A 144,179-nucleotide genomic window follows, 5' to 3' on the forward strand; every position below is an offset into this window, starting at 1 on the left:
GGGTTTAGAGATGTGTCTCACCCACCGGCAGACAGCTTTAAGGGCTTCCTTCCACTTCCATGCATTTCCTAGAAGAATGTGGAAACAATGTAGATGAGAAATTTAACAGTTTAAAATATGAATATACAATTTTCAACCAACCGATTCTGATAAAATAAAAAATAAAAAAAGATTCGCACTTCGGAAATGATGCTTCAGGATTCGGTTAATCTATCCTCCCTCCATCAATTTTTGAAGAGCTGACATTTGAAAAGAACACATGTTGCTTATGTGATCCCCACCTGAAAATTATTGTATTCTAAGGCTTTTTTTTTTTTGTGTGATGACGAGAAGATTGTGTTACGATGGAACTAGAATGTAACGAATTTAAATTGTGAAAGCAACGATTATATATATATATATAAATGTGTTAAAATTGGAGGCATCTTACTAAATAGGTTAAAAGATTTTACGATACGATATGAATACGACTTGATAGATGTATAATTTAAAGACCCGTGAATAGGGGAAGATTATTAAAGTAACGCGCTATCTCATAATATCGATATAACCTCTATAGACTAAGATAATGATTATTACGAATAAGGATTAGGTCTACAGATTATGATAAGAATTAAGACGACGGAAACTTTACGTAACATCCTGACCTAAACCCTATAAATAGAGGGGGCTAATCCTCATTTAGAGGTACGCAATAAATCATAATTCAATTTCTTGATTTATCCAGAGAGATTATTTCTCACTGACTTATTCGTAGGAGACTACTCCACCGGTAACACTATTTGTAGGATCACCGGATTAATGTAATAAATTTAAATTGTGAAAGCAATGATTATATATATAAATGTGTTAAAACTGACATGTTAGGGGTTTAGTTGGTGGTATCAAGTCTTGAACCCATGCGATGAATTCCAAAATTCAACAGGAGGCATCTTATCAGTTAGGTTAGAAGACTTTGACAATTTATTGCTGTTGTAATTTTGCAATTTAGGGAGTACAAATATAAATACGATACAATATGGTTACGATAATCTTAAAAAATAATAATAATAATAAATAAATAAAAAATAGAATACGGGCAATAAAAAATACTAATATTATATTTTTATATACACACAAAAAATTAATAATTTTTGGTCAATTTTTAAAATATTATGAATCAAATAGGAGTTCATTTCATATCATATAAAAAATAATAATAATAAAATCCTTAGTTATCACTTAATACATTTTGAACTTTTCTTGACAAGTATAGTATGTTATTATTATTGGAAAAGTTACATTGACTGTTCAAAATTATTGACTTACACAGGAAAAATAAATAAATAAAATAAAAATAAAAAAGGTTAAAAATGTATGGGGCACGTTTTCATCCAATGATGCATTATAATATGTTGCATTCATCTTCAATGTGAACGCCTTACATAAGTTTATAAAAGTTGTACAGGACACCAGCGTTGCACAGGGGCGGCTCAATACAATTTGAGGCCTTAGGCGAAAAAAATAAAGTAGCCTTTTAATTAAATCTATCTATATTTTTATGTCAGCTAATTATTTGTTTAGTAATTTTTAAACCTATCCAAACTCTAATTCCATCGTCAATTAATTGGTTATGCGCTTTCTAATAGTCATATTTAACCATATAAATAAAATGTATAAAACTATAAACTAATTTAAGTTATAGAATAATAAAAACTGATTTCGAATTATTTGGTCTAATGCTCTAATAAATTCTTTAATAAAATATAAGTATATTCAAAATCTTCTTTAGGAATGAGATTGTGAGATTGTGAGATTGTAAATTGTAACGTGGAGAAGATGAAAAAACAAAATTTATAACGAGAGAGGAGAAAAAATATGTGAGGATTAAGAAAAAAAGAGAAAATAAAAATTAATAGGAGTCTTTGAAAAATATAGAAAGTTTCATCAATTTTCACTTAAATATATATTTAATATTTAATTTTAATGTGTGTGTATATATATATATGCTGATGTAATGAGGGGGAAGAGAGAGGAGAGGAAAAAAAAAAAAAAAAAAACAAGAAGAAGAAGAAGAAGATAATACAAGGATAGAAATATTTTGCAGACTATTAAATTTTGTATTTGTTGAGGTTTAATGGTATAAGAAAATAAAATATTTAGGTAAGTTATAATATATAAAGAAAAAAATTTGGGGGTCCTCAAAAAAGATAAAGAATAGAAATTTTTTAGGTCAACCATCAAATTTCTCTATACACTGAAGTTTAATAATTAAAGGAAATACTATAAATGTATTTAGGAAAGTTATAATATATAAAGAAATAAAAAATTATGGACCTTCTTATTGGCTGGAGCCTTAGACAATCGCCTAACTAACCTAAGGCTCGAGCCGGCCTAGGCGTTGCATGTTTTTGATATAGCTACAGTGCACTGTGATATAATTGTATTGTTGTGTGATGTACATACAATGCACGGAATTACGCGGGAGGGGATCAACCGATCGGAAGTTCGGAACTGCATGTGTTTGAAATTGAATGATAGGTCACAGGGGAAGAAGTGATTGTTCAACCCTTCCACTAATGGTGGTACGACAGTTTATGTAACACCTTGTCAATTTCTTCATTTCTTTATCCCCTTCTTCAACGAGTGAATTTTTAAGATAACTTGCAATCCATCTCGTCCATGTAAGTAAGATAGGTACAAACACACGCGACTCTTTGAACACTGATTTGTCTCCATCCAATGACGGAGTCAGGATTTAAGTGAGGGGACACACTACCAAAAAATAATAATAATAATAATAATAATATATATATATATATATATAAAATATAATATAACAACTATAAATTCAAAAGACAAAGAAGAAGAAAATTATTCAAATATACACATTAAAAAGAAGAATTTTAAGAGTATAAATAGAAAAAGAAAAATGAGACAACTTTAAAAGGAAAAAGTTAAAAAGTTTCAATTGAGGAAGGAAATTTTGACTTTTTCAAATTTAAGGAATTTGAAGAGTAAAAAGAGAAAATAAAGATATAATTTTAGTAACTACAAAATTGAGGGGAGCATTGTATAATTTTTTTTCATATATATGGAAAAATTAAAACAATTACCTCATATATTATAGGTTGCGGGCCAACTTAAGGGGGCACATGCACCGTAGGCCTTCATTGGCTTCGTCCATGTCTCCATCTCAGCTATTTGCCACACAGCTTACGGGGACTAGATCGCCATGGCCTTCTGAAACTCAATGAAGAATGTGATGCCTTGCCGGGGAGGGGAGTTGTTTTTGGTGGAGGTCGACGCCTTTTCTTGTTTAATATGGACAGTTGATAGAGGTTATTGTCCTATACCAGATCTGAATAAGGAAAGTTATGAGCGTATGCAGTACCACCTAATAGATTATATTTTTAGATCAAAAAACGAATGTTCTATCTGTTACAAATGGTACCCAGAGAGTCGGATCCGCAGCCGAATAAACAAGATCCGACACTACCCAGAAAACTAGCTCCACATGTTTAGTGTTTTAATGCATAACTGATCGTAACAATTTGAAAAGAAAAAAGAGGGTGAGAGCAAGCAGAGCCTTAGCAATTTATGGGACTTTATTACAAATGGGATTAGAGCCAAAGCCCAGCAGGAAGTATGGTCAGCGGAGACATTAGGTCCCTTAGGGGAGATGATTGTAATGATCTAGGAGGGCAAGTATAATATGAATGGGTGTAACTTCCACATCACATGAGTAAGGTGGAGGTGAATTCTTATACAGTGCTAATACTGCCATCTCCAAAAGATACGAGATCTTCTAGATTAAAATCGAAAAATAAAATCGTATTAAATAACATTACAAGTGGTACGGCGAAGAAACTCGATCTATTCAATTTTTCATTAAATAACCTGTTTTTGTTTTTCAGTTTAAACATTTAAACATGAATAAGATCATTCCAGAGATTTACATTTGCAACTACTAATATGACATAATTTTAGTGATTAGTAGGGAGTTAGTTGCAAAAATAAAAATACTACAAGGGGGTTTTACAATTATTATTATTATTATTATTGAATAGAATAGCTCTCTACGGTTGTCTTTCTTCCATTACTGTTACTAGTAACTTTCACCATTTGGAAAACCCTTTTTTTGAGTGTGAACTTCCCGCGAATAGCCAACCTTCAAGAATACCAAACCCCAATCTCTCTCTCTCTGTCTCTCTCTCTATATCTCTCTCTCTCTCTGTCTCTCTCTGTCTCTCTCTAAATTGCAGATGGGAAGAGTCAGAAACAATCCTTTTCCTTCTCTCCCAAACTTCCTCACCCCATCTTCTTCCATCTTCCACCTTCAATCCTCCAAATCACTTCCCAAGAAAAGCATCCTTCTTCTGCCATACCTCCCCATATATGTCCCATCCAATAAAAAACCAAACCCCTCTCACTTTTTACCCGCCAAATCACTTCCTCAATTTCTATCTGATTTCACTTCATTTACTTCGGTTTTCACCCAAAAATGGCCTCGGAACAAACCCCAATTGTAGAATCTTCGGTGACCCTTTCGACCTACTCCAAGAGGGTAATCTTGAAAACCCTAATGGGTCGTGGCGATGGCGGGTTGGGGTGGGTTGGTGAGAGAATTGTGATTGGAGGATGGGTTAAGTCCTCTAAGGAGGAGAGGAAAGAGCCTGCCGTGGCAACGTTGGATGTGAGTGGTGGTGGGATTGGAGGGCCAACAAATGTGGATTGTGTGGAAGTTCTTCAATCTCGAATACCCCTTTTTTTTAGCTCAATCATGAAGGTTTTGGGGGGGAGAAATTACCCAATTCACAAAAAACCGGACTCAGTCACTCCTCAGCCGCCGCCACCCTCCACTGCAATCTTGCAAATTAGTGATGGTTCATGTGTTGCAAGTCTTCAGGTACTTCTAGTTTGTTCTTTTAATTATTTGCTCAAAATTCTCTTTTCTTCTTGTTCATTGTAATTGGGGTTAGGGACTCAAGGTCGACTACATGAATCCTATATTTTCATTCCACTCTATTCAAGGCTATAGCCTCGATCAATCTATATGCTATCATATCTTTCTTTACTACTCTATCCACGTTAACTTTGGTTTTCGTCTTCTCCTGATATTGCCTTCAATGTGGACTATGCCACTTTTACTAACCGGCACAAGGTCTTTTTTGCACATGTTTAAACCATCTTAACCGATTTTCTCTCCTATTATCTCAAATTGGACCTAATATTGCTAATATTGGTTGAAAATCTGTGTGTGTTAGGTTATTGTGGACTCATCTATAGAATCTCCTAACGAAGTCATTCCTACTGGGACTTGTATATTAGTAGAAGGAATATTGCAGCAGACATTGATGCAGGGAAAACATGTTATTGAGCTCAAAGCCGAGAAAATTACGCACATTGGGACAGTTGAGCAGGACAAGTATCCATTATCGAAGAAACGTTTGCCTTTGGAGATGTTAAGGGATTGTTCTCACTTCAGACCTCGAACAACAACGGTATTTTCATTATCCTGCTGTAATTTTCACTTTTGTTGCTCTCTGTTGGTATGAATTTTCTGTGTAGTAGGCATGATTCATTTACTAAAAGCTGTATTATAGATGTAATAATCTCTAGATTGTCCTACTTTTGTTGTGAAAAATTTGGGATTCCTTTACTCTTTTGTAATCTAGATTGAAAAATGTGTTGGACCAAAAGAAGGACATACGTGAGGGGACGTGTTAAAGGATTTAAATATTATAGTTATCTCCTCTCTAACAATTTAAGCTTTTATAGTAGACAGTTGTCAATTTTTAGAGCGTTTTACATGTTGCAGGTGGCATGTATTATGCGAATCCGTAATACCATGACTCAAGCAACTCATACCTTCTTCCAAAACCACGGTTTCCTTTATGTGCAAGTGCCCATTATCACGAGCATCGACAGTGAAGGATTCAGCGAGAAGTTCCAAGTTACAACTCTTTTTGGTGAAGAAACGAAATGGGAGCGAAATGCCATGGACGAAACTGCAGGTGTTAGCCTTGAGGTAGTCAAGGCTTCCATTGAGGAGAAAAGGAAACAAGTTGAAGAGCTCAAGAGAAGTGAGAGCAATAAGGAAGCACTGGTTGCTGCACTTCAGGACCTCAGTAGAACGAATGAGCTCGCGTTACAGTTGGAAGCAAGAGAAAAATCGAAGCCTGGAGCTTCGCTCAAGACTGATGAGGGTGACTACTCTGAAAATTTCTTTTCTGGTTGCACTTATCTGACGGTTTCTGGCCGGCTTCATCTTGAGAGCTATGCGTGTGCTCTTGGAAATGTATACTCATTTGGACCTAGATTTCGAGCACGAAAATCAGAATCCAAGAAGATTGTGGCAGAGATGTGGATGGTTGAACTCGAAATGGCTTTCTCACAATTAGAGGTATAAGCTTTATGTTTGTTCAGTATGAATGCTTTCTTAGCTTCTCCTGATTCTAAGAAATTAAAGGTCGTCTGCACAGGATGCTATGAACTGTGCAGATGACCTTTTGAAGTTTCTGTGCAAATCAGTTTTAGAAGATTGTTCGGAAGATCTGCTATTCGCCTCAAAACGAATTGACAAAACCGTTGTGGATCGCCTTCAATCAATGACATCAAGTTCATTCGAAAAAGTCTCCTATGCAGAAGCAGTGGATGTCTTAAAACAGGTAGTTTCTTGTGATACATGTTGCGTTGGGTACATTTTTCCGACTGACATGTCCACTTTGTTACCTTACCAGGTTAAGGATAAAAAATTCGAAGCAAAACTCGAATGGGGTGCGTCTCTGACTGAAGAACACGAAAGGTAAGTGCATAATGTCAGTTTTTATCTGTAATTTTCTTAGAGTTTGCGACTTGTAGATCAACATTTTTTTCATGGTAGCTATTTAGCTGATGAGATCTATAAAAAGCCTGTGATTGTCTACAATTACCCAAAAGAAGTTAAGCCATTCTATGTGCGCCTGAATGAAGATGGGAAAACAGTTGCAGCATTTGATGTGATTGCACCAAAGGTGAGCTTAAACTTTGAGAGGTGTGAAGGGCATGTGTTTTTTTTTTCCGGAATCATAAAGCAAACACACACACCCTTTAACCCACGCACAGGCTCGAACTCCTCCCATCTTCTTTGAGGATAGAGGATTTATACCGCTAGGAGCCTAGGCCAAATGCCCTTTGGTTATGTCTATCGATCATTAAGCTCTACTCCTTTTTGCAGGCTGGAACCCTAATCAGAGGTAGCCAAAATGAGGAACGCTTCAATGTGCTGAGCACAAGGTAAAGACCTTATATACATCTTTAGTGTAACCATGTCAATTCAGGCCTTTGTGACCTGATGGTCATAGGTTCGAAATGAAAAATAGCCCCTTCGTAGGCAAAGATAAGGTTGCGTACATAAAACACTCCCCAAACCCGTAATGACAAGAGTCGCATTTAGTAGGATAACCCTTTTAGTGGAACTATGCCAATTCATTCACCTTACTTATTGTCCCTTATTAGTGTTCAACATGTGTTTAATTTTCCTGTTCTTGGTCCATCCCATCTCAGTTTCAATGGTGATTTTCGGTCTTTCTAATGGAAACAGATACCCAACTCCTACATATTCTAACGATTTCTTTATATATATGTTTTGCAGGATCCAGAAGTTGAGATTGCCTAAAGAACAGTATGAATGGTACTTAGATCTTCGCAGGAACGGAACTGTCAAACACTCTGGTTTCAGTTTTGTACTTGATGTTATGGTTCTCTATGCGACTGGTCTCACCGATGTCAGAGATGTTATTCCTTTCCCCAGAAGTTGCAGCAAAGTGAACAATTAATCAAGTTTTCGGCAAAGATTTCGCTTCATGGTGAAAGAGAGCTGTGTCAAACTCCCTGTCTAGAGGATGAAAATACCAGTCTATAACATATTTTAGTTGCATACACAAGAAGCTTATTTTGTGCCTTGAGATGATGTTTGTGGCACTGAATGCAAAACTGACATATACTTTGTATACACAACATTCAACAAGTTCAAATTAGAATGAAAATTTTTAGGAAATTTGTGCATCATTTGATATGTAAAACTTAAGTTCTATTAAGCATAACCATGACTGACTCGACTCTGTGAGCTCAACCGTTCAATAATGCAAGTTTGAAAGCGATTTTTCCAACTCAAAGCACAACCCTAGTTCAATGATTTTTCGCAGAAGCACAAGAATTCTGCCCTTTATTCTACCAAGTGTAACAATAGATGAACCGAAACACACAACCAAAAGCATAAGCCTTGAGGCATTCATTTACCTGTGTATGCTCTAAATAAAGTACGACCTTCGTGACCGCACCTGAAAGAGTTCAAAAGTCCAGACAATTTATTTGTTTCACATTCTTTGTCAATGTTGCACCAAAACAGCACTGTGGTGAACTGGATTTGGTTAGACAATGCAGTAAAACAAGGATCGGTTTTAAGCAAGATACATAGCAAGTTACGGAATTTATCATCAAATATTTAATATGATTCCACAACATCTAAGTGCCTCTCTCTCTGCTATGCGTCAAAGTGTTTAAGAGTAGTAACCATCAGTTTTACGGCTTTCATGATCTAGCCATTGCGCTAAGAGGATGAGAAAAAATAAAATAATAAATAAAATAAAATTAGTTGAGAGCACGCCATCTTAACAATCTAGTTCCAAGTGAGAGTTTTCCTGATGCTAGAAATGAGGACAACATTAGCATGAAGCATCATTGCTTCAAGAATATAGTCAAGATAAGGACTTGCACAAGTCTAGTCTTAAAGCAAGGTCAGTCTCGGACCCATAGAAGAAGAACTAAGACTATTAAAACATCCAGAGGTCTATAACAAAAGCACATATTGTCCCCAGTTTCAGGGCCATAATATGAATAAATTTATTCTTGACGAAACTTCAATCTGTCAGTTTTTCACCAAAACGAAAATTATCGCCTATTCAGTTACTGACTAACATAATATTTCACTGAGTTCTCCCTCGTCACCTATCCAAAGGCAAGTTTAGGGCTGAATGACTGCACGAGGCAACCTAAACACAGCTGGATTGTTGTAAAATTATGCAAAATCCCGTCTCACCTCATTCTACCAACTAATTTTTTCCTGTAAGGCATGTACATCTAAAGCCACTAAGAAAGAGGATTATCTGGCAGAACAAAGATGAGAAAAGAATGGGGGTGGCGTGGATGCTCATTCTAAAAGAAATGGGACCAAATTCGGAAATGGAAATGCAACAGTGACAATAATGTTTGTTTTAAAATTTAGACCACTAGCAATGGCATCATAAATTGACGGTGTTGGTAAGTGCAAAGAGACCATAATGTAGTGACGGCTATTTTAAGGCAGAGCAGCATGAAGAGATTGTGTTCACTGAGGGAGGTGCTTCTGGTAGTTCAAAAGAAACTAACATACAATAGTTGAAGAAATATTTAGTAGACTTATTAAGAGTTAACCGAGGAGAGATCTCTGATAGTGTCATGAAACAAAGGCTCTTAGTATAATTTTACGAAGTACAAGGAGGAACACTGGCAGTAAAAAAAACCCCAAAAACACAGAGCAAAGAAACATTGAATGGAAAACATGCATAGAATCATTTCCACCATACATGCACTCATGCAGGAATTATCAACTTTTAGTCATGTGAGAAACAATCGTCTTAAAACACCCATTTACTTTTTAAAGGTAATTCTGGATTTGGATTTGGATTCGGCTTGGGCCTGATTTGTTTCCTTCATGCTTTCTTCTCAGATATGGACAGTGTTTTCTACTTCATTGCATGTGATTTTCCTTCAAAATTCATAAATTAATAGAAAATAAAATATATAGGTATTGTGCTCACAACAATTGGTGTGACGTAAATTGAAAGGAAGGAAAGGGAAGAAAGAAGGATGGATGAGGTATCCAAGGAAAAGGAAGGACCTTTATTCATTTTGTTTAGTTGGGTGGGAAGGAAATGGGTAATGCATAATTTAACTGTTATACCATTGAATGGTTAAAGAAGATGTTTATGTACAAGGGCAAAAATGCAAGAGGAGGGGCAAAGATGCTTCCCTCCCGGCTTCCGCCCACTTTAAGGCAGAAGTATATGATGGTCTCAACCTTCTACCTATTCTTTCTCTCTCCAAAAAACAAATCCTACACCAAACATAGCATAGATGTAACTTTTCTGTTTTCCAGTTGCTGAATAAAACCATTTGCAATATTAAATTATCTTCCACACTCGGACAAATCCAAACTTAGGTAAACACGAAGGAACTTCCTTTAGGGACTTCACCAAACTGTCCATAAGAGACTATACGCATCACATTTATTTTATTTCCCTCTGAAATTCCTATCTTCAGAAAACTGCATCTTCAAATAAAATTTAGAAGGTTCTAAAAGAAGACCAATGTTCATTTGCCCGGAAAATTTTTCCCATTAATAAAATTAAAAAACAGAAGGTCATCTGCTACTGATTAAAATAATTTAATTTAATAACATATATATCTATATAAAATAACATAACAATGATATATACTTTTTTACCTAACTCATATACACCTGGAACATATGCAGCCGACAAGATGTGACCAAAACTGTGAGGTTCTTATGGTTTCCTTAAGGCAGATGCCGCACCCATGACAACAGCCAAGACAATGCCAAGACCAGCACCAAGGGAAGCACCCACAGCTGCAGCAGACAAAGAGGTTGCCTTGGCTTGAGAATCTCGATTTGCATCTGCTGCAGTTACTGCGTGTTCTCGCGCCAATTCCGTCAAAAGCCTATCTCTAGCAAGTTCCTTTGAAACAAAGTAAAATAAAAAGAAAGCAAGTTTACTTCAGTTTTTGTCCCCAAGCATATTAAAGTAGAGTAAAAAAGAAAAAAAAAAAATATAAATCATTATACTGGATACAAACTTAACCAAGTGGTTGCTCTTAGTCTCGATCTTGTGTTTCATGCTTGGCCAACCAGGCATTATACCATTACACCAACTAGTTGGCCAAGCCTTCCTTTATTATTTGTTTATTTTTATTTTTATTTTTTACTTTTCTATCAAACAAATATAAGAAAATGAGAGATGACAATATATGGAAGTTCAATGTATAATTAAATTATAGATAAACTGATACAGCACCCAGTAGGATTTCTCAAGAGAACCAGCAAATTACAGATAATGAGCAAATCTAAGACTGGCAGATACGACAATAGTGACAATTTTTGCAATTTTTAAAAAATAAATAAATAAATAAAAACTGAAATTTAAGCAACTTCATCACTAAGTATAAAACACGGTGCTGAACGTCCAAATTGACAATTGAGACATTCTGAACTAATCTTGATAATTCCCAAGGTTGCAATCTCCTTTGATATAAAAACGCCCCAAACCATTACCTTTCTTTTAATAATGTAACACTGGTCACCCCCAACTATTGTCATCAATTCGAGCTTCTCTCTCTCACAAACACACACAGACACACACATCACCTCCCCCACAAATTCAACCACCCGATCAAAAAAATTTACATTATCAACTCCCAATTCTAATTCATCACCGTCAACTGCTGTGATTTCTGAACCGCCTAAGTTTGTTGCACTTGATCTGATGAACATGAAAGGACATAAAACAAGTGAATGAAGGCTTCCATAAAGGGGTAGACAGAGAGAAAAAAATCAACATATAACACAACTACGTTTTTGGAACCAAATTCTTTTGGGATTTGAAATTGGATTTGGAAAAGGAATTGGATTGTAATTAAAATGGAATTCCATTTGTACATTTGGAATAAACTTGAATTTGTAAAAAGGAATTTGAAAGGAAATAAATTTTGTACCATTTTAGGCTAAGAGAAGTGGAAAGCGTTTTGTAGAATGAGAGACTCGAAAAAGGTTTGTTGAAGGGTAATTTTGGTAAGTTAAAAAACTTATGTAAGAGATAAGTAATTAGTTTCCAAATCCTCTCAATTTTCTAAGGATTTCTCAACCTTACAATATTTCATTTGGAATCACTTCAAATCCCATTCCCTTTTTAAATCCCATGGTTCCAAACAAGTGATTTTCCTTTTGAAATCAAATTCCCATGTGTATAGGCTATCTGTCTAACACACTAAAATCAGACACCCGATCCTTCACATGGCATGATTGAAGAAGAAGAACAAAAAGAAACTCGAATTTAATAACAAAGATAAGTCTACTATCAATAAGATAGGTGGAAACCCTTTTCTTTAGTTTGAGTAATAATTAAGCATATTCTTATAAAATAACAATATTAAAATTACACTATGTTAAAAGATATTATGTATTTACAACCGTTAAATGTGTCTATGTACCCGTATCCAACTTTACACATATCTGAATATCTTAAGATTTGGAATTTGAGGAGGTCCAACACTTCGACACTCACCCGCACCCAACACACCTACCCAAGTCTCAGAAACATAGAGAAAATGTTTGGGACACGAATTTTTCCTCATTTACTTCAACAGCGTGTGAAGGAAAATTCATGTCGTACTTCCTTCTATAAAATTGATAGGAAGTAAATCGTTCATTCATGTTTCAAAGTTTTTTGTTTAACATTTTGCTATATATTTCTTCTACATACACAAGGTACCAAATACATTTGATTAAAAATATTCAGTACGGTAAAAACCCATATGGAGCAATTTTCAAGTTCCTCGCATTCGTGTCCATGCACCCCTCTCAATGTTCACATATCACAAAGATATGCCAAAGAAATATGTTGGAAGGGATAGAAAGGTAAAAATGCACTTCTCACCTACCCTCCAACCATTTTTATTTGCAATGCATACTGGCTCACTTATACTTGCCTTGATACATGTCTTCTTCTCCTCCTCCTTAATCTAATTTATCTAATAAATTTGGAAAAATTACCACCAAGTCCTACTTTTATCACTGAAAGACAAATAAGTCATAAAAAATTTTCTTTGGGACCAATAAGTCCTACGTTTGAGATTTTTTTCCATTTAAGTCCTAATTTATATATACTCTTCCTACATTAGATATAAAATTTAGACCCAAACTTTCATATATACCCTTACAAAATTAGACATAAAATTTGAATAAAAAGAAAAATATGTTTAATTAATTTTTTATAGAAAAATTATTTTTTAACTAAAATTTTGTATTCTACACAAGATTTTCTGAACTGAATTTAAATTAGATTAATTATTATTTAAACTCATAATGCAATATTATTAACTAAAACTTAAAGGAATATTTTAAAAAATAGATAATATATCAATTCTTGAATAAATTCACAATTACAAAAATTTTATTTCTATTTAGTAAGGGTATAAATGGAAGATGGAGTGACTTAGGACTTAAATGGAAAAAAATCTCAGAAGTAGAACTTTTGGTCCTAAGAAAAAATTTAGGACTTATTTGTCTTTCAATGAGAAAAGTAGGACTTGGTAGTCATTTTCCCTAAATATTTCTACCTGAATATCCCAACACAAAAAGGGAGAAGGAGTTTGTACCTGCAAAGAAGCCTCCTCGTGGCTGCGAAGCACATGATGAACAACCTGACGAAAAGCATTTACACCCTCTACAGGGAGAATGGAGGCTTTTTTCTGGAAAGGCATCCGAACAAGATTTATAGGAACAGATATAAGCTTCCGAGGGTCCATCTTCCCATCAGAATCTCTATCCTTGTCACCCCAAGACAGAAAACTTGAAGCACTGGGCATAACATATGGGCAGGAATTGATAACCTCAGTTATGCTTGGAGATGCTTCATATGCCTGCAGGACAGCATTAATCGCTGATCTTTGCTGGTCTGCACTAACAGAAAATTTGTTTGTTATGGCAAGGACCCAAGGGATTCCAAGTGCTTTAGCCTCATCTAACAGAAGCAAGAGGGCCGGCTGCTGCTTTGACACATTTGAGTGATTATATCGAGGTATTTTGTGGGACAAATTATGCACAAGAACAATCAAATCTGTTTTTCTACTAAGATCACGAATACCCATCCACAGTTCATTCCTGAAACGAGTGGCCTCTGTATTCAGATCCTGCATTAAAAGAATGAACAAGAAGAAAAACATCAAATCCAGAAATAACTCAATGTAAACCATCATGCAGAGCGGACAATAGAAGCAACTCAAGTGCATGTAATGAACTTTTTATTCCATCCAAGCAACTATAGGATATAAAAGCAGAAGTGTTATACGTGCTTCCTTTAATTCACTTTATCCTTCCTACTCGCAAATAAGTAATTAAGCATGCTTCATTCTCCACACCTACTCATCTGACACCATATGTCAACACTGTTAAAAGTAAATTTCAACATTAAAGATTAGCACCTCAGTTTTGAACACTTCTACTGATGAAAACCATCGCTGAATGCCTATAAAATTTGGGCCTTCCCAGAAGTGGATGCAGACCAATACCAGGCATCTGTGAAATATATAATTAAGGTCACTTAAAGGTAGGGAGAAAGTAAAAGTTAATAAGGAATTTTAGAAATAGGATGATGCCAGAGGCGTTCACTGTTATCTGTTGCCGTACCATAGATCATAACATTTAGTCTCCAAAAATGCTATAATACTCTAATCAATTCATACTACATAATATATAGGGAACATATTACTTTGAATTAGCAATAAGGACCAAGTAAGACATGTACAGTAAAGTAAAAAGTATAAGTTAACCAAAGGTATATGAACACCACAAAAAGAAGGCACCTACAACAAAATCAGAGAAGTTCCAAACAGAGAGTTCCGGTCTTCATAAGATTCTGTGCCAATATTTCAGAGGGAGAAATTTTTGGGGATACAAGTTCAGTAAGGCAGTTCGGAATTGGAAATAAAAAGCTGCAGAAACCACACCCCTCCTCCCTCTTTAAGCCGCTAGATAGAGGACTTGAAGAGTGGTAGATGTAGAGTGATTTGTTTTAAAAGGTCTTAATATTCTTGTTCACTTGAGTACTTGTCTTGCTTTCCTTCTCTAGCTTTAGTGTTGGCACAGATAGGTAGGGAGGCTTACTTAGAACTTTAAGGGTACTTGAAAGTGTTTGGGTGAATGTGGAAAGCTTGTATTTCTTAGAGATTGTTTTTAATGGCTTTGTTGCTTGGTGTGGAGAAAATGAGCTCCCACCCCTACTTACAGGGGTGTCAATGAGGTAGATGGTCACCATGCATATTTTTGAGGAGTCTTCCAACATCCCCTTTGCCTCGAAGTATTGCTAAATGCCCTCATAGGAAGTTCTCCTAGCATTCTTTGTTCATGCATAGCTCTTGGGCTTGGGGACATCAACTTATGGTGGTGCCTACCTTGGAACAACCGTGCCTGACATAACCGCACATTTGAATGGCGCCCAAGCGGAACACACCTCCTCAACTTACTTGTTGATGGTGCTAAGTTCCTTATCAACACGAACGTGGAGAGTAGCAAGCTCCCCAACAAGTGGTCTCGAAGAACAAGGATCTCCCACTAAAATTCTCCATCTAAGGCATTCAAGAACCCCTTCACAACATCGTGTAACTTAGCGTCCTCCAACTTGAGCCCGTCAATGCGCTGGTGAGCTTCCTATAGCTACAAGTCAAACTTGACCAAGGCAACACGGGCAACCCTGCCTCTAAGCCCACCACAATGTCCTTCGACTTGGCCCTTATCTTAGAGCTCACTGGTGGGCATTACTCCTCCCTACCATGCTCTTGCTCCTCAATGTGAGTCACGCTAGAATCCGCCATAGTCTCCTTCACAACTTCTATTGTAACGCCTCGCAATCTTGGCTCTGATACCAACTGTCATGGCCTTGGTGCTTCCCAAGCGCTCGTGCAACACTTAGACACTTTCAAGCGCCTTTGAAGTGCTAAATTAGCCTATCTAACTAGCTTTTTATTGGTACATTCCTACCTACCTAGCTTTGAAAACACTAAAGCTAGAGAAGGGAAGGAAGACACGTACTCAAGTGAAGAAGAGAGTCTGGGTGGATATGGAAAGCTTGTATTACTTGGAGAATGTTTTACAAGGCTTTGTTGCTTGGTGTAGAGCAAATGAGCCCCCACCCCTATTTATAGGCTCAAGGCCTTCCAATGAATGGCTAGGATCTATACTAGTGTCACTAATCCAAATCCTTGCCATGCAGACCATCGATGTCAATGTAAATCCTCTCTGTTGTGCGCTTGCGTCGCGTTTGCGTGGCATAACCTTCCGAGGCAGGGTGTTACAGATAGCTTTTGACAAATTTCAACCAAAGTTAACTTGGTGAAATGCTAAAAATATCAAATAAATAAAATAATAAAATAATTATTGTTGGGTCAATAGGACTATGTTCACAAATTTTGTAAATCAAAGCTAGAGTTTGTAAACTTTTTTTATTTGTAGTTAGTTGGAAATTTCAAGAGTGTTGTTACCCCTCACTCGTGATTGAAGATGGAATTGAAGCTACGTACAGGGGTAAAATCATAACATTCTCCACCAAAGGTAAAATGTAATTTGACACTTGGATGCACTCACCATATTAGAGTTCATGGATGCATATATTAGGGTTTCTAAGATTTGATGAATTTGATTCATTTGATTCTCAAAATTCCTTCTAATATGCAAATAAGTGTTTTGGAAACTTCCAAATTTTTTTGAAACTTCCCAAATTAAAGTTTTATAAGTAATGAGTATAAACTCTGCAGAATAGCTCGATCAATTGAGCTATCAATCGAAGTTTTCTGGATCTAGTTTGTTTGACCAGTTCCTAGATAGATTGATCTATTTGAGAATCCAATTTCCTATTCAATTTAAAACACTGAAACACCTATTCTCTCTATACTTCTAATTTCTCCATATAAACACTAGTACTACTCTAGGGACGATTACATATACTGATAGAGCATATAAAGAAAGCATATCTGGGAGTTCTGCATCTATATATGTTGTTATGACAAACGCAATGAACCCAAGATAGAACCAAGAATCACGACAGAAAAGTAAACACACCACACAAAGATTTATACGTGGTTTGGCAACAGCCTACGTCCACGGTTGGGATCCGGCAAAAGTATTCACTATGTGTAAAATCGGAGATTACAAGTATTCAGCCCCTCACTCTGTTTCTGTACGAATTTCAAAGTCTCTCTCTTCCCCCACTCCAAACCCTAAGCGCCTTTATATATCGGGCTACAAGAGACTAATTAGGGTCCACTACCCACACAAAGCTCATGCAACTGGTCGTCAGGTCGTAAGCGGGTCGCAACGCAACCCGGCACCAAATTCGGGCCACAACATCACATATGTATATATATTTTTTTACATTCATTATTTTTGGATTAAAATTGGTGAATGTGTTCCTAGCCTGTTGACATCACTGTTGTGGAATTACTCTAATAAGTTCAACACCAAAACTCTAATCAATCCGTCTGAGATTGGGCTAGACAACTAGTGGCTGAAACTGAATCAATGGTTCAAGAAAAAGATTCCCGTGGTGTAAAAGGTCTGTTGACAAGCAAAAAAATGTGCTGAGAGACTCATGGAGAGCTTGGTGGATCAATCTATGTCGAGGTAATTAGGAGTTTTCTAGGGTTTGAGAACTTGTTAAACTAGGTTGTAATATCTCTCTCATAATGGATTTGGTTTGCCTGTACTAGGTACTGATTTTTCTTTTTCTTTTTTCCCATTTAGGTTTTCCACTGCATTTACTTATTTACTGCATTATTGGCATGATGGATTGAGTGACTTTATAGGCACATTATCAGGACATCCCTCAAGCCAACATTGAGAGAGAGAGAGAGGAAAAAGAAAAGAAATACAGTAAGAACAGGAAATATTTATTAGATAAAGAGGACCTGCAAATTTACTCCAGCTGAATCACAGTAGCACAAACCACCAGTGACACCTTCTTCAACATCGTCTGGAAGAAAATTCCTAACATCGGCAGTGGCAATGAGCCGGCCATGACCCAATATTGCCTTGAGAAGAGAAGTTTTACCAGCACCCTACAAAATCAAATAGTCATGCCTTCTGGTACACATAATCATTATAAAGTTACAAACATATTCTCATGTCATGATTCTGACGTTAAACATAAAATACCTCGAGTCCAAGCAATCGAATTCTACGGGTTCTGACATAAACCTCCTTGGAGACAGTAGAGAAATCACTTGTGCAGAATACTACAAAATCACTCAAACCTTCAGGGCGGATGAATTCTCCTTCATGAAATGCAGAAATGTTCTGTTCCCTTCTGGAATCAACAGAGTTTGAGTTAGTAGCAGGAAACATGGGCAACAACGAATCGGCCACCATCTGATGTTTTGGTGGCCATCTTAATGGAGCTCCAACTAACACTCGGATCTTTTGTAAATCAGGCTGTAATCCATAATTTGAAGAGTAAGCTGGTGCCGAAGGAAAGGATTCTACTGTAGTTGAGCACCTAAAAAATGAAATAATGACTGTTAACCGAGATATGATAGGCGCAAATCATGGGATGTGACTTACCATATTATCTGAAATATGATAGGCACAAATCATGGATTTGACTTTATTTACGCATATGTCTAGGCATAGAATATGCAATGATTTTATTCAGTTTCCCTTATTGTAATATTAACATGTGCTCTTTTTAATATATAAATATGAGAGTTGTGAATGAGTGTTTTAACATCTCATTCAAACCTTTTACATATTTCTCTTTTCTTTCTTCAATATTATATTTCTTCTTGGTATCAGAGCCAAGGTGGTCCGATTGCAATGAGGGCATTGCAAGTTCGGCACCACCCATTCAAGAATGGTCTAAGGAGACATCCCCCATCTAGGAGGTGTCGAGAAGGCAGGGTTGTCCGACCTCAATGAGGGCATTGTAAGTTTGAAACTACCCATTCGGAAATTGTCTGAGGAGACATGGTTGTTTTTTATGGTCTGGAGAGACGTGGTTGCTTTTTTATGGTCTGAGGAGACATTTTTTATTCTTTCATCTACATTGTTTAAACATATGTATGAAGGGGAATGGTCTGAGGAGGCATTGTTGATTCTTCTATCTACATATTTTAAACATGTGTATGAAAGGAAATGGTCTGAGGAGACATTGTTTGTTGTTTACGGTCTGAGGAGACATTGTTGGTTGTTTACGGTCTGAGGAGACATGGTTGGTTGCTTCTGGTCTGAGGAGACATTGTTGAATGTTTATGGTCTGAGGAGACACTTTGATTTGTTGATCGGCACTTCATTTGACAGAAAAGCATCGCTAATCATATTTGCACGTGTTAGCAAGACCGTGTTTAAGGATGCATTGTCCAAGTTGGGCATCTCAAACATCCACGCACCAACTTGAGGGGAAGTATTAGCCGAGATATGATAGGCGCAAATCATGGGATGTGACTTACCATATTATCTGAGATGTGATAGGCACAAATCATAGATTTGACTTTATTTACCCATATGTCTAGGCATAGAATATGCCATGATTTTATTCAGTTTCCTTTATTGTAATATTAACATGTGCTCTTTTTAATATATAAATATGAGAGTTGTGAATGAGTGTTTTAACATCTCATTCAAATCATTTACATATTTCTCTTTTCTTTCTTCTATATTATATTTCTTCTGAGACATTGTGCATCACGTAAAGAACACCCTCATGAGTTACTAGCTAAAAACGGATAAAATGCGAATGAAATTTGCCAAGTCGGAAAAAATATCGATCTACATGTGGTCCAGATAATTTCAGCATGGACAGTGTGGGACTTCAAAAGCTATGGAAGCACGCGCACGCGCGCACACACAAAATAAATAAATCTATCAGGCAAGCAACTTCTAATTGAAAACTCCCTTTGCTAGCTCACTTTTATTATAATTAACAGACTGTTACTCCAAATCAGCAAGGGGTTCAAAGCAAAGAATGCTGTTAAATCTTGTACATAGCAGAGTAGAACACAGACGATGAATCCTGCCACAAGTCTTAGAGTGAATCAGAGAAAATTAAAGATAGAAATGAGATCATATTCTAGAATCAGAAGTGTCTAGTAAGTAGTAACAAGGCTAACATGGTCTAAGCCAAGGAAATATTAAGAGGAAGAAAACCTAAAATCTCTATGTAAAAACTCACTATACATAAGTAGACGGGATTGAAAATAAGACTACATGGACCAAGACTAGGAGCTCTGATTCCCTCAGATTCGGGCTGCAAATGAACCGAGTTGTTCAAAACAGCTCAGGCTCGGCTCGTTAAAATCTCAGCTCAGGATCGTTCGTTTAGTAAACGAGCTGAGCTCAAGCACATTTTTCAGGCCCGTTGAGTAAACGAGCCGAGCTTGAACAATGTTAAGCTCGGCTCCTGGGGCTTGTGAACAAGCTCGTTTACAAAAATATAATTTTATTTAAAAACCTAGCCCATATATACAAATTTAGCCCGAATTCATATATAATTTCATTGGCCCAATTAGTTTTTTAGTATAGCCCATCTAACAAGTAAAGTCCATTTTATTAAGTAGCCCACTGGCCCAAATCATGCTTTCATCTCAGCCATTAGATTAACTGTATAATATCATAAAGGGTTAGATTTGTTATCCTAAGGATTTGATTTGTATATGGAGAGGATGCTGTGTGAGTAGCGTTGTTCGCAATTATTGGAGAGTTGTATCACATTGTGTTTGGTGGTGCATTTGGAAGGAGAGGAATAATAGAATGTTCGAAGGGAAAGAATCGTCCATGGCAAGTCTGAAACTTCACATCATACGCTCTCTTTTCAGTTATGTGAAGAGAAAGTCCTGTTCTTCTTCCGAAGATTTAATTATTTTTCTGGCTTCTTTGAGATCTTAATCCCTAGTTCCACTTTTGTATAAGGGATGCGTTCCCCTCTTGAACGCCTTTTTTATTTCAATTATTACTTATCAAAAAAAATATCATAAAGGGTTAGATTAAAAAAAAATAATTAAAAAATTAAAAAAAAAAAAAAAAAAAAAAACCTAAAACATAGCCGCAAGGAGCTGCAATCAGGCTTCTGAAACCCCACTGGCATCTGCAACGGCAATCCATCTATTGCACCGTCCTTCTACTCCACGGGCTACATCAAGGTTAGGTCTCTCTCTTTCTATCTCTAGCTTAATATTCCCTCTGATAATATTGTTGATGAATCGGAGATTGATGAATTTGAAGCTGGTGAAGGAGACAATGAAGAATGAGAAGATGGGTGATTAATCAGTGAACTTGGAAGTCAATTTGAAGGATATGGTGGCCATTTCTTGTCTCCAAAAATGGTTACTTGATTCATAATATATACACATACGCACATGAGCTCGAGCCTGGCTAGGCCGAGCTCGAGCTGAGCCCGAACACCTCTCTGGTCTAGGCGAGCCGAGCCCAAACAACCTAAAGCTCAGCTCGGCTCATTAATAAAACCTAAGATCACCATGTCCATTGTCCAGATATAGAGGTTGATGGGTTTTAATATATCCCAATTACATTTATGCGGTTTTTACCATTTGACCTCTCACTAGTATTTAAATTCAAAGATCAGTTAATATATCAGAAATTATACTATTCTATTTAATGAAGCCCTAGATGTTTATTTACTATCTGCATTCTCCCAAACTTGCTAGCAAATAGAATGTTTTCGGGGAGTGTCTCAGAAAGAAGCCTGCCAACTAAAGTAGAAAACTTTGAATAATTTATTTTACCCAGAAAAGTTAATCAAACTTCATATAATTTATTTTTCCTAAGCAACAGTCCAAACAAGAGTTTTTCTTCAGAACTCTGAAAGCCTTCATTTAGTCATTGAACCAAATGAGGAATGTTTGAATCAAGTAAAAGGCTGTAACCAGTGTGTGCGTGTCAAGGAAAAACTTAAATATTTGGCAAGGAAAAACAGATGGTACAATTGGGTCTCAGTAGCTCAATGACTGATAAAATGATGACAATTATTTATCATTTCTTCTAGTAATATAAGAAAGAGCAACCCCAAGGGGTTGGCTCAAGTGGGTAAGAACTTGGCCCTGGTGCCTCAGGAAGCATCAGGTCTAAGGTTCAAATCCTCTTAGGTGCAAACAATTCCTTGAGGGTGGGTGTGTGAGTATCAACTAGGAAAAAAAATATAAGAAGGTGCAAGTGATATGTCACAATCTTATCCAAGTGGTAAGACTAAGCATATGCTTCAAATTTTTAACTACTTGATTGTATTAGATGCTCAATAAACTCTTGGATATCAAAAACCTAAAATCAATAGTAAAAAACATAAATAATAGAATAAAGGACAATACCAGTTGCCATTTACTCGAGCTTGTACCAGAGTACACAAATGTAATCCAAAACCAGTAATATCTACTTTGAAAGGTTCTCCATTCTTCTGACCAGGAATACCACTCCATCCAAGAGGAACAATTGAAGTAGCTGCATGAATAACTGGAGACTCTACAATATGCCCAAGTTCAACAGTACCTGCAACTGAAATGCCTAGCCATTTTTGTAAATGCGGAAATTGCTGCAGTTGCTCCATTCCCAAGAAAGCACTATCACTCATGCATATGTCATAGATTCTGCAAGAAAAATGTGATATTAGTGATGAAAACCCATTGTTCTAGACAGACAATGCCAATAATTTTAAAAGGAACTACTTAAAAGAAAAGAGAATCGTGCAACATACAACAATATGCAGATCAATTTCACGTTAAAAAGGTTAAAAGAACTGTTTGAAGAGGCATAATCAAATCACTAAATCGGTAATCAACAATCTACAACATATGATGATATATCTTCATATCATAATACAACAAACTCATCAATTCGACGTTCAAATCCAGGACCACTATTGCAAAAGTACTTCTCATTTTTATGGAAAAACCAAATTGAAATATCTGGTCAAAGTAGAAAGTGAAAATGTGCTATCGAGCAAAGTGAACAATATGTGTATTTACATAACCAGACAAAATCTGATAAGCACAGTGAAACAAATCTTTTGCTTAAAAAGAGATCCAATAATGCCATTGAGTGATTTTAGATATCTTATTATCAATCAGGTTGAATATTTGTGGTTCAACAAATTGTGTGCCAAAAACAAAATCAAAGCCAATTGCCTATTTGGATGCTAATAGAATAGATTATATAACAGTAAGAAAACACAGGAAATACATAACTTTTAACCCCTTTTCATCCAACAAAAGCAGGTTGGCGTATCTATTTAGTCAACTGGCAAATCCATACAACATAAAACCAGTTGGCACAATTATTTAGTCAAATGGCAAGCCATAAGGTTAAAGTGTTTTATGCAACTAACAATGGTTTCAAAAGGCATTTGAACCTCAGCTATAAAACTCTCCACAACGTGAACTAAGAAAAGTTTATCAGGAAACAGGCAAGAAACTCTAAGTAAATCGGCCTACAACTCATGTCCCAATGCGTGAAACTCTCACTAGATATACCATATGCACCTCATGCCTCCACAATCGCATTATGTCTGTCATATGTGCCGATCAGACCAATTAAATAACCACGAACCTTTAGTCCAAGTGGTACCAGATCATAACTCTAGTGCGGGATTTAACCCCACGAAGGTGTCTCTTACAAAGACTGTGATAACTAATGTTCTTAAAAGTACCAAAATAATAATTATATCGAGCTCTTATAATAATGGTTATACCCTTTTCTTTTCCTTTTGTCTTGCTAGTTTATGTCAATACACATTATGAAGCATTTGCATGACTAGTTTAACAAGTTGGAGAAATAGGCACTGAAATGATCTTCAAAGGCAGAAGTGTGCCTCAAGTAAAGAATAAATAATTTGTGTTGAGAATATTGTTAACATGTCCGATTTGCTTTATATTTCAAAATTAAGAAAAATAAAGAAAAAAATTAGGCATTTTAGAGGATTACAGTTTGCTGGCAAGTTTCATAGTTTACATTAATTACAGAAGTACAAAGTCTCCTCAAACTTCAATAAAGTTTTTTCAAAGTGAGCAAATAACCATAACTTCTTCTGGGATCAACCACCAACATCCAAAAGAAACTCCAATTATCAATAGCAATACATATCAAGGTTTTGAACTCACAGCTGAAGAAGTTAGGCCATTCATCAAAAGAAGTCAGATGTCAGATATAATCATGTAACTGGCACTAACTATGTTATTATGGAATCTGTATAGCAAGGAAGATGGACCAGCAAAGAAGTTTTATCATGGTGAGGAAGAAATAGCAATGCAAATCAATGTTCAGAGCCATAATTAAGAAATTAGTTATTCCACCAAAAAACTCAGTTACCAGTTCTCAAACATCATCCCAGAAGCAGAGAGATAATAATTAAAACAACACAACAATGTAATTATGGAATGTGCATAGCAAGAAAGATTGTGCGCAAAGAAATTTAAACACGGCAAGGAGGAAGAAACAAAATGAAATAAAAAATAGGTCAAATGTGCAGAATTATCTCAACAACTGCAATGCATGATTCATGACATGCTAACACTCAAACAAATACACATGGGTGCAATTTTGCATGACTGCCAATCATCAGTTAAACTGATAATTGACAAACCAGTAAGATATTACCTTTGAAACCGAGACCTGTATGACCTCATTGAATGTGACTGAAATCGTTCCCTTAATTCAGCAATCACAGACCTGACCTGAAAATGTTTTAGCCAGAGGAAAGCAAACAAAATGAGAGGTTCTCAAAGCTGCATATAAAGATCAATTACATGAAAAGCTACTCAGAAAAGGGGGAAGGGGAAGGGGGGAATAAAAAGACAACCATATAACTCATGCATTCGTGCACGACAAAATGCTAAAATTCCCGAGAGAAGACAAAACCATTATTTGAAGGTGAATAAGCAAACGAAATTCATACTGATGTCAACTTTGAGTACTCTGCACCCGACAGTGACTCCACCGATGAATCCCCCAAGAGATACAGCTGTTTAAATGACATAATTAATGTCAAATTCATCGCAATAAAAACTTGAAAAGAAGCGACATAAGCTTATGATAGAAAGTCAAGCTAAAAGTCACATGATTTTATTTCTTTAGCAGACTAGGAAAAGCATATAATGATACTAGAAATGAAATGTTGAAATGTTACATGGAATTTCAATGAGCACAAAGTACAAACTTATGTTCTGCACATACCATGTCATTACCAGCTTACAAAATCTCACAAAGGACCAACCCAAGAACAGATGGTTAACAAATCAATAGCATAAAACAGAACATAAATCTTCTACGTAGGCTGCTCAGCAATTAATAGTATGAGAAGAAACTATAAGTAAATAAGCAGGCATGTAAGATATTATTAACTAAATCATTATGAATCTTGTATCACAACTTCCAGTCTTGCAACAATTCTTCCTATCTAAAGCATGTTGCTTATCTAAAGCATGTTGCTTTACAGAAATATTTCACGATGTCACTACATATACATTAAACCATGAAGAAAGATATGAAAGGGGAACTATCAGTTCACAATAACTACCTGCCCAAATGGTACGTATGAAGGTAAATAAGGCACCCTACGCCATGCCCTACTATCCCCACCGTTAGTGTTACTTTTTCCAGATGACTTTCCATTTTTAAATTCACCTTGTGCCGATTTTTCCATGTCAGAGATTGGTTTAAGGGAAATGCCATCAGAACCTTCTTCAATTTCAAGAGATTGTGGAGCAGATACTACATCATCAAATGAAGATGTCATAGAGGAATCATTAGCAGAAATCGTTTCAAGAGGATCAACTTGTTTTCCCATGTATTTATTGAATTGTCTTCTAACACCCTCTAAAGGGACAAGCCTCGAAAGTCTCCAAACAGAATTCTGCACAGGGCCTAAACCCAGAACCAGCCGCTCCCCTTCATTCTCTTTTTGTTTTTCTGCTTTTTGTTTCGGCATTAACAAACTGGTAGTACCAGTGTCAACAGGCATTGGCAGACATTGCGCATTATAATGATGAAAATATGCAGGGGACAAGATACGGGGCACCAGGTCCTCTGGAATACAATAACTCTTAAAGTAGCGCTGCCACCCTTTTCTATTAACATAGCTGAAATAAGAAAAAAAAATTGTTACAACCTACATAAAAATACTAAATAATTCTAAAATAATATAGAAGACGATTTCAACGTACTCTCTTAAAGCAGCATTTCCAACTGGAGGCTGGGAGAATGTGATACACTTAACCTGAACTTTGTCATATTCTTTGGATGAACTAGCAATAACCCTCAAAATGGCAAGGGTAGCCAAGACTGCTACCTAGACAACAAAAAAGAGGGAGCATTCAAAAAGATATTAAAAATGAACAATCATTGGCCAGACTGCAAGCAAAATAAATCACTCAAACTCACTGCTCCACCAAGTGAATGTCCACATAGCACAAGCTTTCTTTTCTTTCTCTGAGCAAGTCTGTACAACTCTAATGCAGGTATCCCTTTAGCACGAGCCATGAATCCCTAGAAATAAAATTTTGAAAGAAAAATAAGCAAAATAAATAGATAAAATACGTACTGTATTTGTCCGTGTGTATGGGGTAAATCAATTAGCATTGCATACACACACACACACACACACACACTACATATAAAAGCCAAAATATTTTTTATATTTTATATACATATTCACTCATTTTTTAATTAAAATAAAATATGGAATTTGAAGAGGGTGTTTGACATAGAATTTGAAGAGCCAACACACCAAATGACCTTCCCAATTTCAATTTTTACTCATTCTTAAAGATGAAACACCAAGTGACCCCACCACGTCAAAGTTTCAGGTGAAAATCAAGAGTCATCCACTTTCTGTTTCACCCAAAAGACCCACAAGTTTGAGCAGAAAGTCTCCTAAGGTATCTACTGCAGCGAAAATTTGCAGATCGTTTTCTCCATCAAAAGGCAGCAAATCTGTACAGAAGAGTGATAGAGTAATGAGTGGACTGAAGCAGTGTCCCGCTTCAATGCCAATGAGATTCTCAGCCAGAAGAGAACCTTATTCAATTCTATTATGTTTTTATGATACTGTCTCATTGTCCATAATTAAATGTGAAAATTGGTGTGAAAATTGTTTTATTTGTTTCCATGAGGTATTTTATCAATAACTCGTGAATTTCTTTATTGAATGGAAGGTAAGTTATCTTTGATTTTGCGAAAGACACCTTGTTCCCTTTCTCTCAATCTTTCGCACACCTTGTTCCCTTTCTCTCAATCTCATACTTACGAAAGCCACATCGTTCCTTTTCACTTTCTCTTTTACATTTTTTCCCTCTGTGACTATATTACACAGCAATTATAAAGGTGCCAATTTGTATAGTTAATGTCAATGGTTAAATTTGTATTTAGTTCACTCCAAACAATTGTGTAGACAGGATCAATACTGAATAAGGCCATTAATGTTTTACGCATAATCGCATTTCATTGGAAACATTTTCCTTTCACGGGTCTAAATTAGAAGCATATGAACTGAAAATTGGATTAACAATTGCATCCAATCCTCAAGCACTGAACTTTTGGTTTGAAAATTAAAATGCATCTGCATTTCTAAGGAGAAATAATTGATATGATGTAGGACAAAGAACAGGCTCAAATAGAAGAAAGTAAATAAGAGTTATGGGCAGGAAATTCAGAAACAAAGCTAAGATTCAGGGGTTGTTAGTAGAAAAGAAGGATTGAATTAACAAAGAAAAGCCTATTGGAATCACTCCGATAGGACCTATGTATCACACCTAGAGAAGGCTTCACACCCTCAGAATATGTGAATCACTCACAAAGAAATCTCAAAGGATAATTTTATTCAATCATTCGCTCAGTATTCAGAATTACATAGTATCCTTTTATAATAAAAGATGACCCTTGGATTTCCCTACAATGGAGGTAATCAAAAGTTGACTCTAACTTAATAAAGTAACAAATAACTTAAATTACTTAATTGATGCAATTTAATCTAATTATGCAATTTACCAAAACAATGCAGATTTTCCATAATTAATGCAATTACCAAAATAATGAAATTTGACCAAACCCCCTAATTATGCAAGACTCCAAGTGGACCCCATCGTCTAGCATGTGCCAAATTAAGGTTTGAGCCTTAGAACCCTCCTTGCCACTATTCTCCTTGCCACGCCTTTTATATACTTTAAAAGGCTGCTGCCACTGTTCTCTACCATGATATCATTCCATGGACTTTCGTCGGGTTTGGATCACTAATGTATAGTGAATGAATTTATCTTTCATCCATAATGATACCTATTCCCTAATCCTTCTAAACTTCGTGTGAGAATCAAATAATTTTACACACCGTCAATATCCTATTATAGGACTCATCTTTAGGTGATCTAAAAGATGCACCTCCCTCGTGTTATCATACATCTAAGAACTCAAATTAATTATACATTTAGAGAGGAATATGAGTTCCTAAATCAGGAAAATACCCATATTTGATTGACTTGACACTAGGCAGGATAAACACAATACGGTTTTACATAAAAGTTATTGAGAGGTGTATGAAAACTAGTCTAACGATGGGTGCAATTTGATTCTCTCTCTCTCTCTCTATACATCTTAAGTAATTCATGGTTAACTTTGCAGTTCTCATTTTTCATGTTTGAATTAATCATTAGTTTATAACATTGTGATATGATACGATGTTAACTAAAATTACTCAAAATTCCAAGTGAAAAAATACGTTTTTTAAATCTTCCCAATTTGAAGATGTCTTTTTCACTCTGTTCTTTTATTTCTTATGTTTCATTGAAAGTGATTAATAATTCACTTCTCAGTTGTTCTCTCCCTTCTTATAGGAACGACTGGGCAAATCACCACTAGAAGTTTGCATATAAATCTATGATGCAGCACTACTGGATGGGTACAAAACTATTTTGGGCCAATGTAACAAGAACCCCAACAGTCATGGTCATACATTAAGAATGTCCTTGTGAGAATAACTCTCAAGGATCAAGACAGTAAAACTAAAAATAGTTTTTATGAGGATTTTATCCCATACAACAACCAATTATGAAGTAGTTCACTTGACTAAAGATACTTTAATTCAATACACACAAACATGTGAATAGCGCTTAATCATATCAGTTGAATATAAATTATAATTCTATATTTATGGGTTTTAATTTTCAATTTTGACAATGAGGAGTGAATTGTTTGAAAATTAATTGTGATGTCTTCCTTTTTGAAGTGTGTTATAAATTCTTCTTTTATGATTTTCAAGATTGGATGATAACAATATTGATTTCAAAATTAACGTATTTAAATTTACAATTTTACTCCACCATTGCATTAACCTCTGGTCAAGTAACTTTTTTTCACAATTTATCAAAGACACAATCACGTGCATTTGCACGTGCTCTTTACTAGTGTGTGTGGATCTGTATAATATTGACTGTGCAATATGCGACGAATTACGTCCAAAACAATAATCAGCAAACTTACCCGATGAGCAGCAGGCTGAGGTGTGGGTTTCGGTTGCTTAGATTTTGCTTCAAGGGGTTTTGAGAGATTATCTGTGTTTCCCTTTTCACTATTAATTTGGACAGATTCAGCAGTGTCAATCCCGTGAGTATCTTCAACAGCGTCATCACGAAATATAGCACCTTGAAATATATTCGCATCAGCCATGACATCCCTTTATAATAGACCAAAAAGATCATATTTTTAGAGAGAATGACAAATAGAGGCTGAACAAAGGATAACGTATCACACTTACTTGTACTGCTTTGTTCCAATGAAGGAAGCAAATAATGTGTCCCCTGCTTCTGCTAATAAATACCTACAAAGAGAGCAACAAAAAGAAGCTATGTGAGAAACCAAACTAGAAAGAATACGTCTTTAAACAAAACATGTACTTTAAGTTGCCATGCTTTGCTGTTGAGGCATTATATCCAAATTGTGAGCACAATTTGACCGAGAGTGTTGGGCAAATGAGTGCCAAAATTGAAGAACAGGTTTCTAAAAGTAACAGCAACTTGGGACAAGAGAAGAGGCGATTGATATGAGTTAGAAGCTAAGGTAGAAATAACAGTAGAAGCAAAGGTAAAAACTTGAAAAATGAGGAGAAGAAAAAAAATGCTAAGAAAAGCACAAGTAGAACGGACATAATTTTCGATGCATGACAAATGTAGTTGAGCACAAACTGAACATGTTAGAATATATTTTCTTTAATAAACAAAAATTGTACAGCTGTAATATATATATATATATATATATATATAGGCTTTACTAATAACATAAGTAGGCTTTCTCACCTTCTTGCTCTCTAGCCTCAATACTGGTAAAGGTATTCGTTTAAACCCATAAATTGCTAGTTACAACTGTTAGACTACACGCCATAAGAAAAGAAAGTACCAAAAAGTAAGGAGTGAAACTGTTCCAATTTAAGACAAGTATAGGAAGAGGGCAAAAATCAACCTGAGCTGTAGGGCTGCAACTCAGGCAAATTGAACACCCATCCATGCTCAATCTAATGGGCAGAAAAGTAAATGAGTACAAGAGGCCAAAACCAACCCAGCTTTTAGTCTGTGGTACTAAACCCACTCTAAGCCCTCGTTTAACCCTTTTTTTTTTTTTTTCTTTTTTGTCCTGGCAAGAAACTCACACCCACATTGCCCGTCCCATATGGGGACTTGAACCCTTGACCTTCTACCACTGGACTACAACCCTTGGTTTTTTAACTTGTATGACTTTATTATATTTACACATAACATTATTAACATATACATGGTGCTCGCCTTGGGTTGGGTCAAGCTGCTCAAACTTAAAACCAAAAACACCAAGATATAAGATCGGGTTGGAATTCTTTTCAAATAACATTGATAAACAGAATAAGCCATTAAAATCCCTCTGGAACCATTAGATCAAGAGAATCTTCAAAATAAAAAAATTATACACTCTGATAATGAACAATCAAATAAACCTGAAAGAAATATGAAAAGGCATGTTCCCACTATTAATACTTTCAGATAATTATAAATTTCACAAAACAGTAAACAATTATTAGGGAAATACTAAAGGGGGGATTTGAAGGATAACAAAATAAAAACGATCATCTAATCCATGCAGCCGAATATCCTTTTTTACCCTTTTTCTCTCTTCCGATTCAGAGACGATTAGGGTTTTGGTTCCTCATCTCCACGTGAAGGGGGTACGGCCACTATGGAAGAGGGCCAAACCACCACCCCCTTGATGCCGGCGATTGATTCCAGCTGGATTTCAACCCCAACACGACCTACTTACAGTAGTTTCTTTGATAATTCTGCACTTTCGTCATCAAAAATCTTAAGTTCCATAAAGAGTGTCGAGGGAAGAAGGTTTCTATTACTGAGGAAGACGTTGCAGAGGAAGTTGCCTATTGGAAGACCTCAGTAGTGGGATATGTTATGGGAAAAAGACCTTATTATCCATATTTCAAAGCGTTTGTGGCGAAATATTGGTCTAAGGATTTTACAATAGTGTACCTGAAGGAAGGATTTTTTATGGTGAGATTTAAAAATGAAAGTGATATTCAGTTGGTATTATCTCGTATTCATACATTTGAGGGGCCGCCAATAATTTTGAAGAAATGGGATAAGAATGTGAATCTGGTAAAGGAAGTGATGGAGACAATGCCGATATGGTTAAAGATTCATGATTTGCCTAATGAAAGCTCTGTGTCCAAGATTTGTTCTTCTTTTGCTAATCCTATCTATATGGATGATCCGGAGTATCATCGTGATAAAGGAGAATATGTGAGAGTTATGGTGGAAGTTGATGTCAAGGAAGTCTTGCCGAATTGTATGACTGTGGACTTTCATGGCTGTGATTGTGCTATTGATTTTGAGTATGAATGGAAACCAATAGTGTGTAATTTCTGTAAACGCGTTGATCATCTGGAAGCCCAATGTCCTTAGAAAATTGTCCAGGCTAAACCCAAGAAAACTGTTGATAAATGGGTGATTAAACAGAAAGGAAAACTGGTTGATGTTGTGGATGCAGAGAAGGTGCTTGATATAATGCCACAGAGGAAATCTCAAACAGAAAATATTGTTCCTACTTCGAATGGTTTTGCTGTGTTGGCTTTGACAGAAGGGGTTATTGAGGATCTCCATAAGGAAGATGAGATTATTGATTTAGAACAGAATTCCTCCAATGTTTGTACGACTGCTAATGGAAAACTGGATGGTCCAGATAGTGTTCAAGATATTCCCTTGGAAGCTAGTGTTATTAATTCTGGTCTGCTAGTAGATACAACCAATAAGGAAATTATTACTGAGAACCCAGTGGAGAGTTTACATGTGTTCGAAGATCCAATCACTACTGATATAATTCCTGCTAATGTTCCCCCAAAGGGTACAATAGGTCCTATTATTTCACAGGAGGACTTGGAGGGTGTTGGTGTTGTTAATGAAGGAGTCCAGCAGGCTGAATTTGATCCTATTCAGAGTGCTTCAATAGAAGATCAAGGAGAAGGGAAATCAAGGCAGCGCAAGAAACCTTTTATTCAACCTTCAGACAGAGTGACTAGAGGTAAACTGAATGGTAGTGGCACACTACCTCTTTCTCATTAATGTTAGGTGCCTGGAATGTGAGGGGGCTTAATCGACCCCCTATGCAAAAGGAAGTAAAGCAATGGCTCATTGATAATCAATTTGCTTTAACTGTCCTTGTGGAAACTAGGATTAAGGAAGGGAAATCTGTTAGAATACAGAAAAAGCTTGGATCTCAGTGGTCTTGGTTTGCTAATTATAACTCTAGTACTTTGGGAAAAATTTGGTTTGGCTGGAAAAAGTCTATTTTCAAGGTCATGTTGATTCAAGAAGATACTCAATCTATGCTTCTACTGGTTCAACATATAGGCTCTGGGAGTAGTTTTCATGTTACTGCAGTTTATGCTGCAAATAGAGCTTCTGATAGAAGGGAGTTGTGGAAGTCTCTTAAAGTTCAATCTACTAAAATTCAAGGACCCTTGCTTGCCTTGGGGGACTGGAATATGGTTAGATACAATATGGAGAAGAAAGGTGGATTGAGAATTCCACAAAGTAGACTGGATGAATTCAATAGTGTTCTTTATGACATCAAAATGGATGATATTCCTATTAACAATGGTGAGTGGTCCTGGTGTAACAAACAGAGTCTTCAGAGGAGGATTAATGCCAAGTTGGATAGGGTGTTGACAAATGACAGGTGGCTTCAACACTTCAATGATGTTAAAGCTTCTTTCACGGCAGCTTCATTATCTGATCACTATGGTTTAGCTGTTCAGTGGCATGTGGACTGTCTGCAGGTCCTAAACCTTTTAAATTTCTTAAGATATGGTGTGACCAAAGGGAAGTTGATATAGTGGTTGCCAAAGCTTGGGAGGTTACAGGCTCTGGAAATCCTTTACATGTGCTGCAGAAAAAGTTGAGAGCTGTGAAGGAAGCTGTCAAAGATTGGAATAAGCAAAGGGGTACAGTTTCAGAGCAAATTCAAGTTGCTAGGGATAATTTACTGAAAATACAAATGGAAATGTTAAATGACACTATGAATGAAGACTATATTATTAGAGAAAGGGAAGCCTGTGGGAACCTGCAACATGTCTTAGCTCTTGAAGAGATTGTCTGGGCCCAAAAATCTAGAAGTAAATGGCTGAAGGAGGGGGATAAATGTACTGCATTTTTTCACAATTTAGTCAAACAAAGGAGAGGGTTTAATGCTATTACTCAGCTACAGGATACAACTGGAGAAAAGTCTGAAGATATTAAGGTTATTAGAGAATGGTTGATCAAATTCTATTCTGATCTTTATACTCAGCAGGGAGAGGGGATTCAAGTGGATTGTACTCCTAGAAAAACCTTAACTCCAGCAGAGAGTATGTCTTTAGATTGTCCTATTACAGGTGAAGAAATCAAAGCTGTGGTTATGAATTTTCATCCTGATAAAGCTCCTGGTCCAGATGGGTTTCCTGCTAGGTTTTTTCAGAAATTCTGGGGAGTAGTGGGTCAAGATGTTATAGCATCTGTGCTCCACTTCTTTGAATACTGCCAGCTCCCTCAAGGAATTAATTCTACATTCCTGACTCTTCTTCCAAAAGCTAATCATGGTGACAAGATAGCTAATTACAGGCGTATTGCTCTCTGCAATACAATATACAAAATTATTTCCAAGATTTTAGCAAACGGGTTGAGTATGGTTCTGCCCCCTCTAATAGGCCCTGAACAATCAGCTTTTATTAAGAGTCGACGGCTGCATGATAATATTCTTTTGGTGTCTGATTTGGTTAAGGATTTTGGTAAGAAGAAAGGTGATCCTACTATTGCTTTGAAGGTGGATTTGAAGAAAGCGTATGACTCAGTGAATTGGAAATTTATTCAGTGGAGATTGCAAGCTCATGGCTTCAGTAGCAGGTGGATAGGGTGGATCACTCAGTGTATCACTACCTCTAAATTCTCTATATTGTGTAATGGAGTGCCAGTTGGGTATTTTGGAGCTACTAGAGGGATCAGACAAGGGTGTCCCTTATCTCCTCTCTTGTTTTCTTTTGTTACAGAATACTTCAGTACTTTAATGTCGAATGGGATTCAGGCTGGATATTCATGTGTGCAAAGCTGTGGCTGCTGCTGGTATGAACATTTCCCACGCTTTCTATGCTGATGATCTTCTTATGGTGGTTAAGGCTGATATTTCAACTGCAAAAAATGTGGATACTGTCTTTAAGAATTTTTCTGCTGCCTCTGGTCTTCAAGTTAATCAAGATAAGAGCTCTATCATTTTCTCTAAAGCTGTTAGAGGTCGAAGAAGGCTGTCTCGAATTCTAAAATTTCAGACTGAAGCATTTCCTTTTAGATATTTGGGTGTGCCTTTGTCAAATTATAAACTGTGGCGAGGTGATTTTGGTGTGTTACTTGATAAAGTGAATATGAAATTGGCTCATTGGAATACTATTAATCTATCTCTTGCAGGAAGAATTGAGTTGATTAAATCAGTTTTGTACTCCTATCTTTATCATTGGGTGTTTGGGTTCAAAATTCCTTGGGCTATTAAATATCAGTTGGAAAAAAGGTTCAAATGGTTTCTATGGAGTCGAAAGCAAGATGTGAAGAGAATGGCTCAAGTAAAGTGGTGTCAAGTAACTCTTCCTGTGACTGAAGGGGGGTTTAATATTCGGAGAGTTCATGATATTGATTTTGCAGCTAAAATGACCTTGTGTTGGGATTTTGTTCAAAATAAAGAGAAGTTGTGAATTCAATGGCTGCAGGCTGTTTATCTTAAACAAGTTTGTTTTTGGACTGTGACACCAAAATTGGGGGATTCATCTATATGGAAGCAAATGTTGGAGACTAGACAGATGCTTTTGGAGAATTCTGATTTCAAGGTTGGGAATGGGTTGCAGTTCAAGTTGCTCACTGATCCATGGCGTAATCAGCAGCCATTAATTCAGAAATTTGGAGCTACCAGGTTCAGATATATTGACAGAAATTCCATGGTTTCTGCTATACTTCAGAATGGAGTATGGAATAACTCAATTGATTTACCTGCTTAGGTCTATACTGCTATTCAAAGGGTGGAATTGCAGAATGGTGCTGATATGATCACTTGGAAGCATGGTAAATTCACTCTGAAAGCAGCTTGGAGTTCTTGTAGACTCAAAAAACAACCAGTTCAGTGGAGTAAGTTATTTTGGGGTTGCTGTCGACCTAGAATTGCTGTGGGAGTCACTATTATTCTTCACAATAAGAATCTCAGTTTTGTTAATCTGCAGAAACGTGGCTTGATCCTTGTCCCCATTTGTCATAATTGTTTGGTAAATATTGATTCTAATGATCATCTATTTTGTGAGTGTACTTATGCTGTTGCTATTTGGCAAGAACTTTGTTGTTTATTGAATATGGAGCTGCCGAGTTTTTCTTCTATGCTACACATGACAGATTGGTTTCTTAGGAATTCTACTGTCCAATGTACAAAGTCTAAGTCCTTGGGGGCTGTTTTTGCTGTTACTATTTGGAAAATTTGGTCCAGCAGGAATTCTTACTTACATGAGGGGATTAAAGATTCTTCTGACTATGCTGCTAGAAGCATTATTTGGGAGGTGATTCAATATCTCAAGATTAGGCTGGAAGATTTGTTGATCATTTGTCAATGATGGAAGCAGTTGCGGTTGGCTTTTTGAAGTTGAAGTTCAGTTGCTTGTTTTCTCTTTTTGTTTAGGTTTTTCCTTGGAAGTGGAGTTTATCCATTCCTCTTGCTGTCTTGGAGTTTCACTCCGTTTGTAATTGTACTCTTTGATTTCAATTTATAAAATTTAAAAAAAAAAAAAAAAAAAAAAGAAAAGACCCCATTCAGGAAAAAAAAAGAAGGATAACAAAATAGTATCTTATCAAAAAAAAAAAAAAGGATAACAAAATAGTAAAATACTCAAATGAATATCATAATTTTATCCACCTGTGAAGAACATGATCTGAAGAAGGTTGCACACGCTCTAAGGAAACAACTTGCCCTCCAAAATCAGCCTTAAATTTGTTCACTGCACGAACCACCTCTGCCGCAGGTCTCTATCATGCAAAGAAGAATGAAAATCACAAAAAATGCAAAATATTGGGCATGCTTGGTTTGTAACTATGAAAACAGTTCTTAAGAATTCAGAGAACAAAAAACAGTTTTCAAAGAACAATAAAAGACAGTTCTCTAAAAACAGGCCTTTTCATAACTGAGTTTTCAGAAAACGGTTTTCAGAAAATTGAACAAAACAGAATTTCTTGTACGGTTTTCTGTTTTCAGTTTTTTATTTTTCTGGTATTCAATTGGATTGGAATATGTAATATCATAATAATGGTAGAAATAGAATCACTTTTATTTTGATATTCTATACAAAATCCCATAACATAATAAGTCTAGGTGGACAAATTCTGTTTCCAGGAATCTTTTATCAATTTCTTTCCATTTGTATCTGTTGCAAATTCGAATTTGAGTAGAAAATTCTCTTTATTCCTCCGTTCATACGTATTTCATACATTCCATTAAATATATGGGGTTGGGTAAAACTTCATGTGATTCAGTAAACAGAATACAAATTCCATCATTGCTAGATCATCTATATGATTCGATGAAGAATGAGCGAATAATGAATGGGATTTTTCGATAAATGGGAAATAGAAAATGCTTCGGGATTTGAAATGCTCAGAGTTACAAACCAGACAGGTAACTTTAACCTTCTTTAAAATGCCCTCCCATGCAGCACCACTTTTGATTTGAAGATTAGATGGATAAACTGTATAGCCAAGGATTTGCCAGCTTTGCATATTGAAAATAATCAGTTAAGCTTTAGTCACAGCGATATTGCAATTTCAAGCTTTTTGAGGTCGCCAATTTAGAGAATTTGCAACCATGACAGACGTTAACATACATTTATCCTATCATATCTTCACAAAGCCATTGCCAATCCCAAAGAGAGGGTAAGGTTTGTTTTAAGTAGCTAAAAGCTAACATATATCATCTAGTCAAATTTTTATGGACATAATTATTTTGCCCAAAAGGAAAAATAACATTCTTCTTTTCTAAATAAATGAACAATCAACTCTAAGGCACTAAAAATCGGAGGCAACCAAAGTATACATGAAATATAGGAGAGAGAACCACATATATATTTACAGGAAGGAAACCCTGCTATAGGAGAACCAGCATTTGGGCAGACGATTCTAAATAACTAATACAAAGACTTTGTTGAACTGACTATTTGGCAACTACTTTAGTGATTGTATTCATTTCTCTACCTCATTCTTAACATCAGGTCTCACAAGGCATAAACTTCTTAAAGTATGGTAATGATTCTAATGAACTACTATTTTATTAACAATTGAGTCCCAAAAAAAACAATTAGAAGCATGCACCGAACTGTGACTATAACCATAAGCCATTAAGATGCGTGCTCACTACTAGTCCATACGCAAATATAGGCACAAAGATCTAATATACCATCGCAATATTATCGTAAGGCGAACACACTTGGCAATTTTGTGATTACGTAATAGAATCAAGGGTACCAAAACTTTTTACAGCATAAGCTTAATCAGTTCAACCATAACTTAAACAAATATATATATTTATTCAATTGAAACCACCAATACAAGCAATATTGTTGATTGAGTAAATCCAATTTGCTAACAGAAAAAGGGGAAAAGTTATTGGATGTATACACGAATATATATGTGGGTGGGTGGGTGCACACAAATGACCATATCCAAGTACATTGTAAGATGTTGCCCACAACTATTTCTTTCGTTCAATTTATATTCACTACTCTATTTACCTCTGTATTTGATCTGATAGCTCAAGATTGATTTTTTATTTTTGTTTTGAAATTTTCCTTTTCCACGATTGAAGATATCATAAAAACAAATATGAATCAGAATCAGCTGTCAACAATACAATTTCTTGTAACTCTAATCTATAAGATCCCACTTAAAAATACTGCTATTAACTCAAACTTCTTTCCAATAATCCACAGAACATTTTCTAGCTCGCTATATAACAGGTAAACCGGGCATGGTGAACTTCACCAATGCATTTGTCATTGTATATCATTACATCACAAAATCTATGAACAACATGCACAGCATTTCACTATACTGCATGAAATTTTTAACAGAATTTCAGAACATGGCATAGTTAAAGCGATGAATAGATTCCAAAAAACCACTAAATGCCTGTCAAATGGATTATAAACTCCAATAGATTATGTTTCTAGTACATAAACAATCTAATTTCCAAACATTTCGGGAAAAAAAAAAAATCGAACCTTGTAAACACACTCGGCGAGCACCATGCAACAGAGAATGTCCTGCAAATCAGCGACCGACTCGGCCTTGACGGCACTAGAAAGCTCGTGAAGCTGTCTCTTCCTTCGCTGGTACTCCTCCTGAATCCTCTTCCTCTGTTCTCTGCCGTTGGTCCACGGCCACTTCACGGGCGTCAGCCATTGTTGGGGCCACGGGACCTTCAAGATCTTCGTCCGTTGGTCTCTGATCCATGACTCCAGTCTCTGCTGCAGAGACTCCATCGTCCATGCATTAAACCCAAACCCAACAAAAAAAACCTAAAAAAACCCAATTCGATTTCAATCGATCGATAAACGAAAATGCCGAGTAGAGCACATATGTGACTGCGTGTTTGGGTTTGTGACAGGATTATTGTTTGCGTGTGACGAGTTGATATGTTGTCCTGAAAGCATATACCGGAGATTCGAACACGGAAAGCGACTGTGATGCGTTTTGATGTAAAATAATACTCGCAGATTTTTTAATTTCCGAAAAAAAATAGCTTTTTAATCTTTTCAGATGAAAACAACAATCAAACTTACATGAAGATCTGACCCTTAAAAGGAAATTTGAAGCATCTCAAAATATGTAGAAATTATTATATGATCTGAAACATGATTTAGTGGATCGCACTTTTAACACCCACTTAATTGGAATTGGGATTGGGTTAGCATGTGGTGACGTAAAATTAAGTTTGAAATTAATTTTGACACAAGTATATACGATTTATAAATTTATAAATAATACACATTTGAGTTCAAATTTCAAAGTATGAAACTTTTTTAAACAGAGGTAATATAAAAACATATTCACATTTTTATTTTTGATTGTTTAAACTAATGGTTCAATTCAAAATCTAATGTAGTATTACCTTTTCATATTCTTAATTTACCTTCTACGTTATAATAAAAAAAATATTAAAAATTATTCTTACAAATTTAGGTTGCTTTGACCGAGGGAGTGTCTCCTAATTTTGTGTACTAAAGTGGTTAAAATTGTTGTTCATGTCTCTACTAAAACAAAAATGAAGAGTGCATAATTTGTAAAAATAATAAAATAAAATAAAATCATACAATGTTACGTATAAAAATTTTGTATCATTTTTCTTATTATTTGTATTGAAGACAAAGATATTTAAGTCTAAATGAGAGGCTGCTTTAATTAGTGGGGATGTTGGCAGCGATTAACAACAAATGGTGCTATTGTTTGTGATAAGGCAGCCTAATCCTAGTTTTTGGCCAAAAAAACACACAAGAGGGTGGAGGCAGATGATTTGAAATGTCCTGCATAAAAAATTAAAAAGTGATGATCATGAAAAAACAGGAAGCCTTTTCTAACCACAAACCTCTCTCTATATATATTTACCCTTTCATTTTATACGTAAGAAGAAGACACTTTCATTTTATAATAATAATAATAAGAAAATGTTGTTCACATTGACTGGTTGGTTCTGATTTGGCTTTCAATCCTTGAGGTTTGTTGTTTCATGGTGATAATGAATAGGGTTAGATCTGTAGGCAGAATACAGTGTTATCAGTTTTGTTCTTTTAAAAGTGGAGCAAAGTCCAGCCTTATTTTTAAATGACATTGTAGGAATATGTGTCAACTGAGATAGTGGAATTTGCAGCCAAAATTTCTCAGTTAGTCTGAGCAATTTGTGAATGTTGTGTGCAGGCATACGTAATAGAAATCTTTAATTAATTTTATTTAAAGTATTAAAATCTATCTTGGGGTTAAAACTTTGTATTCAGATTTTGAATATAGTTCATACATTATATTTAAAGTTATAAGGAAATCTAAATTCATATTAAAACAATGTAATTAAAGAATATGAAGAAAAATTATTGCATAATCCTAGTCCATCAGGTCAGATAGCTTATTTGATGGACTAGACTGTATAATCAAGGCAAAATGACCTCTTATATATAAGCTGCCATGTCAGCACCAAAAGATGAAAAAACTTAACTGAGAGAAATCGCTTGTTATCCCGTATTTTGCATCATCCAAAGTTCTCTTTGGTTTCATTTTCCGGCTTTTTGCATCATCCAAAGTTCATCTCTCTCTCTCTAAACCATTCCATCTAACCTACCCAACCTCCATCCTCATCTAACAAATTCTTCTTTTAAACCCAACAAAAACTTTGTGCTTTATTTTTCCTTTTTCACCCATAAGCATCAACATAACAAAATTTCATGCTCTGTTATTCCTCTTTCACCCATAAGCATCTCAGGTACATTCCTGCTCTATTATTTTTATATTATTGATATTATTATCCTCTTCTATTCCTCTTTCACCCATAAGCATCTCGGTCTTGTTTTTTCATGTCAAAGTAGGATGATCGAGAACATTGAGTTTTTCTTTTTGCTTTCATGTTTTGCCCTTTCAGTCTTGGGCTTGGATTTTTTCTTTGATAATGGAGTTTACTCCATTTCTTGGCTTGTATTGAAATTGAATCGACGTCTGAAACGAAATGGGATCTTGAATCCTTTTGTAATTGTACCATTTTGCCTTATATATAAAAACAAAAAACATCCCATTCAAGGAAGAAAAAAAAACACTTGAAATTAAGAGAATTTTCAATCTGGTCGAATTCTAGATTTCATGATTTAGAATTTGAAGTTGTGGTAAATCTCCAAGTCCAAAAGACTATATATATATATATCACACACATGTATAAATATATGTGGTTAAATATGCGATGAGTGGGCTAAACGTCACATATTTAACTGTAAAATATTAAAAATATAAATTTAAGCTACATGAAATAAGAGGAATTTCAACTTGCTTATATGAGCATTATTGACAGACAAATTGATTTTATATTGGGTTGTGTTTTAGCTTCTATGTATTCCTCTTTTTATTTATATACATAATTTTTCATCTCAGCTATGATTTTTCCTCTTTTTATAATGTCACAACTTTTTGCAATCTGAAAAATCAAAATCAATAGAAGTAGGGGATGCTCAAACTCTCATTAATTATTTCAAGTCCAAGCAATCATAAAATCCAATGTTTTTTTACACAGTTCAAGTGGATGATCAAAATCGAATGACTAATTTTTTTTTTAGAGATGGTTCCTCCAAATTAGATTATCAATGTTTTGGAGATGTCGTGATATTTGATACCACTTATCACACAAATAAATACAATATGATTTGTGCCCCTTTTGTTGGAATAAATCATCATTGGAAGCATGTACTATTCGGTTGTGCTTTTTTATTGAATGAAACCACAGCTTCTTTTGTGTGGTTATTTGAAGCATTTCTGGAGGCTATGGGAAATAAGGCTCCTAGAACAATTTTCACCGACCAAGATGGTGCAATGGCAAATGCTATACATAAGGTGTTACCCAATACACAACATCGCCTATGTACATGGCATATCTTGAAAAATGCCGCCCAAAACATTTCTACTTCGTTTGCAAATCCAAGGTTCAATGAGAAGTTCAACAAACTTTTTTATGGTTATGAAACTGAGGAAGAGTTCAAGTCTACCTGGGGGAAGATAAATGAGGAACATGACATTGTAGGAAATAAATGGTTGAGTAAATTGTATGACATTCGTGAGAAGTGGTGTCTAGCTTTCAGTCGTGATACATTCTCGGCCGATATTACATCAACACAAAGAAGTGAGAGTACAAATAATAGATTTCAACATATTGCTTGCAAGACCATGACTCTTACTGAATTTGTGAAGCATTACGATGAAAGTGCAAGCCGAATGCGTGAAATTGAAGTGAGTGATGATTTTTCACCTGCTAAAGGTATGCCTCCCATGCTAATACCTAATAATGGTACTTTAATACATGCAGCTCAGGTGTATACACATACCATTTTTAGAATGTTTCAAAGTAAGTTCTTAACCGCAGTAAATGAAGAAGTTATACAGGTTGATTCTGTTGGACCACTTGTCATTTATACTTTTAAAAAAAAATAGGTTGTCATCGAGAGCATATGGTAGAATTTCATTATTCTAATTTCATTGTTCGGTGTAGTTGTAAAATGTTTGAATCTTTGGGCTTGTTGTGTCGACATAGTTTAAGGATGTTGAATCTTAATGCCATCAAAAAAATTCCAAGTGAAAATATATTTAAGAGGTGGACAAAAGGTGCAAAGGAAGGGATTATCATTGATAAGTATCGTGAGCCATCACAGAAGGCAGTATCATCATCAAAGACAATATTCTTGAGCAAGCTCATGTGCAAAGCTTTTAGCGTTATGAGTTTAAGTGCATATGATGAGGAAACATTTGCAATTGCTAATGGCCATCTAGACCAAATTGTGCAAGAAGTTAGAAAGATTAAATCAAGGAATATGATGGATAGTTGTGATTCTAATAGAGTTGATGTTGTGAATGAAGTAAATGACTCAATTGGTGAAAAGGTGGTGTTGGATCCTCCACGTATGAGGCCAAAAGGGGTAACAGATGGTAGGCTTAAGGGCTGCTTAGAGAAGCGAAAGAAAAAGGCAAAAAAAAAGGGCAACAAATTCCCTAAGAGAAGATATTTCACACGTCCCTGTCTGTTCTTAACAAATGAGTTCTAACTCCCACAATCAGGTACAATATAACACAAAGTGTATGTGTAGTCATATAGAGATTATTTTATAATAATTATTTATTTATTAGGTCTATTACAATTTGTTATACAGGTTTTGGATATCATAACAGTCCTTTTGGAAACTTTCAACAAATACACTCTTTTTTGCCAAATTGGAGTCAGGTAAATTTTTTTTAAAACTTAATTGTGTGTTTCAGTCAGACATAAAAATTTTACGCACATCATTTTCATATATGAATTTGTAGGTGTCATATAACAATGTTATACAGAATCAAGCAAGCCATCAGAAAGGGGTGGCAATTGTGAGCTGTTTCTTGTTCTTGGAGGAAGGTGAGATTTTGAACCCTGAGCACACCCTGGAATTAGCCATTACAGGGAATAAGTATTCTGGATTTGCATTACAAGTAATTTCATTCCACAACTTGCCATTGGACTATTATGGTGCTTAACCTGGGCAATTTATTTCTTCATCAACAAATATGATTCATGGATGGGGCTAAAGTTCTTGAATATGATAACAAGGATGCCACCTACAAAAGCCAAACTTTTTGTGCAAGAATTTTTTTTTTTGATACAACCATAGAATTAAACACAAACCCAGAATAAATATTCTAACCAAACTATAGATTTTGAATTTTGAAGAGTGATTTAAGAGCATATTAGGTTACATAATTGGCTTATACCAAAATTGATGGTTTAAAGACTCAAAATAGTATAATATGTCATACAAAAAAAAAAAATTACAAAGAAAATATTAATAATTACTAAGAATTCTAGGAGAAAGTAAACTATATACTCATCAGTGAAGAACAAGAAGTACAACCATCTATCTCAAAAAGGCTTTCTACAGAGGAATGAAGCCCAAAGAAGAGAGATTTCTAAAGAGAGAAAGGTAGCCAAAAGAAAGACAAAATTCTAGAGAGAGAAAGCAAGACAGATTGAACCATCTGTGTTTCCACCCGTTTCCCAAACCGGCCAATCCTAAACTACAACCCGTAGTCACTTCCACTATACCAATACTGCCAATGAAAAATATGTCATCAATGGTGATTTCTGCACCAGAAACTTCTAGGGGAAATGCACCAAACGAATGGTGTAATGTCTGTAGACGGACTGGTGTATGTATAAAGGGGAGGGGAAGAGAGAGAACGACTCCGGTGAGAGATGATTGTGATTTTTTTTTTTTTTTTGAGAAATGAAAGAAGAAAAGGGGATGAAATGGTGAAGAGAGATTTTAGGCATTGGTTGATTTTGTCTCAAAATAGATTCTTCGAATTGATTAATTTTGAATTCAAAATTTAAACTTAGATAGAGAATTTTATCCAAGAGGGAAACGAAATCAGAAAGAGGGAAAACGAAATCAGAAAGAGAAACAACATCTGTTTCTATCCGTTAAATTCTTTGTCTATGCTGACATGGCAAGTTATATAAATATCTGACATGGCAACTTATATAAAGAGCTCATATAATTTGATTATATAGCCTAGTCCACCAAATAAGCTATCTGACCTGGTGAATTAGGACTATGCAATAATTTCTCGAATATGAATGGTGTCAACGTGGTGGTAGCAGAAATAGAGGACCTTACGAACATTACCGATGATGTAAAACTAGTATGGGATGATTCTCATATCGAAAATTTCATTATTCGTTTGGAGGAAGAAGTGACAGTTGGTAATCGGACTTCCGGAACTTTTAGCACAATTGGTTGGAGGAATTTAGTAGAAGGCATGGAGGTCTATACAGGGAAGAAATATACAAGGAACCAACTTAGGAGTAAATTCAACTACTTGAGGGGCAGACTACAAAGACTTTAAGAGTTTGTTAGTAGAAACAGACGTCGGATACAATGTTGAGACGGACATAGTTATAATTGAAAAGGAAAGATGGGATAGGTTGATGAAGGTTAGTTATTCAAATTAATATATCTTGAATTTACAAATGTAGATTTAACTTAATATTAATAGTACTTTAATAATTTGTAGGTGAATAAAGGTGCAAAAAAGTTTCGAAAGAATAGATGCAAACATTTTGACAAGCTCGCCACCATATTTGAAGACACACATGCTACAAGTGCACATATCCATCCTTCGACTAAACCACCCATTATCAACCTAGCCCCATCATATCATGCAGCCATACATAGCTCATTTGAAATTGATGATTTGGTTGAGGTAGACAGTCATGAGATCAGTCACTCTCCTTAACCTCATGGTAAGAAACCAAAGAAAAGGAATTTTGCCAACCTCATGGTAAGAAACTAAAGAAAAGGAATTTTGCCTCCATAATGAGCATTGTCATGGCAACTATAATTGACAATGCTAACATGAAAGCTGAGCGAATTGAAAAAGCCGTAAAAAAAGCTTCATCATCTAATATGATACCATTCCATGACAAATGTGTGGTTAAAGTAACGTCTCCGTAAAAAAAAGACAAGACAAAAGATAATTTCAAGTTATGTAGTAGTATTTTGAATCAGTTGGAGGGCATTGATATTGTGCAATATGCTAAGGTCACCAAGATGCTACATACTGATGAAATGTGGAGGGATTTCTTTCTGAATGACCTTCCTGATGATAGGAAGGTTGGTTGGATCATAAATCTTTGATTTCCTGTTGCTTTCATGTGTTGCTTTAATGTGTTATCTGTTTTCTTATGACTTTGGATGGCTGTACTATTAACTATACTTTATTTGGTATGTTACTTTTATTTCTTATTTGGTTTTCTTATAACTTTAGATGATTGTACTATTAAGTATACTATTTACTATTTGGCTTGGGATGATTGTAATGACAATATCAGTATGAACATCACTAGTTTTTTGTTTGATAGTATTAATATTAATTTATGTCTTTTCTTACATTTTGAACTATACAGATGGATATTAGGGCAATCATAGAGTTGTATGATGATAATGACGACGAGAATGAATCTGTCATCATAATGGCATGTATGTTGGAATCATAGGCACTCATCTTTGCAAAATGTCATTTTGTATTGTTTTGGGATGCTTAAGATGAGATTCCCCATCTTGAAGCAAATGCCCCAATATAAGTTTGAAACTCAGGTTCCTATTGTTTTAGCTAGCCTGTTGTAGACTTCACAACCTTATAAGAATGAAGACGCAGATAAATGAAATATTTGATGATCGAACTATAGAGGCTCAGTTAGATGAAATATTTGAAGATGAGGATGATGATGTTCAGGTTAATGTGCCGTAGTCTGAGTCGCAAGCAATTGATCAATTATATGATCATATTGCTAATATTATATGGAATATAATTCTGCACCCTTAATACTGTATTTAGCTGTTTAACAATTTTGGATAACTATAATAACTACTTCATTTTAATCCTCTTTTAGGATTTGGATAACTGTAATAACTTGTGCCAAATATATATTACACATTTTACCACTTTTATATGCAGTCATGTATGAGATACATGGTGAAAGGCCACCTTATGCATGTGGAAGGGGTTGAATGAATGGCTAAAACTTTAAAGAATTATGGACGTTCGTTCTATAAATGTCCAGCTTGGGAGGTATAAAATCCTTTAAATGCCAATTTTTTTATACATATATGTTATTGTCATAGGAGTATTATAATTATATACAAGTATTTAATGTTTTAGTCACATGCTCGTGCATTTATATGGTTGGACGACATGCACCAACGTATACAAGTGGGTGGTCATGTGGATCAAGAGTTGGAGGATGTAGGGGTGGCCATGGATCGGATTAGGCATCAATCCTAATCCGATCCGCTCGAAACGAATTAGGAGAATTTGAATCCGCCACAAATCCGTTAGCCCACGGATCGGATCGGATTGGATCCGTGAAATAACAAATCGGATTGGATCCAATCCGCGGAATTCAGAGCCATCAATATCAAAATTCCTGGAGTTGTCATCTGCTAAGAAAAGAAGAAAAAAAAATTAAGGTCTAAAATTTAAGAAAATAGAAAACAAACAGAACTGAAATTATTGTAATATAAATGTTAGAACAAAGCTACAAATTCGAAGATAGCTAATGTCAAATTTAAGACGGTAAAGATAAAGGAATTTTAAAAAGAAGAAAACACAGTCAGATATATATGAAATTATTGGAATATTTTTAAAAGAAAACAAAGTAACAAACTTCAAAAATCAAAATCATAGAAATTTAACCAAAAAACCATAACACATTTAAATCAAAATAAAGAGAAGAGAATAAAGTTTGTGAACTCATCGGAGATAGTGCAGATCCAAATGATGAAAGTGCCGTTATTGATGCATACAGTGAACAAATAATGAAGATCAGAAGAAGTCAAGAAGAGAGGTGAGGCATCTAAGTTTTGATTTGATGAAGGAAACGGCAGCAGATCAAAGAATTGAAGGAGAGAGGTGAGGTGGTGACTTTCTCTTTGCTCTTCTTTAGTTTTGATTTAGGTTTTACTTTTGATCAAATGAAAAGTCAGTGCGGTGGTCCACTGATATTGATATTATTATAATATTAATATTATATATATCACTCTCGCTAGTTTGGAGTTCATATATATATATATAATAGATTGGCCACGGATCGGATCGAATTTTTGATAGCCTAATCCGTGATCTGATCCGTGAATTACGGATTCAAAATTTTTGAATCCGCCACCGATCCATGGGTCTGATAATCTAATCCAATCCGTACGGATCGGATCGGATCGGATCCATGGATTCGCGAATTTTTTGACCACCCCTATGAGGATGTAGTTGCTGTTATGCAAGCTCAACAAAATAGACAAAACTACATTATCTATGGTAGCTGTTATTGTCTTACTATAACTATATTATTTATGTTATTATTTATGTTGTTGTTGTTGGTTATTGTGGTTGTTGACAAATGATATAATATATTAGTTCAATTTTACTTAAATATTTTTATTATAGCTGTTGGCAAATGATGTAATATTTATGTTTTGGGATGTTTAAAATGAGTTTTAGGAGTGAGACTGCTCTTGTGGTAAGTTTGGTGTGTGTGTTTCAGAGAGAGACATGTAATGTGTAATATCTTGAAACTCATGTTTGTTTAGTGACAAAAAAGTTTATTTCAATTCAATTTTGAAACCATATCTTCTACAATTGTCAAAACAACATCTAGCATTCATAGGTTTTACAATTTCGAATATATTTTATTGGTTTTTATAGATTAGTTAAAAAAAATTGTAAACTAAAACTTAATAAGCTAAATAAACTATAAAAATAAAAATATTAAAAGTTATATCAATTGTAGAATAAAATTAATAAATAATAAATTTTTTCTTTATACTCAGTAAAGTTATAAATTTTCAAACCACATAAAACAATGTACTCTTATATATAAATAATAATGTAGTGATAAAGATAAATTGAAAACACTCTTTACCAAACATATTTCATGTTTTTGTTTCAGTAATTTTGGTTACAGTTTTACGCTGCCAAACATGTTTTGTTTTCATATTTCTTGAAACGAAACACCTTGCCAAACATGTTATACATGTTTATGTTCCGAAATTCCCACTGCAAATTTTCGTCGCCAAACATGTTTTCGTTTTCAATTCAGAACACCCCATAACAAAACACCCGGGAACACAACGCGTACCAAACAGGCCCGAAGTATTGCCTAGAAACTTGTGTTGCAAGTTTTATATACCATGTATCAAGGGAAATAAACAATAGAATTTTTAGAAATAAAGCATTACCTCTGAGGCAGACACTCAACTAGGTGATCAATGATGTGAGATTAAGGTTGCCTTCAGTTCAAAAATGTGAATGCCCCTTTGCCTAGAGGATTGTTATGGAATGAAATTTACCAACATCCTTCTTTGAAGCAAACCGGTCAAACCCTTTATTCGCTTTGGCCATCCCACACCCATCACCACACTAGTTACCTCTGATAAGCGCACAAAACTTATTATTTTATACTTAATAATAAATGATTAATTAATATTTTTTATTAGATAAATGTTCTTATCCCTGTTTTTCATGTTTTATAGGGGCTGATTTCGGAATAAGAAGAAAAGAGACAAAAATAGCAAAAATGTGATATTACAAGATCAATGAAAGTCTAATTAAAATTTAACTTTTCCAACAAATCAGCAAAGATCAAGCCAAATTGGAAAAGATATCATTCGAAATTGGAAAGTACATCAAGTCAAAGATATCAAGCCAGATTAGAAAGCATATAATTCATAATTGGAAAACAACAAGATTTTAGGAAGTTTTATTTTATTTTCACTTCTGCAATTAGAATTTTTCCCTCCCGTTCCATTCTAAACTCTATAAATGGGGACATATGTAGAGGAGGTTAAATGTTCATTGTTAGTGAGATAAAATAATAAAAGTTAGAGAATTTTTGTCTTCAATTTATTTCTTATAATTTTTGTTATAAAGATTGTTTTTATTTCTTTATTTTGTTTTCTTATTATACTAGCTTAAACAGCCCTTCTCAAGGGAGTGATGAAGCCACCATGGCTGAAATATAATTAAATTTAGCTTAATTCTTTTATAAAATTTTCTTTTGAGAGCATTACTTTACTCTTCTATTATGTGTTCTTATTTTGATAAAATAAAATAAAATAAAATAAAAAATTAGAAAGAGGATTCTTTGTGTTTGCCAATTAATGGTAATTCAGAAAATGTCTATTTCTATTTACCAAAGATATATCAGATTAAGTAAAATATGTTCTCAAACAATTGCTATTTCACCCTATTATTTTCCTTCATCTTTCCAAGTTGTAATTGGATTGGTGAAGTGATTTGCTTACAATAAGAAAATTTACATAAGAAAAATATACAAATTTATTTATAGTAAGCTGTGGTGGTGGATTCTTTCCTTGAGATTTTTCTTATTATTTAATCATAATTTATTTCGTCTTATTTATTTATTTTATTTTTAGTTCATTAGTAAAAAATCATTAAATTGTTTTAAAAGTGTTCTTCCTTCAATTTTGGTTTTAATTTTGAGTTCAAATCTTATATGTGTGTTCGACCCTGCTTATCACTATTTAATTGTTAATTTATTCTTTGCAAGTATTTCTTTTATTTTTGTACGAAGTGTTAAAGAGTAACAACATAATCCATAAATTTACACTCGTCAGATGGCGCTCCACCACCACCATCAAAGACAAGGTCAAGATAAGCCTGGGGGCTCGTGCCCCCTGCCCAACCCAGCCCTCTATAATATATGTGACATTTTTTTTATTTTTTTTTCATATCTATGAAAAAATTTATACCATGCCCCCTGCCCTGGCCACATCCTCCACAATATATGTGACATTTTCTGATTTTTTTTATATATATGAAAAAATTTATACCATGCCCTCCTAAATATTTTAATTTCTAAAATTATCTTTTAATTTTTTCTTTAATTTCTCTTTTATTTTTCAAAATCCTTTAATTTCCTTAAAAGAAAAAGTCAAATTTTTCTTCCTCAATCGAACTCTAACTTTTTCCATTCAAAGTTCTCTCATTTGTCTTTTCTTTTTCTTTTTCTTAAAATTCTTCTTTTTAATGTGCATATTTGAATAACTTTCTTCTTCTTCTTCTTTTATATTTTGTATTTGTCATATTATATATATACAGTGGCGGTCAATTGCTCCCTGGTGAGCATAGAGTAGTATACTCACTTTTAATCCTGACCTTAGAATTTAATCCTATAGTAATTAATTAATTAGTGTTTCCTTAAGGCAATTGCTTCTGTTTTTTATTAGCATTATATGTTATTAAAAGGAAATGACAAAACTAGACATGTTTTTAATGGAAACAAATTAAAACCAAATTGGTTAAGATTTTCTTTTACACGAATTCCTTCCCATCCGAATTCTCATAGCATACCAATTAAAAATAAAAAAAATTAATTATTTCCAATTCTCCTTCAACCAGGGAATTCTCAAAGCATACCAGTTGAAAAATTAACGCACAATCGTCCCCTTCTCAACCTTGTAATTAATTTATGTCTGCGAAACAACTACTTACTAAATAATCCAATTACAAAGGAATGTTGTACTCTCAAAATATATTTATTTGTATGCGTGTGTAATCCAATTACAAAGGAATGTTGTATTCTCAAAATATATTTTTTGGTATGTGTGTGCATAAAAATGAATTCAAAGACAAGCAAAATCATCAAATCATATAACCCAATATATAAAATATGGAAAAGAAAGGGAATGGACCACCTCCACCACCTACCCTGGTATTGCCGCCACCTTTACCGCCGCCCCCGCCACTACCGCCACCTCCACCACCGTCGGCAATAGTAGAGGTGATGGCAGTGGCGGGGTAAGTGGCGGCGGCGGCGGAGGTGGTGACAGTGACGGAGTAGGTGGTGGCGGTGGCGGTGGTGGTGATGGATGTGGAATGCACCGTGGCAATTTAAAGTTAATGGGATTGGAAATTTCATTATTTTTATTTTTTTCAGATGTGATTGCCTTCTATGTTTTAACCTTCTATCTTTGAAGGAATTGGAAATAATTAAAATATTTTATTTTTAATTCATATGCTTTAAGAATTCGGATGGGAAGGAATTCATATAATAGAAAATCCTAACCAATTTGGTTTTAATTTGTTTCCATTAAAAACATGTCTAGTTTTGTCATTTCCTATTCATAATATATAATGGTAATAAAAAATAAAAAAGAAGCAATTGCCTTAAATATAAAAAAGAAACACTAATTAATTAATTACCGTTGAATTAGATTCTAAGTTCAGGATTAAAAGTGAGTATACTACCCTATGCTCACCAGAGAGCAATTCAACGCCACTGTATATATATATATATATATATATATATATATATATATATTGCACTGTGCCCCCTTGACTTGAAATCCTTGCTCCGTCCCTGACCACAGCAACCACCACAACCACCATAAATGGAAGCTTCAATTTGTTGATGATCCGCCCTCTTTAGTGGTTAGGTTAGTTGATTAAAGAGGGGGGTTAGACAAATGTTTTTATAGGTCTTGTTGCAGATCTTTTTTTATGTATTGCTTTGGGCAACATGATAGGCCTCTCTCTTATCCTATTTCTCAGCTCAGTGACCACTTCATGGGTCAAATCTTTGTTCAGGTCGTGGGTCATACCCACGTACATATGTACAGTCTATTTCTAACTTTTATACATTAAGTTACCCTGGCTGCAGATTGGTGTCCATAGTGGTTTGCCATTTTTTTTTTTTTTTGTCTTTTCTTCTTTTGCAGAGCTATATTATTATTAGAAGAAGTATTAAGATTGAGTATCATAGCAAGTCAAGATATACAGGTGAATAATATTTTAAAATAAATACTAGAATTTACACCTGAATACTTGTTACAATACATATGTTAATTAAAAAGAATAAGTATTGCAAAATTGCAAATTTTAATCTTCAAAATATGGTATATTATCGAAGAAATTCAATAAAAATTTGGCATCCAAATTGAACATAATATCATGTAAATCAGGGATGGGACCAGGATTCTGATAATATTCAAAAGACGATAAACTTGGCAAATTATTTTGGTATTGGTCTGGGTGTTACGACAAGAAAGATAGGTAATTCTGTTTTCTTTTTCGATTTGTCGTTTTCTTGTTTCTCACAACCTATATTGACAAGCTTTTAGTTATATTGACAATAATAAATCGAAGGGTTCCTTGGCTATCAATAGATCTCGTTGGTGGTCTGCCTTTGCCTCCACCATTCTTACATGCCATCATCACACGCTTGTATTTTTTTTAACTTTAAAAGTAATTTTTTGTGGTTGAATTGAATATCGAAGAGGGATTCAATGTTCTCCTATTAAAAAAAAAAAAAAAAAGAGTTTGGCGCTGCAAAGTGGTGTTCGTGGCATTGGCATCTATCACATCTTCTATTGTACTCATTTGCATCCCTAGCTAGGTAAAGCCATAAAAAACAATAAGTAAGTACCTTGTGGGCTAAGGTTCTTCCCCTGGAATGATTGGCACAATCACCGTCATGTATTTCTTTCAGCACCTTGAGGGTTTCTGAAGGTACCAAGCATCGAAGATATGGCCCTAAAAAGGACTTTCTATAGAGTTGATTGTTTATGTACAGATACTTGGCTACATCAATTCTTATTATTCAAGCTTCGTCTTTCTGCTCTGACAAGATTCCGTGTCAGAGGTAGTCTTTGATAGGATCTATCCAGGTAGGTTCCTTTGGTCTTCTAGGGACCATCGTTACTTTTGCCAATCGTTTTATGTTTGATTCTTTGAGAATATTTACTGGTATGATCCTGACTAGCTTTTCGGACAATGTCGAGGCCATATTAGCCAATCTATCTGCTTCAGCGTTTTATTCCTAAGGAATTTGATAGAATGTATTATGTTCAAAACAATAGGCTGCTCTTTCTGCAACTTCCTTGTATGCTAGAATCTTTTCGTCTTTCGGTGAATATTCCCCTGTCACATGTTTTACAATGAGTTGTGAGTCATTAAATACTTTTAGGTTCCTTACTTGAAGTTCCTTCACTAATAGGAGATCGGTAAGCAATGCCTCGTACTCGGCTTCATTATTAGTTGAAGAAAAATTTAGCCGAATCGATTGTTGGATCCTAAATCCTTCGAGTGTACGGATCTCAACCCCGACTCCTGCCCCCCTTTTGATTTGAGGACCTGTCAACATACAGCTCCTCTTCGGGCTCCCTCAATGTCGATTTTTTGTCCTCAGCTTCATACTCTAGGAGGAAGTCAATGACTGTTTGGTATTTCTATGTCATTCTCGACTCATAAGTGATGTCAAAAGAACTTAACTCTATTATCCATTTTGTGACTCTCCCTAATAAATTTAGCTTTGCAATAAGATAGCCCTTATGGGATTAGTAGTTGGCACGATTACCTTGTGAGACTTGAAATAACGTCTCAACTTTCTCTTGGCATGGATCAGAGCCAGGACAAACTTTTCTAGATTTAAGTACCTTGTCTCTGCATCAGCCACAGTCTTGTTACATAGAAGATCGAATATTGTTTCCCCCCTCTTCCCTTATTAAAGCTGCATTTGTGGCGATTCTGAAAACATCTAAATATAGGTACAGAGGCTCATTCTTCCTGGGAGCGGACAGGATCGGTAGATTACTCATATAATCCTTGAGCTTTGCTAGGGATTCTTACTAGTTTAGGCCCCAAACATCTTTTATATTTGATTGAATAGCATCGAAAAAGGGTTACACTTATCGAAAAGTCGAAAAATAAACCTCATGAGGGTGATTGTCCTCCCAGTGAATACCTACACGTCCTTTGGGTTACTGGTTACGGATCAAGGCCTAAGCCTGCATTGGGCTTGCTTTGATTCCTCTTTTATTCACTATGTGACTGAGGAACTGCCCAGATGATACTCCGAATGAGCATTTAGTTAGATTGAGCCTTATATTGTACTACATTAATGTGTCAAAGACTTCCTGCAGATGTCTCGGATGATCCTCCTTCTTCAAACTCTTGACTACCATGTCATTTATATATGATTCTTCTATATTTCTGAGCATTCCTTCGAACATTTTATTGATCAGCTTCTGGTATATGGCTTTAACATTCTTCAATCTGAAAGGCATAACTTTGTAACAGTATGTGTCTTTCTCAATTATGAATGAAGTTTTCTCCCATTTTTTGGATTCATTGGGATCTGATTGTATCTAGAGTATGATTCGAGGAAAGTTAGCTTTTTATAGCATGTGGTGGCATCGACAAGGTAGCAGTCTGGCCACCTCTTCGGCTATAGTGCGATTTCTTTCTGGTGCGAATCTTCTTTACCTTTTCTTAATTACCTAAAAGGAAGAGTCTACATTTAAACTATGACAAGCTATGAGGGGATGTATAACTGGAATATCCAAATGGCTCCATGTGAACACGTCTGCATTCTTTCATATCACTTGAATAATCTTTTCCTTTTCTTCCTGGGTCTGTGTGGAGCCTATTTGAGTGATCTTCGTCGAATCTTCGGAGCTGAATTCTATTAAAATAAGGGATTCCTCTGTTAAATTGAGCTCATCATCCTCTTACCTCAAATACCTGGGCATAGGGCCCTGTAATTACTATTTGGGGTTACCATCTAGTGTCGTTGCTGGTGTCTTTCCTTTATAGATTTATTTCAAGGTGACCGTATAAAATTCTTTTGTTGTGACTTGATCCCCCTAGAGGTCTATAAATTTCCTTTCCATCGGGAATCAAACATCTCATGACTTGGTGAAGAGTAGAGAGGACTAATTTCGTCCTGTGGATCCAACCCTGTCTGATGATCAGGTTATAAGACGGGTTAATATCTATTATCACGAAGTACTCTTTCAGAGTTTTCTTTGCAGTGGTTACTGATAGGTCAAGGACCCTATTGGGTCTACTTTTGTATTATCAAACCCAACTAATGAAATTGAGGTGGGTCTCAGTTATGTGGCGTTAACCTCGAGCTATTCGAAAGTTCACTTTATGATAATATTAGCGTTGCTTCCAAAGTCTACAAGCATTCTTTTGATTTAGCAATTTTCTACCATTAGGCTGATCACTAATGGATCTTCATGGTAGATCTGTACCCTCCCCAAGTCCTCTTCTTCGAACCCAATCCTAATGTTTTCCGAGCTGATAGTGTTCACTGAAAACATCTTCCTTAACTTATGGACATGCCTGAGCCTTGACTTGTACGTTTCTCCTGTCTCATCTTCCTCTTTAGGTTTGATATGTATGGCATGAATCACTCGTATAGGACTAACCTCGGTTGTTGGCTTTCTATTGTTCGAACTTGTCTCCTTCGGCTTCGACTACTCATTGGGTTGGATATAGTCGGCTAGGTCTCCTTTGGTAATCATGGATTCGGCTTGTCGTCGAAGAGTCCTACAATCATTAATTACATGACCATAATCTCTATGAAAAACACAATGATTACTCTTGTCCTTCTACTCAAGGGGTTGCTTAATTGGAGGTAAAACCAGGAATTTGACTTTGTTTTCCTAGAAGAACCGAGCTAAATTCATCTTCAGGGGGGTCACCTTATCCTTGGTCATCTGTCTATTCTCGGTTGTCAAAAAGACTGAGGCTAAAGAGTTTTCAAGTTTTTGGTAACAAAGCTTTTCTCCTTTGATTTACTTTCGACCGAAATCAGGGTAGAGTGTTGGCTTCGGCTTGCCTCGTTCTCCTCGAGTCTTATGAAACTCTACGCTCGGGCATTGAGGGTAAGCATATTTAGCGAAGTGTTTTTAATTAAATAAGTATAGAACTTGGTGTTCTAGAACATAGAAATTTTGAAGGCTTCCACGGCTATTGTTTGATGGCAATTAGGGATTTCCGAGGCATCCATGCTGAATCTGGTATTGAAGGCTTGTAATTTCACCCCCTTCATTTGCCGTAGGGTGAAGAGGCTAGAGATAGTCTTCTTCTGCTTTTTATTGCCACAATACTGGGCCAGGAACACAGTGCAAAGTTTCTCAAAATTCAAGATGGACTTATGCGGCCTATTTTTGAACCATTCGAGGGCAAATCCCGTCAGACTCATTGGGAAGGCTATGCACATAAGGCGATTATTGTGTGTATCCATGGCCATCTTTTAAGTGTAGTGACCAATGTGATGAGTTGGATCTCCGGTTCCATCGAACTAGTTGAAGGTAGGCAGTATAAACTTCTTTGGAGTCTCCATATGCTCAATTTCATCAGTGAACGGAGTTTTGACCATTTATGTTGCGAATTCTTTCTCCATCTCCTCTAGGGTTTGGACCTTTAATCCTTTAGTTTTCCCAGCTTTTCTGTGAGGCACGACGTCGTTGGCCTTGAGTACGTACACGTTACTTCTACTAGATTTGGCTTGATCCTTTACAACTCTACTCTGATTCTATTGTCGCCTTGTTAACATAGAGGCTTCTGCATGAGGTAAAATTCCATCCTGCCTTGGATTTTGCTGTTCAGGAATTGCTCATGGATCTTTAAGGTTCGAGGGATGCCCTTGTTGATCCGATTGCTGAAGAGGGTCAGTAGGATTATGCCCGAAGGGAGAGATTATTGATTTATAGGCGGCGACAACGGTTGCACGGCTAGCCGGTCGACTGTTGCTTGGATCATCTTGTTCTGTTATTGGAGGAGATGAAACTGTGTTATGCCGGCTTCGTTTACCCATCGCATGACTTTAAACTGTTGCATGAATTCCTCACTCATCTTTTGCATGAGTTCCATCTATTGGTGTTGAATCGCGTTTGCTCCTATTGCCATCCTGGAGCAATGTCGCATGTATCAAACTATAAATCTTCAAGAGAAACATTTGTCATTTTCCACATACGGCGCCAAAGTGCATGTGCAAAAATTTGTTTAACTTAGAAAGGTTAAAGAACTTTACAATACACTCAAAATATAACAAATAAGAGGTAATTTCAACAGAAAATTGCTTCTTCTTTATTGAGAGGTCCATGCCTCTATTTATAATGATTTTATAAAGGTTGAATTGGGCTAGAACTCACTTTGTTTGTCCATCAAGTTCTTACTATATAATATGCGCTTCACTACAATACAAGTTTACATAATAGGATTATGGTAACGACTGATTCCTTTTTCAATTTTGGATTTCATCATACATGGGCTGGAACTTTACTTGGAGACGGGCGGACATACCCATCACTACTCCTACGCCTTTACTGGGTTGGGCTTTGGTTACGGATTCTCTGGGCCATCATTTAATTCAGGCCTCAATATTGGGCCTTGACTGGCTGGCGATCCACAATATTGTTAACAACTGGCCCATAATGCTGGATTGGATGTGGTCCCCATGCTGTGATGTGGCGTGCTCTTATTGAAGGGGAAAATTTTCCCTCCACACTAGTTATAAACAAAGATTGGGGATAGAAACTCTCAAGAAATGACAAGGCCCAAAAGCTAAACACAAAACTAAGGCTCAGAAGTTGGGATAGGAGCCCCAGGAAATGACAAATTCGGAAAACCATATACAAAAATAAGGCCTAGAATGAACATCAAGCGAACTCACACTCCTAAAATCACGCAACACAGCCCAAAAACACACACTCAAATCGTATAAATATAAGTGACTCCAGGCAAAAAAGTCTATCTTGAGTGTGAAAGCTTCGAGAGCAAAAACCCATCCGGTTATATTCTCAATAAGGTATTTATTTCTCTTTCCTACTCATTGGAGATTTTTTTTTTTTGTTTTATACTTCTATAGATAGAGGTGGGAGTTTGGGACCAACATGATTCTCTTACCCTAATTACAACTTGTAATTTAAAGAAATCCATTATAGTTATTAGGATATCAAAAGCAAAAATCTAAAATTCAGTGAGACATCTCTTCCTCTTATGTATTTTGTTATGTTGGATACAGTATCCTTTTGCAGTACATACAAGTTGTCATCAATGGGGTCTCCATGTAAATTCTTTAAACCCAACAAGGAGATCCTTTATCCCATGTTTGTTTTTAGTTTGTGCAGATCAATTTAAGATGATCTAATGAGGCCAAAATTCATTCGATTAAAGCCCAAAATTATGTTGGATTAGATTTCCAATTATAGGCTTACAGTACGTCCCCACTAATGTTGTGACAGCCCGCAATCAAATCAGGCTTGGGAAGCGGGCTGGGCTTCACAATTTGCGGTACTGCAAATGGCACACTGGATCCGTTAACAACCCAATTGTCACGACCTTGGGTTGTCTCAAGCGAGTCGCATCTTTGTTACAACAACGTTGCTAATGTTAAATTAGAAGATAGAGTTGCGAAGATTCAAAATCGAGTTCCCAATAATAACAGGGAGCAACTCAATGGTCGAGCGATTCGCAACACCGTTGCTATTTGCATTCCTTACTTTGTACTATTGCCAATGGTGTTCTAGTCACAACTACCGCAAAATGAGAACAGTAAATGTGGACCATCACCATTTGCCAAGAAATTAACTGCTTGAAATTCAAAGGTGGTATATTTTTCATTGATAGTGATAAGAATTAAACCTATAATGACTTAGACATTAATATTGTTTTTATTTTTTTACCTTCAATGGAAATTTGTCAATTATATAAATTTGAATGTTTAATCCGATAATTAATTAGTTTAATTTGTGTAGGTTTGACAAAAATTCATTAAAATAATAAAATGTCATAAATATAACAAAATGATAGATTGTTTAAGTTTTTTTCTTCTTCTCCTCTTGCTAAAGAACTCATTCACCAATTTGCGTGAACAAAAACTTGAACTTACATTCATAGAAAAATACCACTAGACATGTTATGTTTAGTTTTTCTTCACGCCCATACCATTAACCGCATCACATTTAATTTTAATGACCCAAGACTCTCAACATGTAACACGCATTTCTCACACAATTTCTATATTTTCTTAATAGAATTCAACACGTAACCTCCACAGTCTGTCAATCCGAATAACACATCACTATCATTGATTATGTGTTCGTCTTTTCATTTTTTCTGAACAAGTGTACTTATGTTCGAGTCACACCTCCCCTAATTTGTTAGAAAATTAAAAAAATTTCCATTTCCCCTAACAAAAGACCCTTACACAGAATTATTACGTTGTCTCGGACTACACTGAATAAATTTGATACATTTAATTAGTGTGTCATTACTCATTTGAAACTTATAGTTAAATGTTTGTTATTTTTGTTTTAATTAATTAATTAATTTATTATTATTACTTTTTTTTATCAACGATGGTGGTGTTTGGCCTTTCCATCCCATATACACCCAATAATTATCAGAAAAATTTCCTACAAGCGATTCCAAAGAAATTCGAATTTCCAACCTCCAAGATGTGAGGTAAAAGTCTTTGACTATCCTCGAAGTTATATTACTATATTTTACTTAACCCATGATGTATTTTAAATTACATTAAGTGTCATTTAAAGAAAATGCGAGCAATTTTTTTTCTTAAGAAAATACAAGTAATTACATACTTTTTGGTGTCATGAAAGTGTATTTAAAACGCATACATGCCATATTTAATTAAAAATAAATAAAATATTCTGAATTCAAGATACTCATGCTTGCCTAAATGTTGTTTGCAATACTGCTAGAAAAATAGTCCAGTGTCTTTTATTTTATGACCTAAAAAGTGAGTGTCTGAATTTTTTGAAATAATCAAATAAAAAGAAAATTATATTCTGATTTAATAACATATTTTTCTTCTACTTCGTATATTATATATAAGGACAGATTAGAAGAATCAATGTAATTTTTTCATATAAAGAGGAAATCTATACAATTTAACTTAATTAAAATGGAAGTTTTACTACTCCGTATAATTTACTTACGAAAAATAAATACTCCGTAAATAAATACTCCGTACTATAATTTAATCTTTCATTTCTCTTTATATATCCTTGTTTCGCCAAATTTAGCCGTTATATTCCTTTGGAAAGCTCTGAACTGACTCTTCAATGGCGTCTCTTCGCTTCTCTGCTCTAATTCTAGGGTTTTCTCTCTTGATTTTTCTAACCACACCTTCTCATTCACTCACCTGTTCCTCGCAGAAATTCACGAACAACAAGCTCTACGAGCACTGCAACGACTTGCCCCAACTCAGCTCCTATCTCCACTGGACCCACGACTCTGCCGCCAAGTCTCTCTCCGTCGCCTTCGTCGCGCCTCCTGCGAAGCCAGACGGCTGGATCGCCTGGGCCATAAACCCTACCGGCGCCGGAATGGTTGGCGCGCAGGCTCTGATAGCGCTCAAGCAGTCGAACGGATCAATGACGGTGAAGACCTTCAATGTGAGCTCGTACAAGTCGATTGTGGAGTCGAAGCTTTCGTTCGACGTGATGGAGATGAGCGCCGATTACTCGGACGGGCTGATGAGGATATTCGCTACGGTGGCGCTGCCGGACGCGGCGGCGACGACGTTAAGCCAGGTTTGGCAAGTTGGGGGTTCTGTTACGGCTGGTTTTCCGGACAGGCATGAGTTTCAGCCCGCGAATCTGAACTCCAAAGGAACCCTAGATTTGTTGAAAGGACAGAGTAATAGTGCTACCGGAGGTGACTCAAGGATGAAGAAGAAAAATGTACGATTCTTATACACAATTCTATCATTATTTTGATTTTATTTTATTTTTCTTGCGATTTTCATTAAGCCCTGTTTGTTCTTTCTCTGTGGCTTTTTTTTTTTTTCAGACTTGGATGGGTTTTATAATAGATTTAGAGGCCTTAAAGCTGAATTTTTGAATAGTTCCTGATTGATCATAAATAAAATGCATTTATCTTTCACTATATATATATATATATATATATATATATATATATATATAAATATATGCATATATGAAACTGTAGTTGTTGGTTTTTGGTGTATAATATGAACAGAAAATGTCTATCTGGAATCATTATCTCTTTTTCTTCTTTGGGTATTGTTTTGATTTCAGAATTCAGAGTTTATTTCAGGGATTATATTATTTTTTAAAGTAGGATTAAAAACAGATAGACTTGTTACTTTTGCAGTTATTGAGAGGAATTATGATATATACTGTGGTTTTCTAATTGTAGACTGATCCATATAATCATCATTAACCAGTGGATTTTCATCAAACTGGTTGTTGAATTGGGAATTGATTAGTTGTACTGTTTCATCATCAAACTATAAAAGTGAACATATGCTTGTAATTGTTTTTCGTTTTTTCTTTTTCTTTGTTTGCTAATTATCCCCTCTATTTATTTTTTGTTTTTCTAATTTTGTTGTCAGATTCATGGAATATTGAATGCTGTGAGTTGGGGAATTATGTTTCCGGTGGGAATAATAATCGCGAGGTATTTGAGAACTTTCCAGTCTGCAGATCCACTATGGTTTTATCTTCATGTTTTCTGCCAATTTTCTGGCTATGTTATTGGGGTTGCTGGCTGGGGAACTGGACTTAAGCTCGGAAGTGAATCCAAGGGGGTCCAGTACACCGGTCATCGAAATATCGGGATTGCACTCTTCTCTCTCGCAACCATTCAAGTAAAGTTTTCTGCCATTTTTTCTCTTAATCTCTTGGTCCTTTTATTTTCTGTGTATGCATTGTACCTCATTGAATCTTGTGAATATAATGAAATCCAAATATTAGAAATTTGGATATTTTAGAATTTTAGAGCTTATGTTGAATCCTTGAAATGTTTCAAAAATGAATCAAATTGGCATAAAATTATGACGTATTTTAGAATTTAAGTCCTTTTGTGGAGACCTGGTCATTCATGTTCTTGGTGCTTCTGTCATAGCTCAACAAAGTTTTCTCATGCAAATTATGTCATAGGGCCAGAATGAATGTTTTAGGGCATTATGGTTCATCTCAGCTACCTGAAATTGTATTTGTAGGCAATGTTGCCTAATTTGACACTGGTTTTTGAATTTTTGTCCCTGATGGTCTTTCTCTGTGTTGCTTGTCATCTTCTAGGTTTTTGCTTTGTTACTGAGACCGAAGAAGGATCACAAGCTCCGATTTTACTGGAATATATACCACCATGGCGTCGGATACGCCATCCTAGTCCTTGGCATCATCAATGTGTTCAAAGGGCTAGAGATGTTGCATCCTGCACAGAAGTGGAAATCAGCTTACATTGTTGTGATCTCTGTGTTGGGTGGGATTGCTCTGTTGTTGGAAGCAATTACCTGGATTGTAGTTTTGAGGAGGAAGTCCAGCAAGTCCACCAAGCCCTATGATGGATTCACCAATGGACAGGGCAGGCAACAGCCCCTTGCGCCGTGATCAACTGTGATTGGCGTCGAGTCTCTGCACGTCAGAATCCGATTCTGTATCATCATCATCCCCTTTCCATAGGCTGTTCGAGATTCCACAATGTTATATCCATTCAGTGGACTTGTTTTACTTCTGTTTTGTTCATCATCTGTATAATTGCTTGTGTTACACTTTGGATATCCCTTTAGTATCTATAATAGAAATCAATCAGTTCTTCAGTTGTATTCTTTTCTTTGGTATTTTTGTTGCCGAATTGATAAAAAACCAGAAACGAGTGGCAAAAACATGATTTTTTTTTTCCTTTGAAATAAATCATATCACAACCAGAATATTACTTTTGCTTCATATAAAATGAAAAATGCATAATGGAAACCCTTATTATTATTTTTCTTTCTTTTTTCCTGGGCCTACATCAAAACGGTATTTTCAAATACCTACCCGTTGATACCTAATCACTTTTATATTTGTATCCGATATGGAACAAATCCGTTGATACCTAATCACTTTTATATTTGTATTCGATATGCAACAAATGACCCTTGTTACATTCTCTCCCACCCAAACTCGCAATACCCTCATTGCGACTCGGGCCACTCGGCCTACACGGGTTACAAACCCGGACACTTTTCAGGTCGGGCGCTTGGCGTGACACCGGATTAAAGATTCGGTTTGACTCTGATACCAACTGTAATGGATGGACACTTGTCCATTTATCTAAATATTTAAGTTATTGGGTAATACTTCATACTCACCCATTTATACCCAAACACAAGATTGGTACATTTAATCAAACTCGACTACACTGCATCCTAATTTTACATAAAAATGTCAACGGGAAACTTTCTCACCTAGCTAATCCCACAGTTATGAAATGTTAGTCCACCAACTTTGATTCAACTAATTTCACATTGGACTCACATGGGTACAAGTACCACTAAATTCGGATTAGGGTAAACTAATCCACCTAACATTCCATTATAAAGTCACTTTCACGTTGTCTAGAGTCCATGAGATAGGGGTGTCCCAACCCATTTCTTTCAATTTTGTTGCTATTCATAGCTTTTGTTTATAGGATTGCTCACATGATGGTCTTCATCCTTCCCTTGTTACATGGAAGGTGATGTTTCCCTTTAAAAAGGACAGTTGTTAGCTAGTCCCCTCAACAAGGGGACACACCTGAAATTTTCAAACTAAAAGGGCATAAAGGCCAACATAATCAAGTTTGTTAAATAATATTGCTTTGTATAATATTTTAATTTTTTTTTTTTTTACTCTTTGGTAGCTATTTTTTATGAATTAACAACTAAAAATCAAAAGTAGTAGTTGTTTTTCTTGATAATAGAAAACAATAACTTGTCTTTACCGTTAGAGATATTTTAATAAACCTGGTATATTGATAACATGATATCACCAATTAAATGCTGATGTGTAGTGATATGATTCACTAAAGTAAGGCTATGTTTGGCAAACGTGGAATTAGATTTTTGGAATAAGAATTAGAATTGGAGAAAAGTAATTCAAAAAATTGAATCAAAATTTTCTCTGATTTCATTAATTCCAATTCTAATTTCAAAGTTTCAATTTCATGCCGTCAAACACGGCCTAAATGTATTTTTTTCTTATGTGATAAGATATAATTAGTTGATGGCACTCGGTGTGGTATCACCGAGAGTCTTTCTCTGAGTATTATCAATAATTTATCCTCAAAAGTTATTTTAGTTTAGTATTTTTGTTTAGAAATTCACCATTTTGCATATGTTGTGAAATCAAAAAAAAAAATCTGACAAACAAACTTGGGGACTTGACATTACAAAGTTGTTGGCCCAAGTACAAAATTAATTTGTTTTGAATTAAAATTGCAAGTACAGGTGAAACCCAAGGCAGGGGTATAATGCAGATATACATAATAATAAAATAAAATAAAGGTTTCACTATATTTTTTTTAAAGCACATGTATAGGTCCCACAACACACGCACTATTCAAGTCAGAAATCCCGTTCAAAAGCGAGACCTTAAAGAATTACCCCTCGAATCTTTGTTAACGTCGCTATATTTCTAGGATAATAAAGATTTTACTTACAACACTGCTAAAAAAAATTACTACGTATGTATTAGGTGAATCCATGAAAAAAGTGAGGAAGCTAAAGTGACACCAATTCAACTTGTGTGTCTTTTAATAAGAGGAGTGATCATGACCATTGACCCACACAACTTTATTTTTGTCAAATGCAATGAGTTTTATGTTTTTGACACAAGCATGTGAAGTGAATTTTATTAGACATGGAGGAAGCATATAAAAATATGATGATTTGTCTAAAAAGCTATCATTTTTAATTCATACATTCTATACCTAACCATTCATACCTAAAAATATGACTGTTTCATAAAGTTACAACGGTATGATCTGTTGTGGACAACACAAAAATCATTCCAACTCCTCAACAACTTTAATTGTTCTTTTCAAATTCTAGTTTCTTTTCTGATTGTTTTTTGGTTCAACAACCATCTATCACATATGATCTGTTGTGTTGGTTTTGTAATCCTCCCAATAATTGAGAAAATGAAAGGAAATGCTAGTTTTTTTTTTTAATGAAATTTTGTTAATAACAAATTTGTCACAAAGTCTATGAATCAAAAAAGATATGACGACAAATTTATTAAAATACTTTCCTCTCTTATTTTTTTTTTCATGCATGATTAGTATTATTTCTTTCTTTTACTTTATTAATCAATCAAACACATTGATAAGTGATTAATAATATCATCTCATTTTTTTTTATTTTTTCAGTTTATTATTTTATTAAATATTTGACATGACATTCACAAGCTGACAAACAGAACTGTGATGGAACTGATTAAACCAACTAATGCCATAACCGATTGAACAATTGTCTCAGCATTTTTCAAAATTAGGTTAAGCTGTCTTCTACCAACTTGATTGAAATATTATATATATATATATATGTTTGTAATTTTATATTTGCCAAAAAAGCATGGCTTAACCAATAACCACCATTTGTTCTTTAAATTAAAGTCAAACACGTGAAGTCCCCAGAGCAATAATCATATAATTCTAACGTTCTCAATCTAATAATAATGATAAATTTCATGGTAGTACAACTTTTTATCAACTTAAATGGTCCATGACATGTGCCTTAAATTGTGGTTTTAAAATTTTAAGTGAATTTAGATTTTTGTTTTAAAACTAAAGGTGTGATATATAGTTCGAAAATTGGAATCAAATTCCACATTCGAATAAAAATAGTCATTTAGTTCGATTTTAAGACTAAATTTCATTAAAAAAAGTAATCGTTGTTTGAGAAACTTCATTTTTTTTTTTTTACACAAAAAGAAATTTATTACTTAGGTGCAAAGGAATACACTATGCAAAGCTTTCATTTTTTTTCCATGAAGTTGACAGAGGAAGCTTCAACCCCACTTTGGAGCATCTATTTTCAAGTCTAGATCAATCTCACAAAGTGTCTGTAAAATTTTCCAACACATTTCAAATTTATTTTTAACATATTTTTTAAAATTTTAACAAATTTTGTCTGCATTATTCTCTGCATTGAAATGTAAAATAAATGTTTTAAAATAAGATTTAAGTGTGTTCAAATCTCATTTTAATATCATTATTTATAGTTTCAATGAGATTAAATCTCATTTTAACATTTATTTTTCTTGTTGAAATATAGAATAAATGTATTAAAGCCTGATTTAAATGTGTAATGCACGCTACAGTAGAGGATCCAGACTCTCTTACAAAAATGTGGGGGCATCTTTCATGCACTAAATGAAAAAAAAAAAGAAACTCCTTAATTATTGCCCTTTTGCAAATATTCCCCTTGTATTAAAAATTACCCCTAAACTATTGATTTGTGGCAATTAAGGACAAACACATCATACAATATTATTTTACCCTGCCTTTCTCATTAAATTTGTCATTTCTTATTAATTTATTTTTATTATCTTTTTCTCTTATATAAATATGAATTATACTATTTACCTTAATTTTATTAATATTATCAATTTATCATAAAAATGAAAAAAATTTTAATTATATTTTGTAATATGATTAACTTAAAATTAAATTTTACTATTTATAATAAAACTTATTATACCCAGTTTAAACATTTTTATCATAAAAAACACGTTCTTTTTCATATAATATATTCATGAAAATTTAATAAATTACTTAAATTAAAAATACCTTATTTTTCATGCAATATATTCATGAAAAAAATAAGAAATTACTTAAATTGTTATAAAAGTTTATACTTAATATTTTTATTTAAACAATTAATATTAAATATTAAAGATAACTTTATGTAAATCTAGTGGAGAATATGTCATCAATATAGTATGAGTTTTTTCCATAACTTATTTCTATAAGAAAAATAGATTAAGTGTAATTCAAAAAGAAAGGACATAATGGTTATTTAATGAAAAATAGTGTAGGTATTGAGACATTTTGCAACAGAATGTGATAGTTTATAAGGTATTATGTACAAAATATAGTTCAAGGGAGTTATTTAAACATAATTCAAGGGAATTTTTTTGCACTTTACCCAATATTTTAATGCATGTGATTTTGCAAGGTTTATGTTAAATGTAGCTGGAAAAAAAAAAGTTGAAATGTCAAAAATAAATAAAATAGATAACAAAATAAATAAATAACAGTTGGCCCAAATGAGATATGGTGTGTTTGAGCCCAAAAGTACAATCCAGATTCTAATAAACGTTTAAAGAGCAGTGGGCTGTGGTCTTTATGCAATGGACTGACAAAGATTCGTGTAATCACAAATGGAGCTATGAAATTTAGATGGATGGGCTTTAGACAGACAATTTTTTTTATTTTTTATTTTTATTTTCAAGGCTTTAGACAGTCTAGAGACTCTAGACCTCCATTGCAAAAGGGAAGGTCCAACTCTACTATCATTACTTTGCAACACTAATATTATATATACTTGATTAATGTTTTGTTTGGATTGATAGAATTGGAAGGAAAAGAAAAGAAAATAAGAGATAGTGATATTCGTTTGGTTTGTTAATGAAAAGAGATAGTAATAGCTCTTTATCATCCTTTCAAAAGTAAAAAGATTTAGAGAAAAATTATAACAGCTTAAGTGATACTTCCATAATATTAAAAATAACCTTAACATTTAAATAAAATAAATTTAAAAGACGTTTGGGTCACCTTAACATTTGGGTTTTATAGTAAATTGTTTGGAATAGTTTCTTTTCTTTTCTTTTCTCTTTTATCTTTTATAAACATGAATGCTTTCATTTCATTTCTTTTCCTTTATAATATATATAAATGTGTGAATACAATTTATTGTTATCTTTTCTTTTCTTTTCATAATTAATACTATCATTTCTTTCTCTTCTCTATGTTTATCCAAATAAATCCTAAAGCCAGTTTAGTTGGAAAAAAATTAGAAAGAAAAGAAAATAAATGAAATAGAGGAATATGATTGTTGTGTAATTTGTGTTTGGTTTAAAACTTTAGTTTAATGAGTTGGTTTTGTTATCGTTCCAAAAAAATGGGAGGAAATGAAAGGAAAGGAAATCTATGGTGTCTCAAGAAGTATCAGGTCTAAGGTTTAACTCTTTTTTAATGCTAACAATTCCTTGGATGGGGTATGTGTGAGTACGAATTAGGAAAAAATATATGAAAGAAAATGTTAGATTTTTTAATGAAACTTTGTTAAACCAAATTTGCTTTTATTTTTATAAAAGACAAAATATATAGTAAAAGGGAATGGTGATAAATTTATTAAAATAGTTTTTTTTTTCCCTTTCTTTCTCCAAACATGATTATTATCATTTTTTTTATTTTTCTTCGTTAGGCAACCAAACATGATAAGTGATTTGCACCATCTTTTCGTTTCCTTTTTCATATTTTTTTCGTGTAACTAATGTTATAATTTACTTTCTTTTACATTGTACCAAACATAGTCTAAATCTTTCCTAGTACACCCACATTATATAATGAAAAGTGTAAGTATTATTACTAAGTTTATTTTGAAAATTTACCACTATTGTCACTTTCCCATAACTAATGCCTGTAATTGTAATAAAGTAGTGCTGTTGCGAGTGTGCTCACAATAGCACTCAAGCGCACCCCAATTTCAGCCACAGGATGAGTTTTTTTTTTTCTAGAGATTTAGGACACTACTAACAACTAAGGAAAAAAAAAAAAAAAAGAGCATTGTTTTTTCTCTCTCTTCTTACCACTTTTTGTCCCTTTAAGAACATCTGGTGTGTGGCTAAGCTTTAATCTATCTACTTTTTAAAAGTAAATTGCGACATAAGCTTTATTTTAATAAAAGGTGATGATGTTGTACTATATATTTTGTTATCCAATATGTTCCATGGTGTGGAACTCAATTATCTCAATATATATTTATTATTTTATTAATTTAATTTAAAAGTTAAATAAAAAATTAAATTTTAATTAAATTATTTTTTTGTCTTTTTCCCAACGGCTATATTCCCAACGACTATATTTCAAACGGCTATATTTCCAATGGCTATATTTCATATAAACCACTCATTTTATTTTCTTTCAATTATCAAGTTCATTGCTTTGCATTCTCAAGTCCATTTTCTATTATTTAAGTCTTCATCTTTCTTATACAAAAAAACAATGGCTTCATCATCACGAGATATACCCGTCTCCGAGTCTATTTCTCCATTGAATTGGTCAGATGGGGAAGATATTTTTGAAATCCATCGAAAAAGGATGAATGACGTGAGGAGATTATTATCGCCTGATAGGGTGTGGGCACTCTTTCAACCTCGTAAGAGAGAGTATATTAAACGTGATCGAGATGAGGCAGCACAACGGCTATTCCGATATTACTTTGCTGAAAATCTGATTTATCCACCAAACATATTTCGTAAAAAGTTTCGGACGTTACAAGAGTTGTTTCTTCGCATTTTGAACGATGTTACAGCATATGACGAATGGTTCATCTAGAAACCCGGTTCACTCCTATACAGAAGATGACTGCTGCAATCTGTATACTCACATATGGAATTTCAGCTGATCTTTGTAACGAGTATATAAAGATTTTTGAGCGCATTGTGATTGAAAGCTTGAAGAGGTTTTGTGATGCTATAATTGTTGTGTATGCGGAGTTATACCAACGTTCACCAAATGTAGACGACATTGCATGTCTACTTCAAGAAGGGGAAGAGAGAGGATTTCCAGGTATGCTTGGCTCAATAGATTATATGCATTGGGAATGGAAAAACTGCCCTACAGCGTGGCATGGCACGCATACGGGAGTAAGCCATGAACCTACCCTCATATTTAAGATCGTTGCATTGAAAGATCTGTGGATCTGGCGTGCTTTTTTTGGTATGACTGGTTCACACAATGGCTTGAATGCTCTCGATCATTCCCCAGTTGTCAAGAGCATGATTAATGGTACAATGCCTCCGGTTAATTACGTGGTGAATGGGCATCGGCGTACAATGGGGTTTTACTTATATGATGATATATATCCTAAGTGGGCAACTTTGATACAGATCATCTCGCTCCCAACAACTGTCAAAGAGAAATTATTTACTAACAAACAAGAAGATGTTAGGAAGGATGTAGAACGAGTGTTCGGCGTGTTGTAGATTAGGTGGGCTATAACACATCAACCGGTAATTTATTGGAATACAGAAAATCTAAACCAGATAATGAAAACGTGCATCATGTTACACAATATGATCATTGAAGACGAGGGCGAACACATTTTGCAATGGACACCTCCAATGGATGACCCAATCTCCCTTCTACATTACATTTGAAACCCATCAATGTTGGCGACACACATTTCCTCTCGCCTAAGTAGGATTCGCAATAGATCAGACAATGCTGATCTTAGGAGAAATCTTATGGAACATTTGTGGAATCAATTTGGTGATGAAGATGCATAAATTTGTTGTAATCGAATAAAATATAATTTTCATATTGCTGATGAATAAAAAAAATTTAAAAATTATTTATTTCGATTATATTTGTTAAAAAATTTAAAGAAATATCCATTACATATATAAATAAAAATTACATTAGCTTCCCATGGATAGAAAAAGAAAATTACATTACATAGCTTCACAAATTGCCCCTTTTATTGAAACGTGCATAAATTTCATTTTGTTGATCAGTGATCCATGCTTTTGTTGCTGCTGTTGTAGCATCATTTAGATTTTTAAACATCATTTCTCTTTCGAAATCAATTTGCTCTGCTCAAATTCCAACCTTTTCAATTATTTTTGCGCCTTAATGTCCATTCTTTTTGTACGTTCTTGCTCCAAGCCTAAATCGAATGTAGCTTTCAATTTCATTTTTTGAGATTCAACTGCCAAGACATTCATCAACTCACTTTGATCTGTAAAATTAAATTGTTTTAGAAATAAGTTATGTTGTACCCCATCTTTATCTTTTTTACGACCCTTCTTAGATGTTTTTCATCTAGGGGTCGTACAATGTCATGCGAACTTTCAACATTAATTGTAGGCGAATTGTCGTCGTCAAGATTTACTGAACCTGGTGTTGATACTCCAGGTGTTGACGGAGTAGATGGATTGATTAGGACTATTGATATAGTAGGTGGAATAGTTTCTGGCGAATTTTCAGGCTCATTCATATCGATCTCCATTACAATTTTGTTTCTCCCTTTATCATTGTTGTTAAAAATGGAATTCCATTTTGACGAATTCTTCAAAATACTCCAATAGTGATTCAACTTAAATGACTCATTTTTTGACGTATTAAATACATTTCTTACATCATTGAGCTATAAAAAATAAACAATAATTGAAATTAGTTAGATTGCCAATTAATATATATATATATATATATATATATATATATATATTAATTTACAAAGTAAAAAACTTACTGCTTCTTCAACATTGAAGCCACTACGAGTATGATGTTGGGTCTGTTTGTAATATCCAGAAAATTTGTTAACAGTTTTTTAATGTGTGAGAAACTATTTTGCAAACTTACTACATTTTGGAACGTCGTGCCCCGTGGTTGCTGAATAAAATTTTCATGGATTCATTGCCAATACTTGATTTTCTGTTGATCCGACCCCGTTATTGGATCTTCTCTAATGTCAACCCAGGTTTTGCATAATGCTTCATCTTCTTCAATGGACCAATTTTGTTTCAAATACCTTAAATTATGTTGGGTTTGAGATGGTTGTGATTGAGAAGGTTGGAACAGAGAAGGTTGAGATTGAAAAGGTTGAAACTTAGATGGTTGAAATTGAGATGGTTGGAATTGGAGATGTGGTAGGTATAAGAAATAAAAGTATTGGGGTTGAGATGGATTTTCGGATTGAAAATAATTTGAAGAATTCAAATTATAATTGGATTGCGGTGGTAATTCAGAATTATGAGATTAGTTGAGATAGGGGCGAAAGAATGGAGGTGGAGAATCCATGAAGATGAATGTTCAAAGAAATATTGAGAGAGATAATTATTGAAGATGAGAATTATTAGTAGAGATGAATTTGTACTTATAGAGTGTTTTTTAAATAAAAAAAATAAAAGAGCCGTTTGAGTGAATGATAAAAAAGTTCGTTTGAGATAAAATAGCCGTTTGAGTGAATAATAAAAGAGCCATTGAGGCAAATGGTATAACTGTTGTGCAAAGAGACAAAACAAATATTGATGCCAAGTGAAGAGACAAATAGGAGAAGTGGAGCACATAAAATATTATAAATAATGGATAGAACATATACATATGATTCTCTATCTATAGACAAGAGGATAGATAGGAGCAAGTGGGGCCCACAAAATTCATTTTCCATCTTCTGCACATATAATTCCTCCCTCTCTCTACTTTTCAGACATCTTGTCTACTTGGAGCCGCACACCAGATGCTCTAAGATAGAGAAACAGAAAAGTGATAAAAAATAGCCGTTGGGAATATAAACATCGGGAAAAAGACAAAAAAATTAAAATTTTTATTTAATTTTTAAATAAAATAATAAATAGATAATGAGATAATTGAATTCCACACCATGAACCATATTGGATAACAAAAAATAGAGTACCATATCATCACATTTTATTGAAATAAAGCTTATGTGGCAATCAAATTTTAAAAAGTAGATAGATTAAAGCTTAGCCGCACACCAGAGGCTCTTAGTCTCTCTTTGACTGCCTTTGCTTTTTTATTTATTTTTCTTTCGAAAGTTTTGCCTTTGTTTGTTAGTGGGCTATTTACTCTTTATTCAATATTTTATCCTCCTTATTGCATAGGTAAAAATTATCTTTATTGCATTCAGGACTAGTGTAATTGCAGTTGTGATTTGTTTTAGTCAGTCTCTCAAAAATCACAATGGTCCAATTTCCTCATTTGTATTAAATTTTTCCCTATTTTTCAATAAGTAAGTATGCAATAGTAATTGTAAAAAAATAGTATGTAATGCTAATCATTTGTACCAAGTGTTGAAGCAAAAATTACCATATTTTTCCCCCCTTTTCACATTAATTCTCAAAATTTTATAGATCCTTGAAGAAGATAGGAAAAAATAGCTGCTAAAGGAACACAACAACTAACTAAAAGTAATACAAAAATAGGAACTCCAGCAACCTAACACAAACATTACTGGAATTGTGTCGTGATGAAGCAAAAATTACCATGTATTTTTCTCTTTTTTCACATTAATTCTCAAAAACTTTATAGTAGTTGCTCCTCGAAGAAGATGGGCAAAAAATAACTGCTAAAGTAACACAACAACTAAAAGTAATAAAAAAATAAAAACTCCAGCAACCTAACACAAACATTATTGAAGCAAAAATTACCATATATTTTTCTCCTTTTTCACATTAATTCACAAAAAATTACAGTAGTTGATCCTTGAAGAAGATGGGAAAAAAATAGCTGCTAAAGGAAAAAAAAAACATTGCTTGGAATTTTCTAAAACTGGATTTGAACTCCACATCACTCAAATTATAAAGAATCCATGTAACTTGAATTCAAATATCATTTTCAAAAATCTTGCAAGAGAGCGGGGGCGAGAAATATTTGAGCATCTTAATAAATTGTTTAAACAAATTAAATAAAAACGCAACACTCTAAAGTTTGATATGTAGTTACCTTATGTAATTTATTAAGATCAAAACCAACATTACTGGAGTTGAGAAACAATGAACCAAATTGTGTATTTCCCTATGAGTCATAAAATACGCAGTAAGTTAAATGTAACAAGAACTTAAAAAAATAATAATAAATAAATAAATAGTAAATGGTGATACTGATTTTACCCACTGAAATAAAAAAATAAAAATAAAAAATAAAAGTATCATGCAGGAAAAGAAATTATGTTTACCAACCTGACTCGTGGTAGGTATAAATGAGTCACTTATATGTGGCAGAGCAAATTGTGCACTATTAGTTGTTGACCTTGAACCATGCTTCTTTTTCCCTACATGGAGGATTAAATAAAATAGTAAAATATGAAATTCATGTAAATGATTGTACTTAGAGCAATCTTACTTACTAGTAGCCTTACTTTTGTTCTTTGGCCTTGAATCCAAAAATGATTTCCTTCTTCCTGGACGCCCTTTATGCCTCACAATCAAGGGATCAAATAACTTACTCTGATTCTCGAAATTATTAGAAACTACACAACCATTTACTGTGATCATTTCAGCAGGCTTTATTGGTAGTTCTTTTCTTGCAAAATCAATTTCATTTGACAACTTATGCAAACCATTCATAGCCAAGTTGTATATTTCCTCATGCATTACACATTTTTCAAGAATGCTTGAGGTCTCATGACAAATATTGCTATACCGAAGCGTCACTGGTTCATGACAATCAGCCTGCATTTGTTCACCTATTGATCGGTTGATCAACTATACATCAACCTTCGCAATAGCACGAATCATTGTAAAATAGGGCTATTGGTCAGGTAAGTCGAACCACTGGGACTGTGCTAGTCTTACGGCAACCTTAGTGTCTAGAATCTTTCTAGAATGATGAGGGGGTGTTCATAAAGGTTTTGTTTGTTGTCACTTAAATTAGGAATTCAAAGTGCATAAAACACTAATTTGTAAGGAATTTAGAATGAAATAGAACAATAGAGAAGAGACTATGAAAGAGACTCCACATCCATCAATAAGCATGCTAGGATATGATTTACTTAGGGGAATAACATATATGTATAACCATAGGATGCAACAATACAAATTATTACATTCCCTTCAAGAAATTTATGAAATCAATAGGTAAGAATAACCTATCAAAGCATTGCATGTTTTGGTTACCTAAACTAGGTTGTAACCTTAGACATACTCACTAAGCATAGAGTTATCAAGCCCTTAATCACATAGTAGAAGCACATGACATAGAATCCAAGAATAATCTATCAAAGGGAGATCCTAAGCAATAGATTATCAAATCTCCTAAATATCATGCCATTAACAACACTTCCATAAACTCCATTCCATTGTCACTATGAAAATATAGCAATATAATCATAGGAGAAAAACCATCTAAGACAAGATATTTAACTCAAGATGATTATGTATAGGTATTGAAATTCATTACATCAAATGAAGAGCTCTAGTTCATGGAAGGATTACATACATATATTAACCCTCAAATATAAATCAAAACAAAGCAAAGCTTACAAAATGGAGCTTCATCACCTCCCTAGAGAAGGTTTAGTTACCCATGGTGGCCCTAGATGAAGGAAGAAGCAAGGCTTTCCCCTCCATTTTCGAGCTTCCTCCTTGAAGCTTCAAGAACTCCTCCTCTTTGCTCTCTTCTCTCTCCTCTATCTTGCAAAAATTCAAGGATATGAAATGTGTGGCCTTTGGTTGCCTTTTGTCCTCCAACAAAACCCTCTCTCTCCTCCAAAAAACATCCCCAACCACCTCATTAATAGGGAAATCCAAAGTTGGAAATTTCAGAGCACAAGTGGGCTGTCTCGTGGAGCAAACTGCCCAAATTTCAAGTGCTCAAAATAGGGCCTCGAGCACTCGAATTTAGTGTAAAAAGCTCCATGCTTCACTTGCTCCGCCCAGACCTACTTTGATGAAATGGCCATAACTTTGTGCTCCGAACTCCGAATGACGAACCGTTTAAAGATTTGGAGAGCTGATTCAGAGCTTTAAAAACTTCATGTTTTGATAAAGACCCAAATCTCAAGTCTGATTGGTCGAAAATGGGGAGAAAGGCAGTACTTCAGTGCTGCTAGGCAGTTCTGTGCACCTCTGGTAACAAGGCCATAACTCTCTGCTTCGAGCTTCGAATGATGAACCGTTTGAAGATTTAGAAAGCTAATTCAGAGCTCTAAATCTTTCATGTTATGATGGAAGTCCAGTTCTCGAGATTTCAGGGTCAAAATGGCGAGCAAAGTCCTGACTCCACTGCTGATCTCGTGAAGCAATCTGCCCTAATTTCGAGCACTCGAAATAAGGCCTCGAGCATTCGAAAATTGGCCAGAATGCCTTATGCTTGGTTTGCTCCGCCCGGACCTACTTTGGTAAAACGGTCATAACTTTGCGCTCTGAACTCCAAATGATGAACCGTTTGAAGATTTGGAAAGCTAATTCAGAGCTCTAAAAACTTCATGTTTTGGTGGAGATCCAATTCTCAAGGATGGTTGGTCGAAATTGAAGAGCAAGGCAAAAATTCATTGCTGCCAGGCAGTTCTGAGCACCTATGATAAGAAGATCATAACTCTCTGCTCCGAACTCCGAATGACAAACCGCTTGAAGATTTAGAAAGCTGATTCAGAGCTCTAAATATGTCATGTTATGAGGGAAGTCCAGTTCTTGAGTTTACAAGGTCAAAATGGCGAGCAAAGTCCAGGTTCCACTGCTGCCAGAAATTCAGCATTGTGACCTTTGATGTTTAAAACTCCACAAAGCATCCTTCTTGCTTCTTTTTGGCCAATGAACCTGAAAATATGCAAAAACATGCATATGAAGGTAATCTACATAATTAAACAAAAAATGGACTTAAATAATGCAATTAAGGGCACTTGAATATGCAATATTCGGCGCTTATCACCTATCTCATCCACCACCGGGCCAGACTCCATCTCTTGTAAACCTTTTTAAAAAGTATTGAGATGGAATATTTTGAATATTCATGACCATAAACACCTTTACGATATGCCGGCATAAATATCTTGCAAATTCAAAAAGTTGATATGTACATTTTACATCAATATATGTAGCAGAGCTACAAATAGTAACAAACTGCCCCCATCTTTTTGGTTTCCTCTCCACATAATAAAATTTGTTTTTTCTATATTCCCAGTCATTTCATGATTATAGTTAAGACCTAATAATAACTCTTCTTAGAACATTTTAAAGATTGCTCTTGTATAAATTTCAAAAGCATTTTCTTCAATGTTCATTCCAATCTTTAAAAAGGCTTATTATAAAGCGTCCCAAAATCTTCATCATTTTCTATTTCCCTTTTATGTATGACAACTCTTTCATATTGCTTTACAAATTTATATAGTGGCATATCTTTCTTCAAGTACCCATTAAAGTAGGCATTTATGCTTTGTGTTGTGTGCATAGCTGCACAAAAACATCACGTGTATAAACAACTGCCCATTTTTCCCTTTTCCCATATAACCCTGTCAACCATTTATTATCTCTCAAGCTATACTTTTTTAATATTGCTTCCCAACTAAGTTGGAAATCTTCTATGGATTCATATCCGTATAGGCAATTATAGAAATCATTTTAAAATCCATTATGTGCATTGTATATACTTCCCAACTTTTTGGTAACATTTCTTATGATATGCCAAAGACAAAATCGATGTTGAATGCCTGGTAATGCATGCGATATTGCCTCGGCAATTGCAGACTCTTGGTCAGTAAGAATCACTTTAGGTTGTTTTCCATGCATCATTTTTATCTATTTTGAAATTACCCAAAAGAAATATTCATCCGTTTCATAAAAAAGAAGTGCACTACCAAACAACACTATTTGATAATAATTATTTACCCCTACAATAGGGACAAATGGCATACCATACTTATTCGTCTCATATGTTGGGTCAAAACAAACAACATCCCCAAAATAGTGATAGTCCATTCTTGATCTAGAATATGCTCCAAAAAAATTTGTCATCCTACCAACTGAATCAACTTGAATTGAATAATAGAATGACCGATTAATGGTTTGTTGAATTTCAAGAAAATTAAGAACAACTTGCACATCTCCATTTTTAATTTCTATTCTTCTTTTAAAACTCAAAAACTTTCTTGCATCTTTTGATGTAAAACCAATATTACGATACCCGCCAGCTTCAAGTGCCAAAAAAAACTCATCATCAAATTTTTCTTTACGCCAGATTCACGCATATTTGATAACATTTGACTATGACTTTTTTTTTACCTTTCTATGTGATGTCGACATATGTTTTTTACTTGGAGTTACAAGAGAATGATTATGTTCTTCAACGATTTTAGAGACAACCCATTTATCTTCTCTTTTAATAAATGATATATTTGCTTTGCAACCCATTCTTGTTTTAGCAAATTGCATTTTATCCCCTTCATTTACCTTGAATCTTAGTTTTCTAAAACCTTGAAGTGAACAACAAAATCGATGGCCAATTACATCTCCCGTATTCTTAGATGTTTGAGAAGAACTTTTTCGGACACTAAATCCCTTATTATAAGCATATCCATTATAAAATTCAAATACCTCATCTATGGATTTAAATTCCAACCTAACATATGAAACAAAATCCTTTTTTTCATCACAAGGAATAATATCATTTGTTTGAACAACCTCCACATCATCCTCAACAAAATTAGGGCAAGTGTAATCTTGATTTTTATGTTGCAAAACATTTTCATCCAAATCTTGAATTACATCATCCATTTTAATCTACACAAAAGAGAATAATGTAGAATAAATTCACTAATTAAGAAAAGGTAAAAGCAAATTCACTTTAACATGTTCTAAGGAACTCCAAAATAATTATATAAAAAATATTATGACCAATGGAAATCATAATGCATTTATGTTTAGATAAACCAGAGTATTGCAAAGGACATCCATAATAGTCTTATTCTCAGTCATGATTTGATAACTAATCGTGTCCAATACAACAAATACACACATCTGATCAATTGAAATGAATGATTGCCACAATTAGATGTAAAAAGACAAATAAGAACATCACGCTACAAGGACATGCTATACATATGTTCACAAATAAGAATATGATGGGATGAGATTTTGATGGTGAATTAACAATTTTTTTTTCTGTATTTTCCTTTCATCAACTCGCCCTAAATTCGGGATATAACTCTAAATAAAACTATTATCAAATTATCACCTTACATTAAGAAGAAAACCAGCTGAATCGAGATTAGAGACTACACCTACTAAGCAGATTTATAATCAGACAAAATTTTGATGCGAACCAGTGCACCATACCCATTCAAATAGGACGCGTCTTGTATGAACCAGTGCACCCCAATATGAACAGGCGTTTTAGTGATGGTTCGGACTGAAGTGAAAAGGCACCTACATGCCTATAAATACCCCCTTTTGGTTCATTTGTAATATACCAATTCAAAATCTTTCTTTACATATTTATAAAATTCTCTCATTCTTTTTGCCTTTCTTCTTAGCATACTTATAGTTGTAGTTCTAGTGTGTGAGTTTGAGTCTGGTCCATAGAGATAATACTACATTGAGTTGGTTCGCTCATTTCTCCAATTTGAAGTGCTGCCACCGAGGAATGAAAGATCGTTGTATCATAGGAGACAGACGCTACAGAGTCCGTCAGCACCATAACAGAGCAAATTTGTCTTTTAAGGATATAGAATTAAATTATAGCGTCACCCTATTAACAGATTCTTTATATATATAGTTTTATTTATATTATTGTATTCATTTATACTTATATTTTAATTTTTTGTATAATATTTAAATAGCATCAATCCACTATTATATATATATATAAATAGTACTTATTTATCAACATAAAAAACTTACAGGCAGAGTGAATCATTGGCGGCAAGGGTATGTTATTGTCGGGAAGGAAAAGTGAAAGTGAGGGGATTGGGGCGTGAAGTTAATCCTAAAAAAGTAATGTGAAGCAAGTAGATTTGTAAAAGTTACGTGGAGTCTTAAAAATGACATATGATTTGTTGTTATTGGTAGATAAGATGTATAAAATAATGGCTTGAGCTAAAAATGAGTAGTTCAAATTTTTGATGTAAATATACTATGACATATTAAATTAATACAAAAAAATATATATGGACAACCATTAGAGATGTTCCGTGGTGTTCACTGATGTCTCCTTAGTAACAGAGTTATACACTACCCCCAAGTAGTTGTTAAATACCTCCGATTAATCACAATCTCCCGTTTATCTTGATAATAAAAAAATGAAATGTTGTGATTGATTGAGGTATTTAATAAACTACTATTCCGAAGATACCAAATAATTTCTCGTTAGTGACCTTAATCAAATATAGCATACGATATGTCAATATTTATACTATAATATATATATATATATTTTAAAATTTTCCGTAGGGGTGCACAAAAGCGCGAGTGGATCCTCTGCTACGAGTGTCTTTACCGCTTTGGACGGCCAGATCGCTTCCCACACTACTCTGTGAAGTGATCGTGGCCGTCGACTGCGGTAGAATTCTTGTAACGTGTATAAAGCTTGAAACCCTAGTAAACTTACGTTCTCTTCGGGGTTTTTTTACACAGAGAGGCATAACTCAGCGTAGCCAGCAGGTATGAGAACTATTCTCTCTCTCTCTCTCTCTCTCTCTATCTAAACACGTTATACAATCAATATCTGATTTGTGGTATTCGAATTTGAGCTCTGCTTCGCAATTTCTGATACGTTTCTGTTCGGTTGATTTCAAAACTACTCTTAAACTTAATTGATGTGTTGATAACTAGGTTCAAATTTGAACCTGTCAAATGATAATTATTCTTATAATTTAATTTCGTGTTTTTATTATTTTTACTTGTTGGAATCTTAGTTTTATGAAATATTGGATGACTGAAATGGAATTTATGGTGATATGTTTGCATCTCGGTAAGATGATTTTTGTAAAACTTTTTTCTGTAAAATATCAATCCTTTATTTATCTTGATAAATGTTGTTCTTGAAGCTTAGAGAAAGTTATTTACGTCACTTTGTCTAGCTTGAATAAAGTGGGAAAATCCCTTATCTCGAAAACTTAATTTTCCCCCCTCCATGATCACCTTTTGCAGAACTTAATTTGTTAATTGGGTAGAAAGAATATTACATCAAATGTTTGGGAAACATGGTACTGGTTAAAATCTTTAGTAGTATATGAATTGGACACTTTTTTTTCTTGGTTGTCGGAATGGAAATATATGATTCATTTATCCTACCCCAAGCAGTTGGGAAAATGGCTTAAAATCTTGGAACATCTCCTTTATAAAAGAAGGTGATGAGGTAAAATGGTTATTAGACTGTGAGAACTCCTGGATAGTTGGGTTGTGAAAAATTTCGGAAAGAAGAAAGGATCTTATTACTTAATTTGCAGTTTTAAGGTGCATGCTATTTATGTGAGAAATTGTTGGACTAAACTCTAGATTGAACGGTTTGGATGCTTATAGAAATATGTCCTCTCCAATCATTTAGAGTTTAATGTGAAGCATGGACATCGACTAGGCCACTAGGGACACAAGCATGACACGCCGCGGACACAACAATAAAGTACTATTATTTTATATTTAGAAATAAGTATATGTGACAAACTTTACATTATGATAAGTCGATTTAATATCCTATGACTGTAACATGAATGCTGTAGCTTGTGAACCATGTCGATCAACTAGACAAAGACATAGTAATCTCTTACATATATGTGCATGCGCATGTCTGTAAATACGTATATGTACATAGACACAATTCTGATTAGCCCTCTCCTGCATGCACACTTTTTAACTTTTTCATTAAAACTTCCTACTTGTACTGAATAAGGATCTCATTAAGCTTTTTAATGAAATTTTATAAACCTTTAGGTTTCATTTTGATTGACGGATTTCAAAAGAATGGATATAAATTTAAGCGTGTAAGAAATATAGCATGATGGGTTTTAGAGGATTTCAAATAAATGGATTGGAGAGGATTATATGTGTGGATTTCAGATAACAAAGAGGTGATAGAAGTTATTTGAAATCCATGTCAACAAGGATTAAAATTGCGCAACGATTGTAATAAAATATTTACCCTATACCTTTAATCTAACATCACCTTGAACTTTGGAATCCAAGTTAAATAGCTAACCTTTTATGTAAACTCAAATCCCTTGATTTTAAATCCATTTATTTATCAAAGTGAATCCGTAGTTTAATTTTTCTTTACTATTATACTATCTTGGATACTTGGAGAGTCTTTTTCAACATCCTCTGATGGTCATATGGAATTCTATTTTGAATTATGGACCCATCTGACATGTATCATACATGTTTCCGGGAGTGTAAATGAACTTTTGATGTCCAACTTGGACATGGCTCCTTCTTAGTTTACAGATATGGGTTTCACAAGGAAGGTGGTCATGTTTGCTGTGACGTAGTGTCTGTAAAATGCTGTCTTTTTCTTTACATTTTTTATATTTTTTTATTTAATTTTCTCTACTTTTTTTTATATTTTCCTTATTGTTTTGGAGAGTCTTTTTCAACATCCTTTGATGGTCATATGGAATTCTATTTTGAATTATGGACCCATCTGACATGTATTATACATGTTTCCGGGAGTGTGCATGAAGTGTTGATATCCAACTTGGACATGGCTCCCTCTTAGTTTACAGATATGGGTTTCATGAAGGTGGCCATGTTTGCTGTGATGTAGTGTCTATAAAATGTTCTTTTTCTTTACCTTCTTTTTCCTTTTATTTTTTTTAATTTAATTTTCTCTACTTTTTTCTTTTCCTTATTGTTTCTAAATGCTCAATCATGTTCCATTTTGGTGTCTATTTGATAGAAACCATGGCCGTTCCTTTGCTCACCAAGAAAATAGTGAAGAAGCGTGGCAAAAAATTCAAGAGGACCCAAAGTGACTGGAAGATTTCTGTGAAGGTATATTTTGCTTTCTCCATTTGAACCAGCTTTAATCTGAAATTTTACATCTGGTTAAGTATTATTTTTGTTGGTAATAGTAGGCCACTTTCCTGAATGTTTAAATGAACTCCACAACATCTTCCTGCTAGTGTGGAAATTGCAGAGGTACCGTTGTTCTTGTAACATGGTGGATACAAACACTGTAATTAGTGCATAATAATATAAATATATTCACATATGAGGAGGGTAGCATGTTGCCCCTTATTATTGTGGGAAATTTTGTGTGATAAATTCCCTATAGTTGGTTAAATTTTAAACATTTCTTTGTGTGATAACCATTGAATTGTTTGAAGTTTAGTCATGCCTTCTCATTTTGTGGCACATCTCCTAGGTTTGATTAATCATTGGTTTCTATTTGGGTTGTTGGCATTTTGTGCCAAACTGAGTATTGCATTTTTAAGTCTTCGTTCAATTGAAGTCGGTCCATGAGATTTGTGACATTTGAGTATGGCTTGTTTTGCTAGGGTGGTATTTTTGAACCAAATATGGAACTACAAACTCCATTCAATCTATCTGTTGTAGCTAGAGTGCGTCTTTCAATTTGAATAATATCATTGTTACTGTCAGTAGCTATTCTTTCGATGGAAGATATTGGGACATTTTTTAGAACATGTTATCATAGTTACCTTTGGAACTTTTGGAGTGAAAAGTTTGGAGTTAGTATATTGTAATCGAAGTATATTTTGCATCGTGATAATGTTTAAGTGCATATGTGTAGTTCTTTAGGTTGATGATGAAGTTAGATTGGAATGTAGTTATTTGTTTTGTTCATTTTTTATTAAAATTTATGTTAGTTGAACTTGGATACACTTATTGGTGTGGTTATGTGTTTTAAGTGTAACATCATCTTGAATCTTAGGATACATGTACAAGGGCATATCTTGCACACTTAAAAACATAATATCCTACATACTTCTAAAAAAAAAAACATAATATCCTACATAAAAGTGTAACATAGGATACCAACGGGCAGTGGTCCAGCGGTACCAGGCTCCTACCTCTCAGAGGGAGGTTAGGGGCTCGTGCCTCGGTGGAGGCATGTGTGTGTGAGTACCAACTAAGAAAAAAAGTGTAACATTAGATGCTATTATCCTTTAAAGACACACTCAATGGTAATTGAAATTAGATGATATATTGTCAAAAATTAAGAGAAAAGGCAGCTCCAGTGCCAATTCCTCCTCCTCCCATCGTTTCAGAAATAGACAACCTTTCTTTCTTTGCTGTCAAATTGGAGCTGCTTTTATTTTATTTTTTTCAATCAAAATTAGAGGAAACAGGTGGCCAATTTGGGCACTCATGTCGGACACATATCCCATACCCACACTCATGTCGGGTCATGTTGACAGGAGTGTCCATGTAACAAAGATTAAGATTGATTGTATGTAACAAAGATCAAGATTGTTTGAGTCCATGTAACAAAGATTAAGATTGTTTTCTCATGAATAACTATATGAGTTTTATTTTAATTTTTTTGTAATGTCATGACCTCATACTTTTACTCCCCCCCTCTTTTCTTTCTCTAAATGTAATTCAACGAGTTGTGGAATAATTTTATCTTGATTTAATGCTGCCATGCCTAGCTGCGGAAGTAACATTTGGTATTTTGTTATCCTCTTTCTTTTTTTGTGGCATGATTTAGAGTTGCAATGGTTGTTAAACTGTTGTAATTAAGGCAGCTGGAATCTAGTTGCCAAGCTTGTTCCTAAGTAATGACTTGGTAACTAAGAAGCTTGTGTTGATTAAATATTTTATATCCCTGAATCTTTATACATATTTTTGACATTGGCAATATTTGGAATAAAAAATTTATGTAACATAAATTTAGTTTCTGGATTTTGTCTGACCCTTCAAATCGTCATGTCCTATTCATACATTAGTTGAAATGTATATGAATTCTTGCGGAGAAAGATAGAACATCTTAATGTTTGTTGACACTGTCTGCCTTCCTGCTGGTTGCACATCTTGGGAACTGCCTCACAACCACTCTGTTTCAATTCCATGATGCATTTATACGATCTGTTGGATACACTGTAATTGACCCCCACATGTCAATGTTTATGATGTGATCCATTCATTTAAACCTGTTAAGTCTGCTGGTATATTATGTTGACTTTGGTTTTATCAGTATTTTTTAGTCAGTGTTCAGTTTTTTTAGTCTTGTTTCTTTAAGTTTTGATGATTACGTGATTTAAAACTTAAAATTTGAAACCGAAATCAGGGTAATTGTATGTTATATATTTATTTAGTTTTCATATGTCTCCAAGACTGCTTTTATGTGGTATTAATTGGAATATGTTGTTAAAAAGAGGTTTGCTTCCTTATGTAGGAACAAATTTGTTTGCGTTAATCTTTATTGAGTGTTCATGCTCATTGAAAAATGCAAAATTTTGTCTCTGTATCCGTTTCTTTTGTATCGGTAAAGGCCATTCTTACATGCTTGGTGTCTTGTACAACTTGTGTAGTAATAGCTTGCCATGCTGATTGAAAACAAGAGATGCTTCTGGCATTTGGTTTCTTCAGGTTCCTTTTCTTTTAACATGGATAAATACCTATTGCCTAAACACTAATACCTCATTATTTGCATGTAAATGTGGGTGGCAGGAAAACTGGCGTAGGCCAAAGGGTATTGATTCACGTGTGAGGAGGAAGTTCAAAGGATGCGTTCTTATGCCCAACATTGGTTATGGCTCAGATAAGAAGACACGCCATTATCTTCCCAACGGCTTTAAGAAATTTGTTGTGCACAATGTCAAAGAGCTTGAAGTTTTACTTATGCACAACAGGTATAGTGGTTCCTTCACTTTCATGTCTGATTTTTTGGGATTTCTTTTATCTTTCTGCATATCAATCTGAATCCGCCACTCATCATTTCTGGTTTGTTGATTTAATGTCAGGACTTACTGTGCGGAGATTGCACACAATGTATCAACTCACAAAAGAAAGGATATTGTTGAGCGTGCAGCACAGCTGGATGTTGTTGTTACCAACAAATTAGCGAGGTTGCGCAGCCAGGAGGATGAGTGAGCATTGGTACAATTTTGTTTCAATATTCTATGCTTTAGGCTGTACTTTAAATGAAGTGGTTTTTCAGATTCTGCGAGTTTTTTGTCGAACCTGTATGGGTTACTATTTCTGTTAGTCACGCAATGACTTCTAGATGTTACTATTTCAGTTAGTTACGCAATGACTTCTGGATTATCAGTTATCTTGCTTGTTGATTTACTAATGAGTTATGACATATCATCCTTTGTGTTTCTGTGGTGAAATATGAGCTTATTATACTAAGCCTGGATACCGGAGGCTGGTCTTAAAATAAACTCTGCATTTTGTGGTGGAAGATTCCCCATTTAAAACATTATTTCCCATTGAGAAAAAATTGATATATATATATATATATATTTAAGAGTAGGATTGTTGTGTTTTGGGTCATTCTATGCACCATTTGTTTCGAAGTGAAGCCATTATTCCTAAAATGTTTTCAGTATAATTAGGTTGGGCAAGATGATTTTGTAACTCAAAAAATGACTTGGAGATATTTTTTAGGGGCACATTTTCAAGAGACATAAATACAGAAATATACATATACATCCGCAAGCTTTAAAGATGAATGTGTGCATATGCTTCCGTACTAAACATGCACCAACACACAATATGCACTTGACGCGTGTGTGCACACCTGTATAGATGTATTTAATATTAAAATATTTATAAATTCATGCACATATACTAGCTTAAATATTTCTGTATAGCATTAGCTTATCTGTTTGCCAATAAGTAGGTGCCTTTATCAGTCTTTATAGGCATGCGCTAATAGCAGTGTGTATTGGGTATAGTTCAGCAAAATTACTTTTGAAGTTTCGATCAATCACCGGCAAATAGGAAGGAAAATGATTTTTTTTTCTTCTTCATGTTATTATATGCTTTCCATGGGAAACTTTTTTTTCTTTTTTTTTTTTTTCCCCCCTCCTCGTGGAAGGAAAAAAAAGGACAAATATTGATTCTACAGGACTATCTAAAGAAATTGCTTCCCCTGATATTGATCTGGATTTTTCTTGGTCAAGGAAGGCTGCTTGCCCAAGTATCATGGATATATTTGACAGTTTAAAATTTTGCAAAGGTAGCATGGATAAGGTGTGGACAACTGTCATATAAAAATTAAATTTTTATTTATATAAGAATATTATGAAACTTTTATACTAGGAGTCTAGGAGTAGATCTGACATAATTTAGAAGATCAAGTTAGATTAAGTTGAGTTATTATTGTTAATGATTGTTAGTTATATTATATATGTTGTTATTCTACTACATTGTCATCACAATTATATTTTTGTTATGAAAAGTATCATGTATGATTAACTTGTGACCATGTGCATAATGTCAATTTATCTATCCAAGATTGTTCATGGATGTGTTTGTGTTAGGCTAGTGCTTAGGATCTAAAATAGTTAAATTTATCTTTAAATTTTGTACGTGAAGTGTCAAACACGTACATAAAGTGTCGGACACGGGAACGCGTCCTCAAAGGTCCGTATAAAGTGTCAGACATGGGAAAGTGTCCTCAAAGGTCCGTATTTGACACGGATACGACTCCTCAAATATGTCGTGTCTGTGCTTTACCAGCTGCTCTGCTTGTGGTTTAGAATCTTTTATTTGCAAAGATGATTTTGCAGAGATGTTCAAATACATATCATTACAACTTGTATGGTCATTTCGGCATTCCTACTGTTTGGAGTTAAATACTTGAGATCTCTTTTGGATGGAAGGTCGTAGTCTCAGTTAAATCACGTGTTATCTTTATTTTTGATCTCCAACTCGTACGCTCTTATCATTCATCTTCAATGTAGGTAAATCTAGAACCTCGGTGTCACCTTTGTTGGTTTAAGCTGGCTTTTTAGCAGTTAACCATGTGTGTATTTGTTAGATTTCTCGTGGTTTCATTTATGATTGACCACACAAACCAACCTCTTTAATCTTTCTTTTGCCTCTAAAACCCTTGTAACCACACAGGTCTCTCTCATCCCTTAACGACCTTTCCCTTTCTCTTTAAGTGCTTGAAAACGAGTTCTGTTTTTTTGCCCAAAATGACCAAAAAAAAGGGTAGAGGAGGAAACATAGTTCTCCAGGACTGACTAGTCTTTGATTTTAGGTGGTTTTCAAAGTTTGATTAATTCTTCCACTGTGTTCATTAATTGGTCACCAGTATTTTCATCCAACCATAAACATAAAGGAAGGTTAGAGATGAGGAAACAAAAATTTAGTACATTTGTAAACTCTTGACAGTGCAAAAACAAAGTAAATTGTCTTCCTTCTGATTGTATTATTTTCATTTGGGTAGATTATACTAACCTATGAGGTTTGGGCAAATTACACACAAGTAGATCATTTAGCGTTTATTACTTTGACTTTTTCCAAACCCATTTGATGCTTGTTAGAAGGTTATGCCTTGATTTTCATACAAGAGAAGGGCAAGAATTTCATTTAAGGGAAGGGTAAAATTGGAAATTTTACTTTGTTTAAATTCATGTAGATTTGGGCAAAATTCGCCGTCACCCAGTGATGGACTCAGAAAAATTTGTGAGAGGGGCAGACTTTTAATTTGTGTTATGGGGGCAAATTTATATAATGGGTCTATTTTTATATTTTCAATAGGTTTTCTTCATAAATTTTCAACAATTTAAAGTATAAAATGCAAAAATAAATAATCTAGAGGAGACGAATTGTAATTCTAGTGGAGGTATCTTCATAAATTCTAAAATATTTAAGGTATAAAAGAAAAATATAAAAACTTCAGTGTGGGCATCCGCCCTTACTGTCCTATGTTAGGTTCGTGCCTGGCTATACCTAACCTTTAGTGGGGAGCATCAATGGTGTTGTAGGAAGATGGTCTTTGAGTTTCATTCATAATAAGAATTCTCAAAAGAAAATAAAATTACTAGAGGTGTTGAACATGCGTGCCAAATTTTAGGGGAGGTCAGAATAATAGACCTACCCGTATTTAATTTGTCCAAATTTCAGATGAGGTTAGTGTAATTTACCCTCCTCATTTTTTTGGCTGGTTTCAAATTATTAAAAACATAGCGCTTGTCCAAATATGGGGGAAAACATAAAAACATGAAAATGTTGGTCAAAAAAAAAAGTCAGGATTGAAAATAATACTAAATTACGTTTTATAAATGAATAAAACAATTGTGACATGTTTTTATTTTGTTAAATGGCCTATTAGTCAAAACAATATGATTTGGTTAATTAATGGTAGGGTCATCTGCCTTGGACGTTTGGGCAACAAGTTTCGTCCCAAATGTATCTAGAGAAATTTTTACAAGCATGACTTGAGGAAAGTGTAAATCTCATATTTTCTTCACATTGGCTGGACATACTTTGAACACTTTAAAGAAGAAAAGACTATGTCAATAGTGGTGGCTTTTGACCCATCAAAAAATTCAATTGTTGTGACGATTGTGATACCAATTCTAACCAAACTTCTCCATAATAAGGTTTTTCTTATTTAACCTAGAAGTATCAGCCTCTTACCTCCCAAAGGGAGGTTAGGGGTTTAAGTCTCAGAAGAGACTAGTGTGTGTGAGTACCAATTAAGAAGAAAAAAAAAAAAAAAAGATGGCATGAGTGCAAGTTATCCGTACCTATTTTCGTAAGTCTTGGTATAACGGTCTAACATGTTCGAATCATGAAAATCGGTAATCTCGTGCACCGACTTTACCTAAGAAGATAAAGTCTGAGAGTAAGAGTCTTACAGGTCCGAATCATGAAAACTTTTCTGCATGTTGGCGAAAATCTCGTGCACTGAATTTGACTTTTGCCGTTTATCAACGTTTCTAAACCTAACCATAAAAACTCAATTACCAAATGTAATGAAACATAATGTGATGAACGGATTTCATGCACAATTACCAAATGACCTCTAGTCTAATGATTTTGGACAAAATATCACATGTTCACGATTTTTGAGTGGTGACAATTGGCAAAATTTTAAGCAATGGGGTCACAAAAAACAAAGGCCAACAAACAAACAGTTGAGTTGTGTGAGCAATTATTGGTAGCCTAAAAAAGGCCAAATTAAAGTTGTGTGGCAATGTGGGCGGTGATAGTTGATGAAGCTGTGTGGTGGTGGTGGTGGTGGTGGTTCTTGAAAATCAATGAGGTAGTTATCACTTGTAGGACTCCGAATGCTCATGGCTTTGTCTCTTGTTAGATTCTCGTGATGCTATGAAAAATTCCCATTTTCAATCGGCATAATCATATTTTATATTTATTTGTGTACGTGTGAAGAAAACCTATTTTCTTCAAGAGTTTTTGGCTCTTTTACATAATCTGGGAAAGCTGTTGGCTGTGGGGTTGGTGTTCCATCACATCTATATATAATTATATATATATATATAGATATAGATATAGATATTCATTTATTTATCCTTGATAGATGGGTATTAAGTATTTGGTTGACATTCTATACATTTATGTCACAATATCCACATTCTGGCAAATTTTTTATTGGGATAAAAAAATTCGTAGGAAAGCTGTGAATCCAGGTGGGTTGTTGGTACAGTGGTTTAACATTGTTGGTCTACGATAAAACCCCCCAAATTCACCCCCCCCCCCCCCAAAAAATAAAATAAAATAAAATGGAAGTTGGAAATTGCATTATAGGTATCTCATAATTATTATAACTACAATTTTAACCATAAAATGTTAATGAATTTGATCAAGTCAAGTCATATTTAGATGGGATGAAATAGAAATATAAGGGATAATAACATTTTACTCCTTTGTAGATTGTTTAGATAGAAGTGAGAACTCGAATATAGTTTTAAATATAACATTAACCTTTTGTTTTGTTCGGATTTAAGCAACATTGGCCTTTCTTATCATAAAATCTTAAAATGTGCTTGAAAAATGCTATTTTGTTTATATGCTGAACAAATAAAAGTATAATGAATATAATAGTCATTTAACGCATTCGGTAAAAAATACCGATACGAAAAGCCATTATTTTGAAATTATAAAAGAGGTTTATATTATTTAGACAATTTACAGAGAAAGTATGTGTAAACAATGTAATTATTTCAAATATTAAATAGTAGCTAGTCTATTTTTCACCAATGACAAAACACGAAAAAATATCAATTTTTTTTTTTTTTAATAATAAAAACAGAGACCCTAAATTATCAAATGTATTCTTATTAAACAATAATCATAACAGTTATCAAACAAGTCATATTTAAGTTAATTCATTAATCGAGATATCTCATAGATTGAATTTTTATTCTAAATACTACAAACAAAAAAAAGACTTAACCTGATGTCACTTGAAGTGTTAAGTTTCATAATCGATTCATGTTATATGCAAACAATTCTAGAAATAAATATTATATAAAATTTTATCATTCAAAAATAAAAAAATATTAAGATCTCCTTTGCAAAATACTCCATACGTAAAAACAATTACTCTCTACACTAATTTTAAAATACTGTTACGATAAACTATGTTTCGAGAGAGTGACGAAAGACACTAAACTTTGAATATTATTTAAACAAAAAAATGACGGTTTTCAAATTTGGACAGAACACGTTCACCATAGTATATTCAAATCACATAAAGCATCTAAAATAGAATAATGTTAATAAGTTGATTAATTTATATTTGTAGTTCAAAAACTTGACATCATCCATGACGTACCACAGACTTTGGAGTAGCTTCGAATGAATAAAAAAATTAGTTATAGAGAAATAGTTTAGAAAATAGTAAAAAATTTGTCACTTTGGGAGCGGAGATTCACTGCTTCGACCCACACACCATTGTTTATGTTCTCCTCATTACTCTTACTTCCAAAAGCTTCTTGGACAAAAGACTCCACATCAATTTCTTTATTTCCTAATGTATCCTCGTCCTCCGGCAGTAGAGGAATAAACGGTGGCCGTTCGATTTGCCAGATCAGATCCCAATCAACCCCTCGGAAGAAATCGTGGCCCTTGATCCCCTCCAGTGAGATCCTCAGCATTGGGTCCTTTTCCAGCAACTTTGCAATCAAGTCCCTCAACGGCGTCGGCTCTCCGGTTAGCTCCGGCGACTTCTTGAGTATCCGGTGGAACGTCTCTTTCCTGTTCGACCCCCGGAACGGCGTCGTTCCATACAACATCTCGTACAACATAACGCCCAAGCACCAACAGTCCACGGCGAAATCGTGGCCCTTGCCTAGTATGATCTCCGGTGCCACGTAGTCCTCCGTCCCGACGAACGATTTCGACTTCGCAGCCGAGTCCGACTCGAAACTCGCCGAGTCGACACCGATCTCCGGCAGAGGCGCCGAGTCTTCCGGCGAAATGCCCGAGTTCCAACACCTCTGGAACGACGGAAATCGTTTCTTCTTAATCGGCGCGGATTTCGAGACTGATTTAACAATCGGCCGACGAGGTTCGGGAGATTTTGGCGGGAGTTTTGTCGATAGATCGAAATCAACGAGCATTAGATGCCCGTTCTCTTGAATCACTACATTTTCTGGCTTCAAATCTCTGTAAACAATCCCTAATCCGTGCAAATACTCCAATGCCAGTATCAATTCCGCAGCATAAAACCTGAAGAATGAATCAGTTTAGAGAGAGAAACTAAAACAAAATGCAGAGAACATATATGGCAACAAATTTTACCTGATGATATCGTCGGAGAACATTTTCTCGGTTTGATTATTTCTGAGAGAGTTGAGATCGCGTCCAGGACAGTAATCGATGGCATAGCCGATGATCTCGTCGGTGGAGAGAACTCCTCGAAGTCTGGGAAGGAGTGGATGTCGGAAACTTCTCAACACTTCTTGTTCGAAGCAGATTCGTCTATTCTCATTGAGATCTCCATTGTTGTCGACCTTGCTATTCTGAATCGAGGCTTTGGAAATTGCCTTCAGAGCAAGAAATTCGTTATTGGTCGACTGCTGTTGATCTGGTTGGACCAGGAACACCACGCCTTTGGCTCCGCGACCGAGGACGGAGATGACTTTCAGTTGGCGGAGCTCCAACAACGGGATGTCGTTTTGGCTGTGGTGGTGGTGATCAGGTCCGCCGTTCATGGCGGAAGTGACTGACCGACAACGTACGAGCTTAGACGAGTGTTGGTGCAGTTTATACGAGAGAGGATTTGGGTAATTTAGAGAGAGAATGAAGGTTGGTGATGGATTCTGCGACCTGCTTATTTGTTACACACTACACGCGCTTTTGGAGAAGAGGCTGAGAATATATAGCAGTATGAATCAGGTTTCTTGCTGAGGAAGATAGACTACAGAGGGATGAATAAAAATGAAATGAGACTGCGAAAGCGACGTGGTTAAAATAATTGTGCCACCTGTGAATTATTCACGGGGAAGGTAGAGAGACTTTTGATAAAGAGTGTTTGGATTTGTCGGGGGTTTGTTTTGTAATTTCTTCCTTCTCGAACAAGTATCAAACTTCAGTCAAATTAAAAAACTCAGACTTATTTGTACAGTATACCCAGAATTTGAACTTCCACGCGTTTTATGTATTTGAAAGTACCACAATTGGTTTGGTAATATTTAAGTCACAGATGTGTGTCATACAATTCAGGTACAACTCAAACTCTAATCAAACTCTGTGAATTTATGAATATTATTAAATAACAAGCACCAACATGGAGTCACATATTGCCCTGCGCCCCACTGGCCCAATGTGGCTACTTAATAAGTTAATAAACTTCTAGTTAATCGTTTGGGCCCAATGTGAATCTTTAATATATATATATATATATATATATATATATATATATAACGTATATTTACTTTAGTCTATCTAATTTTCTAAAATTTTAACAAATGTTCCTATAAAATTCTCATTTTCTACAAATCTCTATCTCTCCTTTTTTTCTTAATTTTCTTTTTTACTTTTTCAAGTTTCTTTTATTCCTTTAAAAAAATTTGCATTCACCTTCTTCAATAAAACCCTATTTTTTCTTTTCAAAATTCTTTTATATGTAGTATTTATTTATTTTTTAATTTTTTTTTCACTACAATTTTATGAACTTAATGTTCATACTTTATAATTTTGAACTTCTCTAACGAATACCAAGGGCCTTGTGGATGGTGAGGATTCGTGTGACAATCATTGTGGGTGGATGCGAGATACTGGACGAGTTACCACACTAACATGTTATAGGGTGTCATAATCCCACATTGCTTGGGAAGGTGAAGTGTTATATGTAAGGTTCAATACTCTTATACGAAACAACGCGTTTCAAAGTCGTGATGATTGTGAATTTATCAAAACTCCGTAGTTAAACATGTTTAATTTGAAATAGTACCAGGATGAGTAATATGGAGAACTCAAAAGTAGACAACATTATACTTGAATAAGATGAGAGTTGTCACACTTTGAGTCTCTAAAGACGCAAAGTGAGTGTGTGTGTTTCTATTATATATATTACTATATATATTTTTAGAATAATGACATGTATTTGAATTTTGATTACTGGAATTTTATTTTTTGACCAGCTGTTTTGTTGCACTTTTAGTTAAGAAGATTAAAAAATAAAAAAAAATGAAGTGGTCAAGCTCATTGCAGCCTTGAAATAAATTTTTGGCTGTGACTCTATAAGCACCCGTAAATAAAACATGATGAATTTATGTCCAACCCATTCAAAATAAGTCTAATTCAAGCTCGCTCTTGGGTAATAAAAATTAAGCTCGATTGGAATTTGTTAGATTTGTGAGATCAAGTTGACTTTTTGTCACACCGCACACTCTCTTCTTGGTGTTTGCATATTTGCTCAAAAAACCTCTACATTTTTAAAGGGTCTATATATATAAATTTCAACAATTTCTCCCCGAGCGATATGAGACATCACAATCATTCCCTCATGGAACCCAGGTCTTCGCCAGCTTGACTCGTGTGGGCTTGTGCATGCTCCACATTATCAGTTTGGAATTGATTCTGATACCATCTGTTACAACTCGCCCAAAACTCGTGAAGATATTGTCTACTTTGTATATTTTTCTCTCGGATTTTTTTCGAAAAGAAGTATCTACACATATAAGTCTTAGCAACTTCTCTCTCTTCCCGCCAAATAATGTGGGACGTAATAGTTTCGATTTAGATTGAATAATTTATATTCGAGTTGAAATTTAGAAGTTCAATTTCTAACCCAATCAATAGATGTGTAAGAAGAGGATTGCTGTGTATATTTTTTATTTCACTAATGGTATATGCACTCCTTTCAAATAATTTATATTCAAGTTGAAATTTAAAAGTTCAATTTCTAACCCTATCAATAGATGTGTAAGATGAGGATTGCTGTGTATATTTTTGAATTCACTAGTTGTATATGCACTCCTTTCAAAGCGAAATGTGAGAAAATCAGGTCTCACCTACAAGAATGTGGGCGGATTCGGGTATTGTCAATGAAGTGGGTTAATATTTTTTTTGGTGGGCTAATACTAGTATTTTATTTTATTTTTTATTTTTTATTTTGCCGCGGGGGGGGGGGGGTTGGTTAGTGGCCTATCAGTATCAGTTTTTTACTTCCCAAAGGAAAGTCATGACTTCATGTCTCAGATCAGACATGTATGTGTGAGTACCAATTAGAAAAAAAAAAATATTGCCTATAGTAATTTTTTTTTTTGGTGGGCTCTCGCCCCTAAATCCGTCCTTGCTTTATACAAGAACTATAAGCTTTGCTTGATTAATTGATAGCGCAAAGTGAAAGTAAATTGAATAAAAAGAAAATAAGTATTTCTTTGATTAACATGAAAATTATGTGAAAATTACTATTTTATGATTTGAAATATCATGAATTGTATCATAAAAGAAAGGCCATTATTATAAAGTTTTTTTTTCATAAAGCTTTCTCATTAAAAAAAAAATTACTATGTGTTTAGGTAAATAAAATTTTATAAAAAAAAATTAGGTGGTTATGAAAATTACTCTCTTAAAAAAATTCAAAAGGAAAATTTTAGCATGAGCATGACCCTATGGGTGTATTTTGAAAATACAAACAGATTTATGACAAATGAAACAAATGTTACATCAGGCCTTTAAATCAATAACCACACATCATCAGGTGTTTGTAGGCCCATAATGAACCTGTTTTCACTTACCAAAGCCTGTCCTTATATAATCAGGGCTTAGAATCTAAGTCCAGCCCATTCATGCAGTCTGTTAAAATCATGTGTAGATCTCTTTATGTTGGGCTGACCAGCCCACTTGACTATCTATACCTTTGTAAGTACTTTAAGAAGCTTTTTGGTGTTGTTTGACTATCCTAGACTCTTTTAATGGTGCTGCATTTTGTCAACATATGAATTTTATTTTATTTTAACACATTTACTTCTCTTTTTTAACACTTTAGTTATATCTTTTAACACATTAAATTTGGCCAGATAATTTTAACATGTTGAAAGTAAATTTATTTGGGTTGAAAAACTCCAAGTATGGTGTTGTGTATGACAGAGCATCCAGACTCGCTGAATTTACCTTAATTTGACTTTATGAAATCGAATATAACTTCACACATTTTTTTTTTTTTTTTTAATAATTACTTGATAATTTAATTGAATTCATGATATTTTTTTAACAAAAAATGTTTGGAGAAAATTTGATGTATGTATTTATTTATTTATTTGTTGACTATAGTTGTTACCCATATATTGTCACCGTGTGTATGCATTCTCCATTCCAAATGCGTTAAGCAATTATAAAAAAAATTCCTTTCAAAATATTCAAACTCTAAGCTCGAAACTGAATATGTGAAGACTAGGGTTGCAAATGAACCAAGTTATTGGCAAATAACTCAGGTTTGCCTCATACTTATTTGTTAAGGAAATGAGCTGAGCTTGATCTTGAGATTAATTTCTAAACTCTTAATAAACGAGTTGATTTTGAAAATATTGAGCTCGACTCATCTAGACTTACAAATATAAAATTAAGTAGACTCGTATTAATATAAACTTGTATATTAATATAAACTTGTATAAATTCATGAACACATTCATAAATATAGGTATGTGTAAACTCATACATAATTTTATGAACGTACAAAAATAATACTAAATATGAGTTCAAATAAAGTTGGACGGCTCTACGGGACGGACTTTTTCAAAATAATACCGACAAGAGTTTGAGCTGAACTTTTTTACTCGACTCCATCGGCTGATTTGTGGCCCTAACCCGCAAACCACTTTAGCTTGTACGAGAAGGATGTATAATCGCATTAAATTGTACCATACATTCATGGTACATAATTGAGATGGTAGCATAAAATTGTGTGATGTCAGTGGATAAAGTGGGGTCGTATGAATGTACAGATGTGATAATGTATTCATAAATAGCAGACACGTTTTGGATTTGGATACAAAATGAACCTGTGGATAAACCATCACCAACCACCAACTGTTTGTTAATAATACACACACATCACACACTCCCAAAACCTCCAAACCTTTGAAGCATATCCAAATTCATATTCATATTCATATGAGCTACACTGAACCCATGATTTCAATCCAAGATAATGCCTATTTCTTGTAGATGGAGGCTCGACGTCGTCTCGCCATTCTCTGTTCTCACATTCGCCCAATAACCGATTTGGGTAATTCGGAAAATCCGAAACCCAAACGTTTCCCTTGCGTTTCGGCTTCGAATTGTGCTTCGATTTCGGATGGTGAGAATGGAAATCCGGAAAATAATTGCATTTTTTGCAAGATTATTCGAGGCGAATCTCCTGCTTTGAAGGTATAAACTGACTCTTTTTTTATTTTTTATTTTATGTAGAATTTCGTTTTGTTCTCTTTTTGGGGATTATTGTGTTCTGGGTTTCGTGATGCTGATGTTTCTGATCTTCGTAAACAAGGTGGTTTAACAATCTGGGTTCATCTTATTTTTGGGGTTTTCCTAATTTTAGTGGTGGATTTATTATTTTTTTATGATTTTGTTTTTTCATTCGTTAGTCTCAGATATTGCTACTACAATTCTCTGCCTTATTAGTTTATCTGCTATTGGTTTTTTGGTGCATTAATAGTCATTGCTATCTTAAATTCTTAATGCAATGTCTTTGGACATGCATGTAAATTTTGGGACTCTAAGTATTTGTTTTTAGGATGTGATGATGGCTAATAGTACTTCAAGGAATTACATAAGATAGGGGGAAAGGGATTTTAGGTCAAAGAGTGTGAACAATGTAGCCCTTGTGCTGAAGCAGCTTTGGTGGACTGGTGTTCTCTCATGCAATCTCTTTCTTTTGATGTAACAACTTATGGCGAAATCCCAAGTCTGGAGACTTAGTAGGCGAGGTTTTAGTTGTGATAAGAAAAGAGTGGTTGTACTGCAATGGGATCAGGATTTGCAGGTGTTGTGGGAGAGTGTTTGGGTGGGTTTTACCGGGTTGCGTGGGGTAGGGAATGCATTCTATCTGATCTATCTTGTAATCTTCAAGTTGATAGAGGATTCAGCCTCTTGCTGCAACACCTTGAGATGTAGCTCCTGAGTGGCTGAACTGCCTGTATTCTGATATTTTGATTATTGTAGTTTATTCGTTTCAAGAGGATATTTTGTTTTGGTTCTCTAACTCTTATTTTCAGCTCATGGTTATGGCTGGGTCTTTTTACTAGGTTTCAAATATTTCCAATACATGCAGTTTTCCTTTTATGCAGTCTTTAAGTACTAAAATTTCCCAGGTGCACTTAACAAAGTAAATTTGATTCGATTTGATTACAGCTTTATGAAGATGACATTTGCCTCTGCATTTTGGATACGCATCCTCTGAGTCATGGGTAAGGTATCATCTGTTTAAGATGCAATATGAAGTTAGTGTATCCCTTTATGTACCTTTGTTCCACTTTAATGTGAGAATCCATCACTTTCAGGTTGTACTTAGGGTTATACTGCTGTCAAAATGTTGATCCATGATCTATGTTGCTTGTATAATTTCCATGGTTCATAATTTTGTAAAATTTGAGAACTTAAGCAATACACGTGTTTACTTCAGTCATGGTAATTTATTCAATCAGTTCCATAGAGTGGACGAGATGAACGCCTTTATCTCTCCAGGCATTGAGGCCTTAGGCACTGATTTAAGTAAACTTATATACTTGAGAAGTGAGATTGTTTTTTGATGCAAGTGATTTTGTATGAGTACTTTTTTTAAGGACTTTGTGGTTTGTAGTAAGTAATCATTTGTATGACAATTCAATTTGCATTAATATTACTTGATTAGATTTAAGAAAGCATTATAACAGCTACTTTTAGTTGATTACTTACTTCCTATTTGGTTATTTATGATTGCACCTTGCTTGCTAGATATTAGGAATGGTTTGTAGTTTTTTTTCGAAACATTTATTGTAGAAGTATTTTCTATGATAAAGAAAATAGACATAGTGGTACCTACCGAAAAAGGAAAAGAAAAAGACAGTGGTTGTCTAACAGGATACCATGCATGATAAAATATTGCCTGGCGAGTCACATATTGCACATTTACACTTCTTCTATTATTTTAGAAAGAGGAAAGTTGTCAAGGGACTGCCCTCATCGTAAGCCCATTCTTGCAGCCGTTGAATTGAGACTTGGCTTGGGAGTCTCTCAAATCAACTATTGCAAAGCAGAATTCATGGTGAGAGTGCTCCCTTGACAGTGTGTTTTTTATTTATTATTTATTTTATTTTATTTTATTTTATTAAGAAATTTTGATTTATGCTTTATCAACTTATCTCCTTTCGTGGTTCAAACATTAAAAATTGGCGAAGTTCACTACTTCCGAAATCTGAAGAAGTTCTCATAAAAGGGCCAAGCAACAGAAATAATGGGTAGGGTACATGGTGGTTGTACTCTAAAGGGATTTGGTGTTACTTATATTTTACAAGAGATGCATACTTATAAATCTGATGATATTCGAACTCGTTAAAATTGGTCATCTATGCTATATTGAAAGGGAAGAACCCCTCTTGGTATCATATGTCATCAAATTTCACTTTTTAAATTACTTTCAATTTCTTTGATTTTTTAAGATGCCCTATCATCTACAAAAACTGCCTTTTGGGTAACTAGGTATTTTAGTATTCTCTTCTAGAACTCGCATCATTTACAATCGTTTCTCCCACCAATTTAGATGAGATCAGTTACAAGTCATAATATCCATCACAATGTTTCGATATTTGAATAAATAGGTAAAAACATCATTAACACACTGAGAAATAATGAAAACATTAGTGATTACGAATATAGTGTTTTTATGTTAAAAACATGTTTACTTACCTTTAAACTACAAGAAATAATAACTAAAGTCTTGACGATGGATTACCTAATGGATTTGGATGAGTGGTCGTTCAGACTTTGGTCATGTTTTCTTGACCTTCTAAATGAGTTTGTAGAAATTTTCATTTCTTTTTGAGACACCGACAAATATTTTTATTAAACGAATGAAGAAAATAATTCCTTTTTTCTTGGAAAAATTACAAAGGAGTCCTACTTTTCCTTCTATTAGAACATCAAGTCCTATTAATGAAAAACCTACTAATATTTTTATTCATAGATGGGACTTGATGGTTTTATAGAAGGAAAAGTAGGGCTCCTTTGTACTTTTCGCTTAATCTTTCCTTTTTACCAAACAAGTTCTTCACTTTGAAGAAATGTTCTGTGGGTTTGACTTCAAGTTACACGTGACCGGATCTTGGCAATTCATATTGTTGATAGCCTCAACTGAGTGGAGGTATAGTACAGCCGTATGGGTGAATTTTAACTTCACATTACAGATTTACTATAGCCACCAATATATAACTTGTCTTAATCATGGGTGAACATTTGACTCCAATTTGTTGTGCAAATGAACGTCAATTTGTAATTGCTTGAAACTAGGAAAAAAAAAATGTAATTGCTTGAAGCTGTTTCGCATTTACTATGCTATATGTTTTCTTATATGAATCACGATAAAGAAATAGGGTTGGTCAGTATTCTATATAGTACGTTTAGCAACTCATACTAAAACGTAAGTTTTAATAGCACACATATAGTTCCTTGTCTTCCTTAAAAGAATGATAGAAAAGTAACAAATGAATAAAAAATGCTTCTTTGATTTCATCTGTCCATGTCCAATCTATAATTTTTTTGACGTTGGCTGAAGATTTTCACACTCAAGTCAACTTAATTCCGCAAAGCTTTGCACCAACCATTTGTTGTTGGCTAGATGAATCCTGTTTTCCATTCCAACTCTATGTAGGTCCATAAAGTCAATAAAACCACATGCTATTATATCTTTCTTTATTTTTGGTGGGTGGTTTTTGTGTTTGGTGGTGTGTTTGGTAGGAGCGGAATAGAAGATCTTTCGACGGGGAGGAATCTTCCATTGGGACTTTGAAATTTCTCATCGTTAGTTCTCTTTTTAGTTGGGTCATGGGGAGAAATTGTAAATCTATAGAGGAGATTGTTGATTTTTTGGGTTCCTTGGGTCCGTAGGATCCTTTCTTTGGCTTTGGCCTTTTACTGTGCCTGGGATGCGTTCCCCTTTTGAAAGCTTTCTAATATACTCTTATATATATATATATATATATATATATATATATTTATATATATAAATCATATATTTCTTTATTATTTCAACCCATATTAGTTTGGGCTTTCCCTTCTCCAGACATTACCCTCAAATGCGGACCATGCCTCTCTGAAACACTGTTATAGTTTTTAGTCTTCACTGTATGGCGAAACAATTTTAATCTATTTGATCTCCAATTGGTGCTACTCAACTGGCTCACGAATGTGTTTTATTTTTAAATTTGTCCTTTCTTGTTTCACTAGACATTAATCTCAACATTGGCATTCTTGCCATACTGATTTTGTGATATACTGTTTCTTAGTTGTTGGACATTCCATCTCGTAAAGTTTGCTGGTCTTATAGCTGTTTTATATAATATACTTTTCAATTAGAGATATACTATGACACAAAATGCAAGATGTACTCCTCCATTTTACTTATCTTACATTGCTTTCTTGATTAATATGGTTTCCATTTTTTCTCTCTCTGTGAACAATCAAGTTTAATTGTGGAGAATGGGAGTTTTTGCATGATTCCCATGATTCGAGTCATTCTGGGAATTCAAAAGCTTATTAAATAGAATAAGATGTAAATTGACTGAAACCAACAAAAATAGCAGAAAGAGCAATATAGTGAAATTGAAAGCTTCACTAATGGCTCAAAGGAATGTATGATGATTTGACAGGTCTTAAGAGCCATGGGTTATATAAACAGAGCTTCCCAAATAATGTTTTTGAAGCATTGGAGCATTGAAGTAAAATACTTGTGTTCTGTGCTAAGTATTAGTTTCTTATTGAAGTATAAACATTTTTTTTTTTTGATAAGTAAAAAAAATTATGATTTCCGTACTTAAAACTGATGAAGTGGCAGATCATCGTGATTATATCATGTCATTGTTTTTGTAGAGTAAATGAATTTTAAGAGTATTGCATAGAGAGAGTCCAGGGGCTTAAGTAGAGATATCATCTTTGCATATGTATCGTTATAAGTGATTTTTAATTTTTTACAAATGTTTGTATTTTTCAATTCATTTATGGTCCATTATTATTTTTTCCTTGTTTTGCAGACACTCTCTCATCATCCCAAAGTCTCATTTTTCTTCCCTGCGAGCAACTCCTCCTCTTGTGAGTTACTTTCACCACAAACAGTCAATTTGCATTTTCTAGCACAAGTGGCATAACTTTTGATGGACTGTCTGGACATCGAATTATTTTTCAACTAATTGTATTGTTCTATGTAGGATGGATAGTTCATTTAGTGCTTTCCAATATGTGGCTTTTGAAAAGGCTCAAGTATATATTTGAGTTTGAGCCCATCATAGCCGCTTTATAACTCAGAATTACACAAATATTGGGCCAACCTTCGTAGTTCATGAATCCACAAAACATTTTAGCTATAAAAGTTTATTGTAGTAAACCCTAAGAGCCCTCTATAACATATATAAGGCTGATTAATTTAGAAGAAAATAACCGTATCTTCAGTATGCAGGATCTTTTTGAATCCATTGGTTGTAAAAAGTATAAAATTTGTAGTTTTACACCAGCTACAAATGGATACATTATACATACACATATATTACTCTTCTGTGTAGGTAAAGCTGATTAATTTAGTAGAGAATAACCATATCTTCATCATGCAGGATCTCTCTGAATCATATGGCTATAAAACGGTGTAAAATTTGTTGTTTTACACCAGCTAGAAGTGGATACCTCATATATATACATACACACACGTGTAAATATATATGTTTATATAATGCCATGGTGCAATGATGGTAAATGTTAATCCCAGCTCTATGAGACCTCCAGTTAAAAGGTCTGGGAATAGATTGTAACATCTATCTGAGCTTATAAGTTTTCAAATTATTTTATTTGTTTTTAATAAATTTTAATTCATGAAGTTGTTTGTTACCTGTGACATTTTCTGTCCGACCATCCTAATTTTGATCATTCAATTATTGGAACCTTCTATTTTGATTTTCTGAGTTAACACATTGTTATAAACATCTTAATACAAAATGAAAATAATAGTAATAATAATAATAATGTATGCAGAACATGTGTTCTTTTTGTTAATGTACTTATTGTTCACTGTTATTAATGCTCAAGGAGTGAAGTTTGCATGTCGGGAGAGCCTTTAAGAATAGCTAGCAATTCAATTTTCTTGTCTTGGAGTCTGATGATCCATGAAAGTATGTAATTTCTGGTATATCTAATTTATAGAGTTTATTATGCAGGTGGTAGGGGCTATGTGTTCGAAAGTACCCTTTATTAGCAATGCAGTTATGAAAGCTACTGGTAGTGGTATGTGTTCATGGTTCACAGTTATTTTGGGATTAGTATACATTCTTTAGTAGCTTGCTTTATGCTTCTTTTTAGATGAATAAATTGTATGTCTGTTAAGGGAGGGGGTGAAACGTATTTGATATCTTCTTGATTGCTTTGATATGACATGGTTTGTTTGCCATTGGTTTCTTATGGTATTTCATTGCCATGGAAATGGTGTTTGATTAGGATGTTGGTTTGGTATTGGGTTGGGTTGGAATTGGATTTGACATGGAGCATGATGACAGGGAAAGTTGACAATTTTGGAGTGTGACGGGGACTTTAGAAATAATCATATTTTGTTTATAGTCTAAGTTTCAAAGTCAAACTGTTAGGTGTAGTTCTACTTATAGTTTCTAGGTAAATTTTGAAACATCGGCTAATCAATTGTGTCCTGTGGCATTGGAAATAATATTCTATATGTTGTCACATTTAAATTTACTGGATTTGGGTCATTGTGATGATCCATGAGCCTCATTTGGGTCTAGTTATATGTGGTTTTTAGTCTTTCTGCAATAATCTTAATAGGTTGGTGCTTGAAGTTTCTAAATTGATCTGCTACCTGGTTTAACTATCATTCTTTTCAACCATAAATCCTTCCTGGTAAAGCCTAGTCCTTCCACTGTCCAAAGCTTTAACCTTGTCAAACCCAACCCACTAAAAGAAACCAGATTTTGGACAGTGTGTTGGAACAACCGCTTTACCAGCTTAATTTGCTTCCATTTCTAGTCTACCAAGCCTCCCCTAACCCTTTCCCTTCCTTTTGGCCTTATGTTTAACATCCAAAATTAGTAATTAATTGAAGTCTATAATTTCCAGCAACCAAATTCTTGAAATTCCAGCAAACAAAAAGGGGATGAGAGGTCAGAAGAAGAGATTAGGGTAGAAGGAGGTGAGAAGACTGAAGAAGGGGGTGAATGACAAATTGAAAATATAGGTCAGAGAGACTGAGGGATTGAGAAGAGCAAGAACAAAGAGGGAGATGAAGATACAGCATCCAGGATGAGTTTTCAAACTCACGATAATATTCCAATAATCAAGCTGAATTGTATAGTTACATAGAATCCTTTATATAGGAAAAACATAAACAATCTCTAAGAAACCTTAAAATAGTAAAATCTAAAATCTTTCTAAATATAGAACATTAAAAAGTAATCCTAATGAAATTAAATCCTTGATTTCATCAACCTATGCCCTTCTCCAAGATTAATGGTGATAAGAAGACATGCATGGAAAAGAGAAGTTTAGGGCAAGCAAGCTACTCATATGGATAAGCAAGCTTGCCAATAAATGATATTGCAACTCAATATCAGATTCTCCCTCTGCAATGGTGAATCAATTTTTGGTGATTCAAATCAGAGTTGCTCAATGTTCTCAACTGGTTTTTTTCTTTGGCAAGAAACTCACACACCCATTTGTTCTTACGTGGACTTGAACCCTCACCTTCTACTTTAAAAGGTAAATGAGATACCATTAATTTACAGAATACCACCAATACAATAAATTCCAATTTTGTCATGTAAATAATATCCACCTCTGATATTACGCATATCAATCTTGAAGCCACATCTATACTCAAAAAGTCATGATGCGTACAAATATTTCCTTATTACATTTATATATTATTTTATTTTTATCTGTATTGATTTATATTATTTCATTCCTATGCTGTTGTAAAACAATGTTACGTGATTCCTGCATGGATGGAATGTGGAATTATCAACTTGAACACACTTGGAAGTCTAAAAACCATGTGATGTGGGGTGGCTGGATATAGGTGTCTAAAATCGACATTAACCTTCTGTTTCGGGAACCAACTCACATTCTCATTCCTGACAAAAAGCAATTTTGTTTGACACTCTTGAAAGTCTGACTTGAAATTTTAGCTAAGAAGCAATACACATTACACACACACACACATATTAGAGGAAAAATTTCTGCCAAAGAAAAAAAAAAGTAGGGGGAAAAAGAGAGAAGAATTTTATGACTAAAATGCATCTTATGTATAGGCTATAGCTGATGGGTTGTACTGAATGTTTGGTTTCTCTTGTCCATGTGCATCTTTCAAGGAAAATAACATTTTAACGGTCTATGGCATCTTAATTTGTATTTTGTTCATAAGGTGCAGTGTTGAACACATTAGCCAGGTGATTCTTTACACCTTTCATAAACTTTGATATACATAAAATTTGAATGTGCAGATTCATTCAACTTGTTGGTTAACAATGGTGCAGCTGCAGGCCAAGTGATTTTTCATGTATGGTTCTGTAAGATTTTAATATTTTGAATTCCACTGGGTTGTAAATTTCAATTGTTTGGGAACAAATATCTTCCCATTCTTAGCAGGTCATTTTTACCTTTCTCTGATTCTCTTATTACTTTCTGTGTTCAGACACACATCCACATAATTCCTCGCAAAGCACGGGATTGCTTATGGGCTTCTGAGGTATGCACTTGTTACTTTAATTTTTCTCTATTAATTACATGTTAACCAAACAAATTCCTGGGAGGTAAATATAAAAGTTGAAATCCCACAGAGTTTGCTGAGGCGGCCCCTAAAGTTAGACCAGGAAACTTCCCAACTTGCAGATCGCATTCGAGAAAAGTTGTTATACTCAGAAGACTCTGTAGATAGCAAGGGTCAGGGATCTAGCCTCATAGGAAACTAGTGGAATAATCGATCCCCGTTTGTATAATATGTACACTACAGTAGTGTATACCATAAAATCATAAATGTTCATTCTTTTAGGGAAAATGTTGTTGGACTTTCAGAAAAAGAGTTGTTATATATACTATGAAAAGAGTATGGTTCCATGTTCAGGAAATCTCTTTGGTGGTTTTAAATTGGAGAGTGAGAACGAGAGAGTTTTTAGAAATCAGATCTTTTGCATCACATTGTTGTCAGCGACTCAGCATCGAATGATTATTATTTTGAAATTCAAATCTTTTCCTATTTACGTATAAGCTTAGATTATCGGTGTTCGCACATTTCATGTTCTTGATTGTAACTATTGTTATCGCTAGGGTGGTGTTCTTGATGAAATCTTCCTCTTTTTTCTCTGTTCACGGGTTTTGAAAGGTCCATCGATGGTTGCCGGTGATTTTACTCAGTTTCATGTGTGTAAGAAAAACTTGGTGTCTGATCTACTTGAATTTTTTATAAATGGAAAAGACGAAATTAGCTCCCGGAAGTGGAGTTTGAGATTTATAATGATGGTGGAGTTTTAGGTGTAATTCTGAAGGGCAATTATGTCATTTCATTTTAATATTGGTAAATTTGATACTAAAATACTTTAACCAACATTGTTACCAAACAAATTTTAAAATGTTTTAAATATGAAAAACACGAAAAACACTTTATAAAAAATATCATCAAACACATTACATGTTTTTTACTGACAAGTTCGATTGTTAAAAGCGCTTTCATGATTTTAACAGCAATCCTAACCAGGCACGTAATATGATTGAAGCTCAAATAGACATATATATATATATATGTATGTATGTACAATGTTAATTCCTTTTTTTGTCCCAAATATTTACCAGTCCTTTTTTATTTTGTTAGTGCAACAGCAGAACTTTAAAATAAAAGGAGCATAGCACGACTGCATATATATATATATTTACCAGTCTCCTTAACTTGGAGTTTGAGAGTTAAGACTCAAAATTACCAAGGCATAGTTAGACGGGTGTGTATCCCGAGGACTTTATAAGAAAGAAATTCTCAAAAGGAAAAAAAGAAAAAAAAGAAAAAAATCGAAAGCCCTAGAATAGTTAAGAGATGATCACACCAGAAACTGGAATATGAGGAATGAGATAGTGAGAGAGATTCAGATTCCAATTTTCAACTCTACAAGTGTATGGGCAACATTGTCAACCTCACCAACAAAATGATACAACCAAGTTCAGGAAATGCTAAACTGTGTCCTAATTGCATCACTCTCTTGCCAAAACTAATGCCACCTAGTTAATTGATAAATAAATAAATATATCCAAAATTAATTTAGGGTTCAAAGTATTACTGTTTTTAAATGAAATACGGAGTATATAACTGCGACTGGGGCAGCCAACTACCAATGTGACAAAGGTTAAAATAATATATATATATATATATATTTCCTTTTTTTAAAGCATAGTGCGGTTCGGACTAGATTCCCACTTAGATCCTGTCTTGCCAGCAAAATCCATTTATGGAGACGGGGAGTGTCACACTCTCTCCTTCACTTAATCTTTAACTTCCAAAGTTTTATATTTCTTAAGGAGTATTACACTTTATTTTGTTGAGATGAAAGTATGGTAAGTTAGGCCTTGTTTAGTTTACAATTCTTAAAACAAATTTTTTTTTGAAAGTTACAAAACACTAATTTTGTTTTTTTGCTTTTCAAAAATTGTTTTTGGAGAACAATAAAAAGTTGTTTTGGCACCCTCTCATGATCATGAGAACTACTATTGAAAACACGGAAAACTCTTTTTTCATTAAAAAGGTTGGAGCCCATCTCTGGTTTATAATGTTTGCTTTTATCTCTTTTCTTACACAACATAAAGTTGATTTAAAAATAATAGCTTTAAAGCGACTTTAAATATTAAAAAATATTAATAGTCATGAATCTTGAAACTAAAGTACCACTAAGGCATAAAGGTCTTACTCAACTGAGCATATATATATATATATATATATATATATATATATATACGGGACGGGTTTTGAGCGAGTTTTCCTAAATCCCGGCCCGCTCTTTTTAATTTTTGTCAAGTCTATGCCCGCCCCGAGACCCGTGACGGGTTGAATTTTCATGTCCAGCCCTGCCTCGTACCTGTCCCGCTAACAAATTTTTTTCTTTGACTTTTTAGAACTTAAACTCTTACTATTTAAATGTGAAAAACCTGCGAATGACACAATATAAATGAAATTATGTATCCCAACAAAAATAAAAAAATAACATGCACATAACATAATTCAGATAACATAATAAATAATAATACAACCAAATCATAAGAAGTTCTAAACTCCAACTTCCACTCTAACTAAAATAAAAGCAAATTTAATACCAAGTTTACATCCTAAATTAGGATGGTAAGAGATGGGTAACTGGGTAAGCCGATAAAATAAGTTATTAATATTATATATATATATATATAGTCGATCTCTTGCTCCCCATAGAGTAAGAAAAATCTAGACGTTAGATTAAATCTAATGGTCATTTTACAAACCCACTTATGGTCTTTCCTTTTAACACAAAACCACTTTCACGCTATTTTTAATTTCTATAATTAATTTTACCGTTACCACATACTATAACAATAAAAGGTAATTATCAAAATAAAAATAAAAACCTTTGAAAAAAGATTAATTTCCGTAGCCTATGGTCTTTCCTTTTAACACAAAACAACTTTCACGCTATTTTTAGTTTCTATAATTAATTTTACCATTACCACATACTATAACAATAAAAAGGTAATTATCAAAATAAAAATAGAAACCTTTGAAAAAAGATTAATTCCCGTAGCTTTACTTTTATTTGTCGTGGAAGAGTTTATTTAAGTCTTTGAGGATTAAATGTTTTTAAATTTTGTTAAGTTTCATCCCTTTACGAAGAGATTAAAATTTTTGTTTTTGTTTCATTTAGTTTAAGCTTTAACAATTTTGAATAAAGTCAATGTCATGTGATTCCATTATTCAGTTGTATAATATTATTATCCACACGTACACGCACAAGTAACTATAACAATAATACTGTTTTCCATGAGAGCTTTGGTACAGCTGCATCTTTCCCAATGTATTTTCAGGCTTCTCTTTGAAAACCCACATATACATATTCTCCATATCATGCTAAACCATGAAAATATCAAGCTTCAAGTCTAATTTATCATAACCATCAACCCCATTACTCTCCCAATTAAGTGATCTTACTTTTTGATTTCTCATTCAAAGTTGGTTTAAAAAAAAAACCTGAAGAAAAACCAGGCATCCAAAACACTATCAAGCCTCTTAGCAAGGTGCGGGTATTGTTTTTCTTTCAAAAAAATATTTAAATAAAAACAAATTTATTAGTAAAATATACGGGAATTAATTTTTTTCAAAGGTTTCTATTTTTGTTTTGATAATTACCTTTTATTGTTACATAGGTGGTAATCGTAAAATTAATTATACAAACTAAAAATAGGGTGAAAATGGTTTTGTGTTAAAAGGAAAGGCTATAGGTAGGTTTGTAAAATGACCGTTAGATTTAATCTAACGGTCTATATAGAAAGTGTGGATTATTTTTTTTGCTCCATGAGAGCAAGAGATCAGGACTCTATATATATATATATATTAAATATAGTTATATGCTTAGTGGGGCGGGGTCCATAGGATATGTATACTGAACTCTTACTTGTCCGATGACCCGCAACTGGTACAAAATTTGTGTTCATATCCGCCCCAATGGTATAAAAAGTGTTCCCATATCTGTTATTAACGGGGGCGGGATGGAGAGGGGCCGGTGGGACGGTAAAAATTAACATCCACATGTATATATATATATATATACTGAAACTAAGGACACCGAAATGATAATTAAATGATACCTCTAATTTGTACCACCATTTTATAATTAAATGATACCACTAATTTATAAGCTAATTTTGTAAGTCCGCAAATCAAAACAATATTCACGTGTGTAAGTCGATGAATCCTCGCCGTCGATTGTTTAATTAATTAAAATTTGACAATATTAATTGTGAAGGAATATTTGGTTTATGAAACAAATAATAGGAATTTTAATGCAAAAAAAATGGGGAGAAGCATGGGAAGGAATAAGGATAGTGAAAAAGGGTATTTGTGGAATGCAATCTCAAATGGTCAATTAGTTGGTTTTAAGCTGTTACCGTGAGAAAAGTGGAATTTAAAATAAATAGAGTTCAAGTAAAAAAATACTTATGAATGGATTTGTGTAATCTGATTCATATTTAATGGTTAGAATATGACTCTCACAGACAAATCATTTATCTTTCCTAGATATAAGGATAAAACATTTTATTTTAGCATAAATCATTTTTCTCTCCTAACTCCAAGTATAGTTCTTCATATATTGAGTATGGATTAACCTTTTTCCTAAATCAAAGGATAAACCATTTTTCTTTCCTAAAATAAGAAAAAGGGTATATATGGAATGAAGTCTCAAATGGTCAATTTGCTGGTTTTAAGCTGTGAGGTATGAAAAACCGAAGTTAAAATAAATAAGAGTTAGTAAAAAAAAATACATGATAACAAGTTGATAGATTTGTATAATCTGATCCACATTCAATTGTTAGAATTTGATTCTCACCCAAAAAAACAAATCATTTATCTTTCCCAAATATAAGGATAAATCATTTTTGTTTTATCATAAATCATATTTCTCTCCTAAATCCAAGGATAGTTCTTCATATATTGAGTATGGATTAACCTTTTCCTTAATCAAAGGATTAATCATTTTAATTTCCTAAATCAAATGATAGTTCTTCGTTTATTGTCCAGCTTACAAAGATTTGTGGCACCAACATTTCTGAGGTGGGACCCACAAAACTTTGTAAATCTGTCCATAAACCATTGTCCTATCTGATTGACTTGAGTCAACTCCAAACTAATCTATTACAGGTCAAGAAAAAAAAGTCATGTCCAAATGCAATCCATCCAGCGAATCCTCTCATAAATTGACACCAAATTAAACATCATCACCCTCAGTCTCATCAATTATTAAAAAAAAAAAACCATATTGGAGAAGATTGTAATGGGCTTCCTTGCTGATCAAGAATTATTTTATTATTTTTATTTTTATTTTTTTAAAATCAAAGCAATATAGAAGATTCTAGACAATTGGGCTTCCTTTAGTAAGGATTATTATTATTTTTAATTATTTTTTTTTAAAAAATAAAGCAAAAAGTTTATAAAAACGCATGTGGAACAAATCACCAATCGCATTTCAGAATAACCAAAGCACCTAACCAAACGGCATGCGTAATTAAAACATCGCTGTTTTAGTCAGCTTTTTGTTTGGCCGATAAAAATCTCGTTTCTCTTTCCCTCGTTACAGTTTCCATTCCATTCGTTTGCCCTAGGAAGTAAAACGGAATGTTCCCAAAGCCACAGGAACGAAAACGCATCTCAGAAAAGTGCTTTTTAAGATATTGATATTGAATCGTCAGATTAGCTCCCTTCCTCTCTCTTTCCCTCTTCCTTCCATATGCTTTTATGCTCATATATAAACACATCTGTTTAATCTATGGTTAGATTCTAGAGGGTAAGAAGCAATTATAGAGGGTGAAAGAGGACATAAATTTATAGGATAGAGAGAGAGAGAAAAAATGGCTCCGACTGCTGTCGCCACTGGAGCGACCAAACAGGCGGAACAACTCAGGCAAGACGGCAACACTTACTTTAAGAAAGATCGTTTTGGTGCTGCCATTGATGCTTATACCGAGGTATATATATACATATACACACATAAATGCGATCTCTTTATCGTTTCAACCCTTCTCTGTATCTGGAAATGGGTATCTAAAGTTTTTCAAATTGACCCATTTGTTTCTTAATAAATTTATTCACTTGAATTGTTTATGGTTATGAATTTCTCAGGCGATTACCTTGTGCCCTAATGTTCCGATATATTGGACCAATCGCGCCTTATGCCATCGCAGGCGAAAGTATGTATAAGCACATACCCTTTTCCATTTTATGTTTGTATTTTATTTTTTGGTATTTTTATTTCATCATGATTTGTGGTCTTGCTGTTGATTTTTTGCTTCGCGGTCTTTTCTAGTGATTGGACGAAAGTGGAGGAGGATTGTAGGAGAGCTATTCAGCTTGATCACAATTCTGTCAAGGTCAGGGCTTGTAACTTTTACCCTAATGGTCATTTATTGTTTGGAATTGTCACAGAGGTCATGTTTCCGTAATTGGTAGTAGTTCTTCTTTGGTTATGTTCCGCGTTGATGATTTTGGATTTTATGATTGCTCTTCTGTTTGATATGATTAATTTTGCTTGACCATATATTGTTTGTGTCTTGATGTTCTGTTGTAGTGGATAAACTATTAAACTGAATGGTTTTTGAGATACAGATGTGCTATATGTTTTCTTGGTAATAATTGACTATTTTGTGAAATTTAGGCTATCATAATCGAGGGCCTTGATGTTACACAATTCATAGCTTGTTCAGTAAGCATGTTGCTATGTTGACTAGTACCTTTACATATTATAAGATTAACATGGTGTCTTGTTAGGATACACTGAATCTTCTGCATATTTTGTGTGATCGGCATATCCCTCCAAGATTGAAAGGGAAGTTCTATAAAATAACTACTAGACCAGCTGTTCTTTATGGCATAGAATTTTGGGAAACTAAGAAACAACATAATGCATCAAGTGAGTGTGGCGGAAACGCGAATGCTGAGACAAATGTGCAGGAAAACAAGATAGGATATAATTAGAAATGAGCACATTCTTGAGTGCTTGGAGTAGAACCAATTGGAGATAAAATGAGAGATTGCTGATTGAGATGGTTTGGTAATTTACAAAGAAGACTATTAAGTGTGCCGGTTAGGAAGTGTAACATGGTCCACATTGAGTTGTTAGGGGAAGGAGAAGACCAAAGTTTACGCGGGTAGCGGGTAGTGTTAATAAGTATGAATATGATATTATGTGGTTTAATTAATGTCATGTCATCTGATAGTGTTGAATGGAAAACTGATTCATGTGTTTGGCCCCAAGTAATTGGAAAAAAGACATTGTTGAGTTGAGTTACGCCCTGAGCATGACGAGAATGACCTGATAATTTCAGATTTAGCCTTGCATCATACTCAGTGAAAATGCCCCTCGGTAAAAGAACTAAAATTACTATCCTTATTGAAGCTAGTTGCTCTTGGTCGAGGTCTACCTTAACAAGGCTTGGTAACATCTAATTTATTTGGAGAATACATCCTCAATGGAATTGCCATTTAGCATGACTTATTGTTGTTTAATGCCAAATGTTAGGTCTGTATCTTGTTTAGTCCTCCTAGCACCCTGTGTTGTTTTAACAAGATCAAGAGGAACTACAGGTAATGACCCTAAGATCTTTGCTTGTTGAATAAAAATAAGGTCTTGCAAAGGATCAATCTAGATATTGAGAGCTCTAGTCCAGGTTTCTTAAGGTTTCAAATGTCGATCTTATTTAGTTCAAGGGGCAATAAGGCACGGTCTTTCACAGTTTAAGGGTCTACCCTCGAGTAATGAGGACTACACTCGATAATGCTTATGGTGTTTTCTTCTTGTTGAATAGAAATTGAAGGCATTGCACGTAATGTAGTGGGAGTGTGATGTGGTTTAAATTAAGCGAGGTCAAGACTAAGGGCACCATTAACTCCATGATGTTAGGGTCTTGCCAAGGGTTAGTCTAGATATTGAGAGGTCCAGCCAGTGTTCTTAAGGTTTCAAATACAGCACGTTCTTATTTAGCATACACGTTTATTCTTGTCTCTGGTCTAGCATGGGTCTATTTATAGTTCATGGATGAGGGGGTAAGGCGGTGCTCGCTCCATGCAGGGATTTGATGAGGTCATGCTACATACTGTACCATGGCCCAATGGATGGGGCCACGTGGATTGATGACTAACAAATTTGGGATGTGTTATGGGCGTCATTGCAGGCATAGGTAGGGATGGCAATTTGTCCTGATCTGGCATGTCTGTCTCGCCCCTAATGGGACGGATATGGTGTGTCATTAAATAGTTTAGGGGCGGGTATGGGATAGATAGGTTGAACCCGGGCCGGTTCAGGGCAGGGACGGGTTTGTATGTGCCCCGCCCTGATTACATTACAAATTAACAGCTTTGCCTATTAGAGCTTTTTATACAAAAAAAAAGAGGGGCAGCTGCTCTCATCTCTCACTCACTCATACAATTCTCTCTCTCTAATGGTAATGGATCACACCCAACTTCACCAAATGAATAATCCCCAACACACAAACTTATTCTCATGAATATTTTCAAAAGAAGTTCTCAGCGAGATCTGCTGCTTCTTCGGCGGTTGGCTGTTGGTGATGGTAAGCTAGAGTTCTCTCTCTCACTATCTATATGTATATACATATATACACAATTATACATAGGGATTATGTTATATTTTATTTATATATATATAATCTTTGTAACTTTTGGTTGTCTCACAGTTTAATCTCTCTTCATTTCAAAATTTTCAGTTGTTGAGTGGGGCGGGGATGGGTTTTGAGCTCCATTCATGCGGTGGGGATGGGATAATAATTTTGAACCTGTTCCGGCTATGGGACGGGTATTGGATCGGGATTTATAAACTGGACGGGGTAGAGTTTAACCCGTCCCAAACCCATTCCGTTGCCATCGCCAGGCATAGGGGTAGTTGGTGCTGGTTAGGGTGCTATCGAGGCAATCAGCGTCTCAGGCAAGTTGCATTGTGGGTCATTAAGATGCCCTCATTTGCAATGGGGTTGTTTTTATGATGTGGTTGCATGTGTTGGATGTTGTCCGATATAAGTGTTATAATGTAATTGAGGGTATTTGTCATTTCGTTTGGGAGAAATGTGATCTCTTTTATTTAAGTTGAGGTGTGGACACAGACTGCTGAGCTGTGGAGTTCAGCATTCACCCATGCACTATAATCACACAGGAGGTTTGACATGTGTGCATACCTCAAGGTGGGCTATGAGATAGCCATGCACTTGCTGTTTAAGCCCTTTGAATCCTACTTCCATGCATGCCTTCTTGGGCCCCTTGATCATGCAGAGATTTCTGGTACATTTTGAACCAAATGCAAGTTTCTTTTGGTCCTTCAATGCAGAGCCATGTAGATGATGTTTTGCATTTGGCCTCTTGTATGACATGATCCTGGAGTTAACTTCCTGCCGAGTAATAGTTTTTTGTTGGTTGTTACTCACATTGACTTCCTAGTGAAGTTTTGATTTTTAACTGCTAGCATGTGCTTTTAAGGTCTTCCTCCTGGGAAATTTTAAGGTGTGAGGATATATTGTTATTCATTTATCTAGCTTCTTTTTACCGGAAACAATGTGTCTAATTTCCATTTGGTAATAATGTATATTTTATCTGTTACTTCTTGGATTATTGTGATCTAATTGAGTTCAGATGTGTTTTCCAAATGACAGGCCCATTATATGCTTGGGCTTGCTTTATTACAGAGGGAAGAATTTGCTGAAGGAGTCAAGGAACTAGAAAAAGTATGAACTCATTCTTCCTCTACATTATTCTTGAATAATATTATTTAGTTTATGCAAAAGGACATATTTTTTCCTTTTTCCAGTTATGCGAAAGGATCTGGTTTTATTGTCATGTGCATATTTTAAAGAAAAGTAGTTTACATGTATATCTGCACAATTGTGCATATAAACACATTTACGTAAAATTGTTGGCATAAATTCTGGATCAACAAAATTGCAGTTTCTAATGGAACCTTTTTGCTATAAATGTTTTAGATGAGTTACCATGATTCATACTCCCCCCTTTTTTCATTTGACATTTACTGTTTAGCTTTTCTATTTTTATCTTCATTATATGATTATTGTTATCAATCTCTGAGGTTTTGGAATAATAGTATCTGATATTTCTCAACTTTTAAGTAATTGGTTGTCTTACTGAAGTTGTTATTATTTAGTTCAAATACTAATGAATTAGATTGTAAATGATTGCTTTCCAGTCAAACAGACTGATTCACATTGTGCGACTGACTGATGTCCATTCTTATTATTGCTTTTGCCTTTTCTGTTCCTTCCTGGTGCCCCCTTTTTCTGGTGCATATTTTGTGCTTTCACTTTTAATTTGTGGTCCCACTTCTCATTCCAGTAGGACTTGTATAGATATGTATGTTTTTTCTTACATTATGCTAGTAATGGTAGCAATGCTAACATGACAGCAGCTGTCCCCACTTGGAGTAATGAGATTTTCTTTTGGTAATTCTTTCATTAGCTGAATTTTGTTTATCCATTTGTAAATTTCTTTTGGTGATTGAACAAAAGGAAAATCTCAAGAGTAAAATATAATTTGACTGGAAAATCGATAATGGATGCATTGTCTTGCTGCGAGTTGCAGCTTTGTGTCGTTTTTATGTGAGTGACGGCCTTGTATTTTAGCATTGGAGAAAAGTTGCTAAATGTAAAATGGATCTCTCTGTGATTTTGAATGCCATGGGATGAAAAAGAAAAACAAGAAAGAAGTAAGAATTTAAAAGACAAGTTCAGAACAATTCAATAAGAAATAAGCTATGTTGCAATAACAGTACACATGCTAAATTGACACTAGTTTTGAGCATGATCTTTTACTCCCTTAGTGTTGTGAAGAAGATGGAAGGGGAAGTTTGTTTCTTTTGGAAGAAGATGTGCATGATATATTTAATGAGAGCATTGGAAACCTAATGAAATTTCATCCAACTTTCTTATGCAGGCTTTGGATCTTGGGAGGGGGGCAAACCTCGAGAGTTATATGGTAGAGGAGATATGGCAGGAGCTTGCAAATGCAAAATACCTGGAGTGGGAGCATGATTCAAACAAGCGTTCATGGGAACTGCAAAGCTTGAAGTATGTGTGCATCACAGTGAGTTTAGACCTGTTGATGTTTGGAAGGGCTTCATTTATCAATTATTCTGACCTCACTTTTTAATGCTTAGATACTTGAATGTCCATTCTGCTTTTTTTCATATCATTATCTTTGTCTACGTTTCAGAGAAGCCTGTGAGTCAGCTCTTAAAGAAAAACATTTTCTTGACCCATCTCAAACGGAAGGGTTTTCTGAAGAAGCTGCTGCTTCCAATTTAGCAGAGTTGGAGGCTTTGGAACAAGTGTTCGAGAAAGCTGCAGAAGCTGACTTGCCAACGGAGGTGAGCATTGGAGCTCTTTTCTTTCTGTTCTTCTACTTCTTAGTTGCATGCTAATACGTTTTTCTTGGTGGTATTGATTGAGCATTTCAGGTGCCAGATTACCTATGTTGTAAAATAACTCTTGATATATACCGAGATCCCGTCATTACTCCAAGTGGGGTTACATATGAAAGGGCAGTGATCCTTGATCATCTCCACAAGGTAACTTTTGATTTTGCTTTGCATAGTAGAAATTTATACTCCATTTCCACTTGTGTAAATCTTTAACTTAAATCACAATTTAGGTGGGCAACTTTGATCCAATCACGCGTGACCCTCTTTACTCGTCTCAGCTGATACCAAATTTGGCCATAAAAGAAGCAGTCCAAGCATTTCTAGACAAGCATGGTTGGGCTTACAAGACGGATTGAGAGTTTAATTTGTTAACGGTGAAAAGGAAGATTTGATCCGGGTGCCAAATGGGGGCAGAGCCAAATTCCGTTTCTTTTTGTTGTACGTCATAGTTATCCTTTTGATGCATTAGCATTAGCAATCATGTTACGCGATTAATCTGTATGTTTTTGATGTGTAATCTCCATATTTCGCTAATTGTATAGTGCGATGCCCTTCATATGAGATGTGAGCTCCTCTATCGTGTTCTTGAATTGTATAGATTATCAAATAGTCTAGTTAATGTCCTATGTACAGTTTACTGCAACATTGCTTAGAAGCTATGGTGAGTGGTGTTTCGCACCTCTTTGTAATAGAACAACTAAGAGGAGTGGTCTCTTTTTTGTTTTTTTGGACTGGATTGCTATGATAATGATCATTTTTATCTATTTTCCTGTGGCTGGTTTTTCTCCGGTGGGTGTGGATGAATTTTATGCTCACGGGTGAGTAACAGATCATTTCCTTGTATATATGTGTGTGTGTGTGTTTTGTTTTTTTTTTTTTTTTTTTGGTCATAATTAATCTCATCTTTTGTTTTTCATTCCCTCTTGCTCATCTTTTGTACAAGTCATATTATCTTATACGCATATACATATATAGTACATGGCACAAAGTATTTAGATACATATCATGTTTGTCTCTCTGAAGATGCATACAAATACAGATGCACAAGTGTTAAGACACAGAATCATGTGTGTTGTGATGCAAATCTCAACGAGACATTTGTTTCAATGTCAACACGTTAATTTTATACCGAGTTACGGACACACATTATTTTAATGTGTCCGACTCATTTTGAAGAGGTATGAATTTTTATTTTTATTTTTATTTTTTTTAAAGACAAGGCAAGAATTGTTAGAAGTTATATTAGTAGATGTAGAGATTCGAAACCTGGCATTTCAAAGTCCACCGGAGGCACTAACCCACTTAATTATCGAAATATGTATTTAATCTATTTTTTTTTTAAAACACTCTATATCATTTGAATTTTAAATATTTATATTATGTAGTAAAAAATTTAAACGAAACTTAAAGATTGTTTTGCTTTTATGTAGAGATACTTGTGGAGTGGAATGAAAAAGCAGTAAAGAAGCAAAGGAAGGTGAGAAAAAAAGGAATCACTTGGCTCAGTTTATGGTGTCTTTTCAAGATCGAATTGGTTTCTGTTTGCTACTATTTTGATGATAATAAATTCAAGAATGTCTCTGTTCTATTTTTGGACTTTCAAAATATTCTATTCATTCAAAAAATAAAAAGAAAAAATAAAAAAGAAAACTAAAAAGCTAAAAGGTTTCTAAATTTTCACCATTCATTTGTTATTCCAATCGAGACAAATTTTTTTGTTTTGAACATAAAAGGATGATTAGACCTTTGACTTGCATATTTCAGATCAAGCACAATAATGCATTTAGGAGGGAAGTTCGAGTTTTCCGCTTTGGTATAACATGGTGTTGTATAATTTTTCAACACAATAAATCTGTTTTTAACATATTATATCATTAAAAAATTAAATTTTGGTGACAAGAAATTAAAAAATTTGCCTTATGGTGATCATAAACTCAAGAAAAGATGAAAAACGACAAAACTTAAAAGACTTTGCCAATGATGTCCACTTCCATCTTTGTCATTGTCTACGCGTATAGCTTTTGAAGCTTTTGATGCTTGGGAGTGGCGTTGGGTGGTGGAGAAGAATAGATTGGGGATGTTTGGATAGGACGACAGATATTTTTGACATTAAAGTTAAAATAGTCACACGAATGAAAGACGAACAGAAAAAAAAAGAAGAGAGAAGAGGGAGAAAAAGAAGAAAAATGGTCACCAAAATCTAATTTTCTTTTATATCAATCTATTTCAGTCATATTTAACATGTTAAAAAACATAACTGATGTGTTGACAAATTATAACATTATGAACAGAGGGTTTGAGGCGGAGGAGAGATATTGTGCTTGCCAAATTTAAAAGCACTTTCCAAAGGGCTTTTCTCTTAATAGAGAGGGAAGCACATGCTCAAGCTGTAACAATCTCTATTTTTGTGCAAATTTATATTTTAATTTTTTATAATAAAAAATATACATACTTTTTGTCCACACTCGAGCTCGACCTCTTTTCCTTCTCTTTGAAGATGAAGAGATTATACCATTAAAGCTGGATGCATGTTACTGGATCATAGTCTTAATAAATTGAAGCTTTTGAACTATGGGCTTAAGGTTTGCCATATGATATGCTTCAAAATTCAAAACTCAAGCCCAAAAGTCCAGATTGACGTGGTGAAGTATTTTTAATTTTTGGCTTTCAATTTTGAAAGACGATAGGTATCACACAAGATCAAAAAATCGATTAATTACTAATTTTGCCCACATTTCCTTAAAATCTTCTGATTTGGGAGGGAAAATACGTTTTATAGGATAGGCTATCCCACTCTTCTCTTCCAATCCTCTCGCATCTCCTTATTTTTAAAACAAATAAAAGACAAACAATCCTTTCTCCTCACTTTCTTTTCTTTGTAAGAAAGTCATTCGCACATTTGCACACTTCTATTTCTCACGGGATTTGAATTATCGACCTTCTATGTACAAGGATATAAAGTACCACTAAACTTCTTAAGATAGGCCATAGGTTGGGAAGTTGAAGATGATGCAATTGTCCTAGATTGTGACCATGTCGCAATTGGCATAAACTGGACAACTCAAGTGTTAACGAATGTCTCACTGGGCGTGCCAAAAGAAATTTGGCTCCAAGTGTGCCCTTTAGGGATATGCTTGTAATTTCTCAGAACGCATGTGCCGGAATTGTTAGATTCATATTTTCAGATTATTTTAAAGAAGCTGCGGCCGTGAGAGTGCGTGCACTCGTGTCTAATATGACTAGCGATTGAGGAGAGTAGGATTGACCCTAGCTCTCTAGGTTTGTATCACTTCGGCCCAAACTGAAGGGCAGTGTTAAGCCTATACTGTGTTAGATTTAGAGTTACATATGAATGTCAACCACAGTATAATGAGACAATCTATTACAAATGCTTGGGATGATACAACATAGATGAACCTAGTTACATTCTAAAGGGTTCACTAGTTGAACCATTAGTTACCTGTTAGAAGCTTGAAATGTAAGACCCAAGTACTGCAAGCTACGCTATGAAAGCAAGTAAAGGCAAACCATTGTAAATCTAGTATTACAAGCTACACTATGGAAATCATGTAGATGAATTGAATTGTGCAGAGCTAAGTTACACATGAATGTAAAACTGAGTACAGATGGCATATGGCCGGATGGACGTATGAAAAGTGTTGTGTTGGTGGAGGATCTTGATCTGTTCATAGAGGAGTTCTATTTATAGTGTTTGAGATCCTTGGTCTTTAGTTGGATGTGCGCAATGTAGATGGCCGTGATGGTTTTATTGTAAAGGCTATCGTTGCACATGAAACGTCATCCTTGGACTGACACGGATGTGACCTTCTAGGTTTGCCTATAGCCGACGCGAGTGTTGCTTTATTCAGGTCACTTCGCTCAGTATGCCTGTCTATTGATGGAGCTTTATTTAGGTCACTTCGCTTAATACGTCTGTCTATTGATGGGACAGAAGTAGGTAACTCTGTCTATTGCTAGTCATCTGATTGATTTGATTAGATTTTCGTTAATTATATTAATTAAATTGTTTGAACAAGAGTGTTGAGAAATTAAATATAACACATATTACCAACGCAACAGAGTAAGGCATCAAAATGTTGAGGAAATGCTCAATTTGGGTACAAAACAATAGAGTAAGTCTATATAATAAAAAATCCACTCGTCTCATCTAGTTGTTATTTCTATAATTAATCAAATTCCATCCCACACTTTGTCTTGTTACTAAATCTATATGTAATTGTTTATTTATTTTTATATAAAAGCAAGAGTACAGAAACTAAGAAATAGGGAAGAACCCTCCACACACAAACATTGCCTTGGCCAAACAGGCCAGGAGGACCATGAATAGGAAGCACATGAAGATTGCAATGCAATGAAGCTTGCTGAAAGGAGTTCCTCCAACATTTGATTTCTTACACCACCATTGCTGCAAGAGGGGATTCAAGATGGCATGAGAAAACTGATCGACAATGACCTTCAGCAATGACACAATTGAAACCCTAGAGACATAGGAGCTCTAAACCTTGACAAAGCACCTTGGCCTCCGCCACTTTTGGGCTATGAATTTTCTTAACAAAAATAGTCCTCAAGCAAAGCATTTTCCCTTTTACATTCCTCATAATCAGGCCACCTCCGCTATAGTGGTGAAAATTTACAAATCCCAGTAAAGAAATTTCATCACTATAAGCTCAAACTATAAGACAAATTCAATTCAATAAAGAGTTAATTGCAGTAAAACCTGAGATGAAATCATACTAAGCCACATTCCGAACTGTAACTAAAAAATCCGAGGTTGAAACTCTTGAACAAGGATAGAGAATTTACAAAACGGAGGTTGAGAATGATCACAAGATGCCTAAATTGCAGTAAGGGGTCGTAGCGTTACAACATGTATAGTAAGCTCTACAACAATGTGTAATGTACAGTATCCTGCAAGCTCTACAACATGTGTAATGTACAGTATCCTGCAAGCTCTACAACATGTGTAATGTGTAATGTACAATTCTTGTGCCCTTCAAGTGTAATGTGTACTGCAAACCTGCGTAGTGTACAACTTTTGTGCTTGTAAATGCTTTATGAGAGAGACATCATATAGTATGAGTTAGATTGGGAGCCATGTTCAGCTTATCAAGAATGGCAGTGGCCTCCATCTGGGCTATTGCAGTCCCATTCCGAGCAAAATGAGAGATTGTCTTATATGAATTCTCTTCATCTCTAATCATTGTCCACCACTTCTTGTGGACGCTGCCAAAGCATATTTTGTGGAGGATGACAAGACATTTCTCATTGTTGACATCTGAAGAGCTCTTCTTTCTGATTATACTAAGCAAGCAGGGAACAGCACCCCTCTCTCTCATTTCCTCTACTGCCATTTGTTGGTTTGAAAGGTGAGCGACAATACCAAACAACTCATGAATACGCACACCGTCCGTTATCTTCCTCAGGATGACCCTCACAGCATCGCCCTTCACGGCTTTTGGCTGGTTCCCAGACAGACTGCATAGGTTAAAAATCGCTGAACCAACATTTTCATAGCTGGTGTGTGTCCTCCTCCTAAGAGGTCAATTAGCGGTTTTAGGAAATCCCCAATAATTCCCCTGTTTGAGTCGAGATCCGCTAATCTGGAGAGGTCTGCAGCTGCAATGCTCCTTGTTTCGATTTTTCCTGATCTGACCGCATCTATAAGAAGAGGGATAACCATTTGGGCCAATGGGGCGTTCTCAGCAATACGCTTCTTGTTGTCGTAAAGGATGAAAATATTTGTTAAGTGTCCCGATCAAGTCTTCACGGAGATCAGGGTGAATGTCACTTTGGGACTTGGTTTGAGAGAGGGGCTTAACCAACTCAGGTATGGCAGTTGGGGACTCGGCAAAAAGTACCCGGAATGAAGGCATCGTCTTTATCAAACTCCTCAATTCCAATGCAGCTGCTTTCTGATCAGAAGGTGTGGATGACATGTTATCAAGCAAAGAACGAAAACGGCTCTTATCTGCATCAGTCTGCATCAGTTATTTCATACTCATTTGAATATTCCTCAGTGTCCGTCAACTGGACTCCATGATTCTTGCACCATTGTGATATCAAGTCTCGAAGCAAGTGATTGGGCGTGAGGATAGTATGCGAAATGTGTTGTTTGGTTCGAGGACATGTTTCATTCTTATTTCTTAACCAATTTAGGATGGATTTTCTATCATAAGTCTGCACAATCAAAACAAAGAGTTCACAAAAACTAGTACACAGTAACACAGATTAAGAGACACAGGGAAGTGCAGTAATTTTGCCTAAAAAGAAATGAATCTATCAACATCGTATACGAACTAGTTGTTAGGAATTATGTCGCAAATTTCCATTATTATTAGTTTCTATTTTAGATTGTATTTTTTTATGATAATTTCTTGTAGAGACATGTATTGGGCTCTAAGAAATTGTAATTCTTGTCCACCAAGGAATTGGGTATGTGACTCTGTAAATAGACACTTAGGCTATTGTTGAGAGTTATGAGTTGAGAGAGATATAGCCTCATGAAAGAGTACGTTGATGGTAGGGGTGAGTTACGGGTTTGCTAGAATGAACACTGATGGCGAGAGGGAGTCTCGTGGAGTACGCAGAGAACTCGGTCAAGAGTTTGTGCGTCTGGTGTTGAAATTCTTTATTATTGTAATATCTTTACATATATAATGAATCTCTTCTCATCCGTGGATGTAACCCTGATTTTGGGTAAACCACGTATATATCTTGTGTTATGGTTTTGCTTCCACTGTGCCCAACACTAGTGTGCCAAATAGCTGAACCAAAGAATCCAAGTGCTCATGATGTAATCAAATTCATGTGATTTGAGGTCTCAAGACTAACTAAACTACTTTTGGATGAATGGTTTATGACAACTCTGTCAACCACAACAAAGAGTTCAAAAACAGGATTATAATCCCAAATACAACAAAGCTATTAAAGAACTACCCCAGAATTGTGTTCTAAATCAAGAAACAAATAAAATAAAAATGGGAATGAATCTATCAAAACAAGCGTGGCCAATAGCTGAACCAAAGAAAAGTGCTGATATTGTAATCAAATTCATGTGATTTGAGGTCTTCTAAGAGCTAACATTTCCTGAGTTTCACACACTCGTACTAGAAAAAGAAAGAATTGTCATCTAAATAAAAAAATGAAAGAATTGTCATCTAAATCAAGAAACAATAAGGATGAAAAATTGTTTACCCAATTGTTTCAAAAATTGTGTTCAAAATCAAGCTTTTAGAAACAGACAGTAAAAACCTATTCATAGACATTGTAGTTCCACAACTCAAAATTGAATTCCCACAAACAACAAATAACGAATTTGAACCAATTCTTAATCAAATACAAGAAATTTACTTCAAATGAATCGCACATATATATATACACACAGATATATACAATTAAATTTAACACATAGAATACAGATGAGTGTAAAGAAACCCTAATTGTGAAAGTACTGACCAGAGCAGAGGACACACCAACAACAGGATATGAGATGAGTTGTTGGTCAATGCAGAGAGCGTATTGTCGGCTTCGTTGATGGTGTCAATGTTCAAACCATCTTCTTCGACGATTGCATTCACCAGCTTCTGCAGTTCCTCCTTCAACCTCGTCGCCATGGAGATCAAGAATACGATCGGAGAAGCAGCAAAACAGAGTGTACTGGAGATCGTCTTCGTGTTCGTCAATTATCTCTCTACTCTCTCTCACTAAATGACTAACAAATTTGGGATGTGTGATGTGTGCAGCATTGCAAGCGTAGGGGTGTTTATATATCGAGGGAGTAAGCATCTCAGGCGAGTTAGCTAGGAGTTGGTTACTGTGGCGGGAAAAAATCTCCACCAATGAGAGCACGCCAGCTGTGCAACAAGAGTCCCAATCCATTACTACACGTGTCATGGTAGGAAGGCCATCTCTAGTGAGTTATACAATGTTTCATTTGTCTTATATAATATAGTTTCTAAACAAATATATAAGACAACATTCGTGCTCCATTTTTCTTTAATTACATTATATTTATTATTATTTTTTAAACAAAATGACAAAAAAATCATTGAGTTCCACAATTTCTTAATTTATAATGTCATAACTGCCTTTTATATAACTTTAATATATATATATATATATATATATATATATATATATATATTTTACTATTTTTTTTCTTTTCTTTTTGTTTTTTCAGGAATTTTTTATGAAAAGGGATAATTTATTCCATAGTGAATTTTTTTTTTTTTTTTTTTTTGGTACAATCTAAAGAGATATTTATTTAACAAAATTGACTTTTTTTTTTTAATTTTGTCAAAAGAGGTAACTTTTTTTTTTTTTAGTAATTTTTTATGAGTTCTGTCAAAAGAAATAATTTATTCGATAAAAATAACCTCAATAGAGATAAAAAAAAATATATTTAATCATCTTCCTTTTGTACTTTTTATTATTATTATTATTATTTTGGATCTTGACAATAGAGATAATTTATTCAATAAATATATTTTTTAGGTTGATTTTTTATTTTTTATTTATTTATTTTTTTTAAGAGATAATTTTTTAAATGGTTAATTTTTATTTTTTTTTATCCTGCCAAAAGAGGCAATTTATTCAACATAACAAATTTTTTTTTTTTTTTTTTGGTCCCTTAAAAAAATTATTCAATTTTTATTTTATTTGCATTGTTAAAAGATACTTAAAATATTAAAGATTAGAGATAAGGAGAGAAAATATGAAAGGGCAATTGTGTCATTTAAAAAGTAATAATTATGTACTTGTAGAGGTAAGGTTAGAATGTCATTTAATTTAAGATTGTAGTACAAATATTAAAAAGTAGAGTGTGTATATCGCTAATTGCTCAAAATTCTTACAAATAACAGTGAGAGCTTAAATTATAGGCAAGCAACGTTCCTTACCAAACCCAAAAAATTAAAAATAAATAAATAAATAAATAATGAATGCAAAGCAATTGTAATGCTATGAGTTTTAGACCCAGAAAAGAATTAGGAGAGTTTATTTATTTATTTATTTATTGAATTTGATTTATTACAACAAAAGAGTAATTAATGACCTTCTTTGCTCCATCCTGGTGAAATATATAAATAAAACAAGAAACTAACCGCACATAATTAATAAATAATAATAACAGCATATGGATACCTAATGACAAACTAAACTTGTGTGCCAATTTCAAATAGTTGAAGGAATTTCTGGCAATTTGCTCTAATCTCAAATCAGCAACATATGATTTAAAGAAAGCAAAAGCAAAATGAGAAATTTTGAAAAGTTAAATAAAAATTTACTATTAATTAATTAATGATTATTTTGAACAGATATAATGAAGAATCATATAATCTTCTCTCATCGTTAGAATGAATTTAAATCTTTTAGCATGCCATATATTTAAGGTAAAATATTTATATTTAATTTTTATAATGTCAACAAACTCAAATACTCACTCCGCCGGTTCAAATTTCTGTCTTTTTACTTTGTAAGGTTAGAAATAACCACAAAACTGATATATTTAAACTCGAATCAAATTAGTTTTAACTGGTCAATTTTTCCCCCTTTATTATATATAAAATGAGCAGTGCTACATGTCACAAAAAAAAAAAAAAATTCATGACATTATCTCAAAACTGCATATTTTTGGCAATATTTATTTTTAATCCTTTTATTACCTTGTTTTTCTCATATTCCCCCTTATTTATTTCTTTAGCTATATATATATATATACACACACACTAACATCTTTAGATTGAATAACAAAATACATGTTCACTCATCATGTAAACATATAAGATAGACTGACCAAAGTAACATCAAAATTAGTTTAGAGTATATTATGAGTTTGTTTGGAATTTTTAATCATCATGTAAACATATAAGATAGACTGAAGAAAGTAACATCAAAATTAGTTTAGAGTTTATTATTAATTTGCTTTGAATTTTTAATCATCATGTAAATATATAAGATAGCCTGAACAAAGTAATATCAAAATTAGTTTAGAGTTTATTATGAATTTGTTTTGAATTTTTAATCCATCCAACCTTCCAATTAAATATCATTCAAATTGCAACGTTTTCATTCATCTTATATATATATATATATATATACATCATAACTCATGTACAGAGATAAAAGATTGGATTAACCACTACAACAAATACTGGTATTAGGGACGAAATTTTTAGCAAGAAAATTAAATTTGTTGCAAAAGGCTGCAATTTGTGACAAATTCAAATTTTGTTGCCTAATATGTATATTTTTTCGACAAACATGTAAATTTGTCGCCTAATGTGTAATGTTTTGCAACAAATTACGAGTTCGTTGCCAAAAACACTATTTTAGGAGACAAATTCTAGATTTTGTTGCCAATTATTAATTTTTTGGCGACAAATATTTATTTTGTCTCAAATTGTGAATCTTTTGCCAACAAATTATTATTTGTGCCAAAAAAATTATACATTTAGTGACAAATAATTTATTGGGAAAAAGTATTTTTTTTGAGACAAAAGGTTTTGTCGAAAAATATTAATCTTTTGCAACAAATTTCTTTTTTGTCTCAAATTGTGAATCTTTGTCAACAAAAATATTATTTGTTCCAAAAGACTTAACATTTAGTGACAAATAGTTTGTTGCCAAAAAATAAATTTTTAGAGACAAAAGTTTTTGTCCCAAAAAGTTAATTTCTTGCGACAAATCTCTTTTTTGTCTCAAATTGTGAATCTTTTGTCAACAAAAATATTATTTGTTCAAAAAGACTTAACATTTAGTGACAAATAGTTTGTTGCCAAAAAATACATTTTTAAAGGCAAAAGTTTTTGTCCCAAAAAATTAATTTTTTGTAACAAATTCTAGATTTTGTCGCCAATTATTAACTTTTTTGTGACAAATCTTTATTTTGTTTCAAATTGTGAATCCTTTGGCAACAAAATTATTTTTTGTACTAAAAAAACTAACTTTAGTGACAAATAATTTGTCGTAAATAATCTATTTCTTGCTAATTACTATAATTGCTAAAAACTTATTACTTATGCTCATGGGCGGAACTATTCATGGACTAACGCGGGCTATAGCAAAAGTTCCAAAAAAAATAAAATAAAATTAGTACTACTATTTCCTATCAGCCATTTAGCCCAGCCCAATCCATAATAAAACAAAAAGGCCCAACCTAGCAAACCTATGCAAAGTTACAAGCAAAATTTATGGACCCTCAAAATTGATAAGCCCATGGATTATGGGCCACCGAAAAAAAAAATAAATTTAGAGCATATCATTTAACCTTACCAATTGCCTCCAATCTCCATTCATGTTCTAAATAAAGTTTGAGTCATATAAGGATTAAAGTTGGGAGTTGTTATACATATAGAAGTAATATATATAGTAGCACGTACTATATGGACTAATTATTATATATATTTATTTTATAAAATTTATAAATAGAGTAAGTATATATATATAGAACTATATGTTTATATATGTGAATGTATTAGATAAAAAGGATTTATAAATATATATTACATAATATTTATATATTTACAGTTATATAATTTACGTATATTAATATAGTTAGAATCCTACATGGATGAGGATTTAACCTATGCTTTATTTTTGAAGTTATTAGATGTTCCAGTCTCAAGGTTGATGATCCGCAACTTGGAGATTTGTCTTTCAACTACTCTTTGAGTCTACTACAAAGTAGGAGTAGTATCTGTTGTTTATTGTTAATTTATTTACTTATGAACTTAATAATTAGTAATTTATAGTTTAGGGGTCCCTTACTTACAAGATTCCCGAGTTATATTTTATTTGTAAAGAATGATTTATTTAATTTATCAATAGAATTTTTTTTAGCAAATTGTTTATTCTTTTTGTATTCGGTATTCGTTTATTGCTATATTGTTTTTGATATCCTCGTGTTTTCGGGTGTGGACCTGGCTAACCTATACGTGAAAATTTAGGGTATCATAATAAATACATTACTTATGTTTTGGTCGGTATGAAGAAAAAAAGAAGAGGTGTGAAGGGTAGATTGGAAAGAAAAAATAAACTTTCTTTATTCGGTAAAAATGAGACAGAGAGGAAAGGATAATAGGAGGGATGAATCATCCTTTCTCTTTTACAATTTTTCATCCCTCCAAATATGGGTAGAGAGAGAAAGATAAGTAGGGCTATTATAGAAGTTTTAAATTACAAGTATTATCTTAAATTATAAGTTTTAAATTACAAGTATTATCTTAAATTATAAGTTTTTTAAATTACAATACGAAGTTTTAAAATTATAATATTTTCTAAATTATAAGTTTTAAATTACAATACCATAATAGAAGTTTTAAATTATATTAATATATTAGATTATAAGTTTTTACAATACCATAATATAAGTTTTAAATTATAATAATATCTTAAATTATAAGTTTTAAATTATAGTACTATCCTTTATAAATTACTATATTATTAATAGTAATGAATATAATAGTAATAACAATTAAAAATATTATCTTCCCTTAACGAAAGCAGTACATTATGAGATTTTATTTTCTCTTACATCCAACAAAACAAAAAGAGAGAATAATACAATATCTTCTCTAAGGATTTTAATTATAAATGATAAATTTAATGATACATACATAATTGTAATAAGTTCTCCATCAAGGCATCCTAACATTCTTTTATCCAAGTTATTTTCAACTAATAATTCTCCCTCAATTGTTATATTATTCACACATAATACTACAAACATGTTTATCCATCAACTGATGAATTATATATTAATTAGTCACCTTGAATTAGTACTAGATCGAGAGGATTATATATTTATATGTATTAATGAAAACTAGTCTTTTAAGATTGAATAATGTGTATATCAAGTACTATTTTAAATAATCAAAAGCCTTGTAGTTTGAGTGGCATCTCCTTGACATCCATAGTGGATGGTGAGGGTTCAAATCCCTATAGGAGGAAATAGGTGCATGAATTTCTTCTATGAATTATTCAGTTACATATTAATTAATCATCATGAATCAATATTGAGATTGAGATTTTTTAGTAAAAATAATTAATTACTACTGAACTAGATACAATGGTTAATTTTAAATTTTAAAACAGTGCAATTACTATTACATGTAACTAAACTCTAATTGATCTTTTGTTGGTCACATAAATAAATACATGAGTTTAGAAGATCTAATTGGTTTTAAAAAATTGTTCTACACAAAAAGTGAAAAATTATCAAATTATTTTTCTTATTTTTTTGCATAATGGACAAAGTTAAAACATAAAATATATACTAATTAAATATATTATTTAATTAATAATTCAAAAATAATTAAACTTAGTAGTCTAATAGGCTAATAGTTAATAATTAAACTTTCAAGCATTCTTTACAAATATATATTTTCACTTAATTAAAAATTCAAAAATAAGATTAAGGGGGTATTAGTGTCCCTATTTTTAGCTTTTGGACCATGCCATCTTAAAGCCCAAAAACATTTCTCCCCAAAATTTTACCGAGAAATTTTTAGCGCCATTGATTTTGGTAAGACTTGAATGGTATAACCCAAGTGAGAGAAACCTTATATTAGATAACTTTACTGTTTCTCAAGACGAATAAGATCATGCCCTAGCTTTCTGCGTCTTTCTCTCTCTCAAAACTAAGCCAATGCCTTAGTTCTCTCTTTCTGTATTCTACTTCAGATCAAAGCCCGAACCTTTCACTTGGTTTAAGTACTTGGAATCTGTTACCCACTCGGTTCAATCTCTCTCGGGCCATATATCCTTTACCAAGTCTTTCTTTTTCTCTATCTTTCTCTCGCGCTCTCTCTCTATATATAATTTGCACACACACAAACACAACCACACACACACAAGCGCACACTCTGAGATGAGCGAGATTTCCTGATCTTTTAGTTCATTGTTGTTAATGAAGTTGTTGATGAAATGTGCTATATATATATATATATATATATATATATATATATATATATATATATATATATGGCATAATATTTTTGTTCAACTAATTATTAGCTTGGAATATATATAATTTTGTCTTAATTTTATTTTTGTTTCTCTGTTTCCATACTGATTCAAGGCTTAAATCTTCTTTTGCAGTGTTAAAATTCCATTGATCTGCCATTCAGTCCTCCAGGAAGTAAGTGATAAAAGTTTAAGGAAAAACCAATTAGAAATTTGTTTTATTCAAGAAAATGTCATTACCTATTATGCACAATGAAAACTTGATTTTTTTTTCTTTCACTTTCACTTTCCATAAAATTTTCTTTCTAACCAAACAGACCCAAGATAATAACATATAGAACTGAGTTCTTAGGGCTCTAGTGCATGATAAAAATTTGGTTAGAAAAAGACAAAAATAAACATTAATGATATGCTATTATATATAGTTCAATAATTGTAATTGGTGTCATTGGTTTTTATTCCAAACTACAACAAATCATTTGCTTCAAATACACTATTATAATATTAGATTTACTGTTGTTGCAGTCGCTCTGAATAGCTATATATACATTAGTAGAGAATTATATATATATATATATATATATATATATATATATATTTTATATTTAATTTTTTATTATTATTAGTATTATTTTTCCAATGATCAAGTACTTTATAAATAAAAGTAAAATGTACGTCTAGAGTTATTAATTAATATCCCCTTATTCTGTATAGTTTTATTGTGTTTAAAATACTCAAATTCAGTGATTTTGAAGTTGAAATAAAAGTTGTATATATTACTCTCTACGCATCAGATTTAGTTTACGGATTTAATATACAAATAAATATAGTGAATATGTCTACATTTACTTAAACTTTTGAAAGAAAAAAAAATTGGAGTTCAAATTTCTTTGAGTGACCCAATTACCTTTTACCCCTCATCCTAGTATTATCATTTTGAGTAGAGAAGAAGGTGATAAGCTTCTCAAAAAGGGAGGTTGATATCTGAGATAAAAAATTGACCCTTAATTATCACCATAATATGTCAAGTTCTAACTAGTATGACAAGAAAGAGTGAAGAAAAAGTTGAGCAATCCAAATATATATATATATATACACACACACACATACACACACATTAGTAAAATGCACGTGTTGAATGTTTTGTAATTTATCGATATATTTGTTGTATGATATTGTCGGATATTAAATGAATTTTTATGAACAATGTTTAGAGTGTATTAATTGTCATCTCAATGAATTCCTAAACTATAACTCTTTGAAAATAAAAGTATTCATATGAACAATGTTTAGAGAGTAATAATTGTAACATCAAAAGAAACAAAATAAGGTTTTCCATTAATGAATGAATGAAAACTATAAACATTTAAAAAAATATATGAAAATTAAAATTCTATAATTTACAAAACATTCATAAATAAATACTATATAAAAATTCTATATATTATAAAATCTGAAAGGGTACCAACAATGTTTAGATTGTAATAATTGTCACCTCAAAAGAAACGAAATATATTAGAAAATCCAAAACTATAACTGTTTGAAAATAAAAGTATTCCTAAATTATTTATTTCTCAATCTTTATCTTTTTTGCATATCTTCTTCATGAAATGAATCATTTTCAAGTGTCAATTCTTTTAATTCTTCCATTGCAAAATAAGTTTTTAGTACTTGTTATTGAGTATTGTCTATCTTCACCAGAAAAAGCAAAGATTTCCCTTTGCAGCTTGTCACTTTATTGCTAAATTCATTCATGTCCTACAAAAAGAAGAAATATAATTTAGAGTTATTGAGAAATTCGAGTAAGTATATATATTTTTAATTTAATTAAAATTTTATGAATAAGGGTGGGAAATTACCTCAATTTGTAATTGTAGTACATCAATTTGTAATTGTATTAATTTGTAATTGTATTAATTTGCAGCAGGAAAGGATTCAAAACCTAAACCAAACCCAAATGGACCAAATAATTCTTTCCACACTTGAAAACAAACATATTTAAATTAAGTACCATATTATTACCTCAATTTGTAATTGTAGTAAATCAATTTGTAATTGTATACAATGTTTGGCAATAATATGGTACTTAATTTAATTATGTTTGTTCTCAAGAGTGGAAAGAATTATTTGGTCCATTTAGGTTTGGTATAGTATAATTTGAATTTATTATATTTTGTGTGAGTAGTAGTATACTGCAAAATTTAGTACTACATATGATCTTAGCTAAAAGGTCGAAAAGGTGTGATTATTATTTCTTTAGCTCTATAATTTTATAAGAGGCTTTCATGTAATTTTTTTTACTTAAAACCAATGTGGGACTTTGTAATTTGAATTAAACTCTTTTTATATTTTGTTAATTTGAATTAAAATATTTTTATATTTTGTTAATTTGAATTAATTTGAATTTTATTAGGTAATTTTGAGTTTTATAGAATTTATATCATAATTTGAATTTTAATTAGACTCTTTATTGATTGTGGGATATAATAATTAAACTCTTTATTAACTCGCGACTCATTTACATCAAGGATTTTATTAAATAAAAAATATGAAAATTGACAAATAATTTAATATACGAACCATTTGGTCAAGCGCAATTGATTATACATTGAATTTTCAATAGTAACATTAAAGCTATTCCGAAATGTTCAGATCAAATATGATACTTAATTTAAATATGTTTGTTCTCAAGTGTGGAAAGAATTATTTGGTCCATTTGGGTTTGGTTTACGTTTTGAATCCCTTCCTACTGCAATTGTGGGATATAAAATTTAATTAAAGTAGTATAATATAATTTGTTAATTTGAATTTTATTAGGTAATTAGTGTTATTATATTTTGTGTGAGTAGTATAGTATAATTTGAATTAAACTCATTTAATATTTTGTTAATTTGAATTAATTTGAACACACTTAATCTTAGCCAAAAGACCAAGAATGGTTAGCCAAAAGGCCGACCCAAAAAAATTTAGTACTACACTTAATCTTAGCCAAACGGTCGAGAAGGTGTTATTATATTTCATGTAATCTTTTTTACTTAAAACCAATGTGGGACATTGTAATTTGAATTATACTATTTTTATATTTTATTAATTTGAATTAAAATATTTTTATATTTTGGTAATTTGAATTAATTTGAATTTTATTAGGTTATTGTGAATTAAAGTCTTTTTATATTTTGTTAATTTGAATTAATTTGAATTTTATTAGGTAATTTTAAGTTTTATAGAATTTATATCAATTAATAAATAAATACTAAATTTTTTTTACACAAAGGCCGAGAAAGTAGTACTACACTTGAACTTAGCCAAAAGACTAAGAAAGCTTTTTACTTAAAACTAATGTGTGACTTTGTAATTTGAATTAAACTCTTTTTATATTTTGTTAATTCGAATTAAAATACTTTTATATTTTGTTAATTTGAATTATTTTGAACAAATTTGATCTTAGCCAAAAGACCAAGAAATGTTAGCCAAAAAGTCGACCAAAAAAAATTTAGTACTACACTTGATCTTAGCCAAAAGGTCGAGTAGGTGTGATTATTATTTCTTTAGCTCTATAGTTTTATAAGAGGTTTTCATGTAATCCTTTTTACTTAAAACCAATGTGGAACTTTATAATTTGAATTAAACTCTTTTTATATTTTGTTAATTTGAATTAAAATATTTTTATATTTTGTTAATTTGAATTTTATTAGGTTATTATGAATTAAACTCTTTTTATATTTTGTTAATTTGAATTAATTTGAATTTTATTAGGTAATTTTGAGTTTTATAGAATTTATATCAATTAATAAATAAATAGTGAAACTTTTTACACAAAGGCCGAGAAAGTGTACTACACTTTATCTTAGCCAAAAGACCAAGAAATTTTTTTACTTAAAACCAATGTGGGACTTTGTAATTTGAATTAAACTATTTCTATATTTTGTTAATTTGAATTAAAATATTTTTATATTTTGTTAATTTGAATTAATTTGAACACAGTTGATCTTAGCTAAAAGACCAAGAAAGGTTAGCCAAAAGGCCGACCCAAAAAAATTTAGTAGGTCGAGAAGGTGTGATTATTATTTCTTTAGCTTTATAGTTTTATAAGAGGCATGTAATCATTTTTACTTAAAATCAATATGGGACTTTGTAATTTGAATTTTTTATTAGGTAATTTTGAGTTTTATAGAATTTATATTAATTAATTAATAAATACTGAAACTCTTTGCATAAAGGCCAAGAAAGTACTACTACACTTGATCTTAGCCAAAAGACAGAAAGGTTAACCAAAAGATCGACCCAAAAAAATTTAGTACTACACTTGATCATAGCCAAAAGGCTGAGAAGGTGGGATTATTATTTATTTAGCTCTATAGTTTTATAAGAGGTTTTCATGTAATCTTTTTTACTTAAAACCAATGTGGGACTTTGTAATTTGAATTAAACTCTTTTTATATTTTGTTAATTTTAATTTTATTAGGTAATTTTGAATTTTATAGAATTTATATCAATTAATAAATAAATACTGAAATACTGAAACACTTTGCACATTTAATGAAAGTAGTATAATATAATTTGTTAATTTGAATTTTATTAGGTAATTACATTATATTAGAAAATTTAGTATTACACTTGATCTTAGCCTAAAAGCCGAAAAGGTGTAATTATTATTTCTTTAGCTCTATATTTTTATAAGAGGCTTTCATGTAATCATTTTTATTTAAAACCAATGTGGCACTTTGTAATTTGAATTAAACTCTTTTTATATTTTGTTAATTTGAATTAATTTTAATTTTATTAGGTAATTTTGAGTTTTATAGAATTTATATCAATTAATAAATAAATACTGAAATACTTTGCACATTTAATAATAGAAAATTTAGTATTATACTTGATCTTAGCCAATCTTAGCCAAAAGATCAAGAAAGGTTAGCCAAAAGGTTGACCCAAAAAAATTTAGTACTACACTTGATCTTAGCCAAAAAGCCGAGAAGGTGTGATTATTATTTCTTCAGTTCTATAGTTTTATAAGAGACTTTCATGTAATCCTTTTTACTTAAAACCAATGTGGGATTTGTAATTTGAATTAAACTCTTTTTATATTTTGTTAATTTGAATTAATTTTAATTTTATTAAGTAATTTTGAGTTTTATAGAATTTATATCAATTAATAAATAAATACTGAAACACTAAAACACTTTGCACATTTAATAATAGTATACATTTAGTACTATATTTGATCTTAGCTAATCTTAGCCAAAAGATCAAGAAAAGTTAGCCAAAAGGTCAACCCAAAAAAAATTTAGTACTACACTTAATCTTAGCAAAAAAGGTGAGAAGGTGTGATTATTATTTCTTTAATTCTATAGTTTTATAAGAAACTTTCAAGCAACCATTTTTACTTAAAACTAATGTGGGACTTTGTAATTTGAATTAAACTCTTTTTATATTTTGTTAATTTGAATTAATTTTAATTTTATTAGGTAATTTTGAGTTTTATAGAATTTATATTAATTAATAAATAAATACTGAAATACGAAACACTGAAATACTTTACACATTTAATAATAGTATATATATATATATATAACATTTAATTAATCCAATTTAAATATATATGGAGTGAGATGAAAGAGTTAGGGATAAAAAAAATATTATTATTAATGGTATTAATGATAGTTGCAACTATGCGAGAGTCAATTTTCAAAAGTAATATGAGAAAGTGGGTTGGTTTAATTAATCCATTTTAAATAATGTTACTATCTCCTCTTCAATTGTCTTATCTCAATTTAACCAACCCACTTTCTCGTATTGCTTTTGAAAACTGAACTGCAATTACCATTAATAATAATATATATATATTTTTATCCCTACTCTTTCATCTCACTTTGCTACTCAAACTCATAACACATTGTGGTTATCTACACATGATATTGTTTCTTTCCCTAACTTGTGTAAGACAATATTATATATATATATTTCTTATTTTATCTTTTCGCATATATAATGTGGTATGAATTTTTATTTATTTAATAATTAAATACATCATTATTCATTATTTTTATTTATTTATTTTTAATTTATGAGAGCCTTTTTTTGCATTTCTGTCACGACCTCTTTTCAATTCTAACACTCGGATTAATGATACAATTTATTGATTGTGTATGCTGTTAAAGATGGCAAGTGAAAAAAAAAAAAAAAAAAAAAAAAAAAAAATTCATTACTTTTGTTCTCATTACATTGACCCTGCATTACGTAATTACCATTAATATTTGTACACATGATATTCTTGACAATGAAAGTTCATTATTAATTTCCCAAAAGAAAAAAAACAAAAATCATTACAGTATTATTATTTCCGGATAGACATGATATTTTTGTCAATTAAATAAAAGACAGGACCAACAAATAAACTGTACCCATCTTAATCCATATTAACAACTTTAATATTAACAACTTCATTAATATATCAATATGCTAGTTTTAACTAAATTTGACAAAACTTCTTCTGACATCGGACTTGTAAAGTGATGAAAACAAATCAGCAGTTACATTTCTCTTCAAAACCATCCACATCCACAAATCAATTCTATTCATATTTTTTCCCTCATGATATTTTACTCTTAGTTATCCAAACAGATTGTATTATAAAAAATAAAAAAATAGACTTACTTACAAAGATAGAAAAAATTGTACAAATTAATTAATCTAACGTGAACAAAAAAGATTGCCAAGGGCTACCCTGGTGATCTCCTTTATACTTTTCAAATTGTGAAGAAAAAGAAAATATTTATACTAATTAAAATAAAAGCATAGAATCATTGCATTTACTTACAATATGCATATGAATTACTAGTATTTATTTATTTATTAATCACTTAAATCTATGATCGGATCTTTAATCGTTTCCCTTTCCTTTGTTCTTTGAATTCAAGCTGCTAATGTTGCAAAGCGCATCGTGCAACACCAGTGTTTTTTACTATTTATTGAAGCTTTTAATTTTCATAAAAACGCAAAGATAATAACATATAGAAATTCCAGTTCTTAGGGCTTTAGTGCATGATAAAAATCTGGTTAGAAAAAAGTAAAATATATAGGACATTAGTGATATGCTATTATAAATATTTCAATAATTGTAATTGGTGTCATAGGTTTTTATTCCAAACTGTAACAACTACTCTGTTTCAAATATAGTATTTTAATATTTAAATGTTGTTGCAGTCGCTCAGAATAACTATATATGCTTTAGTAAAGATTAATATATATATATATATATATATATATATATATATTAATTTTTATGGATTAGTTTGGTTTTATTTATTTTAAAGAAGTAGTTGAGAGTTTGAATTTTTTTATATTTAATTTTTTAGTCTTATTAGTATTATTTTTTCAACGATCAAGCACTTTATAAATATAAGAAAAATGTATGTCTAGAGTTACTTCAAAAGGGATGTTGATATCTGAGATTTAAAATTGACCCATAATTATCACCATGATCTGTCACGTCCTAATTAGGGTGACTACGAAGGGTGAAAAAAAAAAAAAAATTAGTAAGAAATATATATAACATTTAATTAGTCCATTTTAAATAATGTCATCTTTTCTTCAATTGTCTTATCTTAATTTAACTAACTCACTTTCTCATATTACTTTTGAAAACTGACCCTCGCATAGTTACAATTATCATTAATAAAAAAAAAAAAGAAGAAAAATTTCCCTCTTTCTTCTCACTCTGCTACTCAGACTCGCAACACATTATGGTTATCTACACATGATATTGTTTCTTTCCCTATCTTGTGTAAGACAATATTATATATATATATATATATATATCTTTCCTATTTTATCTTTTCACATATAATATGGTATGAATTTTATTTATTTATTTAATAATTAAATACATCATTATTCATTAATTTAGTAAAACATACAACAACCATATATGCAGCCAAATATGGAATTGAAGGCACTAGCCATGCATACATGCAGCCCAATAAAGATCGTATATAAGCAGCCACATTATTTATTATATATATTAATATTTTAAACCAAAGGGTCACATACCTACCCATAACAAGAAAGTACGTATTACATGAAAATTAACCGCTGCACCCAAATGAACGCAAGAAACAGACAATATCAGTGGCCACCTTACAACTCTGGAAATATGATCATTTTTTGTCGGGCTACTCCCCCGCAACCGCAACCGCAACCGTACCCTTAGTACCATAATTTCCCGGACAGGAGATATAATTTGTTCCGGTGGAATCGAAACAAATATATATCTCATACAGAAAAGTGTTTATGTTGTCAATGCGGCATGAAATGTAAGGCCTTATGTTGCCGATGGATTGGCTCACCGCATTCTCGACCTGTGTTTTTGAGTAATAGATGGTGTTGTTCGGGATTATATTGGTAGCTGCGAGAATGGCGAGAAGGTTGATTCTGTTCTTGAGCGCAATCGCCAATTGGAAGTACTGCATGGCATCAAATTTTGAAAATGAACATATTCCATGGGTTCCCCCCACTCATGCCACCAGAAATCACTGTTTTGACGGTTAAGAATTATTGAGGGCCAAACCCGGTCGAGATCAGGGCCTAGAGTTGAGTCTGTGCAAACATGCAAACTACTGGAATTAGTTTTTTTTTTTTTTTTTAAAAAAAGAAAACAATAAATTCAAGGAAAAACTTACCGCTGTCACCGCTGTGACGAAGTTGGATATATCAAAAATACAATTTGTCTCACTGATTCCATTGGGATCCGCAGGCCAGAGCCCGTGGAGTGTGAAGTTTGGTGGGAGTGAGTTTTTGCATGTGAGGCCTTGAGTGAGACAAAAGGACTTGGTCCAGTGATGCACAAGTTGAAAATTATCATAGCAAGAGCCCAAGTTGATGAGAAGGAAAACGGTAAGAAAAGTGATTAGAGAAATCTTCATTTTTGTGTGAGGAGAAATGTGTGTGTTGATCCCAATTTATAGTTTCAATGATGTCAAGTGGAAAGAAAAATAATAATAAAAATCATTACTTTTGTTCTAATTACATTGACCTTGCATTAATTGTAATTACCATTAATATTTGTATCCATTATATTCTTAAAAATGAAAGATCATTATTAATTTTCAAAAAACAAAAAAAGGAAAAGAGAGAGAGATCATTATCAGTATTATTATTAATTTTTTTACTCTTTTTCTCACTTTAGTACAACTCACGCCCTATCTATATATTGGCAGGTAGACATGATATTTTTGTCATTGAAATAAAAGAAAGACTGGACCAATATTGGTCGGTACTACTCATGCCTATCTACATATAGATAGAACAATACTGGTAGGTAGACATGATATTTTTGTCATTGAAATAAAAGAAAAGCTGGACCAATAGTGGTAGGTACTACTCATGCCTATCTATATATAGATAAACCAATATTGGTGGGTAGACATGATATTTTTGTCATTGAAATAAAAGAAAGGTTGGACCAACAAATAAACTGTACCCATTTTAATTCATATTAACAACTACATTATTATATTAATATGCTAGTTTTAACTGAGTTTGACAAAATTTCTTTATGACTTTTCTACTATAAGACTTTTATGGTGATGAAAACAAATTAACTGTTCACTTTTCTCTTCAAAACTATCCACATCCACAAATCAATTCAATTGATACTTTTTCCCTCCTCTCTTTTTACTCTAGTGATCTCCTTTATACTTTTCAAATTGTGAAGAAAAAGAAAATACTAAAAATATGCATATGAATTACTAGTATTTATTTATTTATTAATCACTTAAATGTATGATCTGATCTTTAATCGTTTTCCTTTCCTTTGTTCTTTAATTCAAGCTGCTAATGTTGCAACACCAGTGTTTTTGATTATTTATTGAAGCTTTTAATTTGCATAAAAGGCTAAGATAATAACATATTTAGTGCATGATAAAAATATGGTTAGAAAAAGGCAAAAATATATAGGACATTAATGATATGCTATTATAAATATTTCAATAATTGTAATCGGTGTCATAGGTTTTTATTCCAAACTATATAACATGTATTTTGTTTCAAATACACTATTATAATATTTAATTTAAAGTTGTTGCAGTGGCTCTAAAGAGCTATATATACATTAGTAAAGAATAATAATTTAATTTTTATTTTTAGTGGATTAGTTCGGTTTTATTTATTTTAAAGAAGAGGTTGAGAGTTTGAATCTTTTTTATATTTAATTTATTATTATTATTAGTATTATTTTTCAATGATCAAGTACTTTATAAATAAAAGTAAAATGTACTCTAGAGTTATTAATTAATATCTCCTTATTCTATGTAATTTTATTGTGTTTAAAATACTCAAATTGAGTGATTTTGAAGTTGAAATAAAAGTTGTATATATTGCTCTCCATACATCAAGAGCAACTGAATGGAATTAATATAGAAATATATATATATAGTGAACATGTCTACACTTACTAGAACTTTTGAAAGGAAAAAAAAAAAACATAGAGTTCAAATTTCTTTGACTGACCCAATTACCTTTTACCCCTCATTCTATTATCATCATTTTGAGTAGAGAAGAAGACAATAGGCATCTCAAAAGGAAGGTTAATATTTGAGATATAAAATTAACCCTTAATTATCACCGTAATATATCACGTTCTAGCTAGTGTGACTAGAAAGAGTGAAGAAAAAGTAAGCTACCAAGAAATATATATATATATATATATAACATTTAATAATCCATTTTAAATAATGTCGCTAATCTTCAATTGTCTTATCTCAATTTTACCAACCCACTTTCTCATATTACTTTTGAAAACTGGCTACGGTTGCAATTTCCATTAACAATAATAATTTTTTTTCCCCCGACTCTCTCTTCTCGCCCTGCTACTCAGACTCCCAACACATTGTGGTTATCTACACATGATATTGTTTCTTTCCCTATCTTATGTAAGACAATATTAGATATATAAATGTGTGTGTGTGTGTGATGAAATATATCTTATTTTAAATTTCACATATATAATATGGTATGAATTAATGCCACAATTTATTGATTGTGTATGCTGTTAAAGATAAGTGGAAAGAAACAAAAACAAATCGTTACTTTTGTTCTCATTACATTGACCCTGCCTCACGTAATTACCATTAATATTTGTACACATGATATTCTTGACAATGAAGGATCATTATTAATTTTCCAGAAAGAAAAAAAGATCATTATCAGTATTATTATTAATTTTTTTGCACTTTATTCTTACTCTACTACTCACGTCCATGTATATAGATAGATCAATATTGGTAGGTAGACATGATATTTTTGTCAATGAAATAAAAAATAAGCTGGACCAACAAATAAACTGTACCCATTTTAATTCATATTAACAACTTCATTATTATATTAATATGCTAGTTTTAACTAAATTTGACAAAACTTCTTCCGACTTCTCTACGATAGGACTTGTTGAGTGATGAAAACAAATCAACCGTTCACCTTTTTCTTCAAAACCATCCACATTCACAAATCAATTCTATTCATATTTTTTCCCTCCTCTCTTTGAACTCTTAGTTATCCAAATAGATTGTATTATAAAAAATAAAAAAATAAATTTTTTTTTTACTTACTTACTTACTAAGGTAGAAAAAATTGTACCAATTAATTAACCTAAAGTGAACAAAATGATTGCCAAGGGCTACCCCGTTGATCTCCTTTACACTTTTCAAATTGTGAAGGAAAAGAAAATATTTATACTAATTAAAATAAAAGCATAGAATCATTGCATTTACTTACAATATGCATATGAATTACGAGTATTTATTACTCTCCTCACTTGTCTATAATGTTTGGGCTGAAAGGAACAGACGTATTTTCAAGAAGAAGAAGCCTTCGGCGAATTCCATTCTCCACAAAACCATTGAGACATTCAAATTGAAAGTCTCCAATCAACCATCGAATCCTCCATGAGTGGGAAATTCCTTCTTCCATTCTCCGGCCGCCTCGGAAACCACCTGATTAATCAGTTGAGGGTGGTCATCACCCTGCCGCAATTCATCCTGTTTACCGAAATGTTGACTGCTCCTTGTCATGCTCGTTGATTGTTCTTTGCTTGTTGGGCCGCCTTTCGGCCAGGGTATTGTGATATCGTCGCCTTTCTCAGGCTACTGTAATTTCTTTCTCTTTTAATAAAATTTACCTTACCTTTCAAAAAAACAAAAAATTCCAGTTCTTAGGGCTTACATGATAAAAATCTGGTTAGAAATGCAAAATATATAGAACATTAGTGATATACTATTATAAATATTTCAATAATTGTAATTGGTGTCATAGGTTTTTATTCCAAACCGTAACAACTACTTTGTTTCAAATACAGTATTATAATATTTTAATGTTGTTGCAGTCGCTCTGAATATATATATATATATATATATATATATATATATATATATATATATATATTAATTGTTATGGA

The 144,179-nt window shown here is 33.5% G+C and overlaps 8 protein-coding genes, 2 non-coding genes and 2 pseudogenes across 13 annotated transcripts; 8 read left to right on the forward strand and 4 right to left on the reverse strand.

The window, feature by feature from the left end:
* Positions 1–4,122: 4,122 nt before the first annotated feature.
* LOC132306605 (asparagine--tRNA ligase, cytoplasmic 2-like) lies at positions 4,123–8,095 on the forward strand. The gene is made up of 8 exons (XM_059804064.1): positions 4,123–4,888; positions 5,247–5,483; positions 5,801–6,385; positions 6,465–6,650; positions 6,723–6,787; positions 6,866–6,995; positions 7,199–7,257; positions 7,616–8,095. Exons 1-8 carry the CDS (start codon positions 4,484–4,486, stop codon positions 7,797–7,799), a joined length of 1,851 nt encoding a protein of 616 aa, XP_059660047.1. The 5' UTR covers positions 4,123–4,483; the 3' UTR covers positions 7,800–8,095.
* A 2,282-nt stretch (positions 8,096–10,377) lies between these two features.
* LOC132306606 (uncharacterized) lies at positions 10,378–39,111 on the reverse strand. Of its 2 annotated transcripts, none has more exons than XM_059804065.1 (14): positions 38,634–39,108; positions 36,281–36,390; positions 29,592–29,654; positions 29,318–29,510; positions 26,228–26,332; positions 26,011–26,135; positions 25,365–25,926; positions 24,744–24,809; positions 24,446–24,522; positions 22,165–22,440; positions 18,005–18,344; positions 17,758–17,907; positions 13,456–13,989; positions 10,378–10,760 (listed from the first exon to the last, which is right to left on the reverse strand). In XM_059804065.1, the coding sequence occupies exons 1-14, from the start codon at positions 38,892–38,894 to the stop codon at positions 10,569–10,571; spliced, it is 3,054 nt and encodes a 1,017-aa protein (XP_059660048.1). In that variant the 5' UTR covers positions 38,895–39,108; the 3' UTR covers positions 10,378–10,568. The 2 variants fall into 2 exon arrangements, with proteins under 2 accessions (XP_059660048.1, XP_059660049.1); XM_059804066.1 differs by lacking the exon at positions 10,378–10,760 and adding an exon at positions 10,841–11,561 and having other exon boundaries at positions 38,634–39,111.
* Positions 39,112–60,533: 21,422 nt separating this feature from the next.
* On the forward strand, positions 60,534–63,080 carry LOC132306607 (cytochrome b561 and DOMON domain-containing protein At3g25290-like). The gene is made up of 3 exons (XM_059804067.1): positions 60,534–61,193; positions 61,868–62,122; positions 62,556–63,080. Exons 1-3 carry the CDS (start codon positions 60,573–60,575, stop codon positions 62,865–62,867), a joined length of 1,188 nt encoding a protein of 395 aa, XP_059660050.1. The 5' UTR covers positions 60,534–60,572; the 3' UTR covers positions 62,868–63,080.
* A 6,786-nt stretch (positions 63,081–69,866) lies between these two features.
* Positions 69,867–70,490, forward strand: LOC132309336 (uncharacterized). Its single transcript, XM_059807653.1, has one exon. The coding sequence runs from the start codon at positions 69,867–69,869 to the stop codon at positions 70,488–70,490; it is 624 nt and encodes a 207-aa protein (XP_059663636.1).
* Positions 70,491–80,471: 9,981 nt separating this feature from the next.
* LOC132306608 (large ribosomal subunit protein eL32z-like) lies at positions 80,472–86,193 on the forward strand. The gene is made up of 4 exons (XM_059804068.1): positions 80,472–80,621; positions 82,852–82,946; positions 85,590–85,771; positions 85,883–86,193. Exons 2-4 carry the CDS (start codon positions 82,857–82,859, stop codon positions 86,010–86,012), a joined length of 402 nt encoding a protein of 133 aa, XP_059660051.1. The 5' UTR covers positions 80,472–80,621; positions 82,852–82,856; the 3' UTR covers positions 86,013–86,193.
* Positions 86,194–91,508: 5,315 nt separating this feature from the next.
* Positions 91,509–93,261, reverse strand: LOC132306609 (serine/threonine-protein kinase OXI1-like). Its single transcript, XM_059804069.1, has 2 exons — positions 92,649–93,261; positions 91,509–92,576 (listed from the first exon to the last, which is right to left on the reverse strand). Exons 1-2 carry the CDS (start codon positions 93,059–93,061, stop codon positions 91,736–91,738), a joined length of 1,254 nt encoding a protein of 417 aa, XP_059660052.1. The 5' UTR covers positions 93,062–93,261; the 3' UTR covers positions 91,509–91,735.
* A 4,074-nt stretch (positions 93,262–97,335) lies between these two features.
* LOC132306610 (adenylylsulfatase HINT3) lies at positions 97,336–106,807 on the forward strand. 2 transcript variants are annotated; one of them, XM_059804072.1, is made up of 7 exons: positions 97,336–97,727; positions 98,709–98,764; positions 102,581–102,638; positions 103,751–103,817; positions 106,040–106,105; positions 106,231–106,284; positions 106,376–106,428. In XM_059804072.1, exons 1-6 carry the CDS (start codon positions 97,524–97,526, stop codon positions 106,281–106,283), a joined length of 504 nt encoding a protein of 167 aa, XP_059660055.1. In that variant the 5' UTR covers positions 97,336–97,523; the 3' UTR covers position 106,284; positions 106,376–106,428. The 2 variants fall into 2 exon arrangements, with proteins under 2 accessions (XP_059660055.1, XP_059660054.1); XM_059804071.1 differs by having other exon boundaries at positions 97,340–97,727; positions 106,040–106,095; positions 106,376–106,807.
* Positions 103,273–103,367, forward strand: LOC132310943 (small nucleolar RNA snoR69Y). The gene has a single exon (XR_009482774.1). It is a non-coding gene; the product is annotated as a small nucleolar RNA snoR69Y (small nucleolar RNA).
* LOC132310951 (small nucleolar RNA snoR53Y) lies at positions 103,421–103,505 on the forward strand. The gene has a single exon (XR_009482779.1). It is a non-coding gene; the product is annotated as a small nucleolar RNA snoR53Y (small nucleolar RNA).
* A 4,988-nt stretch (positions 106,808–111,795) lies between the features above and the next one.
* On the forward strand, positions 111,796–118,509 carry LOC132306611 (E3 ubiquitin-protein ligase CHIP). Of its 2 annotated transcripts, none has more exons than XM_059804074.1 (8): positions 111,796–112,280; positions 112,435–112,502; positions 112,619–112,682; positions 115,968–116,039; positions 117,259–117,392; positions 117,538–117,691; positions 117,782–117,892; positions 118,024–118,509. In XM_059804074.1, exons 1-8 carry the CDS (start codon positions 112,164–112,166, stop codon positions 118,099–118,101), a joined length of 798 nt encoding a protein of 265 aa, XP_059660057.1. In that variant the 5' UTR covers positions 111,796–112,163; the 3' UTR covers positions 118,102–118,509. The 2 variants fall into 2 exon arrangements, with proteins under 2 accessions (XP_059660057.1, XP_059660056.1); XM_059804073.1 differs by having other exon boundaries at positions 111,800–112,280; positions 117,976–118,509.
* Positions 118,510–122,832: 4,323 nt separating this feature from the next.
* LOC132309337 (U-box domain-containing protein 9-like) lies at positions 122,833–125,379 on the reverse strand (annotated as a pseudogene).
* Positions 125,380–136,562: 11,183 nt separating this feature from the next.
* On the reverse strand, positions 136,563–136,711 carry LOC132310540 (U2 spliceosomal RNA; annotated as a pseudogene).
* Between the last annotated feature and the right edge of the window lie 7,468 nt (positions 136,712–144,179).

This window comes from Cornus florida, unplaced genomic scaffold (genome assembly GCF_030987335.1).
Source record: "Cornus florida cultivar Cherokee Brave unplaced genomic scaffold, ASM3098733v1 CherokeeBrave_3.0.0_Hap2_Chr05, whole genome shotgun sequence".
Taxonomy (NCBI): domain Eukaryota; kingdom Viridiplantae; phylum Streptophyta; class Magnoliopsida; order Cornales; family Cornaceae; genus Cornus; species Cornus florida.

Bases quoted from the DNA above. Each gene is read 5' to 3' on its own strand.
- LOC132306607 (XM_059804067.1), top strand. From the start codon at position 60,573: ATGGCGTCTCTTCGCTTCTCTGCTCTAATTCTAGGGTTTTCTCTCTTG. The intron at 61,194-61,867 runs GTACGATTCTTA...TTTTGTTGTCAG, and splicing joins CAAGGATGAAGAAGAAAAAT to ATTCATGGAATATTGAATGC. The intron at 62,123-62,555 runs GTAAAGTTTTCT...GTCATCTTCTAG, and splicing joins TCTCTCTCGCAACCATTCAA to GTTTTTGCTTTGTTACTGAG.
- LOC132306605 (XM_059804064.1), top strand. From the start codon at position 4,484: ATGGCCTCGGAACAAACCCCAATTGTAGAATCTTCGGTGACCCTTTCG. The intron at 6,386-6,464 runs GTATAAGCTTTA...TCGTCTGCACAG, and splicing joins TGGCTTTCTCACAATTAGAG to GATGCTATGAACTGTGCAGA. The intron at 6,788-6,865 runs GTAAGTGCATAA...TTTTCATGGTAG, and splicing joins CTGACTGAAGAACACGAAAG to CTATTTAGCTGATGAGATCT.
- LOC132306611 (XM_059804073.1), top strand. From the start codon at position 112,164: ATGGCTCCGACTGCTGTCGCCACTGGAGCGACCAAACAGGCGGAACAA. The intron at 112,683-115,967 runs GTCAGGGCTTGT...TCCAAATGACAG, and splicing joins TTGATCACAATTCTGTCAAG to GCCCATTATATGCTTGGGCT. The intron at 116,040-117,258 runs GTATGAACTCAT...TTTCTTATGCAG, and splicing joins GAGTCAAGGAACTAGAAAAA to GCTTTGGATCTTGGGAGGGG.
- LOC132306608 (XM_059804068.1), top strand. From the start codon at position 82,857: ATGGCCGTTCCTTTGCTCACCAAGAAAATAGTGAAGAAGCGTGGCAAA. The intron at 82,947-85,589 runs GTATATTTTGCT...TGTGGGTGGCAG, and splicing joins ACTGGAAGATTTCTGTGAAG to GAAAACTGGCGTAGGCCAAA. The intron at 85,772-85,882 runs GTATAGTGGTTC...ATTTAATGTCAG, and splicing joins GTTTTACTTATGCACAACAG to GACTTACTGTGCGGAGATTG.
- LOC132309336 (XM_059807653.1), top strand. From the start codon at position 69,867: ATGACTGCTGCAATCTGTATACTCACATATGGAATTTCAGCTGATCTT.
- LOC132306609 (XM_059804069.1), bottom strand. From the start codon at position 93,061: ATGAACGGCGGACCTGATCACCACCACCACAGCCAAAACGACATCCCG. The intron at 92,577-92,648 runs GTAAAATTTGTT...TTCATTCTTCAG, and splicing joins TTCTCCGACGATATCATCAG to GTTTTATGCTGCGGAATTGA.
- LOC132306606 (XM_059804065.1), bottom strand. From the start codon at position 38,894: ATGGAGTCTCTGCAGCAGAGACTGGAGTCATGGATCAGAGACCAACGG. The intron at 17,908-18,004 runs GTATTTTATGTT...TTGATTTTGTAG, and splicing joins TTCGATTGCTTGGACTCGAG to GGTGCTGGTAAAACTTCTCT. The intron at 13,990-17,757 runs GTCCTCTTTATC...CTTTTAATGCAG, and splicing joins CAGCTGGAGTAAATTTGCAG to GATCTGAATACAGAGGCCAC.
- LOC132306610 (XM_059804071.1), top strand. From the start codon at position 97,524: ATGGAGGCTCGACGTCGTCTCGCCATTCTCTGTTCTCACATTCGCCCA. The intron at 103,818-106,039 runs GTATGTGTTCAT...TTGAATGTGCAG, and splicing joins TATGAAAGCTACTGGTAGTG to ATTCATTCAACTTGTTGGTT. The intron at 106,096-106,230 runs GTATGGTTCTGT...TTCTGTGTTCAG, and splicing joins CAGGCCAAGTGATTTTTCAT to ACACACATCCACATAATTCC.